The sequence below is a fragment of the Dufourea novaeangliae genome, unplaced genomic scaffold (genome assembly GCF_001272555.1).
Source record: "Dufourea novaeangliae isolate 0120121106 unplaced genomic scaffold, ASM127255v1 scaffold78, whole genome shotgun sequence".
Taxonomy (NCBI): Eukaryota; Metazoa; Arthropoda; class Insecta; order Hymenoptera; family Halictidae; genus Dufourea; species Dufourea novaeangliae.
Window position 1 is genome coordinate 26,844 of NW_015373959.1, and position 144,179 is coordinate 171,022.

A 144,179-nucleotide genomic window follows, 5' to 3' on the forward strand; every position below is an offset into this window, starting at 1 on the left:
TTTGTTAAGGGACAAATGGTTCTGGTACGACGGAGATATATTGTAAAAACGTCGGGGACGAACAATGGAACCGTGTCAATTCATCGAGCACCGTTCGATATTTCGTCACATGTGAAAAACCATTTTCAGATGCGAGACGCCTCGATCATTAAAAGCTTTAGAGGACGGACGGATTTTTTCATGATTTTTTACATTTTTCGAGTCAGAAATTTTATATATTTATTATAGTGTTAGATTGCGAAAAATAAGCGACCCCTTTGGAACCGAAAAATTAACTTCCCGTCCTGTACGTCTACGAAATTCGTAAAGTGCACAAAACCTTTATACTTATGTGGCACCTTTCCCGCAACTACCTGAAGCGTTCCTCATTCGTATATATACCTCCTTAACCGAACATCGTATATCCCCGTGTCTAAGGCAGGGTCTGCTAGGTAGCCTTACTGACGAGTCCACTAGCAGGCCCAGGACGAAACGCTCCCTCTCCTTTCCTTTTCACATTTTCCAGTCTATAGATTGCCGCCAAACTTAATTAGTGTTGCGAGGTGTTCACGAAAAATGTTGAATTTGGAGTATTTCACGAACGTCGCTTTCCGAAGAATAAATTAATATTATCGGAATATTTGGAATGAATGATTGACACTGGTGGCTCGTGTATAACGTGTATAAATCGTATTTAATGTATGAGATCGCACTAGACTGGTGAAGTGGTCTCTACTGATGTTGGATGCAGAATGTGTAGTTGTCGCGTGGTACAGAAAGAATCTACAGGTTTGTATGTTGCTTGAATGGTGTGTTGGAGTGGTGGATGTATTTGTACATGATTGGTGTTTTATGATTGGTGTTCTGAGTTGGTGTGGATGTGGCAAAATTTGTCTGTTATGGTGGAAGGGAGAATGATGCGTCGAAACTCCCCTTCTCGAAGTAAACCTAGAATTCTTGGAATCGATGGCCAGAAAAAATCGTAAGTTAATAAAAATACACGAGTGTCCCGCACGTGTTTTTCAGCTGTCCAAGAACCCCAGGTTATGGACATCGTCGACGTCTAACGGCAATTCTGAAACAAAAGGCCGCGGGTCGGTCCTTGGTTGGATGCGCTGGTAAAATTCCCTGCCATAAATGCCTCGATTGCTATAGACCTCGACTTTACTATAAGCACGTTTCAACAATTAGAACTATCAACGAATTCATCCTTTATTTTAGTTCTGGGTGAGAAAAATGGCCATTTTTTAATAAATATATATTATGAAGCTTGTATTTTGTATAATTATGTTAAAAACAACGAACTTATTGCATATATAGATCCCCTGAGGGTGATCTTATTTAGAGGAATATGTATACGTAGGCAACGCAGAAATGCTAATGCTTCGACATTTAAATATACACATAATAATAAGAACAAATAATAATATAATAATAATTAATCAATATAATTTCATTATAATTTAGATGTTGAAAAATTGCATACAATTTTTGACCTACCGTTTCGTTTACATAAAAACAACACGTTCACACTTACAGATTGGCTGGGCAAGGACACGAGACGTCACGTCAAAATATATTTTTGATCTAAACTGAACGGCTCGTGCTGTTGACAGTTCGTAACGTGACGTGTCTATGTGAAAGTTTGCATAAGAATTCCATTCCACAATATTTTGACGTCACGTTGCCGGTCTGTGAGGTGACGGTGTTCTGCATAGTGTCGATCGACCTTAAAATTACGTTTTGTCACATTTGTCATTGGTTAAATAGTCGTTTACTAATTTTTTCTCACTAATTTGTTTGAGTACTGAATAGTTGTTTCAGTACCGATACATGTTATCGGATTACCTACCCAGCCCGAGGTCCAGTCGCACAGGGACCGGTTAAGCGGGAGTCTACTGTACATATGTTAACAGTATTAACAACTGTGACCTGTCGCAATTTAATTCTGAAATGAAATTTGAATTCGGCAACCGAAGAAAACCCTGTGTACGGTACTTCAAAGTGAAAACAGTTTAAAACCTAAAAATAGGCTTCCCATCCTCTAAAGCAGCCATACTCAACTTGCAGCCCGCCAAGCTTTTATGTGCGGCCCGAAACACTCACACTCATTATTAGGAAGGTACTTTTTTGCTTTTGAAGAACTAAACATCTATTACGAAGAAATACAGAATCAAATACTGTATAATTTTCCAACTGTAACCAGAGCTAAACAAGATGGTATGTATTGACGTTTCGCGAGAAAAATATACGATAATTTCACATTTTTTAGCTACCTTATCCAAGGAAGTTAAGAGCAGATTGCAGAATTTACGAAGTATTAATAATTGTCTGTGGTTTTAGCAAATCCCTGGCACTTAGAAACAGGAATTATGTATTACAGCTGCATTGGGATACGATTATGCAGAACTAGTTAACGAATTCATTGAGTTTAAAAACGATAAGAGTCTGGAAGTTATTTTTAAGAAAACAGAGAGGGAAGAAAGTGGATTTTGCCCCACCCCCTTCCCAGAGTTACAAAATTTTTGTGTAATATTTAATATTACAGTATAATTTGAAACACGACCAACAGCCTCTATTAACAATACGCACACATTTTCAACGATGACTGAAATGATATGACTTTAATAACAAAATAAAGTGTGTCTGGCTACGTACAGCCTTTCGCACTGTGGCAGTCGATGTGTTAATATTTTAATCTGGCTACGCCCATGCACGACTGTACAAAAATGTGCCCACCTGCTGCTCACGTTGTTCCTATCAAAGTATCCTTGCGAATCATCCTATTCATATAATTCTGCCAAGCCGGATGTTTTAAAAAAATTTAATGTGATCCATAATACTGGGCTAAGGATACTGACGGGATCATTCCATACAAGCCCCATCGGACGTATAATGATCGAAGCTGGTAAACCATGATTGGCATACAGAAGAAAACTACTAAGTCTAAAATATGCCATAAAGGCATCAACATCTGTTAATCCGATTATCCACATTGACATTTTAGAAATCGGCTTACTGATTCTCACCTTGACATGTTGAGAGTAGAATGTAGCAATTATAAATCTAATTTGTCTAAAATAATCAGAATTTTGTCTCGACATAAAAATATCACTAATTTTTAAAGAAATGCTTAGATACACTTAGGTAGCCAACATATGTATGTGGCTCGAGAAAGAAAAGGTTGAGTATGGCTGGTCCAAAGCATAGGTTCCCAAAGTAGGCGCTAACACCCACCGCTGGGCGCCGAGGAGATCTGAGGGGGCGTTCCGGTTATTTTATTTTTTTTTTCAATTTAAATTTTTAAGATTCGAAGATTGCACGCTCTACACTTGGAAATTTTGATAAAATATAATAGTTTAGCGCAGAGGCGCTGAACAAAGAAAATGTTGAAAAGGGAGCGGTGAGCCAAAAAAACTTAGGAAACTATGCTCCAAAGGTTAAAAGCTTTTATGATTGTCCTGAGTCCCTTCGGCCTCCCCGTGTTTCTGTCCCTTGCTTTCGGTGTTCGAATACGCGTGCCCGATTATCATTGGATAATCCGACCGCGTCATCGGTTCGCGTCATTTAGAATAATCACGCATGCATTCCGCGGTGATCGAGTTAGATGGTTATCAAATAACGGTGTTCCGTGTTTACCCGCGGGTGCCCAGGATATTTGTAACTAAATAAATCCGATCCAGGATGAATCAAGTGAACTGCGCGTTCCGATGATTCGTTGACTCAACAGCGCCACAGTGGGCTGGACACCCGAAAAGGTGGCCAGATGTCAATGTTTCAAGTTCAATATTTTGAAAAACTGTTTCTTTCTATGAAATGATAACTCTCCGAAACTTCAAAGTCCACACATATTTCTCCTTTAAGATGATTCTGTGATTAGATATAATGTTATAAAGACAAAATCATGAAATTTTAATTGAAACTAATTGCTTGAATTACTCATTCTAGAACATCAAAATACGGGTTTTCTATTATACTATTCTATATGTAAGTTGGTAAGTATAGTTTAATTATTTATAGGTGTCATAAGAACTGTTAATCCACGTAAAAGGAGTGCAAAGTTTATAACAATTTGAATTTTGAGAAAGCTTATAAAAAACATGTTTACAATTGTTCAACGTGGGACTTCTTTTACATGAAAGCTTACACAATTCGGAACAAGAACACGTAAACTTCAAGTGCAATCTCCAGCAATTTTTAACTCTGTTCGGATTTTAATAAGTAGACGCTCGAAGCTTTTTGGCGTCCTGGACGCGTGTAACTACATAGCCGCTTGAAAAACGATTTGGAAGAAGCGAACTGAGTTAGAAATTTTTCCTATATTAAAACATTTAAATATCATAGAATTAGAATCAAATGAATTGGAGTAATTTATATTTCTATTTTCATTATATATTTCGTTATTTTTGTATGTTGTTTATCGTACTTTAGTTACATAAAACATATTTTTGTATAAAAAAATCGATATGTGTTTTTACTTTTGGCTAAACAAAGTCACGTGTCAGATCACTGTCTTGAATCCGCCATCTTGAAATTCGAATTTTTGGAGTCAAATTCATTCTTAGTGACCTTAAAAACCATTGACTATCAAGTTTCATAATGATCCAATGAATCCTTCACTTTTTCGGGGTTCCAGCCCACTGTGCAGTGGCGCCGAAATGGCTCGGGGTTGGACGAGCGGAAAGAAGAGTAACGAGAGAGATGACTCGACAAAATGATATTGTTGGAATGACGGCGCAACTGACAATTCGAGAACGTCGAGTTGCGGTTACGAAAATCGGGGGCAACGCAACTATGTCCGCGGATAATTATTGGCTGGACAGCCGTGAGACCACGTTTAATCGTCCGTACGAATGCATATTAATAATAGAGAGACATTCGATGTGTGTATCCTCGTGCAGGTGTCGACTGCAGTTCCCAGCAACGGAAGCATATTTTTACGTTTGCTCCCGGCGATATTACGTATTGGACGATTTTACGAGCTCTACTTGATCGTGATATCGTCGATCTCGTTATATGACGTTTGCACTGTACACGTGGTTTTAACCGACAGGCTTTCGAGTAAGAATTTAATGATGTTATTAAGCAGTAATTATGTTGCGGTGTACTCACGATAAGGTCGAGATTTGTCACCGCTCGTTGATAAATTAATGTCGCGAAGCATGTTGGAAGATGCGTCTGATTGTGTGTAGGGTAAATGTCCCAATTACTGTCAGTGTCCGTAATACTGCCACTTTATTTATGTTACTTAACAAAACCGTAACGTAAAAATAAATTGTGTAGAAAAAGTTTTATTATTACATTGCAGCTCTGATTTACATAAAAACAAAGACATATGTGTATTTGTATGTACCTGGTATTTAAAAAATAATGTTGAAAAATCAAAGTGCGATTTAAGCGTCAAAACATTTGACTACGTAAGTAGGATGTGATGGTGAAATCATACTAAAGAAACAGCCATAATTGTACTATTCAATCTATAGTTATTGTATGAAATGAAGTGCTGATGTATATGTATAAGAATTAATGTAATTCTTGAGGTGACAGTTATAGGGACACTGGGATTGTTTGCAGATTTGAATTAATTCTTCATATTCAATGTATAAAACTATTTTTATTAATAAAAGAGATCTTAAATAATATTATGTTCCAAACTGAGACCATTTTGAAGTTAAACAAGACGTGAAATGATTAAATAAAGTTACGGTACATTCTTAAAGTGGCAGTAATTGGGACATCTGCCCTATGGTGATATGGTGTGATTTGAATAATTTGGCAGTACTTGGTGACACACTTGAACTTTAACAAACGTAACAAAATGTGGTGTACGTGTTGTTGGATGAGTAGTCCTCTCTTAGCCGTGATTCATAGAAGAATCAATACGATAAATGGTACAGGAAAGTATGCTCCAAAATACGTGAGTCAGTACCAACAAAATACCGACAGGATAAGCGCAGATACATATGTAGCTCCCAACAATTACAAAATGGTCAATAGTACTCCGAGTAACTCGTCTATAACACGTTCACGTCAGTCTGCGAAATTGTCTTACATACCTGTTGTACCCGTTAGAAAATACAGTTTATTATGGGAATTTCCTCCTTCACTTGCGGAATTCAAACAGTGTATGTGTGTAATAGTTGTGTCTGCTCTGACTGATAGGTGAATTTTGGTTGGTGTATATTGTGGAAGCTGTGGTAGTATGAGGTGGAAGAGGTGAGGTTTGGTGTATACATATATTGTTTCTGGGATTCTGCGTGGATTTCTGACTTGCGTAATAGGGTAAAGAAAAATTTTGACATGAATAAAACGTTAGATGCTTTAAAAATATATTGCAGTCCCTGTTAAATTGCTTAAATGATCGTTGTTTAACAATGTATAGAAATTGAGGTAGTTGTGACAAATTATAAGGTTGAAATTTCCTATACAGCTCCCATAAATTCAGCATACTATAGATTTTATAGTTCTGACCAGTGAACATTCTTTAACGACTTGGTTCTTTTTTCAAGGAATCCCAACTGGGCATCACTTCTCAGAAACCAAACTCAACACATCTGTCATCCTAAATCCACCTAATTTATATTGGGCCGGTTCTAAAATGGAGGTGTCCAGGGTGACTCATAAATACATGGCAACGCTTAAGAGAACGAATCTGCATACTAAAACCAGTAAAATATGAATGATCAGTATTACTCCTACATGTAATCCATGAATCAAACCAGAGCCTCTACAGTTTAAGATACGCAGAAGGAAGACATTGTTATGTTCAGAATTTACGATTAATTAACCTCTTTAGGGACGAATTGTTCAGACCAGAAAGAATATTCTCTTTATTCTTTAATGATTTTCAATGATTTTTCAATATTTTGTCAAGGTTATCACCCTGAATAGTGTTGTCAAGGCTTTAGTTAGGCGTCGCTGTTTATGTAAAAGTTATTATCGAAAACAGTTTAGGTATATTTTGGTAGATAATTAGTTAGAAGTTTGGCCTTCTCACCGATTTCGATGCGCTGAAATCAAAAATACAATATTTTTTTTCAAAATTACTAACGAAAACAAAATATTATTCTCCAATAGACGTGCTTCTTAGTTTACTTCAACAAGTGGAAACTCGTCTATTATTTTGGGGGGGTTATTATAAAAAAAGTTCCTTTTTTTTCTTGATCTGTCTCTAACCAAGTCCGATCAGTATAATGCTACAGACTGTTGGTGACAGACAGTTCAAGAAAAAAAGTCATGCAGGGTTGCTTAGAGACAGTTTTAGAAAAAGGTATCATTGTTCTCTTAATAACTTTCTAAGAAACAACATTTGACAACTGAAACTTTCTGAAGGTTACTCAAGAGGGTGACCTTGACAAGATACGTCAACGTCAAGGTCATCGGTCATATTACTAATCATTACTATTGAAGCACGATACTAAACTTTATTTGATAATAACTTTTTTACAAACGGCGACCCCCAACTAAAATCTTCACAATACTACTCGGGGTGATGACCTCGACAACATATTAAAAAATCATCGAAATCGGAGGTGGCTGTCTTATTGTAAATATTTACCCTAAAAGGTTTCGCGCCGGACTATTCCATTACATTTAAACCAGCAACGCGAGTAATTATCGCGAGCATCCGAGATGATGAAACTCGATTGCCCGATATCACCAATTACATGTATCACGGAGTTGGAGGGGTGGATGAGGGGGGAGACAGTCAAAACAATTTATACAGAGCCGTGTCGCGGAAGATAACAAAAATTTCTACCAAAAACACGTAACTGGCCGAATGGAGCAGACCTTTTATCCGCTCCAAATTAAAAACAGGCCGAAACGGCGCAGTCGAGGGGCGGGGGATGGACGGCGAGCGATAAAACGGTAAATTAAAAACGAGCCCGATCTCGCGAGGCTAGCGCGAGCATATTTCGTCGAGCGGGTCTCGTCCCGTGTTTCCGTTTCAACGTATACGAGCAAGAGGAGTCGCGGGCCGCGTAGTCGTCCGATGAAAATCCTGCTAGATAAACCGGCGAAACGACGGCGTACGTCAACCGTACGCTCTCGTTACGGTACGGGAAATCCTCGTAAAAGAGAATAAAAGATCTGCAGGTGGACGCCTAACATTTTCGTGACAAAAACGCGTATAGCACAGATATATACGCGGGGGTATGCTGCAACATATCAAGAAACAAAGAACGCCCAGACACGGATATGCGGTTGCGGATACGAGGGCCCACGAGCCACGAAATGGAGGACGCGTTTCGCTTAAGGACGGCGAACGTTACTTTCGTGGATGTATTGGTTGCATTAACGTTAAATCCACTAGTCTCGTGTTATATTATACAATGTGAGTCAATGAGACGTACTATCTAAAATAACTCATTACCTATTGTTTGTATCAAAACATGTTTTAATTTACTGTATAACATGTTAAGGGGTTACATACCTTTGAGCTGTTAAATAAGAAGGAAAATTAAAAAATTATTTTGTAGATGCAGAATTATTGTTTATTAAAAATTCAACATACACGTACACGCGGGACAATTACAATTACATTGGGATTTTTATTGTAAATTTAGTATAGTTAATTAGAATGTCATTTTAATTGTAATTGTGATTTGGATTTTGTAATTAGATTACATGTTACCCAACTCTGGTACGTGACACGTCTTGTGTTCGATAACGGGTGTTTCAGATAACCGATATTTTGGATATTGGTGTTTACAGTACCCGACATTTCACAACCAAGACAACCCCAAATTCCCAACAAACACAAGAAAGAAACTGAACTCTCACTCAGAACTGTACGAAGTATGTACATACAGTAATGTTTCGATGAGTGTGACGAACTGGATTCCGCTTCGGAGCGTTCGTGGCAAGGCGAAATAATTTTCAACCTCTCATAAATTTGTTTTTTGCACGAAGCCGAACCTCTGCTTCGTTTCTGTTTACTCTGTTTTGATTGGTTTCAGAAGCCCCCCCCCCCATGGTGGGAATAACGCCGTTGTTTGTGTTGCATTCATCGACGAATCACTGTACATTGTTGTTAGATTCGTTCGAAAGAAAATTTGATGACGTTTTATGCCATATAGACTGTGCAATAAATTTGTTACAAACTTGTTGTTTGAATAAATAAATAAATAAACCAACTTTTGACCATTTCATTCCATAAGATTTTTCATATTTACATATAGTTCTCAAGATATAAACAAAATAGGAAAACACACGTTTTCACCCTGAAGACCCAAATTATAGCAAAAAGAGAAAACTTGTCAGATATTTCTATCAAGGTCCCCTACAACTCTGTCAATTTTACAACAAACATCCAAATTTTCAGGTTACAGAAATTCCCCATGCAGCCAATTCCAAAAGAACGGCACAAATAAATTCGAGTGCACATAACGAGGGAAAATTCGGTGACGCACATAACGTGGAGGGAGGGGGGGGGGCTGGCTGCAAGTGTCCGTACAAGCGGCCAAAGTCGTCGTCGTTTCGCAAGTGGCACTTTTAACGGGTCGTACGAGAGTTCCACCGACTAGGGGGAGTCCGGGAAACTGAACGACGGAATGCGCGAGCCGGACGTAATCGGCTTATATAGACGAGAGCTGGATGCAGGTGTTGATATCACAAAACCATATAAAGATAAGTCGCACTTTTTATACCCTCGCCCGCGGCGCTTAAGAGCCCCCATAAAGGAGCGCGAATGCGAGCTGAATGTCGCGTGAATCGCTTCTTCTGCGAGAAGGGAAGGAACGACGACGAAAGACTTCTTCGCAGGGTCTTTCGTGGGCCTACGGATCCGTAAGAATTAGCGGGAATGCGATTTTTATGGACAGTGAATGGAAACTGCTCTCGGATCCGGCTGAAATCGCTCTCCCAACGTTGGATTTAATTTTATCGGGTTGGCAAAGGGCGAATGTGACCCCGATTGAAAACGACGGCGCCTCGCCACTCGACGTCTCGCGATCGTCGAGCTTTCCCCAAAGGCTCAAAGATCGAACGAAAGAGCCTATGCGATTCGTATCGGATCGAAACCGTCTAATTAAAGGTGAAGCTGTATCAAACCTAAATACCAGGGAATTACGGAACGGTGGCCTCGTTTCGCGAACACAGACTATAGGATGAATAAAAATGGAATTGAATAGGACCGCGACAAAAGCGGAGAGAACCCCGTAATGCAGGACCGCTGGTTTACGAGGATGTGCCTATACAAGAGAAATCAAATTAAAACGGGGGGCTCAGAGATTCCTCTTGGCTACGTGAAACTAACGCCAGAGCCCGGTCGAGCCTCGCCAGGGTTTCTCGCGGATGATACTCCACGCGTATCCATCCTATAAAAACTCAATCCGCGGGGGCATGGAATTGTCTGGACTCTTTCCAGGGCTTCATTTTACAAGATCCCGAACTTTTATCCGCCACTCATCGCGATTCATGGCGTCCTCATCTTCTTCCTCCTTACACGATCCTCCTCTTTCCCGCAACAGTAGCAATAGCGATACCAGTATCCCATCTCCTCCGGCTTTACAGCCTAGACGGGGAGCTTTACGTTTTCTTTTTCCTTTCGTTGCGTTGTATTCACCATTGCTCGTTTAATGCAAACCCAACCACGCGCGGGGATAATGCTCTAGGGGGAGGGTATCCCTTCGCCCCTTCCCTCTCCGTTTAATCCCGTAGTGGGCACAACAGACCGAGACTCAGGGGGGAAGGCTATACATTAAAACTTAAGGACTTTTCAAACGGCTCCAGGACGAACGCGGCCTTTTATGTGGCCCATGTGTACCAACACAACCGGCAGAAATCTATGCGCCACGGTGCCCCGACCCGTCGACATGTATGTCTTGGCGCTTCCGGAGCTTGGGGTCCGACAGGAAACGCACTGAGTGCTCTCTCGCTTTATGTACCACTCTCTGCGGGGGCTGGTGAGCGCGAACGCCGCGGCTATCCCCTTTTCACTACCGTCGCCTGGCCGGGCCAGTCATCCGAAAGCCGCCATCATATGATGTTTTTAGGGTAACTAGGGACGCGGCGGATCCAGTTCTCTCGCGGTTTCAGGCACGCCTCAATGGAACCATTCCCCTGCCCTTCTCGATGCCGCTGCTTTTCGACGGCTTTTGTGACGCTCGAACCGCTTGCGGGTAAACCGACCTTTATGCGCCACCTTTTTTTTTTCTTCTTCTACCCTCCCACCCCCTTTCGTTCGTTCGTCTCTCAAAGAGAGTAAGTAATTACCCGAAATCCATTAAGCGCGATTCCGCCGCCCGTACGTCGGACGAGATTGTTCTAAGAGCGACGACGTCCGTCCGAGAAAGCAGTCCTCCTGGTACACGTTCGCTCCGTGGATTCTCTGTTCCGAATCCTGAATAAACTGACAGGAAACGCACCCAAGTGATCTCGGTTTAACTAACGTTCGCGGTATCTCTCGACGACTCCGACGGGTTTTGGTCTCACTTCATTGGAGCCAGCTTCTTCTTTGCATTTTGCGAGAGTAGGCGCATTTTCGTTCCTTGATGTTATACAGGGTGTTCACGCTATTACTAGTCATCGTTTTTCTTGCAAATAGTAAATATTAGAAGGCAATGAAAAAGGAAAAAATAGTACTGTTTTTTGCAAGCAACGTAATGGCGTATGTAATTTTTGCTTGTTTGCACTATTTGTTTAATATAAAAATATATATAGCATTCCATTTGAAAAATTGAAGGACACCTTCATTTCTAAATAAAATTGTGCAAACACAAAAAGTTACATACATCATTACGTTGCTTGTAAGAAACAGTAGATACTACTACTTTCTCTTCTTACATTTTTGTCTAATATTTACTATTTGCAAGGAAAACAGTAGCTAGTAATAGTGTAAACACGCAGCATTTTATTGTAGAAAAAAATGTATATATGTTGTGTATCTAGAGGAAAATCGCCGAATTTCGCCTACTACTGTAACTTGTCGTCTGTAAGCAATTTGGGTCTTATGATAGGCAATATGTAGTCGCCCAAGTTCTCAACTGTTGTGACTCCATTTAAATAAAATATACAGAAAGTTCAACGTAGAAAGCAACAAATATTTTTTCAAACCCTTCCACCGAAACATTGAAAGTTTTCTGTTCTTATAGATAATTCAATAATACGATAAAATTTGGGTAAATATTGTAATAAAAAGTTATTCAGCAGATGATATTGTAATGTTTTCGATTATTTCACTACTTTCCTGCTTCGATGATATTAAACTTTATGTACTTTAAACTCAGGTTTCTCAGTTGGCAGAATAGTGAAGGAAGAACAATTAAGAACTAGAGCGACTATGTGTTGCTTATGGATACTATGTAAGTTAGTTAATGACATCACTACTATCATACACGTATTCTCTATCACAGAGCCCAAATTGCGTAGACATGACAGGTTACAGTGGTGGTCCAACCTACATAGGCGATGGTCCAATTTCGGCAACCTTCCCCTGCATAACATATGCACTGCCCTGAATTTATTTATTTATTTATTCAATGTAAGTTACTTAATTAAAAAAAAAGTAAAAGTAAGTATATTTAAAATAAATTACAATTGCGTTAATTTCGAGTTCTGTCAATGTCCCAAAAGGGATACAACCGGCAGGGTATAGAAATAAAATTAAAAAAATTTTCCATTAGTTGATTTAAAGTACTTCTGCGGGTTTTGATATAACTGATTTCGATTCTGAAGTCTGATTTAAAAAATTGTTTAGACTACGAAACCGTCTTATCAACCTTGGAGTGAGTGAAGAAATAAACATTTATATAAACATAGAGAACTTTCTTTTAGCATTATTCGTATGCTAACGACGTGGAGATATTAAAATTAAATTCTTTATGTTTGTTTTCTAGTTACTCTTTTTTTAGTTTAGTATTATTTATTTGTATGGCACAGACAGGGACAAACATGCATATGCATACACCCACTCGTGCACACGTATAACAGATATATGTATGTCGTTCAATACTTATTAACACTAGAACTACCAGTATTGAATGTCTACTAAATTGAATTGTATAATGTAGAAATATAATATGTAATACGGTACATTAAAAGTCAACATAAATTCCTTCAAAAGCACTGTTATAGTTTCAGTAATGGTCAAATAAGGAATTTGCAATCGGTCACTTTGACGGGTCTGCTATTGATAGTCGCTTACTTATTGAAACTTAAAGTTCCAAAACGGGTACTTCCAGCTATCTAAAGGTTAATTGAAATACTTTTATCATCGGAGGAACGTTCATTGTTGTAATGGATTCCATTAATTTTTTAAAGTACGATAGCTGTGGTTTGCCGAGAGAGGAAACAGAGGTTCTCGGCTAGTTAGAAAATGTTTCTCATTAAGCAACAGTTTTTCTGACATATGGAAAAGGAAACGAACTGTCGCATGAGTGGTATTTCACAGACATCCAGCTGTTTCCTGTCTCATGAATAGTGTACAAAAAAAGCTGTTAACAGAGTACTCAAACGTAAATTAGGAAAGACGAGTCAGCCATACAAACACCGTAGAGTGTAGAGTGTAGAAAGAAAAACTTCCACGTAATTAAGTTACATAGTGAAATTTTATTTTTTGCAAATCGTAAATTAGGAAAGACGAGTCAGCCATACAAACACCGTAGAGTGTAGAAAGAAAAACTTCCACGTAATTAAGTTACATAGTGAAATTTTATTTTTTGCAATCTGAGGTCCACGATTTAACAATACGAGTTGGCAGACATCTGTACCAGACGAAAGAAACAGAAAAGACTCGTAACAAACATATTTCAAAATAAAAGTAAAGATTGGAGAAACTGAATTCGAATCTTTTAGAATTATATTCATTAAGGGAGACTGTATAAAAAAATGTAGATTGGAACATTTCTGCTTCTGGCTTTATATATATTTCCATTGTATTATATAATACAGTTTGTCCATTTCCCTCAATGCAAAGGAGTTCTTACATAAGAAATAAAACCCTTATTTAAAGAAGTTGAGGATTCCATAGTCTTCGGATCCTTTGGCCTTCGTTAAATTTTATTCGAATAATACACAGTGAAAAGCAGCAGTATCTAAGAGTGTCGTTCTGAGCTTTAAACAGTCAATGTGATTAAATAATTGTTCGACAAATGTCGATGCATTCATAAAGAAGTATTATTTTATTATAAAAATTGAAATTTCCACATTTAAACAATTGAAAATGACGAAATACTTTTTTATTATCTTCTATTCGTTATTCGAAATTTTTTATCTAGATAATGGGTTTGCCGATCTGTAGTGGAGGAAAACTAATCAGGAAAAGTCGGATAGGTTGCACTAGTCACGATTTTACTGTAAAGGCAGTAACAACTATATTTTCAGGAAATTTGCTACTCGTCCACAGACTTTCCTCGTAACTGTGTTGTAGGAAGTAATAGAACAAGATACATACTTTTCTGTGAAAAACTATCGGTGACAATGTAAAATTAAAAAAAAAAACGTACAAAAAATTGTTTTATATCGTATTTCTCATTCGAAACCATTTAAATTACGTTTGAACATTTTCTTCTGAGAAGAAAGCAGATTTATAGGTGTTCAATGTCTGCTAGGAAACCGAGTACAGGTATTCCAACAATCAGCTACCAGCTATTTACGAAACGTGCAGATTGGAAACCCATTTAACTCTCTTGCACCCGCAGACGAGATATCTCGCTAACTGATATTTACCCATTCGATTCTCTGGACCAAATATCTCGCGACTCTAAATTGGTTATTTTCACATCTATTTATTTATTCAAGCATATTGAAGAAATAAATAAAAATGGTATGTAAAGAAAACGAAAACCATGAAAAATCAAGATATTCCTATCGGAATTGTAATGTACCACTATACATATACAGGGTGGGACAATAACTATGTCCACTTTGAATATTGCCGTTATTTGTAATAATATGAGAAAATGTTATATACAAAACTTACACGGTATAGAATGGGGCATATCGTGACACAAACATTTTCTGCGTGGGTGAAGGCATAGAGGAGATTTCAAAGTCATCTCTATTTTTTTTTAATGGAAAGCTGTTTTTTTATCGCGATGTGATAGCCGGCGTGAGATGACTTCAGCGAGCCATCATTGAAAGTCATGTAAGGTTAAATGTGGTAGTAAAATAAACTTTCTTACATTACAGGAGATGCCCCAAGTGGTGACCGTTTGCGTCAATGCAAAGTTACAGTCTTCGTATCGCTGCATCACGTGCATGTCTTATCGTTTCTGAACTTATTCTACCACATGCTGCAATTATGATGCAGCGATACGAAGATTGCAACTTTGCATTTACGCAAACGGTCACCGCTTCGAGCATCTCCTGTAATGTAAGAAAGTTTATTTTACTAACACATTTGACCTTGCATGACCTTCAATGGTAGCTCGCTGAAGTCGTCTCAACACCAGCTATCACGTCGCGATAAAACAAACAGCATTCCATTAAAAAAAATTGAGATGACCTTGAAATCTCCTCTATGCCTTCACCCAAGCAGAAAATGTTTGTGTCACGATATGCCCCACTCTATACCGTGTAAGTTTTGTATATAACATTTTTTCATATTATTAAAAATAACGGCAATATTCAAAGTGGACATAGTTATTGCCCCACCCAGTATATGACACCATGTTTCGAAGTGTTTCAAGTAAAAGAAAAGCAAACAATTTTTCTTTTATAATGTATACACACACTATTTTTTTCTGCTCCTATTAATAATATGTAGTCACGAAATATTGTGTAGCAGGTAGCATCGCTAATTAGTAGAATGAAAAGGTACGCGAAATATCTCGTCTAAAATAAATCGGATGGTTAAAAGTCAGTTCGAGAGATATGTATCTTGTTCATAGATACGAAATGGTTAGAATTGGAACATTAAAAATAATGAGTTCACAATCAGATAACGCGTCATTTTGACGCATTTCGAATGCCTTCTAATCTCGAAATTCTCTATATGGTATACCTATCTCCACGGATACGCGACAATTTGATGTTATCGTAAATTGAGTATTAAAAAAAAGAAGTTGTTTTTTAAAGAAAATGTGCGGTTTCGTTGACGCGTGTCCGTAGAGATAGGAGTATAAGAAATGTCCGTAACTTAGTGTTAATTTATCCGACACAAAGGACAACCGTCCGGGGTAAAATCAATTCCGATCGATTTGAATGGCGTGTTTCCTTCGCTTTTCCGTATTGTTGGAGTATACAACGTCCACCAACATTCACTTCCCGTCATCTAGGATAAAACGCATAATACCACGTAAAATGGTCTACGTGACTAGGATCAAAAAATCCAAGACTTCGCAAAGCCTTTAGAGGCCATAAATTCGTCACTTTTCAAACCGAAGTCTGAACACCACCCCTCCCCTCACTACGTATAGGGGAAGTGATGAACGAACTTCACCGATTTTTCTCTCCGAAAGTCAGAAACAAACTGGCACTTATACAGAAAACGTTATGTCTATTTTAATGTATTACACTCAGCCCCTTATCTATTCGTCAACTACGATTATTTTGCAGTCTTTTTCACTTTATATTTCTGTACGTCGAACTGAATTGACAAATGCTACATCACTCTTAGCCACAGTCAACTGTGTCATCCTTTCTAATTTTTGGTCGTATCCCTACCACTACTTGGGTAAATGTTCCAATTACTGTCAGTGTCCCCAATACTGCCACTTTATTTATTTTACTTAATAAACAGGTAACGTCCTTTTACTTATTAATACTACTAAAGTACGGTTCTAAAATTTGTTTTGGTAATAACTATTTTATAACCCGCAACCCCCCACTGAAATTTTCACAACACTACTCAGGATGATGACCTTGACAACACCTGGAAAAACCATCGAAATCGTAGGTGGCCCTCTTATAGTAAATATTTATCCAATTATTTAACCTCATTAACTGTTTAAAGCTTAGAATGATGCCTTAAGAAACTACAGCTATTCTCTGTATATTATTCGAATAAAATTCGGCCCATTCCCGGTTCACAGTTATTCAATTCTCAGTCCAGATCCATCACCGTCGTAATACTCTTACAAGTTATAAATCATTGATTAAAATCGTATTCGAATAAAGATGCTTTGTTAAATGGGGAAGTTCTTTCTACTCGCGTCCGTTACACCACTCATTGGAATCCCCAACAGTATCATCCTGGAAAAATTGTACCACTTACATCGAGAACACCGTGCTCGCACGTATATCCTCTTCCAAGTGGTTCAACGATATTTCAACACCCTATTACCGAATCGCGGCCGGAAGCTCGTCAGGGATCCCGCCCTGTATTTTATTCTGGAACTGCCTCGCGACGATAACTCGCGGGCAAAGGTATCGAGTCTTGGGATCGTAACAACGAGGGAAACTCGGTCCTGGCTCGGTTAACTTTTTTACTGCAAGGAGGGGCAGAGGCGGTGAAGGGAGATCCCAGACTATCGCTACTGCGAAAATAATTATTCCTCGCTTTACAGCTTCCTTGCCGGGATGGGGTGGCTTGATGGTGGGTGGTTCGAGGTGGGCGCACAATCCTCCCTCCCCGCCCTCAGCCCTCTGTATCCATGGCCCGCGCATACACGCGCGTACACGCCCGGCCTCGGCTACATTTCCCACAGGCGCACTAGTCTCTACGTGAATTGCATTAGAGATTCGGGAATATCCGGCGAACTTCCGACGCGCTGATCACTTGAGAATTTCAGCAAAGCGCACGTCGATTCGAAGGAGCTTACACCATAAATTTTGTCGTACGTGTGTAACGCCCACCGTGGAAGTAACGTCGCATTAGAGATGCACAAGACGAACGGAAAACCCCCTTCCCGCCTCCACCCCCTCACCGATCTACTAGGCCGAACAGAATGTAGTCCCGCAGCTGGGATAGTTTTGCACGAATCGTTTTTTCATTTATCATCTTGTTCCCTTGGGGGAGGTTTGATGAGGTTGTAATTGTCACCCGCGATGACACGATGGTACAACGTGAACGGAGAGATATTGAGACGTGATAAGTGGCCTGGTGGGTGTGTTGGATAAGTGGGACACAGTCGGTTTCATTGTCAGTAGCATAGTATTTGCCTTCACCTTTTGCGGACGGAGCTGTCTGTAGAGCGAGCGTCGCTGTGGACGAGGGGTATCGGCGCATGTAGCCAAAAACACTTGTCTAACGTATATGTTATAAAAGCTAAAAACTTTATTATATATAATAGAATGTATTCTTAGTTATAAACGAATACGTTGAATCGTCTACATTGTTTTCTTGTAATGCATATATCATTGCTACTGTCTTATACGTTTTCCTAGTTATCTATTATGTCGGGTTTAAAATAAAATTTGTCGTCGTTGCTGTCAATGTGTTCTCTGTACACTTTTAGCTATCGTATACAGGGTGTTGATTTTAATTGGAGCATCTAAATTATTTCCGCTACTATTAAAAGTAAGAAAAAATGACTACATAGGATGTACATCGTTTGAAAGCGTGCATCTGATGGTGATAAATTGATTTACAGCTGATTTCTTCGCCTTCAAGGTCACTTCAAAGTCATGGTGTGTAGGTCGTTGAACTTATCTCGACGCAGAGTACCACGTCGCGTTATAAAAAATACACGTTAATATGCAAAAAAAACACGATGACTTTGAAACAACCGTTAAAATGACCTTCACAGGTTTTTTTTAGCACCATCAGATGCACGCCTTAAAACCATGTACATCCTATTTAGTCATTTTTTGTTACTTTCGATAGTAGCGGAAATAATTTAAGTGCTCGAGTTAAAATTAGCACCCTGTATATAAAAATATGAAATTTATACCCAAAGAGAAGTTTTTATATGGATTAAATGTTTTGACCGTTGGCTTTGGTAAAAGACTGACTTCAGAGACAGAAATGCGCTCTGAAGCGCCCTATGTGTTTATAAAAGTTTATCCTACAGGGAGATGACTTGGCTATTAAAAAGACCTGAGACTTTTTCTGCAGGCTGCATTCTCGATTTAAGTGTTTATTATACTATGGCCCTAAGTGCCTTCTCGCAAAAAACGATAGATACGTTCGGGCGGCTCTATGTCAACACGCGTCCGCAAAGAGTTAATCCTTGTGGGGTTAAACCAACTTGGATGTGTTACAAGAAAATACCGCATTTTTGGGAATTTATTTCCAAGCGACAGAAACACTGTTTCCGAGCAAAATTTTTCAATACTTGACGAAACGTGTATGGATAGTGTACACAGTTTTTTTTTTCAAATTTTCTTTAGAAACAAATATTGGCTCAGTTGTCCTAACTGACGTATTCAGACATCCGAGAGAAATGGGGTTGCATAATTTTCTTTGTGTCGTCCTTGTTTTTCATCATAGAACATTTTAATATAGGAAACGGTTTAAATCGTATATGTATATTTATTTTATTTTTTTACACGTATCTTGAACTTAAATAATTGAGACATAAACTTAAGTCATAACTTAGGACTATCTGAATTATTAGAAGTTACACAGGACAACATAAACTAGTAAAATCATTTGAAAACCAGTTAGGCCAAATAAATTAGGCCGTTCCTAGAGCCCTAAACAAGCACGCAGGGCATTCTAGCTTTAACTAGAAAGTGAAAAGCATATAGAGCTCCAAATATTTTGTAGATAATTTGTTAGATAGGACATTTTAACTAAGGGGGGCAGTATACACCATGACGCGTAGGTACGGCAGGAAGGTGTACCTACGTGATTTTTGAAACTAAAATTTGAACGACGTACTAATTTTTCGTACGGTTCAACAAATAACAAAGCGACCCTTTGAAACAAACAGTTCATTTTCTTTACTAAAAAATAGCATATTTATTTACGCGTAAGTGAGATTAAAAATGAAAATATCGAAAAAATCCTATATCGAACGGTGGACAACTTAGATTGATTTTATATGTATTCCACTGTTCAAATTTGGTTTCTGGAAGCTGCTCGTGATGTGAGTGTGGCTTGCTTAGTTGTTAATAACTTTTATATGAAGTTATACCAGTCGAAGAAAAAATAAAAGGTTAGATAAACAGTCATTACTTAACATTTTGTTAAATAATATTTCCTAGAAAGTGTTACATACACTTGAAAAATATTTGAATCGAACTACATATTACGTATTGTTTTAAATAATTAATATAATATTATTTAAAAGTTAGCCCATAAAATCTCCGAATTCTGTATTGTAATTTTATAGAAATGATAGCGGGAACAATTTATTAATACAACAGTAAGAGTCATTTTTTTCAATTGCAAAATGCAATTGTCAAACTTTCCATTGCAAAAGTTTTTTAAGCTCCTGGAAATTGCGATTGCACCCACCATTTTTAAAGCTGAACTAACAATATTTTTCCCGTCATTAGTTAACAGAGTATCTTCATCATTCTGAATATTTAAAAAATGCATTTATCGCAGTAGTAATATTTCAAGAGACGCTTTATGTTTTAGTTGAGAATATTACTCAAGATAAAGCATTCTCGCATTCTTTCGTTTCAGGAGAAGACTTAAGAGAACAAAGCTTGAACTACAGAGGAAATTGTTTAAAAGTAAATGACGACCACCGTATCGGGTAATTTTCAATAACGGTACACTTGGCGTAATAAAGTGATTGTCCTCAATGAAATACATATAAAATGTCCCGTGAAGTATTAATACCACGATAGTGTACACATAAATTTCTATACGTTGAAAAAGGACGATTAGAACACAACTTTGTATGACAATTTTCTGAACAGAAATCATTGACTTAACTATGATAATAAATGCTACTTAAATAATATTAAAAACATACTGTCACTAATTTCTTTTGTCTCGAATGATCCATCTGGGTGCGTACGAAGTTAACGATTTTAACTACGTTTTCTATAAAAAGTTACAAAAACTTTATACAACACATGTCGCGTCTGTATATGTATATTTTCCCACAAAAATTATTTACCTACGTTTTTGAATCGATTAACAAAATGAGTTTTTAACATTTGTAATATTGACGATTCAGGTAATTACATGCACGACGTCTGGGTCCACTCGGGCTCGTAATACTTTCATTAGTTCTCATAAATTTGTATAATTAGGACAATAGATTTCGGTTAATTTCTGTTTATCCGTAAGGATAATTTTATAAATAGAATAGCATATTTTGTCATCACGTGTAAACTTTACACGTTAGATGTTTCTAGCTACAGATCAATGATTAATACTCAATTACTTTCCCGTTCTGCAGACGGTGGTATTCGAACAGTACATAACAACATACAAACTCGCATTTGCAACATCTGGATTGTGCAACGTAAGCAATTTGTCAAATACTGTATACATTAACGCAAGATTATATCCTTTGTGATCCTTTAATTAGATGAAACAGTGTATAATTTCAAAGCTGTAGATAATATCTATGCTATTAAATCGATAACCAGACCTTCACACGAGTATATCAGATGTTGCACAATTTCTGCAATTACATCAGCTATGTACTTGTGTGGCAATTACGGCAGTCGTGCGTACAAAACATACAGATGCCAATCTGGGTAACTTACTTTTAATTTTTCTACTTTGTAAACTTCATACAGTACATTTAATATTACATTTCAAGCTAAATTCTTTTTTCTTCTAATTGAAAAGCTTCTTTGCTGTTGATATTTCATTAGATCTTCTATTCAATTTTTCCCTAACAAATCTTCTATCAAAAAGCGAGTAGATTATTGCACGATAACGGGGCGTTCGACAGTTTAAATTTTTTTATAATGGTACAGAATCTTTTACAATTTCTTATAATTAGACTGCGGTTTTTATACATTTATAGCCTATAGGGCTCTGTGAAATACAATACAATACAAAACTTTCATTGGATCCAACGAGTTTTCTATTTTATTTTGAACCCAATAAGACAGTTAAAAAAAAAACTAAATTCCTACATTTACACCAGTTTTTCTAAATTACTTTAGAAAATGTCATTTTGCATAAAAATCCGCAGTCTACTTATAATATACAAGGTGTTTCCGAAATGGTGGTACAACCCGAGAAGAAATGATTCTACACGTAATGCTAATTCGAAAATGTAAAATAAAATTATTTAATATGGTGCTACATTTCCGAGATCACAAAAATAAAAAATTTAACACGTATATAGTGCACTTCCGTTCATAAATATTGGGCCCCTTGTCGAATGTGAAGTAAGTGTAATAAGATATTACGAAATTTTTTAAAGTTTGAAATGACCATATTGTGTGGGATCGTAACGGTCGACGAATAACACTTATTTAAATAGAAAATAATGAAAGTGGCTCAAAGTATATTATTTTTATGCGATATCACAGTTTCTCTGTACTGACTAAGTGTCCCAATATGTATGAACAACACTGTATGTATTCATGCTGACAATAAGTGGAAACGGTCAGTACTGAACAGACGCCTTACAAGGAAAGGTACGGAAGTGTCCCCCACCGATTTTGATGAAACTTCGTATGTCTGTTAAGCAGTCAAAAATAAGAGATACGTATTTTTTTATCAGCTGAGACGCGACTTTGAGGGGTGAAACCACCCCTCGAAGTTTCGATCCGAAATTGTTTTGTCATAAACAAATTATATTTTGGACAATTTGTTAACACCATATTATTCTACATAAAAGACCGCAAACCTCGTCCATTAGAAGTTTTCATGTATTTCATCTGGTTTTCGAGATAGTACTTTCGCGTCGAAATTTCGAGTGGTGGTTTCACCCCTTAATGTCACGTCTCAGCCGATAAAAAAAAATACGTATTCCTTATTTTTTACTGCTTAACAGACATACGAAGTTTCATCAAAATCGGAGGGGGACACTTCCGTGCCTTCCTTTGTTAGTCAAGCCCCATTGAATTACACGTGTATGTAATAAATACTCAAATTCGAAGCATCATACGAAAAAATTATATTCTACATTTTCGACTTATTTTTCCATATAGAATCGCTTCTTTTAGGATTGTGCCACAATTTCGAAAACACCCTGTACAATTACTTATTTTTAACGACAACCGCCGAGAAAGCATAAATCGGTTAAAAATATTCCGAATGCAATTTTCGAAAACCGTAGCCTTGCAAAATGGTCGAATAAAATGTTCAAAGAACTTCAAATACATCACCGATTCGGGAAAAACCCAAGAACCTGTGACGAAATTCAATTAACGCTCTCATATAAAACGTTCGAACCTCGTCAAACGAGCGCGGCAACAACTCCGATACCAATTACTTTTTCACCACCGCGGCGCAGCACGCAAGCTTTCATCGTGGATCCATAACGAAGATGTCTGCAAGGTTACACCCGCTCGTCTGTAAAAAAAACAACCCCTTTTTTTATCGTCGCGTTTCGCCCTGGCTAATTCAATGCAACCCCGGTTGACTGGCCGCTATTAACACTTTGACTGTCACGACACCCAAAGATGAGTGACACGTGCATGGCGAAGAGGCTGGATTTTTTAAATACCGTTGGAAAATTTTTCCGTAAAATTAAAATCACTGTATAACTTAAAACAAGACCTACAGACTCTGTTAACTAAACGTATACAGGTAACGCCCGTATAACACAGCACTTCTATAACACGGTTTCGTTTTAACACGGTTCGAGAATTTGTGAAAACCCTCGTATAACGCGGCTTCCTAGAAAACGCGGTTTCACTGTAACACGGTTTGGGAATTAGAGAAATCCCCGAACAACACGAAAGTTTAAGAGAGAACTTCGCAAGTGCTTAGCACCATATAACGAAATTTACAAAGATGTTTCAGCTAAAAGCAAACAATCTGAAATAACAGATTTTTTGCAAAAAGTAGAACATGAAGATGATGCTGAAGGAAATTCAGAGAATGATAATATCTTATCAAGAAGAAAACTCCCTCGGTTGATGATGCTTGGTAGTGATCCCGAAGAAAACATTATTTAATAGACCTATCAATATGGAATACTTGTGATGAAAATGCTTTTGTCAAGATTTTTCTCTTAATTATAAAAATATAATAGTATGGTTCTTTAGTTTTTGAAACCTAACCCTATTTTTGGTACTAGTTCTTTGTTTCGTATAACACGGAGTCGTTTGATAACAAATAAATAAATATTTGAGTAACACGAGCAATTCGAATACTGACGAGTAACACGAAAGTGAAAGATCTGTTCGAATATATTCGAGTAGGGTAAGGCAACCAATGAATGACCGAATTATAAAATTTCTGAATGTTTAAGATTAATACTTGAATGTATTTATTTATAACAACAAAACAGCTGTTGAAATTGCAACTACATTTATGTTCCTTGAAACTTTTATAAAAATAGTCATTTATTCTTACCGTGACTTTTAAAAAATTATTTATAAAATACAAAACGCGCAAAAATCCAGTAAATGACTGCTATATTTCTGAAATATTTTTAATAAGAATTGTACCTATCAGTATTTGCTTAATGCGCTAAACCAGAAATATTTGATATTAAAAGTGCATCTGCACTCCGTTTATAAATATTTAATCATTTTTATTTACCACTAGTATGCAAGTATGGTCAATTCACTGGTTGGTTTACCCTAATTCGAAAGTTTTCGAGTTGAAATTCATCTTCAAGTAAACCGAAATCTTACGAAGGCTCGAGTATTCGAGCCGTTTAAATTTTTCCAGTAACTAGCACTTCTTTCAAACAGTTCTCCGATTTCAAGTAGCTTAAAAAATTCAAACGCTCGTATCGTCGGATTATTATCTGACTCGAAATTCGAGTAGGTACTCGAAAAATTCAACTGCACGCATACCCCTACATACTGCACAAAAGTCGCGTCATGGCGAACGACTATAGTCGCCTATACTATAGAAAGGGTAAAAAAAAAAACAAAATAAAGCGTGTCTGGCTACGTACAGCCTTTTTCACTGCGGCAGTCAACGCGTTAAACGGAATAAACGATTCGCAACAACGAGTGGTGGGGATAAACCAGGACGCGTTGCTTGACAGATCGGAACGGAGCGCGAAAAAGCAGCGTTAATGGGATAAATTGAAGCTTCTAGCCCGTCCGCTAATAGAGGCGCGTGATAACCCACCCGGCTGCCACCGCCTCGCTTTTATCGGACGCGCGCGCGTTGCTATGTGGCGGGCCGCGTTAATGATTCCCGCGCAACGACGACGGCGACCTGGTCGCCTCTCTGTGCGCGCCGTCGCGGTCTGGTGACACGCGTGTCTCTGTAGAAAATTCTCATTTGAATTGCAGAAGCAGCAGTTGCGCCCTCCGACTGGGCGGGTGCGTCTATGTACAAGCCACTGGATGATTGATTCATCAAAGCAGGCGTCGAGCAATTACGTCACAGGCAGCGTGGAGACAGGTGCGAGGAAACGAAAAAGATTCCGCGACACCAAGCGCCATCTTGCCAAGTTGCGACACGGTGGGGACCAATTACAGTGTTCCTTGAAGAGCTACACGAGAGGCATGCACACACACACACACACCGTGGACCTGGTATATACAAAAGTTTGTCGTGCTCGAGTGGCCGTTTCCTAGGGCCCCCACGTGGTGTGCACACTACGTGGCCATCCACGCGACATCGAAATACGACGTACGTGCGTTTCCCACTCACGGCTGCTGCACAGAATTATGAGTTACGGACACTTCTTGGCGTAGTAACCGTGCGGAGCATTTACCGAAGTGTCCGGGGGATCGATTTTCTTCTCCTTGAAATGAATTGGGTTGAACACGCTGGGCGTCCGGGAGATATTGTTGGAGTCGGAAATGACCGTGTACCCCGTAACAATAGGATTCGTATGTGTGTGTGTGTATGTATATATAGGGTGTACCAAACAGATGGGATAATCCGAAACATGCATATTCCTCATGCAAGTACAAATTGATAAGTTTTATAACGTTTTGTAAGACCAGTGACTTGGGTCGTGCGCTTCTTGACTGTGTCTGCGCGTACGTGTGACCCACAGCTCAGCTGATTGAGTTCGTTTAACTGCTAATATCTCGGAAATGGAGCTCCAGATTACAAAACGGTAAAGAACTTTGTATTTGCTTGAGGACTATGCATTTTACGAATTCTTCCATCTTTTTAGTACACCCTGTGTATGTAAACCCTACTCTTTTTTTACACGGAAGATACGTTCCTCAAAAAATCGTGGATAAAAAAGACGTGCAAAAAAAATACGTTTCCTACAGTAAAATGGAAGATACGGTCCAAATTATTAAAAAACCGCGTCAGATGAAATAAAGAACTGTATTTTATTCACAAAACTGTGTAAAAAAAGTAACGAACATTTATATGTAAATACATTTAAATATTTGACAGCAAAATAAAATGCATACACATTTCAATTATATTCTAACTAAAATAACACTTTTACATAAATATTGCAATAAGAAAAATTTAACATTTTCAACAAGAAATACTAGAAATAATATGTTATTATTCGTCGCTACTTGATAATAATTGCATCAGGTGAACCAGAATCGCTATGCTCGCTAGGGAGATCTACCACATCCAAAATCCAAGTTTCAATCCAATAAAGATTTTCGTCCGGTTATAACACTTTGAATGGATTAACTGATTTCCGAAAGTTCTTGCGGTATTAACTTTCTTGTCAGAAAATCTGTTATCTTCTTTTGCTCTTTTGGTTTTGCAAGTTCCAATCATTTTTAAAGTGTGTCAGAGGGAATAACCGTATAAATGACTGAATAAAGAAAATGAACCGTGTAAAAAGAAGGAAGGCGCTTTTTTTCTTCAACCGTGTTATTTAAAAATCGTATAAAAACAGAGTTAGGTGTATATGTGTGTGTGTGTGTGTATATGGAGATATGTAACAGATGGAAGAATTCTTTCTTCATAAATTGACTGGATTTAATATGTACATTGTCCTGTAGTACTCATACAACATGGCACAAAGTAGTTGTCCACCCCACGCCTGTCTTCCAGATGGCATTATGAAAAACAGCATTCCTATTTATCACACGATGTTCCGGTGGTGTGGATCGCGTGGAGTGAGAAATCGTAAAATTAGTTCACGGACTTTCAAATTTCGATGTTTCTTAACACGTTGACTGCCAGCTACAAGATAACTCGTAGTTGAAACATTGCAAACATACTGGATTATTTAAATGCGTCTACAAAATTTTTACATAAGATTAATATCACAGTATAATTTAAAACAAGACAAGCAATCTCTATTAATCAAACGCAAATATTTTCAAAGATTTATGATTTAAAAACCGAAATAAAGTGTGTCTGGCTACGTACTGCCTTTTCCACTGTGGCAGTCAACGTGTTAACCTTCAGATTGCTGGGAGTATCCCCTTTTGGGACATTGATAAAACTCGAAATTTCGCTCAGTGTTCTACAGGATGACACAAAAAAAGGTTCATAACTTCTAGGGTAGACAGTACTCGCTAAATGATGAAAAAAAAGTCCGAATAAACATAGGTCGAAAGATTAATATTTTCGAAGTTATAAACAATTTTTTGTTTCGATTAAAGCGAATCACTTTGTTGCTTCGGGAGCTATCGCTGCCGTATGGAAACATGGAAGAAAAATGTAAAAAACTAATAGGACTTGTAAAACAATCTTCTGTAATCAGAAAAAGAAACAATGATAAAGTAATCCATTGTTTCCATACGGTATGATGGCTCCAGAAGCGAGAAAGTCAGTAGCTTTAACCGAAACAAAAAATTGTTTATAACTTTAAAAATATTAATCTTCGATCTATGTTCATTAGAATTTTTTTCATCATTTGAAGATTGCTATCTACCCTAGAAGTTGTGAACCCTTTTTTTGTATCATCCTGTATATACATATACATGAGACTTGGACAAAGAAAGACCACTTTTTTATGAAGAAATGCCAGCAGTCATAAAGTGTAAGGCATTTAAACCTCGTGTGTGAGACAATTCACTCGAACCAGGTATGCATGAGTACAAAAATGTATACAGGGTCTCAGGTTGGGTAGTAAAATCGAACAGGAGGTGATTCTGTAAGAAAAGATAAGTCGAAAAAAAAGAATAAATTTTTTTCGGCTAAAGATTCGTTTCCGAGGAAATTGTGTTTGAACATTCATCCAAAAATCCCGTATATTTGAGCTGGCAATAAGTAGAAACGAGCTGCAATGGACAGACTCGGTAGCCAGTCCTATTCTACTGCACGTGTATCGAATAAATTTTTTAATTCGATTATCTCGGAAACACAACATCACTCAAAAAAGATTTTCTTCTACTCATTCGACTTATTTTTTTTTTATATAATCACCTCCTGCCTGGTTGTACTACCCGACACCTGGGGCACCCTGTATTTAGCCAGTAAACATACGAATTTTGCATGCTGTAGTTTTTCCATCACTTTATTCTATACTTTTATGCTTTCTGCTCTATGCTTTTCATGAGGATTTATGATGTGCTTTATAATGTACTTACGAAATTAGTAATGTACGTTACAGTACATGCTAATGTTGGTTTGACTTTTTAACTATAAACAATTATGCACTGTCCACAGTTACTTATTATTCTTAATGGCAATGTTTCCTCTCCATATCACTTTTTGATCGTTGGATTTTATCGTTGGATATTACTTACAGAATTCCTACCATTCAATTGTTCATGATTTTATACGTTATTCCGAAATTATTCTATTCTTATGGGCATTGTACCACAGAAAATAATAATTTCATTATACACGTCGGTTCGTTTGGATCGAACATACTATTGACTTGTTCAGCCAGAACGAATAACGCTTCGAACGAATTTATTGCGATTCCGGTGCAACTTCCTTCCCCAACTACAGTTTGCTACTGCGCTTAATGCCGTTAATTCAATTTCGAACGTCAAACGAGTGCCGATCGACCGATCAGAATTAATGCTTTAAACGACACGCTACGCTTAGCTACCGATTCGCATTAACTGGCGGAAGATTAAACCATTAAACTTATTGTGCCGTGCACGGACTTTAAGTATTATAATGCATACTTGATGATTTTAAATGAAACTCGCGTTCATTTTTGCTTTATGTTAAGAGATAATGTTAAATATGAATACATAAATTTATGATTTTCGACAGAAATATTGTGTTAGTCCTCCATTATCCGATAATGAATACGTATTCTCTTGTTCGTAAACCCTGTTATCTGCATTTATTATTTTTCAATACGAATACGAATCCACATTCTGCAGACAAATTTATAAAAATAAAACACTTCGTAAAAAATTAAATCTTCTCATTAAGAGTGTCGTTGTATCAAATATACTAAATTAATAATTTATTAAAAACTGGGTGCCTAATTGAAAATATCACCTATGGCAAATATTTTATTAAGTGATACTTAATTACATCGTTTCTTCCTTTCATACGTAACACTTTAGTATTATTTTATCCAATTAATCGCATCGTACACCGAATAATTTAATATACACTGCGTGGTATAACTATAAAACCACCTTAAAATATTCAATTCCTATGTATCGTGGTTAAAATACAAACGAACCACTTTTTTTATGGAATATAATCTATCCCTTTCTGGAGAAACAATATTTCTCAACACGTTATCAGACGTGGTATACTTGGTTCGTTTTTATTTTAACCGATACATAGAAATTGAAAATTTTATGGTTGTTTTATAGTTATGCCACGCAGTATATTATAAATCATACGAAGTATCAGTTAAACGTTCAGAAAAAAGTACGTCATATAGACAACATCTATAACCGAAACTCTATGCAAGATACAATAAACAAAAACAATAGTTATTACCATTTATTTTACACTACTACCACCTGTACTGTATACAGTTAACTGATCAAAGAAACCAAACTACCCATTCCAATAAACAAATTCCACCGTAACAAAACCATTCAAGATTCATCGACCAAATGAAATAACGAGGGGATTATTTGTAAAACACCAGATACATCCTATTCCATAACACTCCATCGAAACATCGACAAAATCAAGCAGACCATACGTTCAACCATGTCTCACCCGTTACCGTCCATAAAATGTGTCCATCGTGAATTAATAAAATACACCACGACAGCCGTATGCTTTCAACCATGAGCATTCCTATTACAATTCCTACCGTCGCCGTTCGATCCGCTGCAGTCACCTTAAAAACCAAATATTTCTAAAAGCTCCGTCGTAAACCCACCCCTCCTATACGACGAACCGATGTGGAACAGTCTATTATACGGTTTCTATTACCCGGCAGTAGCGGTATCTGGTATCGCGAACCGACACGACACTCTAACAAGCGAAAATCAATTCGCGATCACGCGGAGTCCACATCGATGGATACCGTTCGATCGTAGCTTTCGGTGGACGGGGAGTGTTGGGTGGGGCAGAGAAGGGGGCGTGGAGGGGAGGGTGGGGCAGAAAAGGCGGGGCGGGGCAGGGAGTCGAAATTCTCCTCCGAGGCTATTAGACGCGAAATAGAAAAGTTGTCGCATTAACCCGGGAAACTTTTCGCTCCCAGCTTCGCGACTGCTACCCGCTGTCCCACGATTACACACAAATCCCCAAGTCCCATTTAACCCTTTCGAGCCGTATATCTTTCGATTGAAGAAACAGTTACGCTGATACATTACTTTCCAATGGACCGGAGGGGGGATCAGAGATGCCGAGGGGCGAACGGGGGGTGGATTACAGAGGGCCCTGGGTCGTCGTCAACGGCAATAATTCTAGGAAACGGCTGCGCATTGAAAGGGCTAAAAGTCATTACCCAGAGAAGTCGGACGCACATACGCCATCCGGACGGAGTATACGCGAGAGCAGACGAACGAGCCAGTTTATCTTGACCACGGTTTGGGCTTCGTAGAAGGGGAAAAGGGTTTAATGGACGAGCCGCGTCGAAGAAGCAAATATTTCTTCTCCCGTTTAAATATTTCCCTGGCAGCAGCCTCCAACCCCATGGTACGAAACCACCACTGCGTGCTGTATCGTTGAGAACAGGGCGGAAGCGTATATACCTTCGGTCGGAGAAGATCCAGGCGAACCCGTAGGTTAAGCGATGAGGTGCACTTAAGTGGGTCGGACAAAGAAAAAGAAGGAATAGTGACTTCTCTTCCGAACTTCGGCCACCCCCCTTGTATCGACTACTACGCTCAGTGACTGGAGTAACGGTGTAACCGTCTCACCGGAGTCGTGTTCTCATCGGAAAATACTTCGGAGAAAATGATCGCTAAACTTGATGGATTTTATGTATTTTATAGCATAGTTGATTGTCTGGAGTTCGGTGTAATAGTCAGATGAATGGCGATTATGTGGCACGACAATCTAAGCCAATAGAAGTCAGGATACCGCGCTGTAGATAGTCTACTGTTTCCATTCGTTGCGTTGCAAGTGTAACTTTCCAAGCATGAAGCAAAATGGAATCTACATATACATATAAAACAGAATAGGGTGGATGCACCAATAAGTAAATACGTACCAGTGAACGAATATTGTATATGAAAACAAGCAAATTAAGTTATTAAAATACGAAAATGAATAAACATTGATTTGTTTCCGTTCCTTCTTTCAAATACAAACAATTTTCGCCGTCATTGGTTAGAAATGTTCGTTTATTTAATATTGTTCATTCACTGGTGGAATCTCTATTTCTTTTTTCTAACTTCATTAATTACATTTTTCAAATTGAAATCTATACATCATAAACATCATAAATCGATACTACAAAATCTAATTTTCGTTATTATTTTATCACTTCGAATGCCTCGGGAGGATAAATAATCCCAGTCCCAGGTTTGACCTAAACCTCGACTTTTTAAAGCATCCTCACTTTAATCCCCCTTATTTATTACTTCAATTTTTGTTTTCTTTAATTTCAACCATTTTTCCTAAAAGTACAAATATTATACTTAAAAAAATGATTCTACAACTCTTTTCGAAAAGTCCATAGTTTAGGAGGTATTTTGATTTTTAAATCACTTGGGGTCACTTGTATCTGTAAACCTTATATGTATTTAGTGGCTGACGCATACTGGCTGGAGCTAGAAACGAAAGGGTCAAAGGGTAAAGGACTTTTCATTTTATTTGGAACTCGAGAGAATTGTTAATAGAATAGTAATTGGTGATCGATACCAGACCATAAACATCCACAGGTGAATCTATATATGTATATCCAACCCGTGAAATAAAAATTCTATATTCATGGTCGCATGTGGTTCTAATAGTGTGCATTCATTTGTAAAGTATCATTTGCTGTGACAATATGGACAACTGTTCAGTCAAACATGTTTGCCCCTAATTGTTTAATTTTCAGAGTAAAGTGTCAAATTTGTATAAAGTGACTCACGGCGGTATTCGTATCCCCTCAATGATTGAGTTTAAACAATTGATATTTTTTATTCGTTTTAAATAGTTTAGAATACTTATCGATAGGAATGTATAACGTATTATTTATGCTTTCTATTTTTATTACAGCGAATTGTAATTTTTCTATAAAATTATACTAATTCAATACCTGTGTATGAATACTTCTCTGACTCGCTACAAATTTTAGGAATTCTACACAAGTTAAAAAATAAATAAAGTGATTAATACAAGGCATTCTCTAGCAATGATTTCGATATAATCAAATAATAGTCTAGCACATCGATTTTACTTAATTCGTTATTATTCAAAGAATACAAAAAAATGTAGCACCATTATATACCAATTATTCTTATAATAATTAATAAATTAAAATGTATGATATGTATAATGTATAAAATAGCATAGTATACTCTAACATATATACAGGGTGTCCCAAAATAGCTTCGACTCCTGAAAATGAGGGATTCTAAAATGTTATCCGAGGCTTTGTTAACGAGATATTAACGAAAAATCCCGACCAATCAAAACACGAGTTTGCCGACCGAGATCCCGTGGTAGCGTTAGCTACCAATCGCAGCGCGTAGCCAATGTTACCCCGGATATTCGGCCGACAGACTCGCGCTTTAATTGGTCGAGGTTTTTCGTTAATATCTCGTTACCAAAGCCTCGGATAACATTTTTACTAAAGAAAAATTTATTTTAAATCATCCCAGGAACCCCTCATTTCAGGGAGTCGAAGCTATTTTGGGATACTCTGTATATGTATAACAAATTAGGAGCACCTTTATGATTCCAGTAACACTTCAACAAATTTGAACTTTTTTTCGTTTCTGTAACCTCCAATAGGTGTTTCTAATAGATCTTTATGAGTTGCATACGAATCTGCAAATCGTTCCTTCCTAGCGCGTCCAGTTTTTGAAAAACTCAATTTTCTAGAAAATTGCAAATTTTCAAATTTGGAGCTGTGTTGTGCTATTACAGTAATAGTTATTCAGTTTCTTTTGGAAACAATTCTATAGAGTCTTCCGAACCAAATGATATACTGCCGCCGCTGCGTGTTTTGCTGAACTATTTCGCTTCTCTATTTGAAACAAAACACATTTTGCAACTTTCCTTGGCACCTTCTTCGGCAGGAAGGTGTGCAATATCGTGTCCTATGGCTAGATTTTCTCCTAGACCCTTAGTTTTTGAAATAAATTAAAGAATGTAACCAAAAATTGGTGCGTTTTCGATGTTCTGTTCACTTTGAACGTTATTTAAATATATTTAGATGTATATAATATAATAACAATTTATATCATTTTGTTCGGAAGAGTCCAGAGAACTATTTCGTTCCATACGAAACTGAATAACTGTTACTGTAAAAGCACAACACACTTCGAAAGTTGGAAACTTGCCATTTCTTTTGAAAATTCATTTTTTCAAAAACTAGACGTGTTGGAAAGAAACGGTTTGCAGCTCGTATTCAGTCTATGAAGATTTATCAGAAATGCCTATTAAAAGTTGCTAAATTTTTTACGTGTTGAACAGTGTAACTACACAACAAGAAATCTGACACAGTATTAAATATTCGAATCCACGGTACCAGAAACTACAAATGTTTAGCGGCACGAGAGAACGTATTGACGACCGAAAATGAAACACGTGGGTGTACAATATTTCAATTCTTACCAGCGGTACAGAGAAACCGATATTCACGCGAGCGCGTTTCTGTAACACTGCAAGTTGCATGCCAGAGCCGCACATCTTTCGCACGCTCGTTCGCCAATAAATCTGCGATCGATGAAAAAAAGAAGACGAAAATAAATACATACATATATGTACATATACAAGGTGTACCACGTAAGTGTCGCCACGATATTTCAGAATGTACCTTGAACTATACAAAAAATTGTATTAGACAAAAGTTTAATTATATTTAAGTGTGCATAACTGTCGTAAATCAGAGTTCCTTTATCTGAACCGTTTTCGAAGATAGGGATGTTACCTTTTGTTTTTTTAACCCTTGTGTAGGCAACCGGGTACCCGAGTACCTAGGTAATACGTATAACTATCACTTCTAACTTGGTATATTATAGGAAGGGAAAACTAAGAGTTTGAGAAAAGTATAAAAGTAACATTATCTATGTTTAATTAATCTGTCCGAATAGCAATATTCCAATTGCTCAATAGCCATGAATATTTTGGTTGCCCACACAAGAGTTAAATGAAAGTATAGCGTTTTTGAAACATTTTTTTACGATAACGAATCATGACAAATCCAACGACGACAAATATGTTATTAAATAAAACACCAGTAACATATCAAAAGTCAATAGAAGTTGTACAACGTCGCGATACTAGGAAGGAAATGTAATTATCTCCTGCAAAAATTTACAAACGGCAGCAATTGTTCTGGATACCGTCACATAACGCAGCAACTGCAACACAAGCAGATAATTCTGTGTCTATTCCCTTTACCGACTTTCGGGAATCATTCGAACATAAATGTGATTCAGACACCAAAAAATTCATTGAAGAACAAAGTCGAACAAAAGGGAAAGAGTATTTCCAATTTTATTACAAAAACAACAGCAAGCCTTGGTTCGCAAATACAGGCCTTACACTTGAAATTATTGTAACCAAATAGATCCGATCATTACAGTAGACTCTCACTATATTGCCATATTCGAGGTTCACATTCAGAGCCCCCGTCCATGCTAAACAGCACAACAAATATAAAAACACTGATTTTTCTCAACCTGTCTATTTAAACATTATTGAACATATGGATACTCGACATATTCTCAATAAAGTGATTCCACGATGAATGCGACACGAGTACCGGCGTTATTCCCACCATTGGGGGAGTCCCCCTGTGAAACCAATCAAAACAGAGTAAATACCCAGATAGCACATGACGCCTTGAAGACGGCTTAAAGGCGCCTTAGACCTAAAATAGCCGTAAAGAAGACGTCTTCAAGTCGTCATGTGCTATCTGGGTAGAAGCTAAGCAGACGCTCGGCTTCGGATAAATAACAAATTTATGTAAGGCTGAAAACCTTTTCGCCTTGCCATGAATGCTTCGAAGCGGGCCCGAATACGTCGCACTCATTGAGATATTACTTTACTTTCATTTTCTGTCACTAATTGGCGTATCGAAATTCTGACTTTCCCAATACTTTTCGCGCAGAATACCCTGTATATCCGTCGTCGACGCGTTACGAGTTTCGTTGGTTACCTGGTGGCGGAAAGCCCCGCTGCCTCAATCCGGCCGTGCCGTGATCGTTTTATTGCTCCGCGCAATATTCGAACGTGGGATTTCCACCGTACGCGGGCCCCTGGTAATATCTGTTCCCGTTCGTTGTAATCCTTTCCCGCTCGCTCGAACATCGTCCGCCGAGGGTTTTCAAAAGTCCTCGGTATTAGACACTGGACGCGGCCCGCCGTTCGACTTAATATTTTCCACTCGTTTTTCTTCGTCAGTGACGGCCGGAAAAAGCGGCGTCGGCAACTGGCACAAGACGAGGGCGCACTCGATGCGATCGTGGACAAGCGTAATTTACGACGGGAGTTCACGAAGTCCTTGGAAGTTCGCCGCCTCTTCTTCGTTTAATTACTCGCGACGTTCATCTGACCCTCGATCTTGACGCGATGTATTTTCATCGGTGGCTCGGTGGAATGGGGCTCGAAAGACGCGGAACGGTGACTAAAACCAGTTAATCCCTTTAACCCTTGCGCGTTCCGATGCCCTGGGTCGGTGGAGATCCGACAAACGATAATGCACCGAATGACGGAGGACTGTTTCTACTAGTTTTGAAGCGACGATCGCCTTAGGCGGCATATCTTTGATGAACTGGGCAATATACAGGGTGTTGATAAAAATGTGGGACAGTTTCACAGGGTGGATTCTAGATGTCAAGGTAACAAGGGAGTATAGTGAACTCGCACACGCCGATTTTAATGAATCTTAGTTGGTAGACAGTTCGTCGATCTGGTTCTTAATCGTTCTATCTCCACTGGTTTCTAAACTGAGAACATTGAGCTTAACGTTTACGTAGTTTAATATTATGGAAGCAGGAAAATAGTGACATAATCAAACACACTATAATATCATTTACTGAATAGTTATTTATTACAGTATTTAACCAAATTTTATCTTAGTATTGAATTACCATTAAGAAAAGAAAACTTTCAGGGTTTCGGAGTTAGGACTTCAAAGAATATTTGTTGCTTTCTAGGTCGAATTTTCTTTATATTATAGTGAATTTGTATTCTTTGGAGCAACGAGACGCACGTATTAACCAAATTTTTTCAGAAAATTGGAGTTAAATCAGTCAAGAACTCGAGCGACGAGTTGTCCAAAAGATATTTGACACGTAATATTTGTTTTCGACCATCATCTATGTTTACAGGGGGATAACAGTCCCCAAAATTGAGGAAAGAAAATATATTTTTTGGAATAACTCTGAAACTATAGATCATAGAGAGTAGGAAACAGTTTTGTCTCATAAAATTGTGTTTTTGAACGAGGAATATGTACAGTCACATAAGAAAATTAAACAAAAAATTCACATTTTTAATATATTATTTAAACAAATAGTTTTTTCCTAATGTTTCTTATGTGACTAAATAAATGCCCGGTCCCCCTAATTTCCGAGATATTCCAAAAAATATATTACCATCCACGGTTCGGTATGTTCATTTGTAAGACAACAATTATGAATGACGAAATTGCGTTCGAGGCTTCGTTTCCGAGTTACTGATTGTTAAACATACGAGCGGAATACGCGTGCAATGCGTACGGGGTAGTCAGGGTCGGCCCTTGGGTAGTCGGCGTCCTGCTCGAAGTTCTTTTATAGCGCCCCCCTATATTTTTTTAAAGACAATAGTGGCTAATTTTCGGGTAATAAAAATAATAAAAATATACACATTAAATTTGGTTGATATTTAAAAATTTCAAGAACAGCATACATTTTATTTAAAAAAATAATCTTGTAAGACGCCCCCTTACGGTTAACCTGATGCTGTGCATCACTTGATATTACCGAGTAATATCATTTTCGAGATCGTAGTTTTACATTGAAAACAATTAAACGCCCACAAAGGAATACAAATTGTAAAAGAAAAGTCCGTACACACATAGTGTTGCAATCGTTTTGTTCCCTAGATGAAACAACGGTATAGGTTTACATGTAGGGACGTTAAACGATTTCAACGATCGGTGAGCGGTACTGCTGTTAGTCGTACAATTCGCATTTACAATGTCTGCAAACTACAATGGGATATAATCGTATATTATATTCTTTTGAAACGTAATTTTTATTTTGAACAATTCCTTCAGTAAATACAGTTTCTTGCTGATCACAGTAACCTACTCTAATATCGTTGAAGATAATCCATGAGAACCTACATTTAAAATGGAATTTATTTGAATAATTTGCGTGCACTTTTTCTTTCATTGTTCTTTGGACACCAAAACCAGAAAAAATTTCATTATAACGATTTTGAAGAAAAACAAAACATGAATATTGTACAACCAAGTTTCAAGTATTAAAAGTCAGTCTTATATTGTACTGTTAGTTTGAATGCATGTCGCACATTCATAAAGACAATACAAAATGCCTCTTAAGTGCATTTCCTTTTTTGTTAATAAATGTTTCTACATCGGTGGGATATTCTGTTTTAAAAATATAAATTAAATCTTCAATATACATTAGGAAGTTTTCGAGCGTAAATTGAAAGGATAGCTTCGACAATTAATTAACTTTGATTCGGTTTCAAATCGACATTCAATCGACTTTAAACTTTAAACAAACATAACGTTTCAACCAGTCGGTAGATTCTATCCATGGAATCGTTTAAACCGGCGGTGTAAAAGAAAATGATTCTGCACTGTGTAGGCAATGATCTATAATGCTACGTAATTCATTAAGACGAGCGCCACCGTTTTTGGTACACGCTGAACTCGATTTCTACACCAACTGATATTCAGGTCATTAAAAGACAATTGACAGTCAAACAAATCTGTTTTATCACCTGCTTGTATTCCGATATCATGCTCGCAGCACGTTTAAAAGTAGCGTGGTAATCAATTTTCAGTTACAAAGGTCCGAATTCGATGTACATACACGGCGTAGTCTCGTTGACAAACATTATTATGTTACTGCTACCCCATTTTTTAAGTTACATTTCATTTGTTTTATAATAAACTGTAGTTTCTTTACTATGTTTAATTTTATTATACATCATCTTTGTGGTTTTACTATTACTTTTACAATAAACTAATTTCATTTCTTCTACTGTGCATTTTATACTTAGAGTAACCATTTTTATGATACAGAAATTTCCAATTAAAAAACAGCCATAAATTAAATAACTGTAACACATTTATCAAGCTCCGCGATGTGTACCCTCTGTTTTCGGTATGAATGGAAAGTCGCCGTAAAAGCACAGAATGATGTTAATTAACTTTTTCAGGTTCAACGCAGCCAAACGGTTCGAACCCTTCGGAAACTTGGAGATATCACCGAAAGACGGCTCTCCGTATCTGAAAGGGCCACGAGAGAACGGGAATATATTAAAATATATATTGCGTCAGGGACAGAGCCGCCGCAGGGTACGACAATAAGGGAGATTAGAAGTTATGAGAATAGGCTGAGTAGTGCGGGATTAGAAACTTGGAGTACGACGATAAGAGAGGTTCTTACGATATGTAACCAAAGGCCTGCTAGAATGTTATTAGGAAGCTGAACTTGCACGAAGAAACGATGAACGAGGGCTTACCGGAGAATGATAAGTTACTGAGTCGCGTGAAACGAAAATTTACGGTCGTGAAATTAAGATTCTATTGGCTCCTTGATATAATATTACAGGAGGAAGAATAGATTTCGACAGGGAATGAAAGAAAAAATTTCCATCATCGTTGTCGAGTCCGTTCCATTGCGTTGCAGGGGTGAATTTGTCCAGAATCGTAGACTAAAATTAATACTTTCAAATCTATGATCTGTTGTTGGAATATCTTACAATAGAGTGACTTTACATACGTAACAATATAGTTTTTTATGTAAAATTTTTATGTATAACGATGTAATGTTGTTATGTCAATTATTAGTATAAAAAATATACATAATACATATTCTTATATTATACAGTTATCACACAATGTTGATATAATTTTAATCCAAATCACTTTTCTGTTATTCGTCTACTTCAGCTTCACTGATATTAGATATTTCAAAGAACTCATTAGCATCTTGGGGATATTTTTTTTTCGCATGTGATTCCGTCATACTGTTTATAATACATATATGCATGTCATAATAATACTAACAGGTGACGAAAAATATCTTCTATGATTTTTGTTACACAGAAGTTTTAGAATAACATTCCCCAAAATTTTGCAACGTCTTTATCACGTAACGCTTGTGCTTCTTCACCCAACTATCCTATCGGAAGCATTATTTACGACGGCAAACAAATGACAATAACTGGTATGATCGGAAGTTTGTCACATCTAATTGCAACGGGCACTTTTTAAGTACGCTTTAAATTATCCATGAAAAAAAATCATAGACTGATCTCGCTTGATAGACAGCTGTTTGGTTCAGGTGAGAGGAAAATATATATGAGTATGGGTCTTGTATTCTTATCTATCACAACCCCAATTGTGGAAGTTCCTCGGAAGTAATAAAATTAATATAAAAATTAATTTGGAGCATACTAAATAATACCAAATTGATAAATCAGCATAGTATGTAGTCCAACATTTAGCCACAAAATTATTTTTCATTTTGGTTAAAAAACTCTATAAAGTTATCAACATTGAATTCGCCTATCTTCAAAAAGATTGCACATTAAAACTTCGATTCAGCAAAAAAATTATGCTGAGACAATACAGTATACAGATTTTCCAAATGAAAGGAAAAGTTTTTTCTTTAGTTTTGTCCACGATTTAAGGAAAATTCGCCACTATATATGCGCGCCGTTGCGACGGCATTAATAATTGTACGGAGTAAATATAACGTCTCCCATTGGAAGTAACCGGAGTCCGTGGCAGGGCGATTAATTTTTAATTCATCGCCGGGCAACACGAAGAAGCAATTCATTACCGCAACGAACCAGCACGGCCGGATTTCTTCGGAGCCATTCAATCCACCACGGAACCCGGCCTGGCGGATGTTGCGATTTGCATTAATGGGGAACCATTGCTGCGGCGGCCTAAAAAACTGCAATATTTTTTTCTATCACACTTCTTTAGGCTCGAACACGTTTCAAGTAGGTATACAGAACATTTCTTAACGAATGATATAATCTGTTCTGGGGTAGATATTAAATAATTTATTTAGACTGCGGATATTATACATTTATAAAATATTCCATCATTTAAAATTCGGTAGGTATAATTAAATTTTCAGACAGTTTATTCCGCGTTTCTTTTAATTTCAAACCCATTAGAATCCTTGACAAGGTACATACATACATTTTTCTCTGCGTTCTGTTTGGAAGGATTAATTCATAAAATTCCATACTTGCATAAACATCCGTAGTCCATTTAAAATAAAAGAAGTGACACATAAAAGCAGTAGTTCGTGTAAAAAAAAGTTTTAACTCACATATATCGAAATAAGTGGAATTTTTGGATGAATCGCAAATTCACTTATAGTACATTACATATTCCAATATTACTTTTGCAAATAAATTTCTTTAGTAGAATTCATTCATCTTTCAAGTATTTTAATAAAAATCTTCCCATTTACATTATCTGTGACAAAGAACTGTTGCGTGAGACAACCAACCCTAACGTGGGGCTGGTTGTCACATGTTACATTATACTAATTAACACCAAACCAACAGGTATTTACACTAGCATTACCACATTAGTATTTTTTTATCACAAGTACCTACTTTTTCTATTACTATGAATAACATTTTCAAATACCTGAAAATTAAAAAGAAAGAATTGTCAATTTAAAACCGTGGCAACTGGCCCTAGTTAAAATTAATATAAAAATTATTTTTAAAATCTAAAATTAATATAAAAATTAATTTTTATATTAATTTTATTACTTCCGAGGAACTTCCACAATTGGGGTTGTGATAGATAAGAATACAAGACCCATACTCATATATATTTTCCTCTCACCTGAACCAAACAGCTGTCTATCAAGCGAGATCAGTCTATGATTTTGTTTCAAGGATCATTTAAAGCGTACTTAAAAAGTGCCTATTGCAATTAGATGTGATAAACTTCCTTTATCTATATTTTAAAACGCGTCAACCAGAAATATCAGAATGATCCTCTGTTCTAAAAAAGATCAACAGGTAGCTAGTTGTCAAACGTTACCGTGGCGACTTGCGTTTAAAGCACGGAACGTAAGTATGTAATGTGGATTGATCATGGTAAATGCAAACAAACTATCGCGCAATCAAGTACTCGCGCACATTATGATTTTATCGATGGAATCGCCGTAATCGTTCATGGAATTCCTGCAAAGCGATCGAATGAAATTCATACGGGCATACAGATGACTGTGATCTATCAATGTCCGCGGCACGTATTCGGATATTTTCGCCGGTGCCTCGTATTAAAGGGGAATAATTGCGTGCTAAACGGTCGCCCGGTACAAAACGATTTCTCTGCCGCCGGGAGTAACGGCTCGAGAATTAAAATTACAAGGAAAAAATCGATCAGCGAATGAACACCGATTGTCCGCTTCATGAATCGATGCAAATTCTGCGAATGTTCCGGATAAATCGGCACTCCGGACGGTGGGCGGTGCGTGCTTGGAATTCGATTTTGAAATCTATGGCATTCACTAATTACTGCTAATTGTCCATTCTATCGACGCTTCATTATTTATGTATTTAGCGACGAGTCAAGATCGATTTATTACAAGGAAATATAGCAATTTATTGCCGCAGTTAATAGCGAATAGGTACAAATTAAAAGAGGACACAATAAATATTGGGGTTTAGGAATAACACGTAATAACAGAATGAATGAAAGTTGATCGGAACCAAAACGTAACGGTGTGGAAGAAATACAGGAACAGTCGTAGAAGAAGAGAAGGAAAGTTGATGGCAGAGAATAATTGAGATAGCTTTGATAAGCTGTGAATAAAATGAGCTGTGATTAAGGCACTATTACCGAAAACGTTTTTTATGTTTAGAATACGAATAATCGTTAATACATCCGTTTAGCGTATCCGATCGAGCACTTTATTTGCCCCGAATAGTACATTTCAAATAAAATTTCTATTTCAATTTTCTATAAAACGTTTCAAGTATTATCTACTATTTTAATATAATACATACATGACTATTCGAGTAAATATTACAAATCAGCATTGGAGTTGTCAACCACTACGTTTACGAAGAATTCACGTTACCACTTAACAATTAATGATTCATTTTTGGATCTACTGTACCTGAAAACTGACTCTTTTTTGATCAATTTAATGCACACTAGATTCTTTTAAGTTGTTCTATCCAATATATTGATTTTCCTATTACAAGAATAAAATAATTAATTGAAAGTTGTTACAAAGGTAAACTGTTTAAAAAGATTTCTGAAAAATATCAACTTATCACACTTCCTAAAACTGTATTACTTTACGTTACACTTAAGTAATATTTAAAAGTAATACCGAGTACGGATTAGCCCAATTCACTGGTCAAACACTGAATACTGATTAAATCCGCGCGCTCAGCTTCGCTTCTTATGTACATATTATCTCTCCGACGAAATACCCTTATCTTGTTTAGTCTACCTTTAATGAATGTATCGAACCCTGGTTACAAAATGCACGGTAACAATGTGGAAAAATAAACCCGAAAAGCAATAAAAGAAAAAAGGGACATAAGTTAATAGTAGAGAATAATAAAAGATGAGTTGCGATTAATAAGTCGACAAAGAAGACTTCTTCAATACACACAAAGCCAAACGAGGTTTCACAATTATTCTTTTTTATTGTACGGCGACAATTTCGATGATTTAAATGCAAAGAAATCCTTAATACATACTTTGCTATTCTAAAAAATATGTATAGAACAAACGTACCCTCATAGATACCACAAAACCTAACAAAAATCAACGGTACGTACAGTAAATCCTCGATGAGTGTTCCAAGGCTCCTCAGCACTGAACCTTATACAGGGTGTAACAAAAATGTTGTCCGACCCGGAAATGGGGCACTCGGGGGGTGAATTGGAACAAGTTTTTCCTTAGCAACAATGTTATTTGAGGCTTTGTTAACGAGATATTAACGAAAAAACCCAACCAATGAGAGCACGAGTCTGCCAGCCGAGTTCCCACGGTAACACTGCCTACCAGTCGCAGCGCGTAGCCACCGCTGGCGCGGGAACTCGGCTGGCAAACTCGCGCTCTGATTGGTCGGGGTTTTTCGTTAATAGCTCGGTAACGAAGCCTCAGATTACATTATTGCTACGGAAAAACTTGTTCCAATTCACCCCCCGAGTGTCCCCTTTCCGGGTCTGACAACATTTTCGTTACACCCTGTATATTTCATAGCCTACTGACCATATGTCGCTGAAACAAATATCATTGTTTGAGCCTCATTAAAAAACCAGCGTTACACCTGGGGACCTCTCCTTGCAGCGTCGAGGAGTCTTTGAACACTCATCGAGAATTTACTGATAGATTTATCTTACGTCTCGGTTCACGAGCAATTAACGAATCCTCCACTGCACCCTCAAAACATCTGCATGGCAAGCAAACATTTGCTACAGTTATTCAAGCTGAAAGATCACAGTCTGACATTAACGATAATACAGACTTCTCTCGATTATCGTCTGGCTTATTCTACATGATTATTGTCCAGGTGTTGTCCCCACCACTGTGGGGGGGGGGGGGTAACCTGTCAAGCGCATACTTTGTTACCCGTCCGCTTTTGTTGCCAAGATTTCGAGCAAAAAAAAAAGAATTTACGAGGATCTGAAGCATTTCTCCCTATAAGGTTATTGTCCCAGCGCGGACCCAAGTTCGGGACAATAACCGAGAGGAGTCTGTATTAGGAATTCCATTTCTCGTTTCTTTCCGCGACCAAATTCACAATATTCACGTAGAGCGTGAAGAACGGACGCATTCTACCATCGATGGGAGACGGGATGGTGACAAAGGGAGTTGGGGAAACGGCGCGTCGAGCCTTTGAAGTCTCGGCATAAATTTTAATTCGATCGTGACCTTTTGTTATTCGCTCCTATGAAAGATTCAAAACGGTCGTTATGCAAGAAACGCAATGGGATGCAAACGCGCGTTTCATTAGAACGCAACACGGGGCCGTTCCGTGATCGCTCGGTGATCGCGAGGATCATCGTTTACGCTCTTGAAACGTGGATATCGAAGCTCGTTAAGCGAGAGAAACGAGAACGATCTGTTTCGCAACAAAGAATCTGACGCCGTCGCGTCATCGCCATCCTGCTCCATTCTTCCCGAGACGTGTACGCGAAGGCCTTAATTGATCAGTTTCCGGGGAGACAATGATGGATCTGCCGTCCAGATTTCACGGAAATGTTCGCGACATCCTTTAACTAGTTTAACTGATTCGCATGCCAGAGAGCAGGTCTCCTTGCGAAACGACGATAATGCGCAGAATACGTACAGGATGATTCAGAAATAGGAGAGGAAAAAAACGTATATTAAAATGTGAAAATTGCATGAACAAAAGATGAAAATGGTAGGTCATATATCTGAGATAACGTATCCGTAGCTTTCTAGCGTGAAAATTCAACAATTTTGAAGCTATGATATTTTTACAAAATGTTAGTAAAAACATGGTTTTAGAAATTCGGATGTTTATACGGACTAGAGCTGAAAAGGAAAAAAACGTATAACGAATAGATGATTCTTTTTTTACAAATTTTGTATTTTAAAATTAAAACAATTTTTTTCATATATCTCATACTATCATAGGTACAGTTTAAACTTTTGAAAATACTTGTTAAAGTCGTCCGGTAGTTAAAAAATTTCTTCACAATTTGGTGGCCCGTAAGTGTCCTAGAAATTACAAGCGAGAACGTACACGGTTTCAGTGTATTTTGTGCATATTCAGCCCGTTTCGTACCTGCTTACCTCATTCACAGAAAATCTGTCTGACCATCTAATGTAGCCAGAACTTTCAAAGCAAAGTAAAAGTTTCCCTTTAATTGCAAACTTTTTGTCTACTTTCGTAAAAACAAAAGTTTTACGTATGCCATTTACAGGATGAAAGTTTTCAGCAAATGGGCTTTGTTTAAAAACTGCGTTTACTAGACAGACAGAATCACAATAAAAGATCAGTGTTATTTATGAAATACGTGGAAATGTTTGCAATTAACCAATCAGCAATAAGTGAATTATATCGTGTTATCTAAAAATATGTAGTTCGTTTTCATTATCACTCCAGAAATATGAATTCAAGTGGCACACAACATGTAAACTTACAAGCAAATCATGGTATGTATATGTTAACGTTCCAATGATGTTATTTTCAATAAGATAACATAACGCCTCGTTCACATGTTCCGTAAGTTCAACGTATAAGCGGTGTTTATCGTCGTTTTTTATTGCAAGTGTTCGCATACTCTCGTGACCAACTGCAATTCTATGCCGGTTTAGAATCCTATGTAGAACGTGTGCCACTATTTGATCGTATCGTAATTCAGGTTTACCAATAATTTTCTCGAGCTACACAGTGTAACAGTTACGATTCATACATTTGTTCAGTTTTTGAGAACAAGGACAATTAAACGAAAACTCTTTAGTTATTTCCTCTATAAAAAGAACTGGTTTCATTTCTGTAACACTGGTTTCCTCGTTCCTAGAAGAATGTTAATGTTGATTTGAACTTCAATTCATTTTTTATTCAACAAACAATAGCTACTGTAGATTTTATTTAAAAAATAATCTCTATTTCTCGTTTGCCATATTATTAAGTATAAATTCATATTTAATTATTCTATATCAAGTTTAGAATCTATCATAATAATAAATAGTGCCTACACTCCCAGAAAAAAAGTCTGTGTTTAATTTCTCGTGTTAAGATTATGCTAGCGTAAAAATTCTGAGTTATACGAAAAACGTACCTTCTACGAGTATGTAAACATAACATAGATTGACTTTATTTCAGTTCTGTTAATTGGAAGAGAAACATATAATCCGACGCAGACAAAATGATAGCACATTTGAACTGTGTTTACATATTCTTCAGTGTTTCGTGAGCTTGCACAGAGTTATTGCGTTCAATTTGTGTCTAGAGCTTTGTTATAACGCTATCATAATGGGTCGTGGCAAAAAGCTGAGTGAAAGCGAAATTAGCACAATTTTAGCTTTGAGGAAACAAAAGTTTTCTATTACTCAAATTGCAAAAGAAGTTAATCGCAGTCGAAAAGTTATATATAATTTACTGAAAGATACAAGTGCATACGGAAAGAAGAAAAGTACAGGAAGTCCAGCGGCATTATCTGAACGCGATACACGAGCAATAATACGTGCTGCGTCCAATTCTTGTGCCACTGCGAGGGAGATCGCTAAGAAAGCTGGAATTAAAACAAATATACAAAATGTTCGTCGTGTATTCCAAACTAGTAACATTATAAATCGGTCTAGAATAGTGGCAAAACCTTCATTAAACACAAGACATAAGGAGGCACGTTTGTTATTTGCAAGAGAACATGTACGTTGGAAAAAGACTTGGAGAAAGTAATCTTTACGGATGAGAAGAGGTTCAACCTTGATGGCCCAGGCGGATATACGTATTATTATCGTGATATTTGTAAACAACCACTAACAAAACTTCGACGTCAAATGCATAGAGGTAGAGTAATGGTCTGGGCTGGTGTCGGATACAAAGGAAAAACAGAAATTAAGTTTATTCAGGGCACAATGAATAGCGTCCGTTATCTCGGATTAACAAAAAATCAAATTTATACATACGCAGAACGCATTGCTGTTACACCATATATATTCCAGCAAGATAATGCTGCAGTACATACTGCTAAAATTGTTAAGGAATATTTTTTAAAGGAGAATGTTTCCACTCTTCAATGGTCGGCGTGCTCACCCTACCTTAATATCATCGAAAATTGCTGGGCAATGCTTTCGCAAGCAGTGTATGCTGAAGGCCGACAATTTTCAAATATAAATGAGTTAAAAGCTTGCATTACGACCGAAGGGGAAAATTTAGCACAAACAAAAATTAAAGAAGTATATAATTCTTCACCTAAAAGGATGGTGGAAGTCATAGAAAACGAAGAAGGTTCTACACGTTATTAGAAATATATAGTTTTGTACATATATTGTCATAAGAAATATGTATACTTTCGTTATATGAAACATATAGTTGTGTTTATGAAATATATATCTTTATTTTTCAAGTGTGCTATCATTTTGTCTGCGTCGAATTATATGTTTCTCTTCCAACTAGAACTCACTGAAGTAAAATCAATCTATGTTATGTTGACATACTCGTAGAAGGTACGTTTTACATATAACTTAGAGTTTTCAATATGATACATATGTCAGTTTTAAAGTTTCACGTCGAAGTTTAAAGGTACCCGATCAAATATTTCTATTATTAATACAATCATAGAGGGTACTATTTAACCCGATTTTCTCATTTTATGAACGACGAAAGAAACTTTAAGTTACTCACTCGAACACCAAGCACGGTGAAATGCATGCGTTCATTGCAAGCGAACGTAGACATATTGCGCACATCCTTGCATTCAGACAGAATTCTACGAAGAAAAAACGAGTAAGTTACAGTGACTCGTTTCATAACACTGTCAATAACAGGGAACGATAAACGCTATCGTTCAATAAAATTTCTCGGAACCGACGTTTCCAACGAATCTTCCTTCGCGGTAATATCGTAAGTACCGATCCATTCATAATGTAACGACTGGCAAAACGATTCCTCGCATTCATCCCGGCCCTGCTAGAGTAAAACGAGGAGCTTCATGAACCGGCGCACACTTTTTACCACGGAATAATGATCGCAGGATGATCTATACCAGGGGTGGGCAAGTTCGTCCATAGTAAGAGCTACATATAATACTTTTCATACATTTTTGAATCTTCAAGAGTCACAGAAATAAAATATTCTAATTTTGGTGCGTACTATACTACTATAGATTATTAATATAAAAATTAGAAAAAATGGAAATGAAACTCAATATTATCTCGGGAGTCGCAGTTTGCCCATCGTTGATCTACAGGGTGGACCACGAAACATGATCAGCTTAGTTAACAAAATTTGTTTAGCTGGTATAACATGATTGAAGGAGTGCTTTAAGATGAGATTGCATCAAATTTGTTGTCAACTTTTACTTTCAAGGTCACCTTCGGTTTTTTATAGATACACCTATAATTTTTTTATATCCATCTTTTTAGTGGATACTGCGACGAATTCGGCAAGCATCATACCAAATAATTTTTTTCTTTTCTAAACCAAAGAAACATTAAGAACATATCATTTACCTTAATTAACACATTAAGGACCGCTCACGAGTTTTCTCGTGTTTCGCGTCCCATCTGTTACGGACCGCTCACGAGTTTTCTCGTGTTGTACAAGTTTGCCACAAAAACGTGCGATCCCAGGCGTATGTCTTACAGATTTCTCTGCGGTCCTTAATGTGTTAAAACGATGTTCAAAATGATGTCCATCAGCTGCAATACTCTAAGAAACGACTATTTAGTTCTATTTATGACGTCTGCGCTGATGGTTAAGCATACAAATAAAATTTTCGACGAACAGCTAGTAATAGAATAATCTAAACTGACCACGCTTCCAGGTCCACCCCTGTACATACAGGGTGTCTCAGCTAACTTGGGCAACTCGATTAATGGCTTAACGGTACACTTTACGAAAATTTTGAGGCGTGGAACTTATGTAAATAGCATCAAAGGGCACATCTTATAACTTATCATTTTCAATAAATCTAAATATAATTGATAAAAATAACTTATCAATACAGTGATTATTTTGTAAATATCTTATTAACTATTAGGTTTAGGACGTATGAAGGTGAACACATTTTTACTTAGAATTTGATACTCGATGGTACAAAAAATAGGTCATTCCGTTAAAAATAGTTAAGGTGAACCTGAAATCTCCGAAGTGCCTCCACCCACAAAAGAAGCATGTACCTGATAAGATGTGCCATTTGATGCCATTTAAGTTCCACGCCTCAAAATTTTCATAAAGTGTACCGTTAAGTTATTATTCGAGGTGATGAAGTTAGCTGAGACACCCTGTATGTCTAATGAATCGAAATCAGAGTATTATCTGGAAACATGAAAATTATGTCTAATGAGATTACCTTAGCATACATTTTCAACGATAAAATTCCCAAGTTCTTTGATCACTTAATAGTGTTGATGGTGATAAGGAAACTATTTATTGTTGCCTATTATTACTACTTACTTATTACTTTCATTGGTATCACTTACTGACCTGTTTGTTTTGCGTTTGGATCACCAGTTTCATGAATATTTGCATAGTGAAGAGTGGGTAGGATTGAGTCATGGGAGGTTTCGGTCAGTTAGTATATTTACATACTTGTTACACATACCTTATTCGTATGTCAATTGTTCGTTGTGTCAGTAGTAGGAGTATTCATAACCTAAGTGGGAAGTTTGTACAGTGCGAATTTAGTCTTATGCAACTATGAGGGCATTTTCATGGTAAGTTTAATACAAATTGCTAACCGAAATAAATCGCTGCTCTAAAGCCTTATAGGATATCTGACGCTGGTAAGCATTTTAATGAACGACCTTATATCTCAGCAACAATTATAGATTACAGATTAGAATCTAAAACGCGTAGTTTGAGCAACAACGGTACTATGAACGTTCGGATGCGAGAGGTATAGGACAGAAGTAACCAAATAACGTAGATAGTTCTCGCAGAACACAGAATGTTATTAAATTCGATATTGCCTTGAGTAGTTTTGAAAATCTACATTAAATATTAAATTAACAGTTTTCAATATCTTTGTGTATGACGTGTTATTCCATCAGTCTTTACTTTTTATTTATTATAATATTCCTTCAGAGTCTTTATCTCCTTTACTAATTTCATTACTTTTATATATATGTGTTATCACTTTGTAGGTAATAAATATATGCATACATAAATCTTTTCTATATTTACTGCATAAATAATACAAAAATTTAAAGTTCAAATAACTAGCTTTAGATGCATTCAATTTTTAAAGATTTCTCTGGAATAATAAAATGAAATCACAATGGAACATCGATGGTAAGACCCTACTAATTATAATCCTTCAGATTAAAAGCGTGCTTCTCTTTCATTTCAATCATTACTACAAATTAATTGAAAGCTGACCCAAACCTACTAACTCTCCCCTAAATAACCCATAGTTAAAGAGTTAAATACTCATGATTAGCTGCCAGAAGAATGAACGGGTGGTAGAAAATCAGCAGGGGTCGAGAAAGTAAGGCGAAACGAAGAGAAAAGAAAAAAAGCGAGGAAGTCCTATGAAAATGCTCGCATGGAAGCGCCGCGTCGCAACAACGGCCTCGTCAAAAGCGTCGTTCCGTCGCCGCGGACTAATATTATTCGCATGTATTATGTATACGGTGTGCACAATGACGAAGCAGGACCGGGGGGACGCTCCCGCCGCGGGCTGCTTCGGTTCGACGAAATTTCTTTTTTTTCTCTCTCTCTCTCTGTCCCGCCCCGTCACCCCGGTCCTTTCGCCCCCATTCACCATTCTGTTCGACCACCCCGCTGAACGAGCGCCGGGACGCGTTAGCATACAGACGAGAGAGCGAAAGTCGCGAGTAGAGGGATGAAGGGGGTGTAGGAGGGATGGTGGATAAAGGTGCAAGCAAACCGATGTAACGAGTGCACAAACAAGCACGCCGGTGCCCGCGACGCGGCATAATGAAGTTAGGAAAAGTACACCGGTGAAGCCTGCTTTTCACCGCGATTCGAAAACTCGAAAGGACGACTGGGGTGGTACGGGCGTCTCACCACTACCCTCCCCCCTCCCCTAACCCCCGTACGAGATCGTGTTCCCGCGGTGATGCATGTTTGCACGGGGTGGTATCTGCATCTCGAGGGTAAATACGGGGGAAACCGAGCGTCGCGTTACGTACAAGTATCACGTGGTCTTCTTAACACAGAGGACCACCCCTAATTATTCAACGGATGGATCGTTGAATTTTGCCTCCTGTAACTTTCTGCTTCGATTTATTTCCTTGGTTTTTTTTTATTTATAATATTCGTCGTACCCTGACCGAATGAAATGACAATTATGCGTGGAGAAATTTGGATATTTTCGTGTCTGGAATTACAATTGTTGGCAGGGGGAGAGGTGGTAATATGGACCACTGTTTCGTTTCGGAGAACGTAATTAATTTAGAACGTGATTCTATTGTTTCAATAACACTGGGGAACAAATAAAAATGTTTTTCATGTTGTCATGGATTTAAGATCGGTTTCTGAATTCCCGAGGATCCTGATTTCGCATTACATCTTCGTTTTAGCTAAACTGGCTGCGATTTTCAAAATAATCGAAACTGTTGAAAGTTAATTTTTGTTTCTTTGTTAGATATCTTCTTCTCATAACCCGCTTGTGAAATGTGTTTACTTTCAGGTTAGAATTTTCAGAGGCGAATTTTATGGAAGTGTATAGAAGAAAATCCTACAAAAAAGATTTTCATAAATTTCTAATACTTTCTATGTAATTAGCCTGTCTCTTCTTATAGCATTTTATAAATGCAATTAATTCAGAAACATAGAAATTGTTATTTCATTTTTTCCCCTTATTTTGCATAAATATTTAAGACATATGCATATGTAAAAAATTAGAGCCATTCAAGAAAAAATAATGGCATGTTCAACATCAGAAGTACTAAATTACTCAAAATCAACTCTTAAATCCCTGGCAACAGATGGACTGTTGCCCTGTGTAATCATCGGTAGTGGTACACAACATACATATCTCTTGTCGTGTATTGTTTGTTCTTAAGATACAAAATAGAACCGTTGAAAGAGTACAACGATTTGTTTAACATAGTGCGACATTTGAGTATGTTGTGCAACGTGTAAAAAGAAAAAATTCATTTAGAAATAAAAATACAAAGTACACTTTTCAAGTGAACAGGAAAAACTGAATTGAAATTGTATTAATATTCTCCGTGAACAGAAGTCGCAAAACGAAGTGATGAATTTTACAACTACTGCATAAAATATAAGCCCAATACTGACATATTTCGCACTAAACCCGAAGTTCTCCAGAATCCAACGTCTGGCATGTCTCGCCACATTATTATTACCACCAATGCATTTTCCAAATGATCTAACAATCCTCAACAAAGGGAACACATTCGAAAATAATTAATCCAGCCATTTTGAACTTTCATCTTTCTGTTATCCAACATAATACATATAGATAATGTTCGACATTTCGCAATAAAGATAATTAAATCATTTGTTAAACTTGCTTTATGAAAAGTTTTGAATTCCGTAGAACGTGAAAGCTGCTTACACGAACGTACAACGCCAGTATGACAAATGACCAACAGAGGACCTAATAAGTTATAGCTATATACTATTGTTTCAGATATAGATGCCAAATGAGGTTTCGGAAATTACAGCCTATTCCGTATTACCACATTTTCTCCTAATAAGAAACGAAAAATATATTGTAATGGCGCGTGTTTAATAATTGCGTTGACTGTAAGAAATTTTAAAATATACTGTCAAATTTGTAATCAATAGAACATATTTTAAATGTTCTTTAAACGTCAGTCACAAATAGACTGCGCATGTTTATGCAAAATTACAATTTTGGACATTAATTTATAAACATAAAAATCAGATAGAACTTTATGTCTTGCACTAGATGTCTTATTATGTTGATAATAATATACAAATATCATTAAGTTTTATCGAAATCTTTATTTTACTACATTTTACATATTAAAATTTGCTCTAAATGCAGAAACATCCGCAGTCTATTCATAAATATAACATCACACGAAATTTTTGAATTAACGAAACATGCTTCAGAATATGGAATTTAAGTGTTCGTGAATATTTCATTAAGAAAGATTATGAAACTGGTAATACGTAGTCTCATTTTGTCTACGAATTTAATTAGATGGAAACTCATGTTATCCAATATCAGCGTTTACCAGCCACGGAGTTAGATCGAACAAGAATTTACGTGGCAGTGCCCGTTAAAAAATGGAACAATGGGAGTGGCGCGCCATCTAATTTCAGGACTTCTCATTTTCGTAAGTTAAACGGAAAATGCGATTACGGTGGGAGCAGGGGACGCGTATATTAGTACAAAAACACACGAATAAGACCGAGGATTCTCTACTTAGGGTAGCATAATGAAGTTAGGAAGAGTACACCCAGCAGCTAAAGTTTCGTTTCCAGGTGGCTCCAAAGACCCCGATGGTTATACACGTCTCCACAGGGATTTCTGCTACGCGACAATAAATATGGCGGGAATCGAGCATTACTTGTAATTTACAATGTAAGCTTTTTGTGTACAATACAAAGGTGGGCAATGCTTCCATACGCTTAGACATTACTTTATAAGTGATCTTTAAATAAGAAAACAAACGTTCAGTAGAAATGTAGTCGCAATAAAATTTAATAGTAGATCTAGGGGAAAGGTATCTAAAACGATCCCTTTAAGGCGTAATTTATATAAAACATACAAATGCTCATTATTTAAATAAAATCCTTAAAGTGTAGGTCTAGAGTGTTCTTTTGACGAAATTTATATTGACTTTTAATGTACTTGATGAAAACGTGGATCACTGTCGGAGGAGGGATTCTAGATGACGAAATTGCGTTTGAGGTTTTGTTTCAGAGTCATTAGGGGAAAGGTATCTAAAACGATCCTTTTAAGGCGTAATTTATATGAAAAATACAAATGCTCATTATGTAAATAAAAGTAAAGTATTTTTTGTAAGTTAGTTTATCAATCTTGTCCTTGGTTTAAATAAAATTCAGCTACGTGATCAATTATATTTTTTACTCACATTTCTTTGAAGGCATACTTAAGGATCATTTTGTGTAATAATCCCCAGGGATCATTTTATATCTATTGATAGTAAATACGACGGACATGAAAAAGCATTTCAGTTATTACATTTTATTTAAATAAAAACAGCTTTGACGCGTTGTTTTTCGTTCATACTGACGGGGCATTGTTGTAACTAAAACAAAAAACAATTATATAGCATATAGATAAAATGATTCCTGGGATAAATTTCATCCTAATAGGGAGGGATCATATGACCCCAAACACTCAATTCACATTCAGTGGTTGAATATAACCTCAACTTATTACATGCGGTAACGAAACATTAATTAACTTATTATTGAATTGTGGTTAAATCCGCGCAAGAAGCAGCTGTCACATTAAACCGTTTATGACAAAAGTTACACAACATTGAAAAAGACCTTATCTTAGAGAAATTGCAGTAATTTAACATTTTTCTTGTGGACAACACACAAAGCATTAATATTCACATGGCACTTCGAGCAACAACTAGTGACATGCGGGGAGAACTATTGTAGAAGGACATTACGATATAGGAGCACTAATAACCACAGGGCAGCCAGGATTCATTTTACCCCGAGGGATCGTTTTAGACACCTTTCCCCTACTTCAACAGTTTAAGAACTGCTTAACCCTAGAATGCCTAATGTGAGTATTTTATTTCCATTTGAATATTTATTCCTAAATTTCTTTCTTATGTATTTCTTCCTTGTGTATTCATATATACAGGGTGTAACAAAAATATTGCAGTCGTTCGGTCACTCGTGAGGCGATTTCGAACAAGTTTTTCCTTAGCGAAAATGTTATCCAAGGCTTTGTTAACGAGATATTAACGAAAAACACCAACCAATCAGAGCGCGAGTCTGCCAGCCGAGTTCCAGCGATAACGTTGGCTACCCTCTGCGATTGCTAGCCAACGTTATCGCTGGAACTCGGCCGGCAGACTTGCGCTCTGATTGGTTGGTGTTTTTCGTTAATATTTCTTTAACAAAGCCTTGCATAACATTTTCGCTAAGGTAAAACTTGTTCCAAATCGTCTCATGAATGACCTATTTCCGGGATTTGCAACATTTTTGTTACACCCTATATAATAATGGGTTGACTTCTTAATCTTAAAAACAGAATAATAACGGATGAACAAGTGGAAATTGAAATTTTATCGCAATTTTCATAAGATACATCCAGTAGACTTTAATGTTTATTATTTGACATTCTTAAATATCCTAGCTTAATTTATGTATAGTGATGGGACTCCAAGCACACTAATACATACATACAGTTATGGTTAGATCGGAGAAGATTATTTTCGAAAGAGTTATCTACGCATCTTGTTATGCTATATATGAAAAGGAGATCGAGAAATATTAATTTACAAAGAAGTGCTGTGGAAGATATCAGAAAAAGAAGATACACCTACCAAAATTCAGATAAAAAAACCGTTGCTTTATGTGCCCAACCAAAAATGGCAGAAAACGTGATAGAGTTTGTATAAACTGTAAAAATCCTATATGTAAAGAACATACAATTTATATGCACAAAGAATGTAGTTACTAAATTTTCTCACTATTATCTGTATTTTCATAATAATGCTAATTTATGAATACAAAAATTTTGTTTTATACTGTATAAGCTGCTGTGGGCCTTTTTCACCAGACGATTGACGTATACTATAAATCTGAAGAACGCCAGATTCATGCATCGTAGAGTTAATTTACACGCTCCAATTTTACGTTCAGATAAAAAGTGTTCAAACAATCGTGCCGGTTCATGTCATGTGGAAAGTCTATCCCCTACATCAGAAACCTACGGATCACGTAATCAGAGGGAAGAAGTTGCCCACGTACCGTTAGAACAGGAACATGAGGGAAGGGGGGATAACGAAGTTAGGAAAAGTACACCATGGCGGCTAGTCACGGGCCTAGCAATTCGAAGCACCGCACATGTGTGTGTCTCCACCTTGTTTACAGGTGCCTGCGTGTTTGCATACGGGTATCTGCATCTCAATGGTAAATAGCACGAGAACCCGATGGGATGCAGTTTGCAACTTGTTTTCCGAGGACCTTATGTGGCCCTCCTAAATTCCACGCCGTACACCAGCTACCCCGTATTACGTCGTTGTACCGTCCAATGGAACAAACACGGTGTCTTTGAAGCAAACATAAGACTATTATCCAGTAGACAATGGTACCCGTTTGGCATCATCAAACAGTTGCGAAAAGCGACATACATATTGTAATATTTGATATATAGTTACATCGAAAAGATGAAAATATTATGTGTACCAATTAGTACAATCAATAAATTAACAAAAACAACGGTTGTACCAATAGAAGTGAATATTACTCCCAGAAAATCGGAAACACATTTTCCCTCAATAATATTCATTCTCCAATATCATGTGCCATTTTTATGAAGCACACAATCGGGAAAAAGAATACTGTATTTAAATTATTATATATATTTACATTTTATTATGAAAATAGTAGACTACTCAGTGCAACGCATGTTATTTTAAACGATGAAATTGTTTTATCACGTTTGAACGATACTTTACCTCCACAGTAATTATTGCTAAGGACCGCATATATTCAGCACAGAGATGGGCAAATTCAGTACCTACATAAAGAGTTTCGAATAACGAATAAAAGATAAAAATAGTACTTGGTCATTTTTAATTAATAAAACGTGGAAATTCCAATTTCTGTAATAAAATAATACCTCTTCTTGGATAAGTAGACACTTGGCAAACGATTATTTAAACTTATTAACAGTTTAACGTTCATCCGGATGGAAGAGTCCCTGAGAGTCCTTGAATATTTCATAACGAATAGTTTAATAATGTATACAAATAATAATATATTTAGTAAAGAATTAAACATCTAATATAACTATTTTAGTAAATAAATAAACTGAATTAAAAAAAGATATTTAGAATTATTAATTTCAGCTATTCTGTACTGGCAGCCTTTCAGACTATTCTATCATTTAAGTGTTTTATTTTATTTTTAACACTTGCACCTGTGTGCTTAATTATTTTCAAGCTATGACGAGTATACTAAAATGACAAAATCATTCTTTCAACTTGAGCGCCATATATTGTCGAAAATGGTTCACTGCCTTCTCAAACAGCCCTTGTAGATATACTGCTGCATATTTTTTGTTTCCTCTCTAGGGGAAAGGTGTCCAAAACGATCCCTCGGGGTAAAATGATTCCTGGCTGTCCTGTGGATAACTACTAATAATAGTGGTGCTACATCGTAATGTTGTTCTACAATAGTTCTCCCTGCATGTCACTCCATAGTCGTTGCTCGAAGTGCCATGTGAATATCAATGCTTTGTGTCTTGTCCACAAGAACAATTTAAAATTACTGCAATTTATCTAAGATAAAGTCTTTTTCAATGTTGTGTAACTTTTGTCATAAACGGTTTAATGTGACAGCTGCTTCTTGCGCGGATTTAACCACAATTCAATAAGTTAATTAATGTTTCATTACCGCATGTAATAAGTTGAGGTTATATTCAACCCCTGAATGTGAGTTGGGTGTTTTGGGTCATATGATCCCTCTCTAGTAGGACAAAATGATCACAGGAATCATTTTACCCATATGCTGTATTATTGTTTTTTGTTTTAGTTACAACAACGCCCCGTCAGTATGAAAGAAAAACAATCGCGTCAAAGCTGTTTTTATTTAAATAAAATGTAATAACTGAAATGCTTTTTAATGTTCGTCGTATTTACTATCAATAGGTATCAAACGATCCTTAAGTATGCCTTCAAAGAAATGTGAATAAAAAATATAATTGATCACGTAACTAAATTTTATTTAAGCCAATGATAAGATAGATAGACTAACTTACAAAAACTACTTTACTTTTATTTAAATAATGAGCATTTGTATTTTTTATATAAATTTTGCCTTAAAGGGACTCTTTTAGGAACCTTTCCCCTATGTTTCTTGTTTTTGTCCTAAAATATTCTAAAATATATTAACATTAAGAATATGTTTTTTGTTTTACCTAAATTTTACTTTATATAGCAAATGCAAATTTTTTTACTCAATGACGAGTATGAAAAGTCCCATCTTTTCATGACGAGTATACTCGGCATAAGCATCGTAAGAATTAAAGATCAGGTTTACGCTCTTAGATACTACTACTTTTCACTATGTACAATGTTATTCGAATAAAATTGTTCCCACCTTTGGTGCAGCAGTTGATGCGATGTAAAAAGTACACCAAAAGAAATTCACAAAGATTTAATTTAAAAGTTCGATCCGAAGATACAAATATAATAGTACAGTATCTCTTCTCCATCGATACACATTGACAAGAGAAGGCAACTGAATAAAAACTACACGGCCAGGTACATAGAAAATGCATGGAGAAACTGGCGGGGAAGGTGCACTCGTAAGAGAATGATCAAGTTAGGAAAAATACGCCGTAGGGATGAACTCGTAGCGTGTTTCACAGATCTACCTGTATATTTTCTATATACCTAATGTCCCATGTGCAACGACGCGCAGCCCTGGAATGTCTGTATCCTCCCGTGCCAGCTACAGCAACTTGTGTCGTACACGATTTTCATCTCATGTCTTCAAAACATATTTTTTTTTCTCTCTCTCTCCCGACGTAGACACAGATATTGTATCGTTCCCCGACATTCTGACTGAGCTCCACGCCGGAATAGAGGCACGTTGTTCTGCTTATCTGGGAAACTTTGCTTATAGTTCGCTGTCCAAGTGTTGCCCAACTCTCCGTTTCATCTAAATATCATTTTCGCCCAATTCCGCGGCTAATTTCTCCTTCTACGTGTACTTCGGAAACACGATGCCGTTGCTACAAACGCAGTACTCACCGAATATAATCATTCATCATGACATTTATTGTACCTGTGAGATATCTGATCCCGACAAGACATTTCAAATTCGAAAAATTGAATATAAACAAAGTTAAAGAACTAGGCACATACTGCGTGGCATAACTGTAAAACAACCCAAAATTTCCAATCCTTATGTATTGTGGTTAAAATAAAAACGAACCACTTGTTTTTAGGAAACATAATCTATCCGTTTGTGGAGTAACATTATTCCTCAACACGATATCAGACATGGCAAACTTGATTCGTTTTTATTTTAACCCACAGACTTCTATATACAGGGTGTTAATTGTAACACGAGCACCTAAATTATTTCCACTACCATTTAAAATAAGAAAAAATGACTAAATAGGATGTACATGGTTTTAAGGCGTGCATCTCATGGTGATAAAATGGTTTTTACTTCTTATTACGTTTATTTACTTCTGCAATCTTCAAACTGAGCTGATTCCTTCAAGGTCACTTCAAGGTCATGGTATATAGGTCGTTGTACTCATCTTGACGCCGATCACCACATCGCGTTATAAAAAATATATGTTAATATGCAAAAAAATACGATGACCTTGAAAAAACCGTTAAAATAACCTTCACAGGATTTTTTTATCACCATCAGATGCACGTCTTAAAACCATGTACATCCTATTTAATCATTTGTTCTTACTTTCAATAACAACAAAAATAATTTAGGTGCTCGAGTTAAAATTCACACCCTGTATACTAGACTGCTAACTTCCTTATACATAGCTTATATAAAATGTGCCTCAAAAGCACGTACTAAAGTATCTCATTCCGTACATGCGCAGAAGCAATGTGTAGATATCGTTAATGAATACATATTATTGGCACGTAGTAACCAAGGTAGCAGGTTTTTAACCAAATATGTATTTGTGCACGCCCGGAGCGTACCTGTAAATGCAGCTATTTCTTCTGCGCATGTGCAGAATGAGATACATTTTGTACATGCTTTTTGGGTACATTTTATATAAGGAAGTTAGCAGTCTAGTACATGTATACATATAGAAGTCTGTGTTTGGACCACAATACATAAGAATTGAAAATTTTGGGGTCGTGTTATAGTTATGCCACCCAGTGCATTCGGGGAGATTTATATTGGAACTACTGTTTCGTATGTATTTAGCATTGAGGATATCGAGTGTAAACCACGACCTTTTAGGAAAATGATCCAAAAACTTCGTCAGCATTGTACAGTGATTCCTCGATGAATGCGACAGGAGCAACTGCGTTATTGCCACCACTGGGGTAGTCTCCCTGTGGAACCAATCAAAACAGAGTAAACAGAAGCTAAGCAGAGGCTCGGTTTCGGGCAGAAAAACAAATTTATGAGGGGCTGGAGGAAACCTTTCCGCCTTACCATGAATGCTCCGAAGTGAATCCAACTACGTCGCAATTATCGAGACATTACTGTATATACGAATCAATTATAATAATTTCTATCTTTAATAAGCACTCATATAAAGCAAAGATATAAAGGTTGATATTAAAGTATAACAAAACACTATTTTTCGCACTCGATTAAAGTTTTTACGCGAAGCAACTACAGAACCAAGTCGAGAATTTCGGCGAAACGATCGGGCGATAGGTCACCGTGTGGTAGGTACACGTTGGATACCGATTTTCACGGAGTACCGGCTATTCCCGCGCATATTTGTACGTACACAGTGTCCCTGTATTCCCCTGTGTGCGCAACTGATGTATGTTTGCTCACGAATATCTGCATCTCCACGGGTAAATACGAGGAGTTATGCCGCACACGATTTTCGACTCACGTCTTGGCTGGGCTCGTTCACGAGATATGTATCGTTTCGTGGCGGTTTGCCGCAACGTGGCGCATCTACGCCAAGGACGACGACAACGACGTGAACGACGAAGTCGAGGAGCGCACGACAAAAAAGATTTGTTGTTACCTAGATAACAACCGTGGTAACTACACGGGCGATAACAATTCGCGCTCAAGTGCCAGTGATTCGTGTCCTGGCCATCCTGTTGCAGCTCGGTATCAGCCAACGCCAATTCTTGTCACGGAGATACAAATTGTTATCGCTGGGAACAGTCACCGTCGTTCACCCCAGGTTGGGAAACAGCCGATTTTTCCCGCTTAATACCTGACTACGCTTCCGACTGCCACCGCCCGTGTAGGTGCAAGTACACGTTCCCATGCATAGGGGAAAGGTGTCTAAAACGATCCCTTTAAGGCGTAATTTATATAACAAATACAAATGCTCATTATTTAAATAAATGTAAAGTAGTTTTTGTAAGTTAGTCTATCTATCTTATCATTGGCTTAAATAAAATTTAGTTACGTGATCAATTATATTTTTTATTCACATTTCTTTGAAGGCATACTTAAGGATCGTTTTATACCTATTGATAGTAAATACGACGAACATTAAAAAGCATTTCAGTTATTACATTTTATTTAAACGAAAACAGCTTGACGCGTTGTTTTTGTTTCATACTAGCGGGGCATTGTTGTAACTAAAACAAAAAACAAAAATATAGCATATGAGTAAAATGATTCCTGTGATCATCCTACTAAAGAGGGATCATATGGTCTCAAACACCCAATTCACATTTAGTGGTTGAATATAACACCAACTTATTACATGCGGTAACGAAATATTAATTAATTTATTATTGAATTGTGGTTAAATCTGCGCAAAAAGCAGTTATCACATTAAACCATTTTTGACAAAAGTTGCACAATATTGAGGAAGACCTTATCTTAGATAAATTGCAGACAACACACAGAGCACCGATATTCGCATGGCACTTCGAGCAATGACTAATGACGTGCGGGGAGAACTATTGTAGAACGACATTACGATATAGCACCACTAATAACCACAGAGCAGCCAAGAATCATTTTACCCCGAGGGATTGTTTTAGACACCTTTCCCCTACAATGAAAGTCAGAAATGAGTAGGTATACGCTTTGAAAGTGTGGGATTTATTCGTATTTGTTTCTCTCAATTTAGAATCTCATATTTCGCACAGATGTTCTATTACATAGAGATCTGATGACTGTAGAGGGGGACTTAACTGATTGCAAATGTTTTCCAGCAAACAATTTTTAACCACGTTTTTACTGTATACAGAGTGTTACAGCTAACTTGATCACCTCGACTAATGACTTAACGGTACACTTTATGAAAATTTGGAGGCGTGGAACTTAAATGGCATCAAAGGGCACATCTTCTAAGGTACGTGCTTCTTTTATGGGTGGAAGCACTTCAGAGATTTTAAGATCAGATTTTTTCAATGGAATGGCCTATTTTTGTACCATAAATCGACAGAGTTTCAACTTGTGAGGAAAAATGTGTTGACCTTCATACGTCTTAAACATAATAGTTATTGAGATATTTACAAAATAATCACTGTATTGAAATCGCTGTATTGAAGTTGAGAGGCATCAATTCGAGCACCGAATAGAAGCATTGCTTCCAGATAATAAGTACGTATTAAAAATTATTTTATAAATATCTCGTTAACTATTAGGGGAAGGACGTATGAAGGTCAACACATTTTTACTCAAAATTTGATGCTTTAACGATGTAGGGTACAAAAATCGGTTATTCCGTTAAAAAAAATCAAGGTGACCTTGAAATCTCTGAAATGCATCCACCCACAAAAAAAGCACGTACGTTATAAGATGTGCTCCTTGATGCCATTTAAGTTTTACGCCTCCAAATTTTCATAAAGTGTACAGTTAAATCATTATTCAAGGTGATCAAGTTAGCTGAGACACCCTGTATTTAGATCACGATCTCACTAAAAGACCCATGAAGGTACTTGCGGTTGAATTTTATTTAAAAATATCAAAAATATCCAAAATTGTTCATAGCACGATGAATAAAAACCAAAACCAACTGTTCTACGCTAGAGGTAGCTATGCTACCCCAAACCATGTTCAACAATATTTACAAAATTTTGTGGGTTATAGCTCGGAATTTCTTTTTCTCGAATTTTTGGGTTGCCTGTTCATCCCGAAAATGTTAAGAAAATCATATCCAATTGTATTACAACCACAATATTACAATAATAGGTTGCTACAGAAGGATTACTCGACCCTCAACTTTGTAAGGTGTATACTTAGTTTTGACTTTCACTGTAAATGCACGACACTCAGCAAAACGTGTACTGTCGGCCATAAGTATTAGGATGTATGCTGTATTTGTACGAAATTGTGATATTTATTAGAAGTTGAACATTTTCCACAACATTTATTTTCTGGTTTGGATGAGAGTACATGCTCAACTGTAAGAGTATTTGACATATACAGGGTATTAATAACAATCTCATTCACAGGATGAATTCTACATGCAAAACTAAGACAAAACTCCAGAATGGCGAAACTGCGTTCGAAGCTCCATTTCATAGAAAACTTTTTCCACTATTAAACATAAAATTAGAGATTATGGTAAATATTTTCAATAAGAAAGCCACCTCCGAATCGATGATTTTTCAAAGAATTGACTATTGAATTTAAATTGTGCTAAATATCTTTAAAAATAGTGGTCGAATAAAAAAACGTTTCAGACAAAAATTGTGTATTTTTTTGCGTGGATTAATGATCTGTTCAAAAAATGTAAGTATCCATTTAAAAAAACAAAGTTGGCCTTCAAATGACCTTCAAAACATTCACCAGATTAAAAATAAATAATGCCATTCTCTTTCCCCCTCAAAACCAAACAACTTTTGTGTAAAAATCTTTTATTTTTTATGATATCTCCATGTGTCAACTTAAATGCCACACCTTGCATTTCGGTTCCAATGATATTTTTCCTAAAATCGTTTTATTATTCACGATACATATACATATTCCATAACCCGATTTATTAATTATCGTATTCTAGATTTCAAGACCAGTTCAAATCCAAAAGGCAGTCGCCTGCAGTTAGCGGCCTGCTCTGTCCAGCTGTTCCCCAACAAGAAATCGTGGCAAGCGTTTAATCTTCCAGCGCCATAGTTTGTATTTGACATTAACGGGAGGATAAGCGCGGACAGAAGCTCGGTTTATACGAGATCCCGGGATTGTCACGGTGAAAGCATGACCGTCAATCCGCGGCGAGCTTGAACATCCCACCGCAGTTTTCGATTTTGGTACCCGGACGTCGCAGTTTCCACCTTTATTGTAGTTTTGGGCACGGACGGCTATGTGTCATCCCTCTCTGATTTCGCTGCACGCCAGAGGGGGTGTCCCTTTTCTCTGGTAATTCCTCGAAACACCATACTTGTTAGCATCGAAGAGACTGAATTAATTAACGACGTGTCGTTAAATCGAACAAACTACCAGTGTCGACCTTCCGGCCTTTGATCAGACACAAGTTCCGCCTGCGTTGGAATATATTATACAGACTGTTAATTTTAACTCGAGCACTAAAATTATTTCCGCTACTATTGAATATAAGAAACAATAACTAAATAGGATATACATGGTTTTAAGGCGTGCATCTGATGGTGATTGAAAAAAATCCTGCGAAGCTCATTTTAACGGTTTCTTCAAGGTCATCATATTTTTTTACACGTTAACATTTATTTTTTATAACGCGATGTCGTAATTGGCGTCGAGATGAGTTCAACGACCTACACACCATGACCTTGAAGTGACCTTGAAGACGAAGAAATCAGCTTCAGTTTGAAGATTGTAGAAGTAAATAAACGTAATAAGAAATAAAAAACATTCTATCACCATCAGATGCACGTCTTACAACGAGGATCCATCCTATTTAGTCATTTTTTTTTTACTTTAAATAGTAGCGGAAATAATTTAAGTGCTCGAGTTAAAAAAACACACCCAGTATATCATTCTGTGCATTTGTCTGCATATCCCCCTCCCACCCCCCTTGCATGAGAGCCGCGTGATTGGAAACGCAATAAGCTGATCACGCTACCGGGGACTCGTCTGAATTATCACCGATTCAACTCCCTTAATCGTGTTTATCCACGAGAATCAAATAGTCTTATCGCGATAATTATTTCCCAGGTTAGAATAACGGTACATTCGAATGTCGATTTATTATTGTTAACCGTGTGTGTTACTTCGTGAGTTTTATTGATTCTCGAAGAATGATTGAGATGATCAATCCGTTTACCAATGGAAGTTATGTATGTAGTTGTTTCACCTCCTCAGACCTACTGCACGTTGCCACGTACAATAACTTTCACGTTTATTCTGAAGCTATTTCACGTATTTTTCCTAGATCTTATTTTTGGAAAATACAGCATGTACATTGCAATGTACAAGTAGACAAGAAAAATGTAAAATAGCTTCAGAACAAACGTTAAAATGATTGTGAATTGCAATGTATACATGTATACTGGGTCTGAGGAGGTTAACTAGCAGAAATCTTGATACCTAAAAGAAACTTCTTCTTATTCACGACCATTCATTTAAATATCATATATCACGTTAGAAAGGTGCAATTGTATGTTCCCGAATCTTCATGCATTCTATAACATTTTTAGAAAGTGGAAGTAATGAAAACGTATGTTTTTTAATATACAAAAATACACTTACTGAATAACAATATTAGAGCGTTTTACAAATTGTTTACTCGAATCGTATGTCGTTATTTAAGTGACGTGATTTCGTAAAGATAACGTTGGTTGAAAATAAATGGTCGATTAGGATTGATATCTGCATAGTACAGAATCCTTTCGATTATCACCTGGCTTGTTCTACACGATTATTGTCCAGATGTTATCCCCACCCCTAGGGGGGGGAGGCTGTGGAACCTGTCATGCGCATACTTTGATGTCCCTCCATTTTTGTTGTCGAGGTTCGGGCTTCGGGCAAAAAAACGAATTTACAAGGGTCTGAAGCATTTCTTCCTATAAGATTATTGTCCTGGCGCGGACCCGAGTTCGGGACAATAATCGAGAGGAGTCTGTAAATTACAAGCCGTATTCTAAATGAGTAGATTGCTTCTATGTATAATGAACTATATGAAAGTATAGACTATACTAATGTGGTGTTTTTTCACATAAAGGTACATGGAGGAAACTGAGTGTGCAAATACTTTTTTGACCCACTGTACATCTTGCGCGATGGGTTATATGTATTACTCAAACACCTGATACCAGCTGATACACGGGTTCGATCGATGTCCTAGTAAAATTAACGAATAAAATGAAATGAATGAAACTAACTTGTGAAACAGTTGAAGAACACGCTTCTGAAGTAGTATATGTATAAATATGACCCGTTGCATAAGACGTATTTCAGCAATCAATAACTCGGAGAAAAGTCTCGAACGCAATTTCGTCATCCTCGATTTTCATCTTAGTTTGACACATAGAAGATACCCTGTGAATGTGTCGGTGTGTTCCACAGTTTCATTAACACCCTGTATGTACCAGTCGCCTCGGAAAAGAATATAAGTTAACGATGAACCGTATTTAACATAATATTAGGTGTACAAATTAATTCGTAGCGCGCACAATTAATTGCTGACGTGAAACCAACTGCATTTTTTCGCGAGAGAATTCACCAACTATATAAAGTGATGGAGAATATTTTCAAAAGTGGACTGTACTTTGTTTTTTTTTGTAGATAAACAACAAATCTATGAAAAGAAGGCCATAATTAATTTGTATACCTAATCCATCAACAAAATGAGAAAGAAAATACACAAGAACGTCTCGTCTAGTAGCAATACGAGGTTCATCTTTTTCCGCTAAAATTCAAACACTTCAGAGAAAGCGTACCTTGCTTTCCCAGACGACTGTACATAACGTGCCTACACACAGATGCTATCCACGCTTTACTACTGCCGCACGTATGATCGATGCAACATAATCTACCTTCGCAACACGAAACACATTAAAATCTATCGCGTCGAATCAACGCTCGATTCCACCAATCCCCGACCAATTGTTACCGTCAACGGAATTAAAATGGACAACCGTAGCGCGATGGAGATTTCCGCGCACCGAGCGAGCCTTCGTCCCCTGTATCGCGGGCGGGCTGCTGCTTTCTCTAACACCACCGGCAGGATGGGATTAGCAGAAGTAGAGCCCGAGGGCTAGTCACTCCAGTTTGAATTACGTATTTGAACGCCCGTATTTGTGTATTGTGCAGACGCGAAACTCGACGTCGCGCATCGTCGCCCGACGTTCTCGTCGCCGTCGTCATCGTGGCCGCTCGCAAAAGGCGGCCCCAGCCCCAACAGAGAAACACACAGCTACAGCTCTCCAACAGAGAAATAGATAGAGATAGAGAGAGAAGCAGACAGCCTCGACAGAGAAAAAGGGAGGGAAAGGCAGACAACTCCAACAGAGAAAGAAAAAGACAGCCTCGACAGAGAAAAAGAGAGGGAAAGGCAGACAACTCCAACAGAGAAAGAGAAAGACAGCCTTGACAGAGAAAAAGAGAGAGAGAGGCAGACAACCTCCAGAAACACTAGTTTCAGGCCTGATGAAAATACGGTCGTATGCCCCCCTGCCCGAAACTTTACATTCACCAGTTCCGCGGGAACATGTAAATGTTGCGAAGCGAGATTATGCCGGTAATGAATTAAGAATGAACCGCGTGGTTCATTCTGCCGGCGGATGAATATGACAATGGAGGGAGCATCTTTCCCGAGCCTTAGCCGCCCTACGCTCTACGAGATAACCCGTCCAACACTGTACGCACAGCAGCCCCAACGGTAGTCTTTTTTGCTGTAAGGATTAACCGCGAGATTCGTCCACAACACATTGTGTGTTTCTCGTCGCTTTGCTCTAAAGCGGTTCCGATTAGTCGTACATTTTTAAATGTTCTGTTGCGGCTTGCCTGCGATAAGCTGTCGCGACTTAATCGCTGCTCGCTGATGAATTAACGTCGTGGGGGTAGTTGGATGTTTGTGTGATTGTGTATGGTGACATGCTGTGATTTTTAATGATTTGATACAATTTGGCGACACGGTTAAACTTTAACAAATGTAACGACTGTGATGTAGAGTCTGTTCCACGAGAAAGAGTATGGCAGAACTTTTAAACATCTATCCCGAGGCATTTGAAAGCTTGGACTATGCTCTTTTGTTTAATCCCTGCTCTGTTATCACTCTAATCGTTAGTTTCGTGCAAGTGGACTTTTTATACAATGAGTACTATATATCTCAAGTGTTATGAAGCAGTTTTTTTCGTTGATCATGCGAATGAGCCAAAATTACCCTTCAGAAAAGCTGCAAAGGCACTTAAAAAGTCTAGTGTATTCGTCCAGAAGTGAGTATAATGAAGTTGGAAACGTGGATGACTTGCCGAAAAGAGAATCAACACGCGCGATGTTATCAAACGAGGATGCAATGATCGTTTGCATTTTTCAACACACCCTTACTCTAACATTACCCCAAGCTCAGTTTCAGCTTCGTAGGAAGAGCTTAGACATCGGAATAGACACCACCAGATGCCGTTTGCACCAACTGAAACTTAATTATCGCACCACAATAGAAAAGGGTATTCTATCCCAAAAGCATGTCGTAAAATGATTGGCGTGGGCACAATTCAGCAACGTAATCTTCTCAGACGAAGCTTCCTTTTGGACATAGGCAGCTTTGAAGAAGGCCTGATCGTTTCCAGGTAGCAGGTTCATTCAGCGTACAGTTACGCATCCGATCAAAGTGCATGTTTGGGGGCATTTCTGCAAGCGTGGTTTTGGCATCCTTTTCCTCATTACCGGCAATCTGAATACTGAAAAGACATGCCAATTTGTCAGAACTGTATGTTGAAGTCTATTCAGAAATAGTTTAATCAAGACAGGAGAAACTGGGAACTACAGGGAGACAACGACCGAAAACATCGCAGCTATCCTTGCACTGACAAGGGAAGGCACATGAGTGTCCCCTTCCGATTTTAATGAAACTTCGTGTATTTGTTAAGCAGTAAAAAATAAGGAATATGTATTTTTTTTCATCGGCTGAGGCGCGACTTTAAGGAGTGAAAACACCCCTGGAAGTTTCGATCAGAAATTTTTGTGATATAAACAAATTATATTTTAGACAATTTCTTAGCACCATATTATTCTAGATAAAAAACCACAAACCTCGTCCATTAGAAGTTTTCATGTATCTCCTCTGGTTTTCGAGATAGTATTTTCGGGTCGAAACTTCGAGGGGTGGTTTCATCCCTTAAAGTCGCGTCTCAGCCGATAAAAAAAATACGTATCCCTTATTTTTGACTGCTTAACAAACAGACGAAGTTTCATTAAAATCGGAGGGGAACACTTCCGTGCCTTCCTTTGTGAATCGAAAACGGAAAAGGGCATCACTACAATGCATCGACCGGCATCGTTTCTAGATGCGAATCTTATCGAGAATGTTGGGTCCTAAATGAAGTTTAAGCTCAGGGGAAAGTCCATTTATCAGCCAGGATCTGAAAGCTGTGGCACTCCCTACGCGAATACGCAGAAACACTCTTAAAAAGTGTGCAAAGAAGGTGGCAGGCAATTATCGACAATGGAGGCGAGTGGACTTACTACTATGTAAGTAGTTATGCAATAGATTTCTAAGTCTACTTTAAAGTACAAAAGTTATTTTTTTCTAGGTTGTGTATTATAGAAAAATTACCGTAAACTTTATTGTGGAACAGGCTGTATGTGTATGTCCTCTGTGTACACTAGTCGCGATTGATCTGAATGCTGGATGTGTTCTCTTTGACTGTTCTATGCGTTCTCTCTGATGTTTGTCTGTGTAATCACTCGTTGGCGTTGATTAGCTTGTAATTGGTTGTGTGGATCTGCGTGATAGTGGATTTTGATTGGTGTGTGTTGTATGGGTATGGCAGTATGAAATAGAAGAAGTGGTGCTTGGTGAGTGTGTGTATTATTTTCTGGGATTCCTGGAACTTAACGACGAGTTATAATAAATAACTGTTTTGTGGACAGTGAATATTTTGCACGGTACATGTACAGCTATCCAGAAATCTTTTCTGGAGGTATTTATGACCCAAAATGCGACTACCGTTGCAACTGTTGCTTACTTGTGTTACATAGGTCGCAACAATGTTTTCAACGCTTATGTACGTATAATGATTTAATTAAATCTCACCGGTTTTTTCTTTGGATTCTGACACTGCTCAATTTGATTCAACCGCTCCTCATTTCCATTCTTGTAATTTCTTTTCTCGACTTTGTTTGTCTTTTCTCTACTGAGTCTTTTTATACGTGCATACTTCCGCCGATAGGGGTGGATGGCTTCTTGAACGTCAAGTAAAGTTGAAATTGAATTTTTAAAGTATTAAAATTGTTTAGAGACTATCAAAGTGAGATAAACTATACTTATAATAGAATGAAGTTGTAAATATGGTGCAACGTGTAAAGTTTTTATAAAACATCATGTTTTCTTTGTATCAGCAAATACCTTAATACTTATGAGTAGAATTGTACTACAATAATGGGTATGATCAGGGAATCTTGCTTATTGTTCTTTCAAAATTAGAATCAGTATCGTTAAATTCGCCATTATTTAACTATTTACCAACACATGTTACGACACTTTCATTGGCATGTAATGTTTTACGATTTTTAGAGAAAGAAGTGAAGCTTTTTATTTCTGCAACAGGACCAAGGTTAAGATCTGTTTTTTAAAGATACAGTATAGAGTGGCGGACAGAAGAAAGTTTAATGATTGACATTTCTATACACAAATATCAGTAACATTCATACAAGATATCTCTTCACTCCGTATGAGTCAAAAATCAGATCAATAAGTAATAAAAAGAGAAGCTGAGAAGTATGGTGTAAATCGTCAAACAGCCTCAACATGCAATTTTTTTTAAAATTTAGTTACCTTACTTACAATAGGTGCTCAAAGTGACATATAAACAACAGTTTTGCAAATATATATCTCACTAATTATTAGATATAGAACACATAAAGCTTAATACTTTTTTTACAAAAAAATTCACTACTTTTATCAAGTTTGATACACAGAATGTAAGCATGCCGTTTAAAAAAAGAATTGGAGGTAACCTTGATGTCTCGTAAACGAATAAGTTAGTTAAAAAAACCGTTTTAACATCATATGTTCCCTTCAATACCGTAGAATTTCAACATAAAACATTTTTTCGTAACACACATACTTTAGAAGTTATTTGGGGTGGACAAGTTATGTGACTCGCCCTTACTTCAGTATGTACCACGAAGATATTTACCTGCCCCTCGTGGCTGGACAGTGTATATCTCGAACCGCAAGTATTACTGCGGTTGGAGCACCACGTAGAAACGTCGCCGTTCCTTGGAACCGAGATGACAGCCTCCACGGGCACGTCCTACCATTTAAGAGATAAGTCATCACACCCGTTGCGGCAACTTTCTTATCGCGTACGGCACGTAACAATGCGTCATCCGACAACGAACTGGAAAATAATCGTGGACGTACCGCAAAATAATCGTCGCGATTAAAACAGAGAACCCGTACGGGATCTCCGCGAAATCGAATTAATTCCCAGATTGCCCAACGATCGCGTGCACGAGAGGATTAATGCTTCGTATGCAAACACAGGCTCGCATAATCAAAGTTCTAGACTAATTTCAATTTCACGTGTCATTCGCTCGCGATAACACGCGTGGCGTACATACTATACCCGACCGCCGCTCTGTCACAAGAGAAAACCACGCGTTCAAACTCGGACGGATGATTAACTGTGTGAAGGCTCGAGGCGAAACACGGATATTTTCAAATGGTACTATAATTGTGTATTAAAAACCAGTCGACGGGAACTTCAGGTATTTCGTCTCTGTGCAGAATTATTGTTACGGATACGTGAGCGGAATTGCCCGTCAACGTGCTTTACGGCCTACTTTTGGGATAAAATTTCCTGAATATACACGGTGGACCACGATACGTGATCAGCTTAGATTATTCTATTGCCAGCTATTCGATCGAAAATGTGTTTGCATGTTTAATAATCGATGCAGACGTCATAAATTGAACTAAACAGTCGTTTCTTAACCGTTTACGCGAGTGTACTGCAGCTGATGGATACTATTTTGAATATTTTTTTAATTAAGGTAAATGATATTTTCTTAATTGTTCTCTGGTTTAGAAGAGAAGAAAATTATTTATTATGATACTTGCCGTTTCAGTATCCGCTAAAAAGATCGGTGTACAAAAATTCTAGGTTTATCTATAAAAACAACTGAAGGTGACCTTGAAAACTCTATTATACGTTTATTTATAGAGAACTGAAGGTGACCTTAAAAATTTTGAAAAAGAAGGGTTGACAAAAATTTGGTGCAATTATTTGTAAGCTGCACTTAAGGTGTCAGGATATAAAAGGCATAGAAGCGCAGACAGAAACTACGAATGTCAACATTGGAAATGATTATATCGGCACATCAAACCGTTTGGACAAGCGTAGCGTGACAAAGGATAAAAGACGGGCAGATGGTGCATTTCAGGATGATGTCAAGTCAATGAAACGCGTTTTCACTGGTCAAAAGTCAAAATGTCATGGAACTTTCTAAAAGTTGATAATCAAGTGTTTTTGAGGTCATTGATAACGTATCTGACACTAAAAATTCAAAATTCAAGGTGGCGGTTTCAATACTATGCACGTATGGTCTGGAAACTCGGCTTTCATGGCCAAAATTAAAAAGACACACATACCGACTTTTTTCAACGCAATATATTATAGTTATTCAGTGTAACTAATATAAAAGCAATGTAATATATCAAGCGGCCTACGTGCCTGAATATTATCCAGACGCCAAAATACTAAAAGGTTGCAGGAGGTTCCACTTAAAATGTATACGCCCTTCGTAATAATTGCTTAAACTTTCATATAAAACAAGTGTGATGCTTATCACTTTTAATCATTTTTTTAAAACTTTTCCCAGTCTAAATTGCTATAAACTTTGCACTGCTTGTACATAGAATAAAGCACGTTTAAAATACAATTAAATAATCGAAATATAATTACTGAAATGCATAACATTATAATTCAAATATTTTATCTACTGTCGTATAGTTAGTAATTAGAATAATTAGTTACACTTTACATTTCAATATTTTGCCTTCAGAACGTTACGCTCGAGTACACAATTATCAACTATAAATACAGACTCTAACATAGCTATATAATATATGTATAGTTTGAAGTATTGTTATTTTGTAACAAACCAAATGTTTCAAAATGTTGAACTTGAAAAATTTACTTTTGACCAGTAAAAACGCGTTTCTAGGCCAAACTGCGTTCGTGGACAAAAATTGTCAAATACGTTCAAATTTTTGAACTATTGGATTCCTTGATTTGACGCGAATCTTCTTAAACCTCTTAAAACCCTCCTGTAATTATGTTATACTAGCCAAAAAAAATGTCGATCGAACAGATAGAAACAGAATAATCTAAGCTGATAACGTTTCTTGGTCCATCCTGTATACTGCCATTCCTAAAATTTGATGCAAGGAAGTGAATCTACCTGCACAAACGAAAGGTAAGACAGAGTAAAATGTATACGTGATAAGATTGATTTTCGAAAATATATAATTTGACAATTTGTTATGCACACGTTTAATGTTTCTATTTATTGGGCATTTGTTCAGTTTGTCAGAAACATTTATGCGGTACAATATTAACTATTTACCACCGATTAAATTATTTCCCAATTATCAATTTTATCCATTTATTCTGAATCAGTACAGTCGCTGTTTGTAAATACACCTATACCTCGCTATACAGCCGCTGTTTATACGGCATTTCGCTATAACTGCCTTTTTTAATTATGACACCTTTTCAATTTACGGCCCACAATGTTTCGTTATACGGCCAAAAAAAATGCATTGTTATAGGAAATAAAAAGAATTAAATGCTTTATGAACTAAAAACTATATTATTTTATAAAAAATTGAAACAGATCCAATTGAATTTGTATGGATTTGTATCAAAATAATTGATTCGTAATACAGCTTTTCGCTTTACGGCCAACTTTTCCGAAACGTATCTAGGCCGTAAAGCGAGGTATGGGTGTACAATACTAAAGGCAGTAGAAATAATCACTAATTATATTCAATTTTCAACCGAGAAAAGTACACGAAAGTATTTTACCCTCCATTTTCAATTCGTTCTAAAACGGAGAACCGTCTCGTTTTCGTTTATATCTCGTATCCCGCCGTCCCTCCGCATTCAGCGTCACGTACAGAACTACCGTACATTTGCAGGAATACTTCCACAAACGCGTTTCAAAAAAAAAAGGTAGAAAAAAAGCACGTTATTGTATTTATAATCTACATTTACGTATTCAACAAAGTATATTCTTTCGCCGCGGACGAAAAACCATTTATTCGAAGCTGTAATAAAATTTCCATCGCGGGCCGACCACGTACATTAAACTTCCTCTTTTAATTGTTCTCGAGTACTCGTTATCGTCAACAAAGCGAACAGCACGATTATCAGCGAAGAAAATCACGGCTTGAAACGGTGACACACAATACATTATATAATACATTATAGTAAATACATCTAAAATGCCCGTCGGATGGAAGTATAAAAACTTCCGGCGAGATCGGCAATACAATGGAACGCGGGCACACCTTCATCCCCAGCCGAGCACCAAAAAGGTGGTGCGTCACGGTGGAAGGGAACCAAAACAAACAAACAAACCAACCAACCACTCTCTTGGTCGGCGTTCTCGACGTCGTGGTAGCAGTGGTAATCGTCGTCGTCGTCGCGATGGCACAGCGCGATACAATGCGATAAAAACGCAACCGTGGAAACTCACGGAAATACCCGGCAAGGGAGTAGTCAAGGTAACGGCGGTTTATTTCGTGCTACGGGTAAATTACTGGCGCTAAAGGGGTGAAAGGAGGGAGGGGGTGTGGGGGTGGTTACTGGGCGCGAGCTCGGAGACGCCGGTTGAAAAGAAACGTGAAAAGAAAAAGTAACGAGGATGAAAAAAAAAAGCGTGTTCGAGGGAAGAAAGGTATGTGGCCCAACCGCCCCCTTCCACTGCGCGACAACCATCCCCCAACTTCGTGGCATAACGGTCTTGTCCCTCCCCTTCCCCGTCCATCGACGCGCGAGCGCAATCCCACGCGAATGTTGTTAATTACTAAGCATTAAGCGCAAACTATCCAAGCCCAGGGCGTGCTGTGCATCGCGAAGTATTGTCCGGCCGGTGTAATTGATGTTATTTCCTCCGAACCGCCGACGGTTGGGAGTTTTCGACGTGTCCTTCTTGTTCGCACGATCTGTAAACGGGGGACACAGACAGAGCGACGACCGTAGCCGGGGTACGGAATGGAGGAAAGTAGAGATTGAGGAAATTGAGCCACTGACTCTAATACGTACATCCGAAAACGTTTTCGTTGAGTGGTTGCCACTTATACCCCTGAAAAATCTATGGTTTCCGGCATTGGTGTAGAGGAAAACGGTGGTTGAGACTAACAGTTTTTGGTTTTCGTGAAAGAAAATAAGTCTATATTTTAGCTGGAGTTCCAATGTGAATTCATACGGGTAGGTTGGAGATTCAAGATTGTTGGTCCATAGCGGTGAAATGTCTTTAAATTAATTGTTGAAGGTATTATTTACTTTTTGCCCTAGCGTAGGGTTGAAAGGAACAACGCTGAAGCAAATTGTACTACAAATAGATTAAACAGAACTGTGCACAATAAATAATTAAAACTGGGATTAATTACAAGAAATCAACGCAACATATTATAGTTTTCCCTTTAATTGGCTCAACATAGTATTATAGCTTAATCAATAGATATTCAACATAACATGAATTGTCTTCTTTTAATTCGCACAACATAACATTATTTTCTTAATTTGATTATTTATCAATGCAAATATTTAAAACAGTTAACTTACAGTTTTTCTGTAAAACTTTCCATCTTATGGTTCTTCCCTATTCTTTACATTTTCCTTCAATTTTCTTTTCAACTCTTCTCTTGACTCTTTTCTTTGCTTGCCATTCTAGTTTCGAAACATTTTTTCCGAATTATCCGTTACAATTTACATATTAGAATTTACCCCAACGGTATGTTACTTTTAACCCCAAAACATAATACACACATAAACATAAACATCCTAAAGTCAAGCATTTATATGAAAAAAGTTTAATATCTAATAAAATAGCAACATATATTTATATAAAATATACGAATAAGATTAAAAAATTAACGCTTCGGTGCTACGAACGTGTATACACGTTTCATGAATAGTAGTAGTACCATAGACAGTAGAATATTCCGCGCACACGTGACCCCTTCGTCAAAAGTATTGTCGCACCGACAGGGTTAATATCGAGAAATATTTACTCGCATGATGCACAATTACCTCGTACATAGCACCCTTTAACACCCGTCAAGCGAGAGGCACGAGTCGCTGTCATAGTGGCAAAGTAACAGTGCTACCCCAGCATTCATCCTGTTGTATTGTCATAGTGCTGTCTCTTTTTTTACAAAGTTAGAAGCCCTGTTACAAGCTACCCATGAAATAGTGTTACGATCAGAAAGTATATGATGTTGAATGAAAGAAAAGATATTCGAAAAAGAAACAGTATAAATTAATTGTTTCAGTGACACACACGAAGGTTTACAGGATTTTCAAAAAAAGATAAAAGGGTGGTTATAGAATTCAAAGAGTGGAGGTAAAAAGTCTTCGAATAACACAAGTCCCAAAATCAATGTTTTCGAAGAAAAATGCAAAAGTTTGTTTATATATTATATATTATAGACTGTACCACTCGTCCTGGCCTTCTCTATATGTTTACGTATAATTTAATAAAAATACGTTTCTGTCCCCATTTCATTCATTCTCCTATTATTTCAGACTTTATTATCTCGATTTTTAGTGGCTACTAATCAATATTCATTTATCTTCTAGAACTTTTTTCGTCGCCTTTTTTTCCATTCGCTATTTACTTCTTTAGTGCACCCAATATACTGCGAATGCATTCCAGTTGCAAAAGAAGTTCGATAACCTGAAAAATTCGATTTGTTTGAAAGTTTGCAATTTTGTACGGATCTCAATAAAAGTATCAGGCAGTATTTATTTTTATTACTTAGGGTGAAACTTCTACTTCTTTAGGGTGAAAACACCCCTTAAAGATTCATACGTGTTTTCCCATTTTGCTGTATATCTTGAAAACTACAGTAGTAGATATTAACAAAATTGCTAGAATGAAAATTTAATTGCCTTTTACGTTCTATAAAATTGACCTATGAACTTTGTTAAACACTGGTTTTTTAAATAAGTTTGTAAATAAATAAAGAAACGTTTAACAATTTCATTATTTAATTTTATAGAGGATAAAGAGGCATTCAATTTTCATTGGACCAATTTTTGTTACATCTGCTATTGTTTGTAAAATACACAGGAAAATAAGACAACACATGTCAACTTGTAAGGGGTGTATTAACCTTGAAGCATCAAAAAGTAATAAACATCAAAAATTGCCTGATATGTATATCGAGATTTCCTACAAATCTGCGAAGTTTCAAACAACAAAAAATCGGAATTTTCGTTTATCGAAGTTCCCTTGTTACCGAAATTGTGTTAAATATTAATAATGGACTTTTAATATAGGTACCGAAAAATACGTTTATAGACCCCTAGTCGCATTTTTAGAAAAATGTTTCTACAACGTCCAATTTTCTTGGAATTCAAATTTCGTGTCCGAGAAATGTGATCTCAGTGTACTGGCAATAAAACGAACTATTTTAAGGTGATACGAAGTTTCCTCATTTTCAACATAAAAAGACATTATTGTGGATTAATGACGACGGCATACCAAAAATCCTGATAATAATTTTAAAAAAATGTGCAACACGACGGAAACGAATTTGAATACAAAACCGAATCGGTATGAATATGAAACACAGTTCATGTCGGAGACAAAAACGTAGTCCGCTCTAAATTCTTCCTCGCGCTCGCCAGGTTCTTGCGACGGGGAATATGAAATCTATGGAGAACGCGGAGCCCGCGCCGCATCGGATAAAAAGCGGCACGCGTGAATGGAACTTAATGCTACAGTTGAAAACACCCGGTAAGTCGTCGTCCCCTCGTGTTTCCTGTTTCTTATTGATTTCGCGCTATCGCGCAAATTACCGTGGTGCGCGCCGTAGCGGAAACCGGTACCGGAATATGCTAAGAAGAAACCGATACAATCTGCTTGGAAAAGCCATTTCTATCAGTTCGCCCCTGACGGTGTGCCACCGATATCGTGCGGTAATATGAAAAAGAATGAAGGATCAAAAAATGAATCTTCTAGACCACCAATACTCTTTAATTTTTCCACTAAACGATTTAAATCAGAAGTTGAGAGATTGAAAGAAACATTGATAGTTGTTAAAAGAAATCGAGCGTGTGTAGTTACTATAGGTCCACAAAATAATAATACATATCTCAATCCCAGAGCTAGAGTGGAGTAAGTTTATTTTTTGGAAAAAATGACATTTTACATATTTCACGTATTTTTACTCTTTCCGGTGGTAAAAATAATTTCGTTCTAAGTTGTGTAGTTTTTAATATAATAGTTTAAAAGTGATATTAAGTCCATATTTTGATCCGAGGGAAATAATGTAAATTCCATCACATAGGGGACTAAATGCAATGTTCAACATTTCTACACATCGGTACTTGTCTCTTAAGTTAATTCAATAATTCGAAGGTAGTGATTGTTTCTCATTGCATTCTTACCGAATGGTTTTGGAATTAAAAGTTTTTGCATTTTTGATTTGCTCTCTAAAATTTGGAAAGTGCGACTCAATACACTCTGGCTCTGGTGACCAGATATGTAGAAGAATACCACCGGAGAAGGCTACAAATAAAACTACACGAATAATGAAACAGAAGAAGAAAACGTAAGTATTTATTACAGGGCAGACTGCTTTTTATTCTGAAAATTCGTGAATTAACGAAAAACAGAGTACTCCGTATACTTTCATGAAAAGGTGGTCGTTTATAATATTCGAAATATTAATTTCTGTATTTTTGGTTTGTGATTTGAAGTAGTAAAATCAAACTCAATAATTTTGTGTCATTAGGCGTCAATAATTTTCAAGAAATGATTTATATAATCCAACATGAATGTTCCCTGGTTATAGGATATGAACCAGCTCCACAATTATTGCACACGACTAAGATCATGTATAAAAAACATATAATAATACAGTAAACAATGAACAAAATTTGTTAAGCTACAAAATCTACATACACAGTCAGTGTTTCATGAACACTTCATTAATATATCAAAAATAGAAAAGCCCACTATATTTAAGTTTGCAATTACATGTATTTCCTCTAAATCGTTTTTGTTATAAACTGCGATTCTTATGAAAATTATTATCCAGTAAAATCTTCTCTCAGAAAATCTGAAAATTTCACTGACGATTTCCGTAGGTACAGCCCCGCATTTAATCTGAAATTCGCTCGACAAAGGATATTCAAGTACAGAAAATATCCATTTTTATATATGTATATTTTTTAGTCACAAAGAATTAGGCATACAATTTTCACGATCGCGTAATATCGTCGTGTTGAATATATTATGATCATTAACCATAAACGAAAAATATGGAAATAATACATAAACCACCGTAACGGTAGTTCACGTCTCTGCGTAGCAATTTATATTCATATGCAAAGCAGCGGAGGGAAGCCAGTCCTCTAAGCTGTTTGATGATATACTGCAGTCTTTGGAGTACCGGTGATGCTTGTTCTTACACGATTTTGCAGAGTGCACGAGCTATTTACTTCGCAGCGTTACTTTCCAGCTGCGCTGCGGTCTCCACGGCTAATTCCAGCTTTTAATGTCAGAATGTTTCTAACTGCCGCTCGCTCACCTCCTCCCACCGGAGATTCCTCTTCTTACGTAACTCGTGAATATTCATACGGACTAATAACTTTCTGTTTTCTTTGAACGCAATGCATAAGAACTTTGCTTCCCGAGAGTATTGTTCTGCGAAGCAGCGTGGCTCGGCAAACAAGGCCGAATCCGTAAAATGGATTACAGACCAAGGCCTCACTCGCTGTGGTATTCTAATATTGCTTTTTCACAATTTCTCGCCTAGCACGTGATTTACACTATGCCTACTGTTGTGCCGAGTTACAAGTGGATGACGCTATTGTAGAGTATTTGACTGGATGGCCACAACTCCAATTCTTAAACTTACGAACAAAAAGAGTACTTTTTTTGTTATAATATTATTGAAATGAAACGACATGACTGTGACTTTTTGTGACCTCAAATTGAGTACACGAGTATAAGACCACGTGAGAAAAATTTTGAACTGTCGTTAAAGTTGTGTTTTTTTTCCAAAGAACATTATTGAGGTTGGTGTAATTGTTTTTGGATTATAACTGTTTAGTGTGCTAACAATATGAATGTAGTTTTATAAGGTAAATATAATTTACGACATTTTATGCTACTTTTTCGTGAATCAGATTTTTATGTTCTTTGTCAAAATCTGTCGAGTAATGAAACCAATCACAATTTAGAACGCATTATGTATATTCTTCTATTCGTGTTTTCTTACGATGTAGGTATTAGGATCATTGCTCGGTTGTTTATATATTTACACAAGAATAATTGTAGATGTAAATGTAAATGAAAAGCGCCTAGTTGTAATTACAGTACCTATATTTAAAGAATACACGAGAAGAAGAATACAAAGCGCTTGTAAATCGATAACTCCAAGAATGTTGTCAGATGGCTGGAATTAGATCGAAAAAGGGAATAAATGAATGTTCGGAAATGAATAGAAACTATTCTCAACATTCAATACAGTGAACTTGAACCGCATACATTCTTTTGAATATCTTTGCACGACTCCCCGAAGTACCACTTGCGGAAACTGTTCTTCGCTATGACCAGACCTGGGCACTCCTGCGATGACATTATTGAATACTATATCAAATAACATGTTAATTTATTTTCTGATCATTTGAAATCATTCTTAGAAGTAACTATGAAATTGTTCTTCGAAATTATATCAGGTGGCTAGGTCTGAGTTCGGTTTATTGATATTTTTCTGAAAAGTAACATCCCTCTTCCATCTTCTACACCAGTGGAACGATTATTTTCTTTTGCGACAACATTAGATGAACCCAAGCAGTAATCTCCCACGGGTAAGCATTTTGAAGAGCGGATTCTGCTTAAAGCAAATTGCTATAAAGATTTCTTAAAATAAAATCTTTTTGTTGCGCATTATTTTGAGTATTATTACTTTTGTTAAATTTGAAATACAAAAATATCAAAATAATTTATTATTTGAAATTGCTATTGTTTCAAATGAATCGATAATATTTTCATTTTCAAATAACAGTTTTGAAAATAAAGTTCCGAAATAAATTATTTCAAATGGTTATTTCTTATTTCCATATCAAATAAAATTTGCCCAGATCTGGCTATAACTCTTCAGAATAAAAAAACCTGTATCAAATAGATATTGTTATGTTGGACAATACCTTTGCGAATAACGAAACATTAATACACAATTCCATTTAAAACAAATAAAGGGGTCTCTTTTCCCTCCAGAAGTCTCCTCCCACCCAAATATTTGACACCCGAAATGATTAACCACCTGAAGCGTTCAATTTAAGAGGAATTCACGTTGATATCTGCAGTGGTTTCGACGAAAACAGCTTGTAATCCTTTATTATGGGACACCCTACATAATCCACAATAAAATATCTATTTTCAATAAGAAACTAGCTATTCGAAGACGTTTAAAAGAAAGCTCATCGAGACCGACAATAGAGAAATTCCAAAGCAACTCCCAACAGAATCCTGAAGTTACAGCATCCAGCTTGTTTACAAATTATACAGCATACTTTCCCCTCACGATGTTCCCGGGCACAATGAAACCAATGTAATACCCGTAAACAACAGGGAGTCGCGAATTCTGAGCAGACCTGGGGAGATTCCTGCGAGCGAGTGCCGCGAGGAATTGTAATTGCACGGAAGAAGAAACGGTTGGTCGCGAGATATACCCGGGGACGGAACGTAAAACAGCCCCACGTTCTTTGTTATGTTTTTTTCTCTTCTTATTCCATTCGCCGTGGAGAGGAAGATTGCAGCGATGTTTCCAGTTTCGACGAGTGGAGGGCAGCTGAGACCGTCGACCGCGAGCCTGTTTTCCGCTGGTGGAGACTTAAGAATTCGCGCGCGCGCGCGATTCGAGACGTATCATTCCAAGGGAAGGGGGAGGGGGAGAGGAGGCAGACGTGAATTCAACTTTTCGTCACTTCAAGGCCTCGCTTTGCCTGTATTCCGTTCGACAGAGGAGTCAAAGAGACGCGGACGGTTTATGTCCCCGGTGCACGAGCAAATTACGGGAATGCAGTCGCGCAAAAAGGGAAGAAGAAGTAATAGGAGGAAAGTGCATTTTGGTGGGAGAGGAACGGGAGTGAAACACGAACGACGTGGTTCTTGTTTTTTTTTTTCTCTCCGTTTTCTACACTCATAAACGCCAGACTCCGCGGACTTCGCGCGAGCGCTCAAAGGAAACGCCGACACGTGTTCCCCCTCCGGGCAACGATACCGTCGAATCGTAAACAGCAAAACACCCAGCCACGCCCCCTTCACCCCCTATTATTAGATAACTTGAACGCGTAATCTTGTTTCCGAGCGAAATACAAGAATTTCGTCGGAAATATATATCCTCGTTCAGTCGAGAAACGCGGCTTGAAAACCGGTGTCGAGTGTTGCAAGCGAAAAATCACGAAAATAATAATAATAATATTTATTTTAACGGGAAAACCCTTTGATATAAAGATAGGATAATTATATAGAATAAGGCAGCTTCCTCCAATTTCAATGACCTTGGAAAATGTGTCAAGGTCATCAGTCTGAACAACTTTTTCCTGTACATAATATAATAGTCGGAGTCTTTCAGTTTGCGAGATATTCGCAAAAATATGTTTAGCACTATGTATATCGAATGCTAAGTATTCGTTAAGATTTCCTCTTTTAAGGATGAATATTTACAGAATCTGTGTATTGTAAGCATATGCATGGTGTAATAAAAGTGTTGTAGGTCCCTGAAATGTGTCACTTGTGAGGTAATTTGAAACAACTTTTTCCTTAGCAAAAATCCTAGGCTTTGTTAACGAGATATTAACGAAAAACCCCGACCAATCAGAACTCGGCCGACAGACTTGCGCTTTTAAAATACAATAAAGGATAAAACTTTCATTAGATCCAATGAACTTTCTATTTTATTCTGAGCCCAATATAATACTTAGGAGATGAAAGAAATACCTACATTTGAACTCATCTTTATGAATTACTTTAGAAAATACCATGTTGCATAAAAATCCACAGTCTAATTACAATTTAGGTTAGTTATTTCAATGGTGACGTAACTGTAAAAACATCACCAGAACCAGTATTACAATCAATAATATTCCAATAATATCCACACACAGACGATCACTAACATTACGATTCGAAAAAAAAAAATGAATTTCTACAACAATCCACAAGTGCGCACGCGTGGAAGCTCGTTCGCGGCGTTTACCAGAAGAGCCTCACCACCCATCGACGACATTTCTTGAAACAACGAAGCTCTCAAAGAGACGTAGAAGTCGGTCTACTTTGTCTCGTTGTCAAATTATTACGACGCGGCGTGGTGAACACAAGGGAACAGAAAAAAACTCGATGGTAAACGAGCGTGAACATTCTATTTCTAAAAAAAAAAGAAGAAGGAGGAGGAAACCGTACCAGTCGCGACGCCGTCGCATGCAATCCTTCCGGTGTCCGCACCCTTTGCGTCTCCACGTTCGTCCTGGTGTGTGTAGAGACGTGTTGTTAATTGCCGGGCAGAGAAAGCACAAACTATCTCGGACACAGGGATACCGGGCCCGCGCAAACGTAACGGACTTTCCGTCCAGGGCTCCCGGCACAGTCGTAATTAATGCCGGTTTTCCACAAAGAGCGCCCTCGACGACAGAGAAAAGAGGCTGACGGGGGATGGAAAGTCAGAGAAAGTTGAAAGCAAAGGAAAAGGCCAGGATCGCGGACCGGTAGCACCGTGGATGGGAAAATGAAAAATGCAAAGAGGGAGGGGACAAAACGTCGAGCAAGCCATTGGAAATGGACAGGGGGGCAGACAAAGGAAAGGAGAATCGGTACGTAATGAGCAAGACCGATGAAGGAGGAAAACACGGAGGAGCGGTGTGTTGTACAGTCGCGGAAGTTTTCAATGCTAAACACGCCAGGTACGTTCTGGGTGTCAGCGCGTAGAAAGGCGGGAGGAACCTTGAAACGGGAGGTTCAAAGAGGTGCAACAGCGTTCGTAAATGGTGTAGAATGTGCGTCGTTATCACTTTTGCCCGGCGTGCGCAACTACAACGCCCGGGTAACAATGTTCGCTACTTCCGACGTATTTCTCGCATTTCGTTTTTGAACCCTGAATATGATGCACAGGGTGTTAATGAAAGTGTGGAACACTATCACAGGGTGGTATTTTGTTGGATCATTCCATAAGCTAGCGGTAGGCAAAGTTGGCTCTCGGGAGTTAAAACCTGTCCACACACCGTCCGCTGTTACCATGGAGAGACATTGTGTGGGTGTTTGTTTCGTGTTGGGTGGGATATATAAGTTGATGTTATATTCAACCACTGAATGTGAGTTGGGTGTCTGGGGTCATATGATCCCTCTCTAGTAGGATAAAATGATCCCAGGAATCATTTTACCCATATCCTATATTATTGTTTTTTGTTTTAGTTACAACCAGAGTTGGGCAGAATTTTATTCGAATAATACACAGTGAAAAGCAACAGTATCTAAGGGTGTCGTTCTGAGCTTCAAACAGTGAATGAGATTAAATAATTGTTCGACAAATGTCGATTCGTTCATAAATAAGTATTATTTTATTATAAAAATTGAAATTTCCACGTTTAAACAATTAGAAATGACGAAATACTTTTTTTATCTTTTATTCGTTATTCGAAATTTTGTATCTAGATAATGAGTTTGCCCATCTCTGGTTACAACAATGCCCCGTCAGTATGAAAGAAAAACCACGCGTCAAAGCTGTTTTCATTTAAATAAAATGTAATAACTGATATGCTTTTTCATGTTCATCGTATTTACCATCAGTAGGTATAAAATGATCCTTAAGTATGCCTTCAAAGAAATGTGAATAAAAAATATAACTGATCACGTAGCTAAATTTTACTTAAGCCAATGATAAGATAGATAGACTAACTTACAAAACCTACTTTACTTTTATTTAAATAATGAGCATTTGTATTTTTTATATAAATTACGCCTTCAAAAAGTATTCGTATACCCTTTAAAACGGAACCACTTTTTCCAATTGGTCCAAATGACTTGAGTTCTTTTGGGAAGTCAGGAACATTAGTTTACTGAATGATGTGTAAAACAAAATTGAAAAAGTTGCAATTGGTCGGAATCGCGAACAAAATAGCCTTTATAGTAAGGATATTGTTCCTGAGGGATCTGGCCCCGGAGTGGGAGAGACAGCGATGTCTTTTGGTAAGAGGACTGTGATTGACCACTCATCACTTACCCCAGAACCCCGAAGGGCGTAGTTCTTTTAGCAATCAAAGGCCTCGGACTAATATGTCTAACATGTTCGTCATTTATCTACTTGGTGTATCTAGTGTCTTGTTCAGGTACCTTCAGACAATATTGTGTCAGAAATTCACACGTTTAGACCAAATTGTTCGGTTATGAAATGTTTTTAAAATGGACGTGACGATGGAACCGAGTTGACATGTTACGTTACCAGAGTGTAACAAAGAAAGAAATGCTACTGGAGCAGTGGAAAAATATTGCAGGTGTACGGCTAAATTGCTAGAGTAAATCAGTACTGAAGAGGTTAATGAAATTTCAGGCAGGTCTTAATGAGGACTCTAGTGTCGAGAGGCCTGCAAGACTCCACGAAGACATTCCGTGGGTTACTATCGAGCAACCTTCGTTAGTAACTATTGTAGAATTGGCGCAGAGGTTGAAAATATATATAATTATTAAAAAAAAGCTGCTTGTTCTCGTTAAATTATTCTACTGCTGGTTATTCGATCGAAAATTTATTTGGATGCTTAGCCATCAGTGCAGATGTCATAAAAGGAACTAAGCAGTCGTTTCATAACTGTGTATTGCAGCTGATGGACACAATTTTGAACATCGTTTTAATCAAGGTAAATGATATTTTCTTAATGTTTCTTTGGTTTAAAAGAAAAAAAATGATTTCTCATGATGCTTGCCGACTTTGTCTCAATGTTCGCTAAAAGATGGGCGTGAACCAACGTTCAAATATAGGTTTGTCTATAAAAAATTGAAGATAACCTCGAAATCTCTGTAAAAAAAAAGGGTTGACTAAAAATTTGGTACAATCACCTTAAAGCTCACCTTGAATCATGTTATACTAGCCTAAACAAAATTTTGATCACACAACTAGCAGTAGTATAATCTGAGGTGATCACATTTCGTGGTCCCCCCTGTATATACTGAAACAAAACCGCATTATGTACTTGTAGGATGACACAACATGGCAAATTATGTAAGATCAAAACTGACGAAACTGCGTTCGAGGAGGCTTCGTTTGGAAATGATTAATTCTTGAAAAAACGGGCGAAATACGCGTGAAGTACATCTGACGCGATGGGTTGTACTACTTGAACGGTCGATTCCCAGCTATTACACGGGATCGATCGATAACCTAATTAAATTTAATGAATGAAATATTAAAATGAAACGAGTGAAACCAATTCCTGAAACAGTTGACGAACGCGTTTCTCAAGTAGCATAACTAGTCGCGTCAGATGTATTTCACGCGTAGTATTTCGTCCGCATTTTAACAATTTAACCCTCATCCGTCCCTCATTTTCCCAAGTTAATGTATCCTTCGGTGTCAAGCTGACACAGTGGTAAGAAATTAATATAATGAAGAGATAAATAGTTGAATTTTCAAAAGTCTAAAATAAAAGTCACGAAGCCTCAGTTAAATTTTACCTACAGATGACAGAATAACACCATTCTTTAGGAGAAATATGTGTCAAATTGACACAAGGGACGGATGAGGGTGAATTAATAATTCAGAAACGAAGTGTCGAAGGCAATTTCGTCACTCTTGATTTTCGTTTTAATTTCGCATGTAGCTATCTACTCTGTGGAAATGTCTTGCGATTTTTATTAACTTCCTCTGTACAAAAGAAGAAATCATCGCAATATTACTGATGCCACTGTTGCTCGTCGACGTAGCAGCCGGTGGTTCGGTACGGTGCATTTCTCCGTCCCGGTTCTTCGTTTCTCCGTAAAATTTCCGTCGTATCACGATTAATTCCTGGGACTACGTCTCGAAACGCGGAGAGACATTCCCCGCTCGCCCCGGCTGGCGCTCGGTCATTATGTGCCGTGGAAGAGCTTTTATGGAAATTTGTGAGAACGGTAGCTAAATTAGCCGAAGAAAGCCATGCGATAAACATCCAGTTCGGAATAAAGTGTGTCTGTGAAGATGTGTCTGAAACTTTTTCGGTTCCTTCAGTTTTTGCTGGTGTGGATTATACGAGATATCATAGTATACAAGGTATCTCTAATCTAAATGAAGCCACCCGAATGACTCCTTCAGTTGTGATAATGAAAAAATATTTTAAATGCAATTTGAATGGTATCGAAGAACGAGTACGCCGCCAAGAATCTTTTTATCCCAAGATATTATTCTTTCGTATTTTTCAAGATCCGTTGTTCTTTCCCCTTGCATATTGTTGGTGACATTAAAATGCGTTCAGAGATGTATAAGGACATTTGAGTGACCTTTGATTAATAAAATCAAAATTAATTGCAATATCATCAGAACAAAAGTTAATGAGCAATAACTCGAGCAATAAATAGCTGAAGAATTAAGAGACAGAATAAGTATTAAGGTAATACCAATGTCGCATCGTTTATAAAAATTATTTTTCAGATTAATGGTAGCTTAAAACGTATAAAATATTACGCTGTTCAATAAATGGTGTATATGCGGATATTAATGAGTGAGGGAGAGAGAAACAGAAAAAAAAAGAGTGTGCAATTACTGTTTGCGACGCAAGCTGTTAAAAATGTCGGCTTTCGGATTATCTTGATACAACATATGTCCTCGTGACAGTCGACATCAATAGCTGGCATAAACTGGCTTATAATAATTTAGCTTATCGTTCTACTGAATATCATCATTCGCTTACGTGTCTATGGAAATATTGCCCGGTACCGTGAAATGTTGAACGGTGGCCTATAAGTGCATTTTGTGACACAAAATTCTATCTATAGGAAAATAAAAATTGAATGTCTTATTCAGCGACACAGCCAGTAACATATATGTATGTATATTTTATGCACGAAATCAAAGCCTGACATTGATTTTGAATAAATTGAAACTACATATACAGGGTGTCCCGTAACTGGTGGCACAACCGGATAAAGGGTGATTCTACGCGAAAAAATAAGTCATAAATACAGAATAAGATTTTTCCATTCGAGGCTTAGTTTTCGAGAAAATCGAATTTGACGATTCATTTGTAATGCGTGTATTCGTTATGGCAGTAAGTAGAAACGGAATGCAATGAACAGACGCCTTAGCCAAGTCTTATTCAATCGCACGCTTATCCAGCAGTTCTTTAAAGTCGAGTTTCTCGAAAACTAAGTCTTAAATGAAAGAATGCTATTTTATATTTTCAATTTATTTTTTCACGTAGAAGCACCCTCTACCCGGTTGTACGATACACTCCGTATAATATTGAATAATTCCATCCCTATTGTATTTTAGTGTACATATTATATTCTTAGTGTTTATTGCCAGGTTTTCATTTATTCGAATACAAAAATCCTTATCCTTATCCTTATTATTTTTATTTATTTATATATATAAAATAAAGTCTGTCTGTCCCTTTGTTTGCTTATAACTCAAGAACTACTCGATCAATTTCGATGCGGTTTGTTTCATCGTGTAGTGCAATTCTCGGGAATTTGTTTAGGCTCTCTAAATTTTTCGATTTACCAGCGGGGGCGTTCGTAGGGTCAAAACACTGAGCGCATTCAACGATTCCGGCGGAATCTCCCTTGGAACAGTCGAGCGACAATGTAAACACGTGCGCTTCCCGTCCTTGAGTCAACGGTGAGCTGAGGCAGATAAAAAAGTTTAAAAGGCTGCGTATTGATGTGACAATACAAATGGAACTTTAAAACTTTTTTATTCTTGATTCTTTATTAATGAAAACTTTATTAACATATTAGTGAGATTCTTCTGGTTAAAATGATACCACACATGATATAATTTTGATTATTTGTAATGAACCAATATAATAATGAAAGAAACACTTGATTAAGTAAATATGATCCAAATTATTTTATGTTTGTATCATTTTAATCAGAAAAGTCTCACCACTTCATACATATTTAAATACACGTGTATTTAGTTACCCGTGAATTAATGCATCCTTATTTTAATTCGTGTAAATTTTTAGAATATTGATATTAATTTATGGATCGAGACTTCGATTTCACAAGTTTTGAGGTTGTTCATACAAAAATATATTAAAATATCGGTTATTTGAACAAAATTTGTTCAATGAATTGTCTGATTTGATACGGCAAAATTAATGTTATTTACATTTTCTGGTAATATTTGATTTCTTCTGGAAGTATGTGACTATATTCCCAGCAGTTGAAAAGCATCTTTCCGTGGCAACTGATGTTGCTGGTATCTTTAAATGTTTCATTGCGAGCTCTGCAATTCTCGGATATTCAGTTTTCAAATTTATTTTTGTATCTATTTCGTATAACCATATTTTGCTTTCGAAAATTAGTAACTGTATCCAAAAAATTAAGAAATTAATTTTTAAATATATGAATATTAAATGTCAACACGCGTTATTTAAATAAAATGTATATGATATAGCATACGTATATTTAAATACGCGTGAAATAGTACACGTGTACCCATATACTCAATTCTTTAACCCCCATAAAACAAAACATTAAATCGTTCTTTCAAAATTATGAGACCGATATATGTATATGTATGGCGTGTCTAGTTATTTTGAAGTCGAAAATGTGAATATTAAACAAACGTATTTTCTTCATTTTTTTTATTCTTTTATTTATTTATGGAGGTAATACATGAATTTCACCATTGAAAACTTGGAGATCTACTTCACATCCGCGAAACTACGGAACCTTGCTGACAAAAGTGAAATATTAACTGGCGACAGAATTTGTCGCATTATTAAAAAGAGTGTTGCACCAGATCAACACTAGGAGTTAAAGGGTTAAAATAACACGTACTGACGTATGTGTACGCGAAGTACACGTGTATTTAAATACACGTGAAATACGGATCTGTAATACTTGTACATAGATCTCGAGAAAAGTCGTCGTTTTACGGAAACAGAATGAAGTTCTTCGCGTAATAAAAACCTATCGAATTGTCGTCGTGATACTGTCACCTTGTTAAGAGTAATGTCGTTAATATTTTCTTGCGCGGCGTCGCTGAACGATGAAGTCGTTACGCCTGGAACAATGCCAATGTCTAATTTCGCGTAGTTTCGGCGGAGGTTAGCGACTCGAGTTAACGCCGAATATCATTCGTGGAAAACAAGAGGCAGTGACCTACTATGTAGGTGGTTGGCCGATGTATATCACAAGACAATGCACCCGGGAACCCGCGGAGGAGTATCGAGAAGATAACCACAGCGGAATCAGTTGCATCGGGTCACGCAGCAACTTTATATCGGCCGATGGATTAATGACGCAGTGGCCGTTACGTTCTCCCCGGTTTCAGGCTAACCGAGAAGAAAGTTTTTAATCCGATACTTTTTAATCAAACGGCCCGCGAAAAAAATTTCACCGTGAAACGATGATGGGCCAAGTACGGAACCAAGTTTCCCCGTTCGATCATATTAGTGAGCGCCACTAGTTGACCACCTTTTTCGCAAAAAGGTGGTCAAAATGCAATTTTTGTAGGAAATAACAGCTTTTTGTTAAGACGATACATTTAATATATGTATCAATGTAACAAATGTCGCTTGAAATTGTAAAATATAGTGGTCGGTTAGTGAAATATAAAGCTCCCAAAGTTAACAAAATTCCGTGCTTCTTAATGGCTTGAAAACGCTGGCATGCTTAATGTATCAGGAAAAGTTTATTTCTAAAATAATCGTATGTAAAGCACTTAAAATACATGTTATAAACATAAACTTTGTTACATAAACAATGCAAAATATCTTTGAATTTTTAAGCTAAACATGAACGAATTTTTGGGCTTTTATTCTGAAGATAGTATTAAACGAATCGCTTTGAAACTTTGAGATTACTTTATTGTACAAGTAAACTGAATACAACAATTTTTATTTTCACGACAAATCCGTAAGTATTATAGTTATAAGGATTTATGTGTAGCCGGTAAGCAAAAAAGGTGTTCCACGCCGGGGAATGTAACGAAAAAAATACTGTACCCAGTGACCCGATATATTTGCATGCACATATTCTTTAACATCTTTACAACATGAACTTATTTTAAAGCTAAAAAATAAAAAATTGAAAAATGATGACATTTTTTTAAGAAACGATAACTTTTTTCAAGTAAAAATACGAAAAAATACGATTTATTAAAACAAGAAAATTATAAGTGTAGGTTCAGGCTACGAAAAAGATATTAAAGAATAGGTACATGCAATGTTGGGTCAGTTGATTGAATATTTTTATCTATTATATTATTACTATAATATTTATGGATTTTTCGTAGAAATACAAATTTGAGATTGATTTTAATTGTACAATAAAATATCCTCAGGGTTTCAAAGAGATTAGTTTAATAATTTCTTTACAAAAACTTCCAAAAAATTAATTAATTTTCAGCCTGTTTACACCAGGCTCCCCTTTAAAGTTACATGTCAAGTATGATATCGAACTGAACAAATTTGCACATATTTGCACGTTTTATCATGTCCGCATTTATAGTACCAATGAGTACGTACCTATCTACGATCTTCCTAAACGAATTCTTTTAGGTCTGCGTTTTTTTTTAATTTCCAACATTTATAATCCTTACTTTGTTCATTATTATTTTCAACATCATATTTGAAGTATAGTACCGGCCAAAAATATGGAACCAGAGTTCATGATTGATGGAATAGTAACTCATTATGTATTCTGTTACGATGAAAGTTACGAAATCAGTACATACAGGATGAGGCAGCTAAACAATCCACCTAAATATTTTGGCTGTTACTGATGATAGAAAAATATGTGTCAGACCAAACTTGCATGGTATCGTGGAGCACATAATTGTATGTAAATAGTTTTTTGATAGGTGGACGCGTACAGGTCATAAGGTCAACTTGTTTTTTTTCAATGGAAAAACATGTTTATGTACCTTCATAAATAGGTCATCATGTATAGGCGTCTTAAAACGCTCTACCAGCTGGTACTGTACGTAATCTACGGAACATAGAAATGTTGAATTTTTAATCAAAGATCCGAAAAAAAATTAATTTCCAAAATATTTTGAAATTAAAGTCACTGTATTAAATTCGACATTTTAAATATAAAAGTAATTTAAAAACAACATTCATATTAGTGGTAGGTCTTCATTTAGGTAATTTATTGTAAATTCTGCATTTTTGACAAAATATTCGAATTCAGCAACCCCAAAAACCATGTACGTACCAGTTCTTATGAAAATCGTATTAAATTATGAATTTTGGCCAGACTTTCGGAAAATGGGACACCACTGTGCGCCGCCGAGAGTTCAATGTTTGTCGGCCTGAAATCACGTAACCCATTCATTGAAAACCACGTCGTGAATAACCGTCGCGAATAACCGTCGCCAAAAACTTCCGCAAAAATTTCCGTTTCTCCGCACTCCACGACCACTACAACGGCAAAGAAGAGTTTTAGCACTATTCTCCGCGAGAAGAATGTAATTTCCGTTGATTTCATCCAGGTAAAATGGGTTTCGAGCTGTCCAACCGGAATCGATCTGCCTCCAACCATTTTATAAACGCGCAATTCGCAGCTGTGTCTAACTCTTCGTCCGAGGAAAGATTGATTCCCGCCATTTTTCACCGAGAACATCATTTTGTTTCGTACAGGTTCCCGCGAAGAAGCGAAAAAATACTCCCGACACACACGACGACAGTGTTGGATCGGCAGGAGAAGAACGAAAGGATGCACGGAAATTAGTAGATTCCGGCTAGCGCGAGATCGTTAAGGGCTTACATACCTTTGAGCTGTTAAATACGAGGGAACATTCAACAATTTTTTTGTATGTGCAGAAATACTGTTTCTTAAAAATTCAACATATACATCTTATTATATATTATTTTTTTCGTAAATTATGAAATATTGGGAATATTCAATAATTTTTTTGTATGTGCAGAAGTACTGTTTCTTCAAAATTCAGCATATACATCTTATTATATCTTACTTATTTGGTAATTTATGAAAAATTAATCTATCAACAGAAGAAAATGGTTGCCATTTAATTATGGTATACCTCTGTGGGCTTTTATCTGAAACAAGTTTTTTTTTAATTTTATACTAAAATGGAAAGAAGGAAATAATACTTATCGAAGCTTATTTTAAAAATATCAATATGTCACAAAATGGCGGCTGTTTGAAATTGAACTTGTAGTTTACGACATAAATTTTCAACTTCTTTTATTACCAAAAAAGAAAAAATGCACGAATCAAAAATTTGCTTCGTCAAGTATTAGATTTTAGTCGCAAGAATATTACCATAAACTTTGCTCCAAATTGATTCAGTAGTCTGTTAAATATTTCTGGTACCGATTTTGAAAATGCATTTCAAGTAAAACGCTTTTAAATGGGAGCCATTTTCTTCTGTTGTTAGATATACATCTTAATTTTTCAGAAATTACTAAGGAAATAACATATAATAAGATGTGTAAGTTAAATTTTTAGTGAACAATAATTCTGTGTATACAACAAAATTTTTTTATTTTCTCTCTTATTTAATAGCTCAAAGGTATATAACTCCTTAAGCAAAATTACTCCAAGGTGGAATGCACTCATCGCCGGAGAATTGGAAACGTACGAATTATTGGTGTGGTGGAGAACGGTACGTCGCGGACAAAAACCCGGACTAATGTCTCAAAGTTTTAACTAAATTCAACTCCAGCGCACGGAGAGTAGGTAAAAAGTTCCGGGGCAGAGAGATAGAGAGAGTATTCGCATCCTTATGGAAAATAACTCGACAGCTGGGAGTATCAACGCGTCGGACTGCATGGTACGTGACGATTTCGAGTCACATAATATCACGCGGTACCGCGTCACAAATCACTCGAAACTTCAGTTGGGTACGAGTCCCAGTAAAACATGTCGACGTTATTTATTTAATTTCGCGTTACAGTGAATCCACCGATTGTCTGTGTTTTCACATATAAAAGAAAATCACCATTGTGTCGCTAACTATTAACTGTACCAATAGGTAATTTGTACTGTTTTTTTTTTTGTAATAAAGTAGTGACACTGTTTAGCCCTCTATGACCCCCATTATTTTTACTGGTTCCGCCACCCCCCTAGGTCTTCTATGTCCAGACTAATTTTTTTTTATCTTACAGGCTTCCAAAAATTTTGAAAATATTCAGGGATACTTCCCAAGGTCTCTATGATTTCGAAACTCTCAAAACTCTCGAAGCTCGAAGTGCTGATTTTGATTTGGATTTTGATTTGAATGTCGAGGGATTTCGAGATTTCGAGAAACCCACCCCTGCATTTTTTTAGAGTTAAATTTAAAACATTTCTCTACCCGTTTCTTTTTTCAAAATGACAGAGGACATCGACGATCAAGAGAAAATATCGCTGGAACAGCATGGGTTTCTGATTTCCATGAAGATAAATATTAAATGTGACAAAATATAGAGTAGCTCACTTATTGGTACATTTAATAATTAATAACATGATAGCGAAAATAGCATCGCCGGCGAACAGTGACTGAATTTCGACAGTCCAGAAACATGCTGTCCCATTACAACGCCGAGGAACAGGTGTCGAAATAACGAAGATATTGCGGACACGCTCCAATTATCTTATCGGTTTATATTTGCCACGGCTGTGATTAATCAAACCATAAACAATACCTCTCTGCCTGCACAATGACAACGAACAGCGATCGCGTTAGAGCAATTCGAACGTAAGGCTTTTCGTAACAACGTTATCGTATGATCTCGAGGCCGATGGAAACTCGGATTGTTCGGTTGGAAAAACGAAACGGGAAGTTGAATATACATTCTAACAGAGTCCAAAGAACTGTAAGAACTTCGGTTACAAGAGAAGTAGATGTTCTGCATCGGCCGGTGTTCGAGTTGAGAATTGTAGAATGTCTTTTTGATGAATGATATCTAGGTGAGCGCTATGTTCAGTGACTTTCGGAAAGTATCGCAGTGAATTATGGTACGAACTGTAACACACCTGTGAATCTATGGATCGCACAATACTCGGGCTAGGTGAATTTTTGCGTTATATAAACTTACTTTGATAACAGATCTACACGCTACGTACGGATTCATAAGTCAATTATGAAATCGGTTTCTCCATGTGCATCAATTTGAACAATAGGCTATCGTTTTCTTCAAATTAACCTACATCAGGGTATAATATATTCAAGTTATTTAAGCGCAGTGTATATTTTACAAACTACACTTTAATAACCATACAAGTTAAAATTTACAGACTGTCCCAAAAGAAGTGTAAATCCTTGGAAAGGGTGATTCCTGGTGTGATTCGAAACAACTGTTTTCCTTAGTGAAAAAGTTCTCCGAGGCTTTGTTAACGAGATATTAACGAAAAATCCCGACAAATTAGAGCGCGAGTCTACCATCTGAGCTCCCGCCGGTAGCGTTGGCTACGAGCTGCGCTTGTAATACGAACAAGCATGACAGCAGGCATTGAACGGAACTGCGTAGAATAGAAAATGAAAAATTAACGAATGAAAATGAAAAGTTCGATTTTCTTTGTTACGTCTTTTTCATTTGCTATTCTACACAGTTTCCTTCGATTCATGCCGACTTGCTCTGATTGGTCGGGGTTTTTCGTCAATATCTCGTTAACAAAGCCTTGAACAATTTGTTCGCTAGAGAAAAAGTTGTTTCAAATCACTCCAGGAATCTTCCTTTTTAAAGACTTACACCTATTTTGGGACATCCTGTATACGATTACGTTACACGTGGTTGCTTCGTGCTCTGGCATATACTACCTTTTTTACTGACTTTTGCTATATGAGGAACTAAGATCATAACAGATGTTATCATTACAATTTACAGTTACCATCTTAACACAATGGAAAAGAACCTCAGAGGCTCTTAATACAGAATAGCTGAAATTAATAACTCTAAAATATTTTACTTCTTATAATTCAGCTTATTTGTTTGGTAAATTAATAACATTACAATTTAAATTATTTATTATATATTGTTCATTATGAAATATTAAATGAACCTCAGAGTCTCTTCTATCTGGATAAATGTTAAAGAACAGCCAAATACAAAGATGACTATGTACTTTGTCAGGTGTTAGTTTAAATAAAAGTAGACAAATTGTTTTTCCTACAGTATCGAGCATGTCGACTTGCATTCAAGAAACAAGAGAAAATTAGCTTGAAATATGACCTGAGTTATATGCTAGCAACACTCACAAGCTGTCCGCAGAACTACGTGTAATATAACAGTTTTAATTTATTATCGCGTGAAACAGGGCTTCCCCGCGATAAACACGATTTTTAAACGCCACACATTCAAAGTTCAAGTTCACGCTTTAATTGAACAACGCCGGAATGTTGCCGAAATGTGTCCCTCGACATCACCGCGATAACCAACCTCCCTTTCTCTCTCTCTCTCTCTATCTACCTGTTCCTCGGAGAACAATGCCTCTATCCGCAGACGTAGCCGCGAAAGCGTTCATAACCCTCCTCGAAAATTTTTCTCACGTAGCGCCCGATGACGTCCAGAAACAACACATGAAATTACTCGAAACATCCTCGGCCACCTCGTAAACACTGGATATATATATGTGTATATATATATATATATATATATATATATATATATATATCAAACGTTTTTATTGCCGCCCGAACGAGAGAAACTTGGGTGGCGAGGCAAACGTCGGACCGCAACAGTGGAGGCGAATGAAACGAAAAGGGAGTCGTTGGCTGGACACTAGGGCCGCCGCCTCCAGGGAGTCGTGCCAAAATTGTTAACAACCGGAACAGCCGTGTTATAGGTGGCATGTGCTTCCAATCAGTCGCGGAATGAGAGGGAGAAAAGTAGGGTGGGAGAGGAACGAAAGAAGGTGGGAAATGGTTGCTCGAGGAGGTGTGTACCTCTGAGATACCGATCACGAAGCCCGAAACCGTTACTCGACTTGCACCGTATAATGTGCACCACGATTCTCCCGATGGTCTACAAGATTGCTACTCGATAACACTCTGAGACATTCGGTGCAGAAATTATGCGATTTCTTTTAATATCCGCTTCTTTTCCTGCCCCGTAATCATTTCGTAAATCGCGGACATTATGAAACATGAAATACCGGTATTATACCGGTACTATACCGGTATTTTCGGTTGTACCTTCGCCCTATATAACCCTATATAAACTCTACCCTTATAGAAATCGAAAAAATACCGGTATTTATTTCGGTTTCGGTACAGCTTTGATGACATAATAATCATGCCAGTTTAAGTCCCTGATCATGATTCGATTATTGTCCAAGTTTATTAAAACGTATTCCCACGGATTAATGCATGCTAAACTGGGACTGTCCATTAACACTAATCCGGGGAACGTAATTTGTACATAAAATTCGCAGTTTGGTAAGTAATTTGATCAAATAAATAAGACTGCCTGCTGTGAACAGATGTCTGAGTCACTGTATATTCAATTAGAATACATATAGAAATTGTCAAAATTACGAATACCAGGCCTTCATAACAATACGACTCATCGCGTCGGAATCTACATATAAAGAACAGACGAATTATGATGGCAAATATTATTTTACTGACAATAAGGTCGCCATCCCCTATTGAAAATTTGAACCTTTGGATTATTCATTATACGTCCGTGAATGTCTCATTAATGGATTGCCGATGTTTCTCCGTTCGAAACGAAGCCAACCATGACCTCATTCTGACGATCATTAACCCTCAAGTACACTGGCCAAATCTGGCCTATACAACTACACCCGCATTTGTATTCCGCCAGTGTAGTTAAGGGTTAATTCCATCAAACAACATCTGCATACATGAAACGCGAAATTACATCATATTTTCGCCTATTTAATGAAGACATTCCCTCGAAGATATAACAAAAAAAACGTATCGAAATTTTCATTCTCATTACCAATTAACTTATGATGCATATAAACAAAAATAAGCCCGTCCATAAGCAAAAATGATGCTGACACCGCGCCAAGCGTTCTAAACCGCGATGAAAAGCGTGCATTAATTTACGTGGTACCGTAATATCGCCCAAACAGGACCGATCATTTTGCCTAATGCCGAAACGCCGTGCAAAACACGCGGAAAGTTACGACATTAATCGCGAATTGCACTATTCAATTAGCACCAGGCGAATTGGATTATCGATACTCATAGAAACGCAACCGTTTAAAGTATTGGGAGATCGGTACCGTTAGATCGCGTCAAGTCAGATGCCGGTCAATATCGCTCACACGTATCCAATGCGAGCCATTCGCAGTATGTACAGTGGGTAAAAAAATATTCGCACATCTTTTAAAACAGAACAACTTTCTTAAAATTGGACCAAGCGACTTGAGTTTTTTTGTGAAGTTAGAAAGATTAGTTTACTAAATGATGTGTCAACGAATTTTTGAAAAAGTTGCAATTGGTCGGAATCGCGAAGAAAATAGTAAAGGTCGTTTTTTTACAACTTTTTAATCTGAGACTAATGAAAATTTAATAAATACATGTCGAAGATTTATGTTAGTTATATATATATTGTAACTATCATTGAAATCGGTTGATACAGAAACAAGCGACAAGCATCGAAAGATGTACGAATTTGTAATTTACTACACTTGTAAGTCGAAAGTCGCGAAAAATTGCGACTTTCTACATTCTTAATAGTTTGTATCCCATAGCAACGTTAACCGATTTCGATAAAGTTTTCAGCATGTATGTAATCAACATAAATCTTCGAAATGTATTTTTTAAATTTTTATTACAGTCTCGGATAGAAAAGTCGTCAAAAGCGAACTTTGCTATTTTCTTCGCGAATTTAAAAATTTTTTTACGCATCATTTAGCAAACTAATCTTTCCAACATCATAAAGAAACTCAAGGACTTGGATATTCATGTCTATGTGTATCTATAGAATAACTCAACATATCATTTAAAAGCATCTTTTCTATTAATTGTTTTTATTTTTTAAATTACGTAGTGCCACAATCGTCCATAGGAGTAAGAACAAAAATAACATCTGAGTCATTTTAAAGAAAGTTCTATAAAATGATTCGTTTTTTACATAAGTAAAGCTGAAATTAACAATTGTTTTTCACTATTTCTATATCAGTACCTATTGTTAGTGTAACCTCCATTTTTTGGAATGAAAATAGAAAAACAGATACGATGAAGCAATAAACGTAGTGGTACATACTTTGAAAATGCACTAGCCGAAATTTCTACAAAGTCATCTTCATTTTCATAGATATTTTCAAAATACCACCAATTTTATGGCTCCATCGTACCTGTTTTTGTATGTTCATTCAAAAAATGGAAGTTACACTAAGTATTAATACAGAAATGGCGAAAAACAATTGTTAATTTGAACTTTACTTATGTAGATAATTATATTTTTAGATTTATTATATTACATATTTTATATTATTGAATTATATTTTTGTTTTCTTGTTTTAAATAAATGTTATATTGGTTTCTTTAAACCGATGTGTACGCTTTCTTTAATTAATCCCAAAATGCTACCAAACACAAATTTTACATTGCTATGAAATACTTATAAGAATTCATCAAAAACCGTGGCGACTTTATAGAAACTTCGACCAGTGTAGTGTGAGTCAGGCTTTACAGATTCGATCGAAAATAAATTTATACCACCTCTGTGTCGAGAAACAATGGAAATCCTGCATCCTGAACCCGCCCATCGTCGCGATCGGCGAAATGGAGCGTTCAAAAGACGACTCGCACGCAAATATCCGGTCGTTAAACGAAAAATCGATATAGGTAGTAAGGTGGCTGCACGATGTGCGGTCGAATACAACCAGATTACGCGCGTATTGCTATCCCCGCATAATAAGAATATCCGGAACACGTGGTTCGCGCGATCCTCGAAGCGCCTTTTATTTCGAGTGTCGAAGGAAATCGGGGTAGGTAAGAGGAGTGGGGGGGGGGGGCGAGAACGAGAGAAGACGGAATAACACACGCTGCGGGACATTTGCGGTCGCTCGAGATCGAAATACGAGATATGTCTCGCTCAGGTTCCGGCGCATAAAGCAGGGTTACAAAACGAGGAGACATCGTTGCACAATAGGGGGGGGGGTGACATCGGCGACAAGATATTCGAGAAATTCGTTTGTGCCGGTCCAAATAAACGTGCCCGGGCGTGAGATAGTACCTGGATGGCGTGAAATCGCGGCGTGGTGCCTAAAGACGCGGAAAAATTCGTCCCCGTGATATCCTGTCGAACTTTAATATCGCCCGCGCGAGAGCCAACCCCGGTGAAATGTGTTTCACGGAAAAAGCCCACGTTGTATTTCCACAGGACGTGTTTTACGCAAGATCCCCGCGATTCCCGGCTCGTATCCCCGGCTACATACGGGAGATCACGTTACGAAATGACACGGAAAATATGTACCGTACGAATACCTTCGGTCTGTAAATTTCAATGACCGGACTAATACGTCTGGCGTGTCGCGTAGCCGGCGGTGTTGCACGGGGCCGCGGTGGCACAATGCGTTGTGATGAAACAAAAAGAAAGAGAAGAAAAAAAAATCGCCCGGCAGCGTGGCGGGTAACAGTAACGAGACACACCTTAATTAAGAAGGCAACATCGGTCATTAGTATTTTCAGAAGACGTACCCTTTCATTGCGTGCCTCCCCCCAGCGCGCGAGCGCACGCGCGCGCTTGGGTCAAAGTGCAGCGTGTAGTGTCCTTCAGAGATTTCAGACATGCTTTTACTTTTTCTCCCCGGGGGCTCCACTTGCTCGTGCTTTGCTTTTTCGTCTGTATAGTCGTTTTCTAAAAGGTCAAAGGGGCCACCCGTTCCTATCTTGAAAACATTAATGAGCTCCCAGAACGACGTGCACGCACTGTACGTATGTACGTGCGCTTGCATGCACCGCACCATCCGGAAAAGGGGTGAAATGAAAGAAGGAGGGGGGTGGGGGAGAGGGTAGAGGGAAGAAGCCGAGGCTAAAAGAGAAGCTACAGCCCCCGAAAAACGTGTCGTCCAGAGGAGACGCGGCAAGAATGGCTCGCGTTGTAAGTGAACGTACCAATTTTCCACCTGGACTCGCGTGTCCAATAAATTTTCCACCTTCTTCTTCTATGATAGTATTAGAAAAGTTTAACGCCATTCACTCCGATAATATTGGGTTTAATGGAAAGTTCTGTTGTTTTGAAACAAATCCAAGCTTCGTAATGTGGTCTAAGTGAAGGTTGGTTAGTGAAACCCAAGCATATTTGCAATATCAATAGACGTTAATGCTTGGTTCGTTCCCTATCACTATGCATGAAACATCATTATCAATACGTGTTGGTGACCCTAACCTCGGTTTTTGTTTTAATGAAAATTCTGCACTAAGAAATTTTTCGAACCATTTTTTGCAGGTTCTTAAGGTTTTTGCGGCTTCACCAAATACACCACCATAAGTTTTTGGTGCTTGCACAATATTATTTCCTTCCTGATACTCACACAATATGCAGTGCCCCAAATGCTCGTTCGAATCGCATATTGTGAAACTGATACATATATATAGTAATTAGTTTACTGGATTAATTTCTGTTACTGAATACAATAGGATAGTTAACCTAAACACTGACCTAAGTTTTGTTTTAATACTTGTCGTCATCTATTAGCAAAATGCTTGGAAAGTTGACAAAATTAAAAACGACAGAACTTTCCCTTACACCCAATCAGATTATTGTGTGTACAACTTTTACAGTCACTTATTACTGTACTAGGGATTTTATGCATTGATAGCCCACATAATTGTCTAGAATTCACTAACTGTAAGAGTTTCATTAATTTTGAAGAAGTTTTTATTTTCTTTGGAACCTGGTAGAATACTAAGTAAAGTAAACGGATCTTGATTTAATTCCAGTTTCTGTAAATTGACCCTAACAAATCTATATTTGCATAAACATTTGCAGCCTGTTTATTATGATAAAATTATTGTTACCATTAGTAATATGTAAAGAGGAATGGTCTAGGGGATTCCATACTTTTTTAGTACCAGGAATGGATTTTCCATCAGAAATCGTATTAATAATCTATTTTCGGAAGTTTTGAATACTTACTATTTTCGAACTATAGCACAAAGATGTAAACAACGCGTGAAAATGAACGTTTCCTGAGTAAAACTTTTCTAACAATGGATGTGTTACAATTAACATATTTTCCCAAGTTTACAAGTGACTACGAGCGATAAAAATAAATAAATCGTAAAGATGTGATTTAGGAGATGCGCTTGAATTATTTGTCTTGTTTTGACACACAGAACTCCTACTCAAATTTTGTGCCCAATCTTCTTGATACTGTCTGCATTCACGATTACAGAAAGTAGAAAGGGTAAGTAATGCAAAGACACAAAGTTCTCTACGAAAAAATTGTCTCCAGCATTTTCGATTTGACTTTACACTAGTAAAATCGTTTTCTTTTCGGTTGTACTGTGAATTTTACCACGCCCTGTTCATTTATTTATTTCGTCGAACAAATGCTATCCTTGCCCGGAAACTAAAGTAAGAAGAAGAAATTTCCGAATTGTAAATAAATAACTACTAGCTTTCATAAATTAATTTTTTTCCGTGGAAAATAACTTCCTTGTAAATTTCCAAAAAAGAAAGTTTGTCTTCTTATTTTCAATCTATTATATCACTTTGCTCTATACAGTTCTATGTAGTAAACCCATGCAACGAAAACCTTGTGCACACATTTTTTCCTCGAAATTTGCATTGAAAGTACCCAACCGTTCGTCAGATATCAGTTGCTAAATCAATTGTTGCTACAGATACACTTTGATTATTGTACGCGTTAACGCTCTAAAGTCGGTGGATCATCAACATGGTTCGGACCCGGTCTCACAGGATAGGAGAGGGTTAATTCGTGGATCATGAGAATACTTAAACTTTTACGATTCGGTCGTAAATCTGTCGCGTTCGCAAAGCCACGGTATTTCGTTCACTGAAGAGAACTCGTTTGTCAAAATACAGTTTAGCCGAGATTACAATGATCCGTATAGGTATACACCGGCCGGATAGGCGGCGCGCCCGCCGTTTCTCGAACGCGCTTTCACTCTCGCGGCGGGATTATTCGAATAAAAAAAAAACAAAGAGCTGTAAATATACCGCGTTTAAACCGGCGGCGGAAGGATAGTGAATTGGCGTAAATAGGGAAATATTCGGCGGTGAATTTATGCGTACACCTCGAAGTGAATGCTCTTCATGATGTCGTGGTGAATGGGATTGCCAAGAGGGGTGTCCCGAGGGTTGAAATTTATGTCTCCGTGCGGCGTGCACGCTGCCCGTGTTATCGAATATCGCGGAGAATCTGTAATAACCGCACGAAAAATATACAGTACCGGAGAAAAGTATTCGTACACCCTTTAAAACGGAACATCTTTTTTAAAATTGCTCCAAATGACTTGAGTTCTTTTGTGAAGTTAGGGACATTAGTTTACTATATGATATGTAACAAAATTTGAAAAAGTTGCAATTGGTTGGAATCGCGAAGAAAATAGTAAACGTCGTTTCTTACAACTTTTTAATCTGAGGCTATAATGAAAATTTAATAAATACATATCGAAGATTTATGTTAGTTATATACATGTTGAAAATTTCATCAAAATCAGTTAACATTGTTACGAGATACAAACTACGAGATTACGAGATTAACAATGTTGAAAATCACAATTTTTCCCAACTTTCGACCTACAACTGTAGTAAATCTAACAATTCTTACATCTTTTGATGCCTGGCGCTCGTTTTTGTATCAACCGATTTCAATGAAAGTTTCAGTATGTATATAACTAACATAAATCTTCGATGTGTATTTATTAAATTTTCGTTATAGCCTCAGATCAAAAAGTTGTAAAAGAACGACCTTTACTATTTTCTACGCGATTCCGACCAATTGCAACTTCTTCAATTTTTTTTTACACATCATTTAGTAAACTAATATCCCTAACTTCACAAGAGAACTCAAGTCATTCGGACCAATTTTAAAAAAGTTGTTCCGTTTTAAAGGGTGTACGAATACTTTTGTTCGGTACTGTATATCCGACGTATATTTCCCAGAAAAATGTGTGTTTGTGGAGGGTGGGGGAGGGGGGGGGGGGCGAGTCTAATCGGTGTCGGATCGATGCATCGTCTATTATATTCATTTCAACGGTGGGGCACAGAATTATGACGAGGGTGTATGGATTAAAACACCGGGTGGGCGAAGTTTGAAATCAATCGTTCATTATAAAACAAACGAAAGTTTTGGCATTCAGAGCCACGGGCGTCTGCTCGACCAAGGAAATCATACTTAAACCGCTGCGCCGCGGCGGACCAAGGAAAAAGGCGAATCGATGAAAAGGAAGAAAAGGAAGGAATTTCCTTTTATCGTGGAATTGTTCCAGATTTATGAGCTCCAGGAGTTCAGCTATTCAAATTTTTCAACTGCTCTTTCTTGCCTACTCTCGCTATAAGACCGCAGCTTTCAGTTCCCCCGACCCGACGGTGGGGCAGACGGGGGAAACCAATATAGAAATGGGAGAGAAGGCAAAGTCTTTACACGGACGAACGAATTCGATATTGATGAAGTCTAATAACTTCCATCTGAAATTTTTCGATTTCTCCTTTTTTTTTTCGTCGGCGACCGGCGACCGTCTCGTTCCACCCTCCACACCCTAGACGCATAAGGAGTAAATGCGACGGGCTCGTATTCGCCGACAATAAATCTTCATTCGGTATTGGCTTCCCCATTAGCGAAGTTTATCGTAACCACGGGGAATATAAGAAACATAAATTCTTCGAAACTTGCTTCGAATTCGGTCCGCAATATCTTACGAGCCCGGGGTATTAAACAGTTGAGCTGTTTCGCAAGTTTGGCACAATTTCTTTCTGAGCATAAAAGAAGAATGCGAGTGATTAGTAACTTGTAAGGAACTATTATAACTTTCTCTGTTTTGTTGCTCAACGATTCTCGTTCGGACTCGTTTTAATTATTGTAAAGCGTGATTCAATTAGGAAGTTTCATTTCAATTTTTTTAATAAACCGCATTAGATATTGAGCAAAATATGTTGTTTTTTTTTCAATATAAAGGGAGCATAGGTGGCTGCTATACATGGAATAAATTATTAAACAATTGACAAAAGGATGGTAGGCTACTATCCTTTTGTTGAAATTTTGTATATGTTCATATAAATGTGGCTCTGTTTTAGTGATAACACTTCGAATGTTGTTTTCCAGCTCTGGAATTTATTTGAGATTGCTAGCATAGACTTTGCCACAAACACTTAAAATTATTGTTGACAATACAGTTTGCCTCACAACATTTGAAATAATTGCTTTATTACATTGCACGTTCCTTAATCACATCTTCTCTTGACAAGGAAACATCAATTGGCATCCAAGATCTTGCAATCTACATAACACTGTCAGACTGTTTCTGTGCAGTTACGTGAAAGGCAAAGTGGATGGTAAAAATTCTTAATCAATTCCAGAGCTGGAAGACAATATTCGAAATATTATCCCTGAATTCAGAGCGACATTTATACGAACATGTTGTAGAAAATTTCGCCAAAAGGATGGCAATCTGTAAGAGAAGCCAAGGAGGCCATTTGTCTGATATTTTATTCCACGTGAAGCCTCCAAGCACTTTATATTGAACTAAAACAAGCATCGTTTGCTCAATAAATAATGCGTTTTATTAAAAAATTAATATGACACCTCTTATTCAATCACCCTTTACAAATCAGTGTACTCAACTATGAACGACTTACAATCGCTTGAGTTGATCATGACGCGAGTTTTACTATTTATTTGAAAAATTTCATAATAATTCGAAGTCACCTTTATCGACGCACATTAATGAAAAAAGAAAATCGATTACATACTGTATAAAATCTTGCGTAAAATCAGTAAGAGCGTCATATTCAAATGTTATTTATCTAATCGTGTGCATTATTGCCCCCCTAGAGATACTATAAATTCACCTGACTTACATTTGATAAAATTTAAGTTCTGAATGATCTCATTTTGACCTGATAACACTCGAGTTCCAAAATGTTCTTGGACGTTAAAGCCAGTAAATATGACTATGCAGGTCAAACAACTTCTTTTCAGCAAAGTTATTTATTCCAATTATATTTCCAAAATTTTGTTGTGCATGTTAGAATCCAGTTCTAAAGATCATGTCGTCTTATACCTCTTATCCAATTCGAATTGCATAAAGTCGAACGATTATCGAGTGCGGGACACTAATAGATATAATCTCCCTATATCCAATCGAATCGAATCGTTAACTTTCCTCTACAATGGTACAGTCGCTCTAGTTACAAATTAAGGTTACTGGTCTGATCGGTAGCTTTTAATCGCGTAAAAAATAGATCACTTTGCTGGGGATACTTCGATAGCTGCAATCTCGCCGGTGATCCAATTCAAGATCGTATAAATTACAATTGCTTTATCGAGGCTGCTCTCACCAATCGCGTACACGTACTTACGCGTGCAGCAAATTTTATCGGGACGTGCCTGATTTTCCTGTGTTACACATACAGTAAACTATTCATAAGTCACCGGACACTTGGAAATGTATTTTGAAAAACAATATTTATTGCAAAACAGCAACTCTAAACATAGAGCGAACACCTTTTAGAATTGTTCAAAACAATTAGGAAGTAATTAAAGACTCAAATTTCTGCCAATAAATTAAGAACACGTGTAGAAAATGAAGAAAGACCTTGTAGAGAAGATTACATAATGATTGGAGTGACTTTGTCCGCGAAATATTTTATTCGACCAGTCATTTGTACACCAAGCAACCGCACTGATAAAAAGAAATATGTGAAATTGAATTGAAAACGTAATTTCGTAGGATCAATTTTTTTCAGATTCTACATGTACCTACTGCTGTTAATTTCTGATAACTTATGGACAGGAGTCTATATTCTGATATTATCTCATGCACTCATGTGTATGCGCAGTGTTCCAAATTCATATTCGATTACAATGTGGAATGCAGTCTTTGTCTTCCATTATGTCACGTATAAGAGTGATTAGAAAGACAGTCCTTTGCGTTAATTCTTTAATAGATATTTAATATCGAATGGAGTCTCTATGAACATCAGTCTCACCCTTCTTACTCTGTATTTTTTACATATTGCGATTATTTGTACATCAATAAGATAGCATAGCTAATTACTTCTTAGTTCAAAGTGAATAACAAAAATATCGTAAAAGTACTTATAATGTATTACTGTGAATCAAATTTATCCAAAGAAACGGACTGAATCGGAGGTGCTTCAAGCCAACATAATAGAGCCTGTGAAAAGGTTGTTAATAAACACAAATGAAACTTCCTAATTCGACGTACCCAATGTCCCATAACGTGTATTTTCCTTCAATGAAATTCATTTTAGTGAAATAAAATGAAATCAACTAAACTGACAAATATTTGAATATCGCTTTAAATATCTTAAAACTAACTAAAAGGACATAACGTAGACATCGGTACGACGTGCATTGATATGACAACTTCATTACCGCTCGAAAGACGCACGGTTTTGACGTGGGTCCATCTGGAGCCCCCACATCATTCCTCCTACACGCATTTTGGAACAAATTGCTGTATTAATTGGCTTTCTTTTTATTTGAACTAATACAAACAATAACAAACTTAAATTAGTTATCGCACCCTTGGTTGAGTTAGATGAAGTTCTCGAAAAAACTCGAGTCAAAACGACCCAGTCATCGTCGTCCGTGGGTTAATCACGAGCACACCAGCGCGTCAATTGTCAGAGGGACCTCCCAACTCACTTTTACATCCCCGTAAAACATTAAGAAACTTTAATTAATTCCAAGCCAAAAAGAACCCTGTCCGGACTGGTGTAAGAAGAAGCTCCGGGTTCAAACCGTGATTAGAGCAAGGATCAAGATAGCAACTAATTGAAACTGTAACCGCAGTAATGCCACAGTTTCAAGACTGCCAGCATCCTCGGCGTCGCATTCCGAATACGAGGTCAAAGACGATACCGTTCAAAGTCGATAAGACGAAGTTTAAGCGTACAAGCGAAAGCGCATACTCTCTTGACGTTCTCCACGGGAACAACGATATTGGTTGCGCGTGCAGCCAAGTGCATCCGAGATATCGGAACTCATAACTGAATCGTCGTTCCGCGATAATTATTATGCCCTCGAGTTGTACGAAGGCGGGTCGAGGCGACGCGAGTGCTTCTGCACACTGAGCTGAGCACCAGCAGCCAGCCAGCAGGCAACGAGCAAGAGGCCTTTGAAAAAGAGACCGACCACCACCAGCCCGGCCCCGAAGAAAGAATGGCCAGCCGTTTCTCTGTATGGTAGGAACGTGCACATCCGTGCTACGATGGAACAGAGAGACGAACGGAGGAGAAAAGAAGAGAAAAAGCGGTAGTACCGGTCTAGCTTGTCCTCGGCGAGTACTTCGGCACGTAGGTAGACTGGCTGTCTTACGCTCGTGCATTGCGCTGGTACCATGGATAACCAAGGGTATTCCCTGCTTGACGATTTTCACCTAATTTACGTTCACAAAGACCGAAATGAGGAGTAAATTTTCTAGCCGTCTTCTGGGACGGACAGTTCATTGACCGTGTAATTTATATCGCATAGGGGAGAGCAGAGCTAGTCGCTGCAATGCAATTTGAAATTTTTGTAACAGCACTTTGAGAATTAAGTGGATGATGTATTTCAACCATACAGAACTGCGTATGGTATTACCTCGTAATCGGCTCCGGCGTTGCTACGTTATTACAGTCTTTTGTGTTTTTGGGTAGGTACGTGTGGTACCTAACGTCTCCCTTTCGATTTCAATCTTTTCTATCGAGATCAAAGTATGTAGATTAATATTACAACGATTGAATTAGTGTTACTTTAACTATAGATTCATGACGATTACGTAAGAATAGGCCGAGCTGATATGAACTCGTAACATTTTATGTATACACTATTGCGTCAACTAGGACTAGATGTACCACACCTACTACGACAGTGCCTGGATCCATATCTGGACCCGAGGCATAGTGTATTAAGTCCACTTTCTAAAAAAAATGACATTTTACATGTTTCTCGTATCAAATTTTGCACTCGCTCTAAGTCGTATAGTTTGTAATATAATAGTTTAAAAGTGATATTAAGTTCATAATCTTGTTCCGAGCGACACAGTGTAAATTCCATCATATAAGGGACTTAATGCGATGTTCATCATTTTTACATATCGAGACTTGTTAATGATTCAAAGTTAGTGATTGTGTCTCGTTGAATTCTTACCAAATGGCCCCAGAGTTACAAGTTTTTTGCACCTCATCATTTGCTGTCCTCTAAAATTTGAAAAGTGTACCTTAATACACTCTGGTTCTGATGTCCAGATATGGATCCGAATGTTTAAAAGCTCCAACTAACTTATCAACCTATGAATCGTATTTAAGCTAAGAGTTGTTCATATTAAGACATATAAAAAACAGGTCATCTTGAATGATTGCGTTCGAAAATAATGTTTAAAAAGTAGGAAGTATTAGGGGTCCAAACAGACCCATGCACCGCTGCTGTACGATCATTAAAGACGTCCGCCTTTCGAGGGTTAATATTTAAGTGATGGAATAAATGTTCCTAATACTGCATTTCTACACACGAGTTAGATGAACAATAGGATAGTAGAAAAATTGACTGTGAGAAAATATCAAGCTTGTAAAATATGTACCTGAATAAAAATTAACAAAAAATAAGTTGCTAATGTACAAATCTTCTGCAAGATACAAATTACTCCGTTCAAAATAATCGGCTTGTTACTATTTCAATAATGGAAATAATTATAAGATTACTGAGAATTATTTTCTCATTATCTTCCAGACAATTTTTTTTGTGTATAATATTGTAGTGTTCTTAATATTGACAAACATTATTGTCCAAACATTTTGATTTAGCAAACAATTTTTCTATTAACTTTTTTCAACGCTCGTTGTACATATGTAAATTATAACCCACACGTGAAGATTAACAGCTGACACGGAATAATTTAATTAGTCTTACGATTGAATCGACACCTCGTAACAAACTGTAGTACCCGTAACGCTAACGTTAATGTTTCCCACGCAACACCTCAATGATGAATAGTCGCGAAGCTATCAAATACCAGTACATATACGTGTGTTATTAACGACTCTATATTACTCTTCCGAACCGTGGAAATAGGATAATCATAACGTTACACCGCTGAAACATTAAACCATTCGTATGAAACCCGTAAAGACCGTTCTATTAAACTGGTGAGAAACAAATGGCCGTTTTAACACGTTAGGAGGACCTATCACTATGTATTCATTCTACAATAACACAACTGTAAAACTAGAAAGATTAGAATTGTAAAACCAAATGTCATAATGTGTATGATTAAACTGCAGCGGAATATCAATTATCCGAGCTAATAGGCAAACACAGATAAATTGTCACTATATTCCTAAACAAACATCAATGAAACTGTACCATCATCGTCCATATTTTCATATGTCAGGTTATCTGTATATGTTTCTAATAATTCCTGAATATCATCGCAACTGCAATTTTCAAATCCAGTATCGGTACACATATCATGTTATCGGACTAAAGCGTTGCCATAATTTACTTCTAGTTCCCTTAACAGTAGTAGATGCAAAGTAGTAGATTCGTCAAATATGTAAACACAATATTTTAAACTAATTCTTTCACGAAGTATTCGTATAATACCTATAATCGACATTCTACTACATATGAAATTATAACTTCTTGTGGATATACAGAGAGGACCACAAAACGTGATCAGCTTAGATTATTCTACTGCTAACTGTAATTTTTTTGGATGCTTAAACACCAGTGCAGACATAAATACAACGAAGCAGTCGTTTCTTAACCGTTTACGCGAATGTATTGCAGCTGATGGACACCATTTTGAACATTTTAATTAAGGTAAATTATATGTTCTTAATGTCTCTTTGGTTTAGAAAACGAAAAAATGGTAATTCTATAATTCAGCGGCTTTCTGCAATTTCACTGCGGTTTTTTTAAATAGCTTGATTTTATCACTAAAACGAAAAATCAAGCGGAGTAGGTCGAAAAAGTAATGTACTGTCTTCGTTTTCGTTTAAAAAAGCGTGGGAGGTTATTCAGAATTATACACTGAACACTCATTTTAATGACCTTTAGATATGTTATAGAACTCAACATTTTGAATAACGTTTAACGAGATATTTGTAGCTAAAATTAAGAAAGGTCGCTAAACTGCAGAATTACCGAAGAAAATATTTATTACGATGATACTTGCCGAATTCGTCTCAGTATCAGCTCATAGATGGGTGTAAAGAAAAGTACCTATAAGTTTCTCTATAAAAACAACTGAAGGTAATTTTGAAAACTCCAGAAACAAAAGGTTGACAAAAAATTTGGTGCAATCATCTTAAACCTCTCCTTGTATTATATTACATTAACCATACAAAACTTTGATCAAACAGCTAGCAGTAGAATAATCTAAGCTGATTACTAAACTGCGGAAGTTTATGCAAATTCACAATTTCAAATTCAAATATCTATAAACTAAAATGCGACAAAATTTTAGATTCTGCACTAGAGACTTTATTACGTTCATAATAACACATAAATAGTATTAAACTACATTAATATCTTCATTTTATTGCATTTTCCTAGTTAAGAGACGCTATAAATGCATAATCATCCACAGTGTACTGATCACTTTTCGTGATCAACCCTGTATGTAAAGGACAACAGGCCTTTCACTGCCTAAAAGCGTCTTTTTATTATGGTAAAAAATACCAATGCACATTAATTTTTCAAAGTTCTTCAAGCAGATGGGTGATGGAACCCTGTCGACCCTCGGGGCGCTAATTATTCGTTATTAACGTTACGATTCCGTAGTTACAAAAGCCCGGCAAGGGACAATCACGAGAGCGCCATGTGCGGTCTTAAATGTGGAACCTTCAATGCGGAAAGCTTATAACTGACATATGCGCGGCGCATACACGGTCCCCCTCGGTACCTCGTGGGGTGTGTGCCAGTAGATGCGTTAATGCAGGATAATACGCCATCATTTCGTTCCATTTCATTTCTATTTACCCCTGAGGTTCAGGTGTAATTTTCCCGCGTGGCGGGACACGCGGAGAGAGAAAAAAAGGGGGGACAGGCAGGGAGCCCTTCCCATGCGTTAATTCCATTATCGCCGAAGTGAGGGGGGTTAGCGTGAAGAGAAGCAGAAATTAGTTACGTGTTAAGCTAATTCACGGTTACACGCGAGACTAAGAGTCTGGCGGCGACCGTCGATAAGAAACGTCTCGAAATCTAATAGAAACGGGTCATGTTATCACCGGTCGAAAAGTCGTATCAGCGACTCGGCAATGCGACACGTACGCCTAACCAGTCAATGGTTATCTAGCCACCGCGGTATACGCTCCAACACAGCCACACACGGGCCATGTTTATCACCAGAGAGACTAAACCGTACACCGGCTTCTCTCTCTCGTTCACTTGTGTTGTATAAATGGCACTGCCACGGTCAAACCGTAGATACGAATCGTGGATTTGCACTTGGCAATGTTTGCTTTCGCCGTTTCGTGTTTTTAATAAGCTGGTTAATATGAACACGCTTTGGCGAACCCCCGAGTTTCCAGGAACGATTCGAGTGATGTCTCGCTGAAATTGATCAAACATCCACCTGTCTGGGTAGTTTGCTTTTCTCCGAGGGTACACTAGAAAAAGAGAAACGAGGAAATCCAAAGAGACTGATGGGGGTTCGATCTGCGTTTATCAGCCTCCGGTAATTACCATTCTTTCCCGACGTCCAGGACGACGGGGTTCGGAGTACGTCCTCTTCGTACAAGGGGCGGAGAAAGGAGAGGGTGTGTGGGGCTGAAATTCTCCGAGGTGCCGATAACACGATGATGAGGCAATTAATATTGATGTAACACAAGGCGAATACGTGCGCCATTGTTAAACGAATACCGAACATCGTTTGGATTAATATGTAATCCGCCCGCGATCACGAAGTTTCCTGCAGCCAGAACGGACTTTTCGTTCGTTCCACGTCGAATTTTTGACGAACCCTACCGTCGGAATTCACTATGCAGTTCCCCCGGTCGAATATTCAACCTCCCTTTCCTTTCCGCTGGTATAATAAACTTCTTCGAGCTTCGCCCTGGTATGCGACAACACGATAATTATTATGCGCCGTTAAGAAACAAGCTCTCCAACCTCGTTGGTCTCTCCGTCCCCCTTCCAACCCTCCCTGCCCCGGTATCATCCATCCCACTTTGTCGCGGCGACCACGCCAAGGGAAACGGAGTACAGCAATTTGAAAACGCAATCGTAAGCCTCGAATAACTCCGGCTACTTGAGATACTTTGCATGCCTTCCCGCAATCTCGGTTCGTTTAGTGGAAACTATTATGCCTTTTTACGCTCCCGCGCGGAGAATTAACGTTTGTTTTTTTACCCGGTTGTCGAGAACGCGGCGCGTGGCGAGGGATATACTTACATATGTATGTACGTGTAAATCGCTCGAGATCGCGAATTCAAGAAATCTGTTGTATAATTAACGATAACGAAATTACACTGGGAGACCAGAGGCGAGATGTAAATGAGATCGCTCCGAGAAAATACGAGGAGAAACACTTGCGGCTAAAATTGCCTCGACGATATTATTCGGCGGAATTAGTGTACCAGTAGGTAAATATGGCGTAGAGTCAGAAATTTGGAATAATGGCTATTACTTTCTTCTATTTTCAAAGGGAAATTTTTTAGATCGTGACAATGTACTAATTGTTATGTTATGAATAAATTAAGTGGATCTTTATGCAAATATCAATCTTTAAAGATTTATTTATAAAAACAAGAAAGAAATAGAAATATCTTTACTGCGCTGGAAATCCTATGAGGACGCGCATAAAATGAAAATCATACAAAAATTTATTGAACTTTTCAATACATTGAATTTCAGACAATCCGCTACGCCATAAATGCATAAAATTCCGCTGTCTAGTTATGAGTAACGTGATATATTCACGTGTTAGTTTTTATGTTCTATGAAATGTTTGCGCATGCTGTCTATTTACGAACAAGGTATTTGTTTGTAAAAGATGACATAAAACGTTTATGTAATGGAATCGTATAAATAGTGCGAGTAATATAATTCATAAATGAATTTAACTAACTCGTATTAGTTTACTCTACGATAAAACTTTCTGTAAAAACAAACACTTCCAGTTTTAACTAATTTAATTATTGTATTATGTTTAATAGTCAATCACTGCGAACGTTAAGTATAGGATATACATTTTTACTTTCCATTCAGTTATTTAAAACTATAGTCGTGAAAATTGTCCGTGAAACATTTTTAAGGAAACATTCATTTCCATAAGAAACACTTGAACTGAATATTTTATAATATTAGACAATCTCCAAATCTAACATTTACTCTGATCGATGTGTTATATAGAATATACAATAAAAAATATAAATTCCTAGTGTACGTAGAAATGACTCTCTTTGTCCTTTCGTGTATGTATACGTAATAACAGTGAAATAACCTTAATTTAGCAAGAATCATAACTAAACTGAAGTCTCTAACATTTAACGAAATAATAGTACGTTATCGTATTCAATAATTCGGTGCAAGTATTTATGAAAAAAACTTTTTATAAATAGAACTTCGAAAATGAATTAATTCAGAAACAGACCCACACTTCTTCAGTTAAAGACTCGAAAGACCGCGTGTCTCGATGATCGATGAATCGTATCGTATATCTCGAGCACGCTTTCCCCGTCAGCTGAGTTTGACACTTTCGATCAGTCTTTTATCCGAGAATCCGCCCTCGGTCACGACTGACAATTCGATCGCGCAAAAAGGACGATCCTGTCCCGAGTCGACACCGGGGCAAAGATTTTAATCTGTCATCCGTATATATGCGAATCATTGCGGTACAGAAGAACGACCAATCATCGAGTATAATAATATAAACCGCGCTAGAGGCGTGCACAGTCCGAGTCGCCGAGTTCCGAGGCGTCACCACGACCCGTGGAATGGAAGAGGTGGAGTGAAAAACGGTTAAAACGACAGCAAGTACTCCATCCAGTAGAATGGAATAAGAGAAGAAAATCGCGACAGAAACGAAGGGAAAGCGCGGGCATACGGTAGACAGAGACGAACAGCGTAAGAAAACGCAACGAAAAAGAACAGGATCAAGACACCACAATAGCCTCTATCTCTGTCCCTTGCATTCTATCATTCTTCGTTACGTCTTCTCTAGCACAGGCCTTTCTCTTTGCCCTCCGGCCGTGATACCATCCTTAACCTTCCCAGATCCAGACTACAGGGGAAGAGAACACGGCACACCGCGATACACGAACGAAAGACGTACACACAGAGTATTATCGCGAACGAAATTAACGAGAAGATAAGTCGCGAGACTTACCCTGGCGAACGGTGTGGTCAGGTCGATTTTTCTTCTGTCCGCGGGTGTATCCTCCACTAGCAGGTCATTAACTAGCTTGCACACATCACCCATGACTTCCGTGCTAATGAGCGCGACGAAGCAAAAACAAAACAAAACTATTCCTTTTCTTTCCTCTTGAGCTTGCTGCGATTTCTTATTTCGAACACTTGACTCTCACATCGGAACACACTTGACAGATATCGGCAGTGTACGACAAGAATTCACGTGTAACGTAGTCAAGACGAATGGAACAAACACCTCAGGGATCATCGCGTCATAATCGCGCGAAGCGACGTGCGGTCGCAGACGGTCATGTGGGCATTCATTCCTTGATTAGCTACCGGATTCAGCTGTTGGCCCTTCTCGTCCACTTCCGTGTCGCGCCGGCAACTTTCCTCCGCATGTGTCGTGTTCTCGAGCACGAATTCGCGGTGACAAGCACGCGTGCCGACAAAATCCGTTCGAACACGGTATATCAAATGTCACTTATTTTCACGCGAGACAATCCCCCCGGAGAACGTGTAACGGCGAAACAACGATCGGAATTACACATCCGTCCCGTCCAGGCACAGAGGGCAAACTGTCGTCTGTTCGCCGCTCCACGGCCCGCACCTACGTACCGAGAGAGCCGAAGAAAAGCGAAACTCGATGGCGCTACGGCTGTACGGAGTCTGTGCCGTGAGTCGCTCGGAGCCAATCGTGGCGCCACTGCCGGCCAATCGTTGCACTACACTCTCGCCCCACACACGCCCATGCACGTTCAAACCTGGCCGCGAGACGCACACATTTGTAACACTTATTCGGCACATACACATGTGCGCACGGCCGCTCGCCTGTCACAGCCCCCCACCGCCGACAGGTCGCGAGAATGTATGCACATACACACACAGGTCGCGAAGTTGCCGTCGGCAAGCTGGTTTCGCTGTAGTGAGAGAGTCAGTAGTTATCCCCGCCCGCCGCCCCTCACCAGCACGGAAAGTGTCCAGGGCCGGCGCAACCGCAATTCGTCGATTGCTACGGCTGATTGTGAACGCGATTTAACGGAAGTCGAGCGACCTGTCTACTTTTAAAACGTGCCCCGATACGACAGAGTTATGTATAGCTATCGCGCCCAAATTACTTTGTCCAAACGGCTGTGTATGCATTCTTTTCATGTAAATGAGTTTACAGAGCGCTGACCAACCAACTCCCTACCACCTGATCCGAATCGAGACGTTCGTATTTTAAATTGATTCTGTTTTATCGTTCCCCTTAATGGTAATTACGAGACGGAATACAGGAAGGGTGATAAAACCAGATACGTTATAGACGAACGAAGACGGGAAAACACGAGCTTTACGGGGACTTAAGACGTCCCTGATGCTAAGAGCATGTCGCGAAGCGTCAACCTCCCTTTTCTCCGGTACCACTTGGAGCGGCATATGCAGGAAGAGTTAATTAGCAGTGACACATAGGCGACGCCGGTAATCAGAATAAAATGATGAGATTAGATCGAACGTGAAACGACGAAAATCAACGGTACGTCCGCCTTAGCTTTCATAACGAGGGGAAAATGGCCGAAACGCGTTGTACGTGCTTATTTCTCATCAAAATTCAAAGCGTCCTCGTTACAACTTTTGAAACGGTGAACACACTTTTGTCCTACAAAAGTTGCAAAATCACCCCTCCGGATTAAGCCACGCGGCAACGAGAGCAAAGAGGACCCACGAGCACTCCGCGCTCCAACTGTCACTGCGATTAGTAACTAACAAACGCTTTCGTTTGTGCATTAACAGCACGTACACGCGGAGAATGGCGAAAGTGCGAGAGGGTCGGGAGGTGAAGGGCCAGAAAAGGCAAAGAGCAGGAAGTAGTAGACCAGAAACGAACGTAGAATAAAATAACGCTTGGAAGCACTTTGAGCTAACTAACGATCACGGGCACCGGATTTTTAAATCCGAGTTTACACCGTTTCCGCGATATCCAACGAGGACGAAAGAAATACGAGACGCGATTTATGATACCGTGTGACCCGGGCAGTTATGGCTGAAGCCGTGGAGAACTGTGAAATACTATGGTTATTTGTGGAAGCGTGCACTTCCGCGCGATTTTTGCCTCCAGCCCTCTCTGTATACGATTCTTTTTCACGAAACCCTCAAAGGCGGGAGAGCGGCTATACGTCTGCCGACGATAGCACGGGATCTGTTCTGCCGGCAACTCCATCCGCCTCCAGCGTATCTCGGCCTCTTTCCTCCTTTCGTCTTAACCCTCCGGCCACCATCACCTAACTGTGTACCACCTCCTGCAACCCTCGCACCATCCAACACCAAGAAGGCCACGCCACGCTATCCAAGTCCAGCCGGGGTTGCCTAGCTAAGTCACCAAAAGCTTGGACTCCCCGTGGAATTCAGCTTCCGTCATGCCAGAGACCGGGCGTATTGCGTGGCATCCCTTAGTGTCGGTGATGCACTTCGATCCGCTGGGATCGAGCCTCGTAAAATTGGATTTGTGAAGACAGTATGGCACTTCAACGTAACTCGTAGCTTTCTAAGAACCTACATATCATTACTGATAACTGGTATCATGTAGCTCCGGAGGGTAATAATTTTTCGGTAATTATTTACAAAGAAGCATACCAACTGATTTCGATGATCTTGAAATATATTATCAAGGTCATCATTCTGAATAACTTTTCCTTGTACATGTTACTATCGCTAGGGCCGTAGTTTCCGAGTTATATGCAAAAATATTTCTGGAATTTCTTAATTTGATCTTGGATTTTTAGTTAGGTTTAAAAGAAAATACAACTGAACTTCATATTAAGCATTATTCTGAATTATTATTAATAGAAATTGGAAAAATTTCAGCCGTTATATTAAAAAGTGCAACTATTTTTGTATTGAAGTAGTATTGTCGTCGAATAATAAATTCGGCTAAGTAATCAGCATAATGTTCTTTCCGGGTTCTATATTATGAAATATTAGCTTTTGTTTCACGCCAAACACGTCCGATATTTTGGGTATGTGCTCCACTATCTGGATCGATGAAATTGATTTTATGGTTTACTGCTAAATGTTTATATCCTTTTTCATTTAGGTAATTATATGATTTCCAATAATCGGATATAATTATAAACCCAGGTTTAATCCACTTCGAAATTAGACGCAGCAAAGTTTTCAATGACCTATCCAGAACTGGCTCAATAAATAACTTTTTTTCTTGAACTGTTTCTAACCAACTCTGAACTACTTTTCTTCTTGAACTGTCTCTATCAATCTTGAAGCATGATACTGATCGGAGTTGGTCAGAGACAGTTCAAGAAAAAATGTAATGCAGAGTTGATTGGGAAACATATGATTTGTTTGTTTAATAAATATTGGCTCGAACCAATCGTTAGTTATTATTTTATGTTAGCGTTGCAAGCCGCTTTGTGACAGTTGGGTATTAATTTAGCATGACCTACTCATTAATTTTTCTCTTTTATCGATATTAAAAATGATTATCATCAGATAGGGAAAGTTGTTCAGAATGATGACCTTAACAACATATTTCAAGGTAATCGAAATCGGTGAGGTATGTCAATTTGTAAATAATTACCAATTTTTTTATTTCAACAATTTTTCTATTCAAGACTATCAATCTGCTTGTACGGGAATGTTTAGGAATATGCTACCAAAGGAAGTGAAAAGTGATTCAATGTTCTTTTTTGGATGTATTGAAGATTAATAACGATGGAAGTTGTTTACGTGGTGGATTTCTACCTATATTACTCGCTTTTGAAATGAAACCCTACAAGAGAGAATTACGTGAGGGAACGAATTGCCTTACTTCTTTCACTTTCTTCTTGTCTTCCATATTTTATATTAACTATTACATATTATGTATTACTTTCTTTTACAACAACCACGAATTGATTTTTAATAGGGCATACATTCTCTCAGTATTGTCGTCAAAGAAACATTAAGGGTAATAAGCAATGCTGTGTTTTTGCATGTTCGGTTATAATTAGTTTGAAATGTGTTCACCGAAACTTACGTTACATATGCACCGATATCAGATTGCGAATAATTAGCCAAACTAATAATTAAATAACAATACAAGAATTGTTAAAGTTTCGAAAAAATAATCGACCTCTATTGTAGAATGTGTTTTCTCCACAGTCACGTTGTATAAGTATCTAGTTCAGAATCAATAATTTACCTTATGTTTTATGACATGCCACCGTCTATTTATGAATGTACATATCCCATTAATATAAAGGCTTTTGCGGCTGATGTTGAAAAGACTAGAACGATCGCAATATTTGAAACTGCTTCAATCCGTAAGTTATTTTGACATAGTTATTAGGGTGGAACGAAATATAGAGCAGAATTATTGGTAATATTCATGACACCTAGTAGCCGGCAAAAGTTGCCTCTTATAATGGTATTTAAACTGACAAAATCTGAATTCGATCAACAAAGTTTTTGAAGTGCAGCAAGTTATTAAAAAATCATTGTTTATTAATTTTATGAGTTCTTCGTAATTTTTTCAGTAATTTACAGTAATTTACTTATTCTTGTCACCACATAATTTTTCTTAATATGTAACAATAATTTTGGATGAAAGGGATTAGACCAATGAAGTCGAAACTACTAAAAACTATCATTTCACAGGATTTATTTATTTTTTCATTCATATTGTGAACATCATCGTACGTATTCTTTAACAGACGTTTTGCCTATCTCCTTGTATTAATTCCGTTTCAAAAAGAAACCTCAGTTTTGATCAGAAGACTAATAAAAATTTAGCGGATGCAAAATTTTAATTATATGTTTTAAAACAAACAGAAGTGAGCACATTAAAGCCTTTGCGGCAGCTGAAAATTTGTTTTCGCAAAAACTACCTTTCGCAGACATACTGTGGAAAACTAAAGGCAAGTTTTTTTACTATTAGAAAACAGTCGCATAATTTTGACTTTTTCGTTCCATTCTATTTAATAGTAGTATATTTTTACACCATGTTCTTTATAACAGTAACGGTAGTACTATTACAGGTCGACTGAAACTTGTTTCTTTTTTCTATCGTTGGTCGTTTCTTTACCAAAAAAAAACTTGTGCAAACAATATTATTCGATAACTTTTGTGATTCATACATATCACGGAAATTTGACCAAGCTCCACGCAAGCTAACCTATACATACACATGCATATAAACACTATATGACACATACGTATCATCCTACCAGGAATTTCTCAATTTCTCCTCGTTGTTCTGCATACCGGCATCACGAATGGGATACCGCAACCGAGCAATATTCATTTTTTTTCCTCGCATAAACCACGTACGTACACGCGTCACGCAGAACCGCGGTGTTTTAATGAAAACGTACGGCGTATTTTAATTAAAACTGCTTTGACCCCGCGGTAACGCACTTAGATGGGACAGCTCTGATTAGCGATTCGCGGCAAACAAGACAGAGAGCAATATCCTCTTGATCTCCAGTCTTGATGTTTATATTACGTGTCTTTGATTTTGGTTCCTCTTCCACCGTTACTCGTTATTTCGGTCGCGGTATTCGCCATTGCCTTTACTTTGTATTTACCGTGACTTTGCAAGAGGCGAGGCCGAGTTTGTCCGATCGATTCACGATCCTCGAAAAACCGTGCGTGTGTATACGTCAGAAGGGGGTTGGGATTCTGTGGCGACGCGTGGAAATTTGTGCATTGCCTGCACGAAAATATGTAGGGTAATTTCGAGTAGGATGACTCAATCTCCTACAGCCTACAGTTTATACAAATGTTCGGATTTTCAGCTGTTTTTACTTCGATGAAAATTTTACAAACTTTCTAGCCCAAGAGTCTGATGAAAGTCCTGACGAAGAAGACAATAATGTTGAATGCATGGGATATGGCGACTAGTACACTTGTAGATCGAAAGAAGATGACTGGATTCGATGTGTGAGCTATGAACAATGGTTTCACGAAGGATATTCAAAACTTTTGAACTAGTGTAATCTCTGCGGAAAAATTTTATGAAGAGAAAAAAATATAATTTTTCGTCCTATTAAGCTCGTAGCGGACATTCTACCCCCCTCAAAATCTCCTATCAATGGTCCATTTACTTTCCCTAAACTTCTCTAAGCCCTAAAGTCTGTGAAAATGTCTGATGGTATGGCCAACCTACTACTGAAACACCTTTTTCCATCGGGTAAACTTGCTCTTCTCAGCCTATTTAACCGCATTTGGATTCAGAGGACTGTTCCAACTACATGAAGACTTGCCACAGTAATTCCAATATTAAAGCAAAACGATAATAAACTGAATTGTGCCTTGTATAGGCTAATTATTCTTACCAACAATCTGTACAGACTCCTTGAAAAAATGACCAACAATAGACTAATTTGTCGTCTAGAATCACGGAACTTACTTTCTAACTCCCAGTTTGAATTCAGGAAATTCTGCTTTGCAATGAACCATATAAACGTCCCTCGCTTATCTATCTGTAATGCTGTCGTCAACAATGAACACCTAACGGCTATCAGTCTCGATATTGGAAAGGCCTGTGACATGGTAGGGGGAACGCGAATTCTCCATATCCTCCAGAAATTTGAAGTTGGGAATTACCCTTTATTATTAATCTACTCACTGACAGTCACATTCAGGTTAGAGTACAAAATTCCATGTCGGACCTAACATATAAGGGAAAGGAGTTTAAAATTATCCTTCGGGCTAAAATGATTCCTGGCTGCCCTGTGGTTATTAGTGGTGCTATATCGTAATGTCGTTGTACAATAGTTCAACCCGTACGTCACTAGTTGTTGCTGGAAGTGCCATGTGAATATCAGTGATCTGTATGTTGTCCACAAGAAAAATGTAAAATTACTGCAATTTATCTAAGATAAGGTCTTTTTCAATGTTGTGTAACTTTTGTCATAAACGGTTTAATGTGACAGCTGCTTCTTGCGCGGATTTAACAACAATTCAATAATAAGTTAATTAATATTTCGTTACCTCATGTAATAATTTGATGTTATATTAAACCACTGAATATGAGTTGGGTGTCTGGGGTCATATGATCCCTCTCTAGTAGGATAAAATGATCCTAGGAATCATTTTACCCATATCCTATATTATTGTTTTTTGGTTTGGTTACAACCACAGTTGGGCAGAATTTTATTCGAATAATACACAGTGAAAAGCAACAGTATCTAAGGGTGTCGTTCTGAGCTTCAAACAGTTAATGAGATTAAATAATTGTTCGACAAATGTCGATTCGTTCATAAATAAGTATTATTTTATTATAAAAATTGAAATTTCCACGTTTAAACAATTAGAAATGACGAAATACTTTTTTTATCTTTTATTCGTTATTCGAAACTTTTTATCTGCATAATGAGTTTGCCCATCTCTGATTACAACAATGCCCCGTCAGTATGAAAGAAAAACAACGCGTCAAAGCTGTTTTCATTTTAATAAAATGTAATAACTGAAATGCTTTTACATGTTCGTCGTATTTACTATCAGTAGGTATAAAATGATGCTTAAGTATGCCTTCAAAGAAATGTGAATAAAAAATATAATTGATCACGTAGCTAAATTTTATTTAAGCCAATGATAAGATAGATAGACTAACTTACAAAAACTACTTTACTTTTATTTAAATAATGAGCATTTGTATTTTTTATATAAATTACGCCTTCAAGGGATTGTTTTAGACACCTTTCCCCTACATATGCAAAATGGAGTTCCACAAGGCTCTGTTATCAGCGTCGCCTTATTTTTTATTGCCATAGACGAAATTGCTAACAATTTAACGTTTACCTGGATCACAACAATCTGAATCATGGGTCATCTCATTCAGACAATCCGGGTAAAATGACCTTATGTATAGAGCGCAATCTCTTTTCTTTTTTAAATCTATGATTATTTTTCGAGATCACTTTTATATTATAAATCCACATCTGAACCCCAGAGCTAGAGTCTATTAAGTAACACTTTTCAAACTTTAAAAGAGAGCAAATCAAAGGTGCTCTAATCGTGTAACTTTGGACCGTTCGGTAAAAATATTGATTGAATTTAAGACAAGTCTTAATATACAAAAATGGTGAACATTGCATTAAGTCCCCTGTGTGATGAACTTTACACTGTTCCACTGGAAACAAAGTATGTACTTATCATTAAAGTATCATTTCTACACTATTATTCTAAAAATTGAACGACTTAGAACTAAATAATTTTTACCACCAGAAAAAGTGAAATATTAAAAGTAGACTTAATACGCTCTGATTCTGGAGTCCAGACATGTATTTAGTATCTCAAATATATTTTTTACTTTACATACATGGTTAAAAATTTACAATGTACTGATTTTCTTTAAAGCATGTGGACCATCACTCCCCGAATTACCCTATATCCCACCTCGTGCACACCCTAAACCGACTAGTGTCTGCCCCCCACCCCTCTGTTTATGCCTTGAAATGGCGCGAAATGATTCTGCTGACGAGATGAGGGGCCGCGAACGAAACAGAAAATCCGAAAGATACACGAAATTTGTGAAACCCGACGGAACTCCAGAATCCGATAACTGCGGCCCGTAATTTTCTCGAAAAGGAAACAGGGAACTTTTCTCATCCGAGGATCGTTCTTCAGACATCCTGGCAATCTAGTACACCGAGGATTCTAAACTTCGCGATGATTTATGGACACTCGTCCATCCAACTGGTCGCACAATAGAACATTCGTGTAAAGGATTGAAATTGATCGAATGAGATTTATCGCGTGTACCGAGCCGTATTCGCGTAGTTACTGTAATCAGCTGCAATCTGCTTCCGTTTCTTCTTTTCTGTCTTTTTTTTTTTTTAACAATCGTCAGCCAAGAGAAAAGCGGAGAGACGGGAAAACCCTTGTCGGTTGGGGGAAATGGAAAAACAATTACGCTATCAACGATTGAATGGTGGGAACCGGTTACCAGTCAATTTCGCGGAAGCTTCGGACAATAAGCAATGTAGATAATAGCTTAGCGGGTGCCTTATCTACGGCCTTCACGGCGAGGGTTTCAGCCCGAAACGTTTGTTCGGATGATAGAAAGTATTTCGCCTGATGGGGCAAGTAGAAAACTCAGAGAGGAAGGGAAGTTTTTGCGATACCGCGGGAACCGTATCAGATTTCCTGAAGCTAGGCCAAGAGAGGTTCCCCATCGCAGCTCGAGTTCAATTCGCTCCCCCCACACCTTCAAACCCGTCCTCCTTTCCCCGCAGCTTTTAAAGCCCGCTTATACTTCGTACTTAGTTTTCGCGGCAAGCGAAACTTGCCTAACAGATACGAGTCGTTGGGCACGATATGGAATCCGAGCGAGGAAGTCGTCGCGCGTTCCACCCTTTTCCTGGTGATGGACAAATCGTCCCGGGGGACAGAAATTGAATGTCGAACTGTATGTAGTTTCTAACTACGCAGAAAGCGGCATAGTTTCGTTAAGTCGACTTTCACGAAATCACGCGAGAGGAAGACTGGCTACCTGACGGATAACGGTTTTTCGTGCACCTTCGAGGAATGGTTTGGAATTCGTTTTTTAAATTGGATTTAGAGAACTTTGCAAATGACATTAATTTCGCGGCAGAAGGTAATGGAAACTTCGTACGACGAATTATATACTCGAAATTGAATAGGCTGACAGTTTGTTCGGGTAATGTCACATCTCTTTTGATTAATGTTGAATTATGTTTCTAATTGGAAGATGTCGAATTATCCTACTATTCTTTGGGATTGATAAAGAGTTTCAAGGAAAAATTCGTATTTAAATTATTCGATGCCGGATCGATTTTCGATGACTTTTTCCGTTTACGCTGTTGTATGCGACGGACGTTGTATACTCCGTATAATATTTATAAGACTACAGAAATCATTATTATCAAGAAAAAAGTGTAACGTTTAAGGTGCGCTACAAAACAAAGCAAAAATTTTTCTTTCAACAAATTACCGTAGTAGCTTATAGTTAGGAAGGAAAAGTATTTGATTAAATATAAACAAAACTTTTTATTTATAATATTGTCAGTATTCCGTTTCTGACACGCATGTGTTTAGGGATTTTGTGTACTTGTACATACCGTCTATCCTCTGTTTTATTCTAACTTTATATGTATTTTCTATATTTTACTCTGAATGAGAAAATATTATCATACAATTCTCTGATTATGCAGAGTGGCAATAAAAATGTGGGACACTCTCACAGGGTGGATTCTAAATGCCAAACTAAGACGAAATTGAATGGATGAAAATACAGGCAGAATGCGCGTGAAATACGTCTGGCGCGATGGGTAATACTACTTACTATAGTCGATTCCCAGCTGATACACGGGATCGATCTATGACCTAGTTAAATTTCTGAATGAATTATAATCAAATGGATGGAACTAACACGCGAAACAATTGAAGAGCGCACCTCTCAAGGCTTTTCTCGAAAAGCTGGCCAAAATAAATTTTTTGAAGTACGTACATATGTAGCAGCTTATTGCTAATATAACACACTTAATGTATACATATCAATGTAACAAATGTCGTTGGAAATAGTCAAATATACTGGCCGATTAGTGAGATATACGCCATCAAAGTTGACGAAATTTTGTGATTCTTAATGACTTGAAAACGCTGCAATGTTTAATGTATCAGACTGTATTGTCAAAGTAATCATATGTAAACCATTCGTGACATCTTCAGAAGGGAAGTACAAAAGTAAATTCAAAGATATTTTGCATTGTTTATATGCAAAGTTTATGTTCATAACATATCTTTTAATAGTAAACAATGCACAATATTTTTCAATTGACCCTTGTACTTCCCTTCTGAAGATGTCATAAATCTTAGTTATATTTTAGTATAACAGAAGGAAAATAGTTATGTTATACACCGAACTTCACGCAGCGACTAGTTTCATGACTTACAGCTATATTAGATATGATGTCCAATTGAGAAATCTTCCTCATATTTGCTCCTTTTTAAGATATCCGCATGTAAATTGCCAATTCGTACGTACTTACGCTCTCCCTAAATAAACACTTTTAGGTCCGCATTTTCTTGGCTTGTGGGCACAATTTTTTGTAATTACTTATTAATAACAGTAGCCTAAATAAACTCCATGTTAAATTTTATGACCCTAGATAGACTGCGTTTAGTACCTAATAATAAATATTGCATATACGCAACATCGGTCCTCAACTAATACTCGCCTTTACCCATGAAATAAATGAAATAGCACTTTTTTATTTTAAACAACATTTATCACGACCTGCTAAACGTAAAAATGCTGAATTTTTCATGAAAATCGAAAAAAAAATAAATAAAAAGCCAAAACAGGAGAATACCAATGTTTATGAAAATCCAACGAAGTTATAAATTCTGGCCAGCTTTTTGGGAAGAAGGACAATTGCGCGTCGTCCGTGTCACACGTGTATTTTACGCATAATTTACCCGTATGTTCAACAATAAATAACTCTGAAACAAAGCCTCCACGGAATTTCATCATTCTTGATTTTCGTTTTAGTTTTGAATGTAGAATCAACCCTGTATAAGTGGCCTCCGTTATTGTTAACACTCTGCACATTACAGCAACGAATATAACCGTACATTTATTGCGACAATGGCACGCATAACGGAATGACCAAATCGGAACATTCGAAGTTTGAAATAAAGGAAAATCGAAAAAACTGATCACTAAGTCATGTCTAGGGTAGGATGGATACACCAGTAAATGAACACGTACCAGTAAATAAACACTTATATAATAAATGATTAAATATTGATTTTTTTCAATTCCTTGTTATATAGTCAAACAATTGTCGCGCCATTAGTTAGAAATTTTCATTTATTGATTAATCTTCATTCGCCTGTATAATCTGTATTTTTTCTTTTTAACTTAGAGTGAAGGTACCTAATATCGCCCACCAAAAATTAAATCGGTGTCAATTTATTAATAAATCATATTTTTGTATGTGATTCGTGTCAAAGTAAAGAGAAATTAATCGCGTTTCATGTGTTATAAATTAGAACTGTTAAAACCTACCAATTTATAATTCAAACTCAAAAAAACAAGACATGCAAATAGTGGGTTCTGAAAAAAGTATACTTAATATCGTCTACTCAAGAAATATTAATTCATGTACATATGTATGAGTTTTTAAAGTCATTTTCATGTGTCTTTATTATTTCTTGTTATATAAACGTTTTTTGGTGAATTTTTTATTAAGATCAGGTTCAAACAATGTATTTATTATAAAAATATAGAAACGAAATTTTTTAAATATTTTACTTTTTACGTTCGGATATACATATTAGCAAGCAAAGTTAATTTTAGTTGCTCCGCAAATTTCGTACTGGGAAAAAAATTCGGTATTGGGAACACTAACGGTAGGCGGTATTGAGAACAGGCATACTGATATAAGAAAAACGCGATTTTCATTTTAAAAAATATTTGAATCGATTACATTCCTCAAGTATGGTATTAATTAGACACTTCTCGTAGATATTCATGCATTCACAAACTTTTTACCCTACTTTCTCCGATAATGATACAAAATTGTTGCAGTCCAATAAATTTTTACAATATTAAGATTCACTAAAATACGTCCCTTTCTTTAATTGTTGATCAGATGACGCGGCAATTACAGTATGTCTTCCTGCATATGGTTGAGTACTTTTTCAATCGATAACTGATCAATTTTAGTGCTTGCTTTGCGAGATATAACGCGTGGGGATATTAGGAATATGGGCGGTATTAGGTACCTTCACCCTATGTTATTTAGGCATCAATAAGTACATGATTTTGTAAAATATTTTACGAAACTTTTATATTTAAGGTAGCTCACGCGTTTGGTGTCGTATCTAGCTGGGGCTCCATATGGCGCTTTATACTTGTTATCAAGTTTACCCATTTAATTTGAATGATTAATACTATAAACTAATTTGAAATACTAAACTGAAAAAAAAATAAGTGCGCAAAAACAAAAATTTGTTTTCCGTATTATAGAAAAATTAATTTTTTTTTTAATTTTCAAACAAAGATTGCAGAGTTTGTCGAACAAAGCAAAGGAAAACAAATGACATTGACACTCAAAGCAGACATGCGTAAAATATATGTACTACCAAACGCATTGAAACCTAAGTTTACATACTTTGATCTTAATTTTGAAGTTTATTTAATCGTTGACATACCTTTTGTTCCATGCCATCATAATCTCCGTAAAAAAATATATATCCATCTAATCTTTTATGAAAACGTCATTTTTTGTAGCTAAATAAGGAGTGATTAATTTCTCAGTATCAACTACAGTTCCATAAGGCTCGTGATAAAAAGACATTTTTATAACGTCCCTATTTCAATCATTTTCTCGTTAACCTTGCGATTTTTTGGTTGCAATCGAAAATTGAAGCTTTTAAGAATGTTCTGTCAAATTTTCAACTAAATTCATAATTATTCAAAATCTGTGTGAGCCACCTTCAAAGCGAAAATATCCAACGGTTTGAGCGGAAAGTCCAGAGTAGGGTGCATGTGACCCACGCGACAGGGAACGTGTTAGAAGAAGCCTTTGAAGAGTTTCTTCTATTTAGAACTCACTTTCTGAAATGTTATAGGATACTTCTTTTCTCATTTTTATACGACTTTTATGCATATCAATCAGGATTAATAGTTGTTTAGTATCGCTGAATTTTAATACAAAGGGAAAAATTTGAACAATCGTGTTATTGTCGTTTATACTGTTCTAAAACAGAAAGATATGTAAAGCAATTATACATATGTATATGTGTAATAACTTTTATACAAACGGCGATTCCTAACTAAAATCTTCACAATATTAATCAATGTGATGACCTTGACAACATACTAAAAAATCATGGAAATAGGAGGTGGATCCCTTATTGTAAATATTTACCGAAGTTCTTTTATACACTCAACAGACGTTCGTTTTCTTTCGAGCGGGGTCGCAGACGGCATATTTCGTTGGCTCGAAACAGCGATTTTATAATATTTATACGTGTATCGAGACTTTATACCTAAATAATGTGTATTTTATTGCTACATATGTACACAGTGGTAAGGGACGTGAACAGGACAGAACTTATTAACATGAAACTCGCATAGAACAGGAATTGCGTCATAAACCCTATCATGAACATTAAAATTAAAGTAGATTCGTGAACATAAGTCATCAGGGTGAAATTCCCAGTGCTGTGGTCGATCGTTAAATAAATGTTTCGAGTTCTGCAGAGACGATGGATAATAATTTCGTAGGGCGCTGTTGCCAGATTAAATTAATGTAACAAGTATCGAATTGATGAAAACACCACAAGGACTTGTCTCCATTAAAATATAACACACCGATATACAGGGTGTCCCAAAATAGCTTCGACTCCCGGAAAGGAGGGGTTCCTGAGATAATTTGAAATAACTTTTTCCTTAGCAAAAATGTTATTCAATGCTTTGTTAACGAGATATTAACGAAAAATCCCGACCAATCAGAGCGCGAATCTGCCGATCGATTTCCCGCGGTAGCGTTGTCTACCAATCGCAGCGCGTAGCAAACACTACCGCGGGAAATCGATCGGCAGATTCGCGCTCTGATTGGTCGGGGTTTTTCGTTAATATCTCGTTAACAAAGCCTCGGATAACATTTTTGCTTAGGAAAACGTTGTTTCAAATCATCCCAGGAACCCCTCATGTCCGGAAATCGAAGCTATTTTTGGACACCCTGTATATCCACCACGGCTAACTTCACGAGCCATTTAATCCATAATGCTAAACATCCCCGTACAAGAACATATGTATTCCTCGAATCGTGTTACATTTCTCATCCGCGTCTGCATCCCTTTTCCCCCAAAAGATGTGTGTCCGTACTTAAATTAATTCGCCAGTCTAGCCGCCGTTTCTACAAAAGCTATGACCTCGATGGCCCAATTCCTGCACCGAGCAGCGGGTGTATCGTTTCGTGGAAGATGATGCTGGATGTAACGAAACGCGATGTTTCCGCGGTTCGTTTCGGTCCCACTTTAACGTATGCCATCGCGAAACAATCGTATTCCCCCTACGGCTATAACCGGTACACGGTAAGGCGTGTGTTCATCTTCGGGTTTCCCCCGGCCGTGTTTCGGTGGGTTTTTGTCCTCCCAGGAGGAATGTTCCTTCTAATTTATGAAACTCAACGGAACGTTACGCCGTTTACCGGTGGCGCCTACTGAAATGGCCACGCGGTCCACGAGAGTTCGCACGTGAAGAGAAAACTTTCCAAGATAAGCCGCCACTGACGCCAGGGCTATCTCCACGAATGGTGGTTGCCACCACCGGCAGGATTTTCTTGCTACGTCATTAGTATTCTCGGATATACAGGGTGATAAAACGGGGTAAATATTTACAATAACGGAACAGCTTCCCATTTCCATGATTTTTTAATGTGTTGTCAGGGTTATCACCCTGATACTGAACTGATAGTGAATCATCTTTCTTAGAGTTCCTTCGAAATAGAAGCATTTCACACTAAATACAAATTCCCCGTTTCTAAGTAGAATCAGTCTCAGGTACACTAACGTGCAAACTCAGCTTCCGCTGCGCTCGAGGAAAAAAGTGGCGTAGGGGACGATCCTCCTTGGTATCGGGAATTACTGAAATTTATGCCGAATTAACATTTGGTTCAATATTTGTTTCGGTATAAATTTACCAAGTGATAGGAGGCCCATTCTCCTACGCCACTTTTTCTCCTAGTGGAAGCCGAGTGTGCTCATCAGGATACGCCACTTCAAGTAGAAGCACATCTATTGTTTTGGGGGAGTTATTATAAAAGAAGTTATTTTTTTTCTTGAACCAACTCCGATTAGTATAATGCTTCAGAGTTGGTTAGACACAGTTGAAGACAAAGGTACCATTGTTCTCTTAATGATTATTTAATTAAACAATATTTGATAACTGAAACTTTTTGAAGGTCATTGAGGAGGATGACCTTGAAAACATATGTCAAGGTTAAGGTCATCTGCTATTTTACTTATCAATACCACTAAAGTAAGATACTAAACTTTGTCTGATAATAATTTTACAAACAGCGACTCCTAATTAAAACCCTCACAATAACATTCAAAGTGATTACCTGGATAACATATTAAAAAATCAACGAAATCGGAGGTGGCTCCCTTATTGTAAATATTTACCAAAAAAGGACTCGTAATAGTGATGGGTTGGGGTATTGACCTAATTTTAAAAATTTTCGAATTTGTAAAATTTCGAAACTCTTGAACTTTGAAGCAGTGATTTTGTTTTGTAAAAAGAATATTTGTTTTTTCCCTTTCTCAACAAAATTTCGCATAAATCCATATTGACCATAGTTAAACAAAACACGAACAAAAACATAACAATATATTCATTTATATTTTTTTTAGCACTAACATTCGATAGTTTAGCAGTTCCTACTTATAATTGAAAAATAAAATTTGAAAAAATTGAGTCAAGCTAACGCGAATCACATACTCTTGAACTGCACTTCTACGATCTCGATCGATCGTCAATCTGCTTATATTTTATATCCTTAACAACAAGAACCGTTCATCGAGTATTCACGAAGGATCTTGCACCGAATATTCGGAATTTATTCATCGATTTTATATTTTTTCTTACCTGAGTTTCGAGACATTTCAAATCACGAAAAATGTGAAAATTTTCGAATTCTCGAAACTCAAAAATTTGTTGCATTTCTTGGGTCCGACGTTCCAACGTTTCGAAATTTCGAGAAACCCATCCCTAGTTCATAACTCGTAGAATAGACAGTACTCGCCAAAGAATGAAAAAAAGGCCTAATAAACATGTGTTGAAAACTTATTATTTTCAAAGTTATCAATAATGTTTTGTTTCGATTAAAGCGACTGACTTCCTCGCTTCCGAAGCTATCGTATCGTATGCAAAAGATAGATTACCTTATCATTTCTTCGTTTCCTAGTTATAAAAGGTTTTCTACAATTTTATTAGTTTTTACAATTTTCGTCATTGTTTCCATACGGTACGACAGCTCCCGAAGCGTGAAACTCGCTTTAACCGAAACGAAAAAATTGTTAACTATAAAAATAATAATTTTTTGATCCATGTTTATTAGGACTTCTTTTCATCATTTGGCGAATACTATCTACCGTAGAAGTTACGAACCCTTTTTTTATTACCCTGTACATGAAGCCATCGAGACAAAGAGGCACAGCAACCGGGGGTCACGTGAACGAACGTTGAGGAGGATCTTCTCTGCTAAATAAGTATCCCACGCACAGAGACACGTTTCTCTGCACTCGCCCCACTTGCTGTCTCATTCTGCCATGCCGCTCTTACGACTGCGCCTCTTATTCTTATTCTCGTTCTTCACGGGGTTCGTAGCCAACTCGCGTTCTGGAGTGCAAGTACGAAAGAAACACGAGCTCCCTTAACGAATGCTTTTCTTCATCGCTTCATCGCCGTTGCACGCCAGGGGGACAGGACCGGGACTCGGTCGGTACACGACAAGAAATATGAACTACTGTCTTTGCCCCATCGTGGTTCTTGCAATCAACAAAATTAACCCCTTGAAATACTTCGACACGTCTGACTCGTGGTCACAATTTCGAGCCAAACATGAATTTCACGAGTCAGATTCGTGGTATCAATTTCGGCCATATATTACACACTAGGAACTCGGTCGGTACACGACAAGAAATATGAACTACTGTCTTTGCCCCATCGTGGTTCCTGTAATCAACAAAATTAACCCCTTGAAATACTTCGACACGTCTGACTCGTGGTCACAATTTCGGGCCAAACATGAATTTCACGAGTCAGATTCGTGGTATCAATTTCGGCCATATATTACACACTAGGTATGTTTATTGTGGTGATAGCAGCTGAAGGGAATAAGGGCTAAAACCTAAACAGATAACTCAGCATTTCCGCGCATCACTTTGGCCCGGATTTTGCCGGCTAAATGATACAGCAAGGGATTAATGAAGTGTCCATGCCGCCCGAAATATTATTATTCAAGGGGATTCAATTATGAATGGTTTCTCTGGTGTTGCAATGCATTTTTAGAATGATACGTCACGATGGATGTTGGTGCAGAGAGAACCAACCGGTTGGAATTCAGTGAGATATGCGGGCGGGATGGTTTCTCTGGTGTTGCAATGCATTTTTAGAATGATACGTCACGATGGATGTTGGTGCAGAGCTGGATACGTTTGTGCGATTGCGACTGTGTCCGGTAGGAATACAATGGTGTGAATAATTTATGGGTTGAAGCAATTACAGTGGACTCTCACGATATTGCCGCTTGGCATATTGCCACTTGAGCTGCTTCCTCTGCACACGTACTTTCACGCACACAAATTCGCTCTCTCACCACGTTGCGTACATCGTCGTCACGAAGAGGACTCTCAACGTATTGCCGTTTCCGAGAATTTTACTCTCCTACAGCATCGGCCGCGGTAATATCGCAAGAGTCCACTGTAATGCTAAGTTCTTTAAAAAGGAAAGAGGGCTCTAAAAAGATAATTGTCTTTAGAAGGTAGATATAGGCATATGTTACACTATCGGCCAAAAGTATGGAAACAGAATTCACGATTGATGAAACGGTAACTCATTATTATATTAAGATATAGTAAAGGTTGCGGAATCAGTACAAATACAAATCATTTCCAATCAGTTTTAGCACATTACTATTATCAAATTTTTGACAGACTATCAAAATTTGATAAACGTAATGTATTAAAACTGATTGGTAAAGATTTGTACATATAGTATTTCGTGACTTTTATTATATCGTAACAGAATACGTAATAAGTTACTGTTCCATCAATCACGAGATGCAATGTGCTATTGCGTATTGATTCGTATTTCAGTTAGTTTTTGCGAAAAAAATAAAGCTTTTTCATTGGTAATCACTGTATTCTGTAATAACTTAAAAATGAACCGTAGGAAGAAAAGGAACTAAAATAATTTTGACTGAGTGTCAAAATACATTATTGGACATGTCAATAAAGTCTTATTTCTAAAATTATTCAGATGTCAAAAATCTATTTGTGTTTAGTTACAAAAAATGTTCTATTGATGGCTCAAATAAGTATCCTGTGTAGGAAATGATATGTATTTACTGGCATCTAAATGAGAGAACGATGCATGTTTCCGACCAATCACACCGTTAAAACACCTCACCGCCGATTCACTAATACCTCATTTATTAAGCAACGATTTGTATACGTTAGTACGGTCATTAATTTCAATAATACGTTCAATAATGAAAATTTAAATTACCGAAACGTTTAATAAATGTGGTGTCGGTACTTATCGTGACGTTGGTCATTTTCATCACTACAAAGTCAGGAGTTATGTAGTTCGATGTATGTTTACTGGTATATCTGAAATATAAGTTTGAAATATAAAATTGTACTGGCTATGAAATACTTATCATGATTACAGGGTAATTTAAATCAACGCAATGAAACAATTATCACGTATATTGTTACAGATCATTAGACCGTAGAATATTATGCAATATCACAATTTTGGATACTAATGAGTGAAAATAAAAAATGAACACAATTCTATTCCCTGGACCAGAAATTCTAATATGTTGTTAATAATACATCATTATTATTAAATTCTATTGAAATCTTCCTTTCACTATATTTTGCGAATTAAGAAGTGCTATAAATGCATAGACATACGCAGTCTACAAATTATAAACCATTCTGACAAGGAATATCAACCATCTGTGAGAAGCCAATTTTCATGAAATTTCGTAAAATAATCGAAAATCATATAGAAATTCGATACTTACTTTCTTTAGTGAGGATGGTTCATGCTTAGAGAGTAAAATATCTCTTGAAATTTAAGGGATGAAAAACTGTTGTATCGAAAATGAAGCTAGAAATACGTGTTAAATACAACAGTTGCGTGGTTGTTGATGGGAAATAACAGAGCTCACAGAAAAATTCTTGCCAAACCATACAGTGAAGTTTACAATAAATTTCAACATTTATTTCGTGAAAAGGGAACAAATATTCTAGGCATTGCTTACAATTAAAAATTTCTAATGAACCGAATAATAATATTACAAATAATCCATACGTTTTTCCTAAATGTAAAAGAAGGGCGGAACTAACAATTCTTTTTAATTGTTATCAGTATTCGACCACCATACGAATGGAAATGTTGGATAACAACTTTAACAAGAACGGCGCGATATTGATCGAAAGAAATGCACGTATGGAATTCGATATGTTATTGCCATCAATTTTACATCGGTTTAATGAAACAAAGCTTCCCTGCGTCTTTTTATTCGCGAACGCCGCCGCAACGGCGCGCAGCTGTTCCCAGAAAATGATTTTAACTAGTCTTCGATCGAACAGGGAGAATTGTTTTTATTTTGAGCACCGAAACCGTACGCGGAAAAATTCAATCTCGGAAATGTGTGGACGGCGTGAGGTAACCGACGTTTCCGTGGTTGCGCGTTCAAAGGAGATTCCTATCGATAGTCTTCGTTTTGCAGGCGATGTGCATCTAGAGCCACAAAGGTAGAAAACTTACCAACTGTTCTACCCTTGTGCGGTGCAAACAAAGATCACGTGTTGTCAGTGAAATGCGCGAATGGAAGATGAACCCTTTATAGCTTTCAAGGTTCGAAACCGACCAACCAAAATAGTCGTTGCCGACTGTCAAAGATTTTGAGCAATATACAAGGTGATTCGAAAGGTCACTGGAAAATTTAAGGAACGTATAGAGGAGTCAAAATAGAACAACTTTTGATTAAGGGGTTATGCCTACTTGCGAGCTCGAAAAAAGACATGTCACTTTCGGAATTTATTTTTTAAAAACTTGAAGACTTTTTTAAACATACGTCATTGTATTCGAAAATGTACATTTTAAAGTACTTATAATGATTTCCTCAATGCAAAATATGAATAAATAGAGGAAATATCAGCGATCTCCCGGCGACGTTTTTATTTTAGGCATTTTGCGGTGACCACTGTAACTTCGAGTTCGTTTGTCTAAAATAAAAAATCCGAGCAAATTTAGTTAATATAGTAAATTTTTTAGTGCCCAATCGCTCATTATCCTTCAAAATCGTTACCAGAAATATTTAAAACTACTGAACCAATTTGGACCAAACTTTGTCGTAATACTCTTAAGACTAAAATCTACTACTTGAAGCAAATTTTTGGTTTGTGCATGTTCTCTTTTTCTAGCAACGAAAGAATTTAAAAATTTATGTCGGAAACTACAAGTTTATGTCCAAACAGCCGCCATTTTGTAAAATGTTGATATTTTCAAAATCGGGTTAGATAATTACTAGTTCCTTTTGTCTAGTTGAATATGAAATTACAAAAACTTGTTTCAGATGAAAGTCCGTAGAGATATATCTGGTACTGCAGATGATGTTTTATAAAACTGGTTATAATTAAATGACAGCCATTTTCGTCTGTTGATAGATATACAGCTCAATTTGTCAGAAATTACTAAGGAAACAACATATAATAAGATGTACAGTGGGTGTAAAAAGTATTCGTACACCCTTTAAAACGGAACAACTCTTTTAAAATTGGTCCAAATGACTTGAGCTTTTTTGTGAAGTTAGAGACATTAATTTACTAAATGACGTGAAAAAAAATTTGAAAAAGTTGCAATTGGTCCGAATCGCGATGAAAATATTAAAGGTCGTGTTTTACAACTTTTTAGTCTGAGGCTGTAATGAAAATTTAATAAATACATATCGAAGATTTATGTTAGTTATATACATGTTGAAAATTTCATCAAAATCGGTTAACGTTGCTACGAGATACAAACGATTAAAAATGTTGAAAATCGCAGTTTTTCCCGATTTTCGATATACAACTGTAGTAAATCTAACAATTCTCACATCTTTTGATGTCTGTCGCTCGTTTCTGTATTAACCGATTTCAATGAAAGTGTCAGTATGTACATAACTAACATAAATCTTCGATATGTATTTATTAAATTTTCATTATAGCCTCAGATTAAAAAGTTGTAAAACACGACTTTTAATATTTTCTTCGCGATTCGAACCAATTGCAACTTTTTCAAAATGTTTTTTTCACACTATTTAATAAATTAATGTCTCTAACTTCACAACAAAACTCAAGTCATTTGGACCAATTTTAAAATAATTGTTCCGTTTTAAAGGGTGTACGAATACTTTTTACACTCACTGTATATGTTGAATTTTTCATAAAAATAATTCTGCATATACAACAAAATTTGTTTAGCCTCCCTCTTATTTAACAGCTCAAAGGTATATAACCCCGTAAATTTTCCAGTGACCTTTTGAATCGCCATGTATAATTCGACCAGAGGTTTCCAATTAATCGGATAAATGTGGCTTCGCGTGTTCTCCGTTCCCCTGGGCGGCGAAACTTCCTAACAACACGTTTGATCGTACGATACCGATGCCGTATGTATATACTCGTAAATAAACCTCTGAAAGGATCGTTTACGAACGATTCGCCCGGAAGACAACACCGTTGACACCTGGTGCCTCGTGAAACCAGTATTAAACTCCAATGAACTTGAAAAGGAACCGAAATACATGGTGCGTTCGACGGTGCATCGATTTCACGGGGTACAAAACTTGACAAAAAAGAAAAAAGCTTGACGCACAATGACCAAATGAATTTGGAATGCACGGGGCAATAGAATAAAGAGAGCCGCAGGCAACACCCGATCACCCCAAAATTTCTGTGTCATTCTGGTCAATCATGGAGTCGGTCGCGCCGTCATGTCATTGGGATAAAACGACTGCGGAGAATGGTTCGCCGAGGACTGGTTGAACGGTGAAGAGGAATCTGCGAGGCGTGAGTTTAGGATCGTTTGAGGGTGCCAGGTGCAACCTCCTTGGCTCTCCACTAGTATACCTGCCCTCGACAAAACCTACTCTATTCTTTGAAATCGTTCCTGACAGTTGTAACCTTAGTGATTTCAAGGATATTGTGAGAGGCGTCGTGAGATTATGATAGCGAAAAAATAAAACATGATGAAATTTTGAATAATTCAATGAAAACGCGGTGAATCATGCTATGCGTAATAGTGCAGATGGGAGAGTAATACTGATCTTCAAAGAAATTGAAAATTACTTTTAAATCGACAATCGAAGAAAATGTCGACAATAAATGGGTTATTACAATAAATGGGCATCGAAGTATGTGTCTTATGGCACTAGACTGCGAATTTCGCAATTTTCGAAAGAGAAGAATAAACAGAAATTGATTGTCTGTATGAATTGTTCAGGACGTTCAAAGTAAATGAATTAGTTTGTTGAACATTTATTACGATATCTATTTCATTACATTCTATATATTGGAATACCGTAAGTTGGGGTAACTTTGACTCACACGGGACCCTAAGTAGGTGTTCTTTTCCGATTTTATTCGTCTCACATATGTTGTAATACTCAAAAAATTAAGCGACACTTGTTTGTTATGTTAGCGGATATTCGGTTTAACGGGGTGAAACACCCACTGAAAGATTTAACGTGTAACAGGTATAATTGGAATTTTTTATGGGAACATTTAATTCTTTTAAATTTTAGTGTGTATAAAATATGTCTTGTCATAAAAAACCTAATATGGAATTCTAATTTTTCGGAAGGGTTTGTTTTTTAAGGGTAAACTACCCTCATGTTGATTTTCTCTTCTCCACAAAAACAATTTGTTTGAGATATTAAAGGCATAATACTTATTCTGTAAGGTGATCAAGAATTAAACGACATTTATCTTTTTGTGTTGTCATGGAATAAACTTGCTTTTTAGACGAATCACCTCTTGAACATTACAAGCCAAATTATTACAGAAAATTATGTTTATTTATTTCTTTTATGTCCTTATGGTTACAATGCATTTAAATTATCATGTTGCTTGATGTAAATTTTATATGTAATATATATATTTTCAAGGTAAGATACCCCTTATCGCAAAACAACCCTATATAATTTTAAATATAAAAAAAAAATTTAGTACTACAATTTAGTAACTTCCTCTTGGATAATTTTCTAATGCATAAAAATATTTAATGAACTCTTTTTCTATCTTTTTTAAATTTTCTTAGAGGGGGCAAACCACAACAAAATCAAAACAACGACTTCCAAGCGGAAATTGTTAATTAAGTTGACTTTCACGTGAAATTGTATTTTACGCAAAAATAACTGCAAAATCGCTTCAAAATCGAGTATAATCATTTTCTGACTTCGGAAGAAAGTTACCTCTAACTTCGTCAACATTACCCCAACGTATGCATTAAATCCATAAATATCCACAGTCCGTCTGTACGTGAAACAAAAAGACGAAGCTCAACTTATATATGTATATAACAATAACCAAAACAGCAAATCCGTACTGTAGCAACTGTAATTCACAATTAGTTATATATACAGGGTATCCGACTGGCAAGACAAGTGCATCTGTGTTAGAAGTACATATTACAATGGCGGATTCGCGACACAAAAATGACAACATATGTCCGATGTGACCTTATTTTCCAGCTGAAGTATGTCCCGTGTTGCAGCAAGTGTGTACTTAACTTCAAAGGAAATGCTTGAAATGGACACTTCTAGTTTGAACACAGATGTTAACTGAAGACAGTCTATGTGTCTACTAGCGGCCTCGTTCATAATACATACAAGTAATACATGACAGCGTTTACAAATTAATCAGATCTCATAATCCTTCAATTTTCCACATAAACTGTGAATGAATAGGCAACTATATGTACTGTGTCTATACGCGAAATAGATTGTTACATCATAAAACAGGCTATACCTCAAAATCAAAGTCATATCGTACATATATTTATTTGAACTCTTTTTGTCGTTTTTGTGTCTTCTCAATCTACTCCTGCAATACTTCCCATATTGTTCGGAACATCCTATATAATATCTAACAAGCTGTAATTCGAAAATAAGATCATATAAGGCCATACATATGTTTATATGAACTTTTTTGCTTATTTTAGTATGTTGAATGTCCATCCCTGCTCTGCTTCCGGCATATAACGAAGCACCCTGTCTAATGAAAAGATAAATTTGGCAAAATTTGAACTCTCCAAACTAACATCACTCATTTATGGATTTATGTAATTCTATGAGTATTAAACTAGATCGATATCTGATATCGATACAGTCTTCCTTTATATCCCCATACCGGATTGTTTTCGTCAGTTAAATGTATCGTTCTGTTGAAGTTACAATGTTCATACATGTATTATTCGCAATGCATTGTTTTCACTTGTACTGAAACAAAACATTTCACTGTTAATATACGATAAGTTAGGTTCTATCTTACTAAAAATTGTTAAGAATCCTAATAACATTTTCTGTGCACACAGAATGTTGTTTTACAAATGTTCATGTAATATACTCAAAGTAAATTCTTCTGCATATAATTAGTTAAACACTTGTACTAACAAAACTTGTACTACAATTCGTTTTTAATGCCACCTACAGTTTACGAACAGTTTCATCTTCATCGCTGTGCTCGTATTATTTTCCAATAAGTGCAAATTGCGCAATATTTACAATGACTGTAGCCTTGACGGGTTATGCAAAGGACGGAGAATCGTCACCGCGTTGCTTCACCAGGAATCTCATAAAAATTATCATAATGCGTGGGCGAACGGACACGTTGAATAATATCTTAAATGGTATCGTCAATGTGTAACGATTAGCGAACATCTGCAGGAGACAACCAGTCAGTAGGTACCTAGGTACTATTTTTATCATAATCGAATATATGTACTTTGTCGCGTGTTTCATGCAGGTAATGTTTTAGAAACCAGATTTATTTAGATACGTTTGTTTCCCTTTCGCATGCCAAAAATATCTATTTAAAAATGAATATGTAATACATTATGTATATCTTTTACCTAGTCTGTTAATTTCTAATTAATTCTTGTACTAAATGACTTCTAGAGTATAAATTAAATGAATAATCGATATTTTAATACAGTTGCACCGTTTCAATATTACTGTAAGGTAGAAAATTTTGCAGAATGCAAGATAGAAACTTTGTCGGAAAATATGACATTTTTAATGTTTTTAATATTGCATTAAATCCCCTTCCTTCTTCTTAGTTTTCCTTTCTTTTTAGAAGTCTATTTCGTTCCAAATTTCCATTAGTTTGTAAGGCTAGTTCTAGACAGAATTAAGTTTTGAAAAATTTTCAGAAAATCTTGAAATCAACTGGATTTCCAATAGACTATTTCAGTAAGTTATGGATACAGATGGAACATAGAAATGTTTCTGGCCTCTATCCACTTGAATAACATAGTGCATCGCGCAACGCCTCGAACATGCAACAAAATTACAAACCAAGAACTGAACTATCAAAAACTAAGAATTCGGGAATTTAACTACGTTCTTATAATTATTTTCAATCGGTAAATACTGCACTTTCATCTATGCTTTTTGAGCATTAATGCAAGAGATTATGACAGAAACGAAACTGTTGCAAAATCAATGTATCTGCGACCCTTAGAACAGAGCTCAGCGATATCCTCGAGATCTATTTCATAATTAACTATGTCTTTAAACTCCGCAGTATGCTAAAAATTAATGCTGTAATCACAAAAGTTTTAAATTGTCCGGATTTGAATATTGTTTACCGATTTCTGTATCAGTTTCTTTGCCTCGTGGCGCCATCTGTGGCAACAACCTCAAACTGGTAGCTAAATCTCAAAGCAAGCACAGACGATATATGTATACAACAGAATATGTACATTCATCCATTAAACTTAAACAGATACAGTGCATACATTTGTTACCGACAAATCATATTACATACACACAACATACCGGAGAATCACCGACTATGTATAGGCACCGACTAGGTATAGAATACACCTATCATCCAATGCCTTTTTCTGTCCCACGTTCATAGGGCTACGTAGCCCTGTTACCATTTTAGTGTCAATACCCGACGTTACCGATAAAGCATAAATTCTGAGTATTATTAGCACAAATGAAGTGTTACATATTCCATTCATATTACGTGTATCTATATGACTTCACAATAAATGACGTAGACTACGTGTTCGACGTAGCTATATACAGGGTGGGCTGGATATACACACTGTTCAATTGTTCGTTATTAGTTATCTAAACAGACAAACTTATAACAATATCTATGTTAGTCATAACCTCTCTGGGCATAAGAATGATAAATATCTTTAAGGTGGTTAATCATAGAATTAAAAAGCTGCAAAAAGCTAAAAATTGATAAGTTAGTTTATAAATGAGATGAGTACCTATTTAAAAAAATGTGCCTAGGGTGTGATAATACATAACTTATTAAAATAGTACAAAGTAAAACTAATCCAATAATAGAGTTTCAAATGATTATTCCTATAAATATTACATACCTATATGAAATAATTAAAAAACTCCATCTGTATACAATTGTACAACTTTATATAGGAATCCTAATACGCACAATCAATTACCTTTTGGAAATTGGTGAATTTTTATATGTAACTTTATTGACACATAATTTATTTACAATAATTTTATTTATTGCGAGTATGTAAATAATAAAATTCGATCCAACAAGAGCTCTACTAGCCAACTTTCTACAGGATATTACTTCAGCTTTATTTCAATTGTAAGGTATGAATTTATTAAAATAGTCGAATATATACGTGACTCCTTGCACTTTATTATTCAGCTTCACGTATTCATATAATTAACAAAGATTTTTTACCTTGCATTTAATCTTAAAATAATCTAAGTTTCATGTACGATAGAACATTTACCAAAAATATTCGATCTTACATTTATTCTTCTAACTAGAGAAATTAATTTTAAGTTGGCAGCCATTACCTCGATATTGTCTTTGATTTACAATACTTTACCGAAGATAGAAGACCCAAAGAAAGCTAAATGAAACCCAATCCCTTCTATGTAACCGTAGTTACATCGATGGAATCATTAGTTTCATCTACCTCCCTTTCTACAAAGTCTTACAAATAACTTAAAGGTAACTGAAATTTAGACGCTTAAATGTTGATTTCCCTCGGCGGATGGCTTCTTTTTTGAGTCTACCTGAAAATAAAATGAAGATCCCACGGCGGATGATCGATGTCTTCTTTCTTGAGCTTACACTATGTAGTCTTACGCTCGACTTAACTTACAACTAACCCATTTAGCTGTATACCAAGCAATTAT